Source organism: Lethenteron reissneri, chromosome 44 (genome assembly GCF_015708825.2).
Source record: "Lethenteron reissneri isolate LAM-NWPU_2019-01 chromosome 44, ASM1570882v1, whole genome shotgun sequence".
NCBI lineage: Eukaryota > Metazoa > Chordata > Hyperoartia > Petromyzontiformes > Petromyzontidae > Lethenteron > Lethenteron reissneri.
The window spans coordinates 11928576-12068432 of record NC_083822.1 but is presented as its reverse complement, the minus strand read 5'-3'; the positions used below and the strand labels follow the sequence as shown (position 1 = coordinate 12068432).

General features: G+C 44.1%; 2 protein-coding genes across 10 annotated transcripts; one reads left to right on the top strand and one right to left on the bottom strand.

Moving 5' to 3' along the window:
- Positions 1 to 26833: 26833 nt before the first annotated feature.
- On the bottom strand, positions 26834 to 42063 carry MAP2K4 (mitogen-activated protein kinase kinase 4). 4 transcript variants are annotated; one of them, XM_061569674.1, is made up of 13 exons: positions 41968 to 42063; positions 37990 to 38031; positions 36248 to 36353; positions 35370 to 35447; positions 34936 to 35110; positions 34425 to 34541; positions 33923 to 34042; positions 33171 to 33222; positions 32233 to 32360; positions 30369 to 30446; positions 29372 to 29520; positions 28947 to 28992; positions 26834 to 28722 (listed from the first exon to the last, which is right to left on the bottom strand). In XM_061569674.1, the coding sequence occupies exons 1-13, from the start codon at positions 42020 to 42022 to the stop codon at positions 28609 to 28611; spliced, it is 1260 nt and encodes a 419-aa protein (XP_061425658.1). In that variant the 5' UTR covers positions 42023 to 42063; the 3' UTR covers positions 26834 to 28608. The 4 variants fall into 4 exon arrangements, with proteins under 4 accessions (XP_061425658.1, XP_061425659.1, XP_061425661.1 ...); XM_061569675.1 differs by having other exon boundaries at positions 35370 to 35444; positions 41968 to 42058; XM_061569677.1 differs by lacking the exon at positions 37990 to 38031 and having other exon boundaries at positions 41968 to 42057.
- Positions 42064 to 54019: 11956 nt separating this feature from the next.
- USP7 (ubiquitin specific peptidase 7) lies at positions 54020 to 139516 on the top strand. 6 transcript variants are annotated; one of them, XM_061570037.1, is made up of 32 exons: positions 54020 to 54401; positions 64464 to 64565; positions 68618 to 68816; positions 70309 to 70447; positions 76826 to 76914; positions 80149 to 80257; positions 84994 to 85124; positions 87155 to 87209; positions 90822 to 90902; positions 91289 to 91379; positions 93124 to 93206; positions 93677 to 93786; positions 98544 to 98700; positions 99875 to 100019; positions 100128 to 100220; positions 103347 to 103477; positions 104559 to 104693; positions 106614 to 106715; positions 107722 to 107827; positions 107929 to 108021; positions 108753 to 108820; positions 110061 to 110161; positions 112012 to 112162; positions 113269 to 113336; positions 115472 to 115580; positions 118384 to 118461; positions 119319 to 119419; positions 130642 to 130741; positions 132990 to 133109; positions 134765 to 134836; positions 135953 to 136043; positions 137153 to 139516. In XM_061570037.1, exons 1-32 carry the CDS (start codon positions 54323 to 54325, stop codon positions 137257 to 137259), a joined length of 3396 nt encoding a protein of 1131 aa, XP_061426021.1. In that variant the 5' UTR covers positions 54020 to 54322; the 3' UTR covers positions 137260 to 139516. The 6 variants fall into 6 exon arrangements, with proteins under 6 accessions (XP_061426021.1, XP_061426020.1, XP_061426019.1 ...); XM_061570036.1 differs by having other exon boundaries at positions 107911 to 108021; positions 115478 to 115580; XM_061570035.1 differs by having other exon boundaries at positions 107911 to 108021.
- Positions 139517 to 139857: the final 341 nt, after the last annotated feature.

Below are 139857 nucleotides of genomic sequence, written 5' to 3'. Positions count from 1 at the left end.
AAACTCCTGATCCATTGCAACGGTAATTAGTTCTTGCAGCTGTTAGCTTGTCGCATCTTAAGAAGCGCGCCACGCGTGTACGTGCATGTGCGGTGTTGACCTCATTTGAGCCTCGAACACATGTTATGTACATACGAGGACCACCATGACTCCTACCGCCCTCAAGAAAAGCAACGGGAATTTCAGAGCAGTCCTCGCAGCGGTATGTATAGAAAAACCCAGATCATTCATGTGCACATTCGCCCCGCAAACTTATACCGCGGGTTTAAACAAAAATGGGAACCCGGCAACTTCTAATCTGTGTTTTATTGAGGCATTAACAGACCGAACGCTCTTAAACGACACAAGCCATGCATTTGACAATCAAACGTGCGGAAAACGGATTCTCAGAACCAATGTAGGGCAAGAGTTTGCGAGTTCCCAAAAATGCGAGTGTGTAAATCCAGGTGCTGAAAAAAAACTATAGAGAAGCCTTCATTTCACGTCTGTGCTGACTCGGGCATATTTATGGGTCACGTATACATGTTCATTTATCCTAAGGGGTTACGTTTCAATCCTTAGCCCGTCCCAACCACCCTTCCCTTGCGCACTCCTTTTACCACTGGCACTTGCACGCCTTATATGCAGGCTTTAAAAATAGGATAGAGCATAATTCACTCCTATATACCGGGACACTTAAGGCCACGCTTTTGAATTAACAATTATAGAGCACGGGCCTTTGCAAACGCACTGTTGGATGGAGGAGGTCTTTCCTCACGCCGTGTTTGAACGCAGGGGTTGTTTGACCAGGTTAGGGGGATTCCAAGACCGGTTCAGATATCGCTTGTCTCTCACCATTGCTCACTGTGGCTGAGAATAAAACTCAGGTCGAAGGGTTGAGAAGGTGCTGGGTCCACCACTTCACCCCACTCGTCAATCATTCACATTTTTTACGAACACCGTCATAAATATTCATATGAAATAAACATCTGAGGTGGCCGTGGTCATGGTTTCAGAGCGCTCGGTGGCACTGCTGAGATCGAAGGTTTGAATCCAAGCAGCGTGCGTAGTGGGTGGATGGTCTCAACCTGGTCACCAATTAAAGAACACCCTTCATGACGACAAATTTGGTTGTGTACTTAACTTGGCCAAATGCCAAATTAGGATTTAAAAATGTCAATTTGTCTGTCATGCGACAAACATTTGCTCTCGGTCTGTCTGAGTGCAGGTGTAAAGTAGTGCCCACTTAGTCTGTGGGACACACGTCACTTCAAGGGATCTCAGAGGTAGCTGTCATATCCACTTCTGTGGGCCATTACACTTCCCGACAAGATATCTGAAAGGACGCCTTGTTTCATGGCATGATGCCAATGGCTACAATCGGAATAAAACGACGCAAAAAAGAGACAAATTCTCACTTGGTAATAATCACCAATGCTATTGTTCCTGAACACAATGCCAAGAAAAAAATCCGACCACCGTAGGGACTCGTTGACTTAAGCCAGCGCACTGCTTGACCCACGACTAAACCACCCACAAGGGCATGCTCTGTTTAACTGCTATCAATTTCAGTGTCGAGTTCTTAGAGCCAGCTTTGGAAACATAATCTTAAAGTTATAAGCAGGTGGATTTCTTCTTTTGGAAACGGTCTATATTTGGTTTCCTTAGGCGGGTGAAGCCAGTCTACACGAGTATGCTTTCCATTGAACAAAGACTCAAACATGCCTCTTTTTTTAAGAAGAGGGTTTCCCCTTTCTGGCAATTAAACAGGTGTTAAGATGTTAAAACACCAAACTGAAACCTTTGGCAAGGAAGCATGTCTGCATTAACCACAGATACTTGTGGTGGAAATACAAAAAAAACATGCTCTGACAGTATGTGCATTGTCTTTGAAACGGATTGGTCCACACCAGAGACAGCTTTCTTTAGAGTCTCGTCTCAGTGTTAGACCAGAGGACTTCGCCAAAAGGCGAACAGCACAACGACAATGCCACTATTAGGACATTGAGAGCTCGGGGTGAGCAGCTACATCCTTTGCCAGTATCAAAATATAAGAATAGGTTTTCCCCTTTCTGGCAATAAAAACCTATTCTTATATTTTGATACTGGCAAAGGAGGCCCCATGATGCCTCTTTTTTGGTTATAAATTGTCAAATGTTCTTCAAATGTGCTTCATTACTGCACCACGTAAAATGTTCAGTACATTTTAGAAAGTAATATATATATACTGTATATACATATCAACTGTCGATTTGGTGGGGGTGTGAACGTCTGGCAGTGGTAGGACGTTTTCCGATTGTTTCAGAGGAGGTTCATGGTTAGAATCTGGCAGGTCTCCCTGGTTATTACTGGGTGGTGTCTTGACTACTAAATACTGCGCGCCGTCTGCTTCGTGTTTGTATTTCGAAGGTCCTCCCGCAACATTCAAAATGAGCAGGCCATTGTGTGCCAGCGTCATCATCAAAATTTTCCCAATTCGGAAAACTGATCTGCAAATTACTCGACTGGGTTGAAGAACATCGCCCCACTAACATGCAACAGATACAGACAATGTCCATGAAACACGATCGCCTTGTGGTGTGCAAAGGGCGCAAACATCAACGTGCTCAATGAACGGCTTTCTTAAAGTACAAAACGTTGTGCTTGGTGTACATTTGAAAACGTCACAATGTGGCTGATCTTGGTCGGTCTTGATTTGCCTTTGTACAAAAGTTTGGAAAGTTTTCACGAGAACCGAAAGTCCCCAGAGAAATAAGATTCGTGTTTGATGAGCAATAGGCGTTCTCATATGATGCCCGATATAATAATCCTGTTGGTAGAAAACAAACTGGCTGGTAGACACGTGACCCATTGCTGGACTCTTATTTACAGTATCTTGTAGATTATTCTGGAAGTTATTTGGTCATTCAGAAATGCATCTTCTCTAAAAAAAAAAAATCGAAACATTTTTATTTATTTTACCAGGTCAGGCCCACTCATCTATATATCTCTTTTTCAGAAGCGACCTGCCCACAAATAATAGTTCAACCAAGTGGCTTATCACGTGCACATTTATAGCAGCCAATAAACTCTGAACGCATGTTTTTTAACGTGGAGGGAAAAACCGGAAGACCCGGAGAAAAATCCACACGACCACGGAGAGAACATGCAAACTCCAAATATGCAGCTGAAAGGAAGGGTTGGGGATCGAACCCACGGCCTCCTGTATACCAGGCGAGGCAATTCACATTTCGCCACCGTGCCACCCACAGAATGCAATGAACCCCATTGCATCCTATTCACTTATGGACGATGGAAGACTTCTGGAGGAGGATCAATGGACGAATTCAACTATCTTCTGGAAGACGGTAAGTGGTGACTTGCAAGTGTGGTCAATTGGGGGGGGGGGGGGGGGGAGTAAGGCTGATGTGTAAGATCCACCACGTCCATACGACACGCTGTCCTATCGCGAGTATAGAGTACCGCAGTTCCTGCAGATTGACTCAACTGCACGGACAATGTTGCCTAACGAGGAGTCGTCGTGGGTAATCGAGCCGTAGATAAGTGATGTTCTCATGTCTTTCAGACACACACAACAGCAGGGGTGCATTTTCCAATATTTATTGACAGACTTTCAAAGGTGATACACACTTTTCCGTGGATAGGAGTTGAATCGCTTAGTCAATTTTATCCATCTCATGCTTGTATTTGACTGTTGACTATTGTGTTTTCTGTCCTAAATCCCACGGAGTGTCTTTAGGGATCTTCTGCTGGATAACCGCTATACTTTTTTTTCGATTTAAAGCTTTCGTGACTGCAGGGATTCATCTTCTTGGTTCTTTCGGTAAAGTCACGTAGAATGGAAATAATAAAATAATAAAAATAAAACATATAAAAAAATATAATATATATTTTTTATTATTTCCATTCTACGTGACTTTACCGAAAGAACCAAGAAGATGAACCGCTATACTCTTCTTTGGGTTTATTATGTTTACTTTATATAATTTCACTGTTCTTTGGTTCTTTCGGTTAAGTCACGTAGGTAGAATAATAATAGATCACGACGTTTCGATCGCAACACAAGCAATCGTCATCAGGTGGGACAACCACGGCAATAAAACAATGTCATTGGTTTGACAGTCAATGCCACGTGTTTACTGTAAAGTCCGTGAAGGTGTAACGGTTGCACAGTGGTTAGCCCACTGCGTTATAAACCCAGCGGCCTGCGTGTGATTCTCAACCATGGGAAACATCGGAACTTGCCCTGGGGCCTCCCCTTCAATAACCCACGTCGACCAGCATGGTGAAGTATACTCTTAGTTCTTTCGGAAAATCTGGCTGTGACGGTCCCACCTGATGACGGAGACTTGTGTTGCCTCCGAAACGTCGTGATTTTATTATTTTATTTGTATACATTTTTATTTCAATTTTTTTTTATCTACGTGACTTTACCGAAAGAACTAAGAGTATGAATCCTTGCAGTCACGAAAGCTTCAAATCTAGAATGGTGAAGTATGGTCAAACAACCACCATTAACAACACGTCGTGGTGGAGGCTTTCGTCCAGGAGTAGATTTATAAAGAGTTACAATTATGATTCCTACATTACTATTGTACAAATGTATAAACGGTGTATTACATATATATAGCTGTCAATGCGTTTCTTGAGACTCTGCACTGAGACTTGTATTGCAAACTTGAAATAAAGATGTTGATGATGACTTGCAATACTGTCGTAATGCTGTACTCAATTCACATCACCGCACAATCATCGTATGTTGTCTGAGCTTAATTTTAAATCGGATCTGTTGTGTGGGTTGAGCTCAGACAAATCTTTCCCTGGTGGGAGGCTCTGGACAAAAAAATCAAGAAAAGTTAAGCCCTGTAACAAACTCGAAGAAAAAACAGGACACATGCCTCGTCTCTCATGGCCACTTAGACCACGTGTTAACGCCTTGTCTGACAACCCGGCCACGTTGATTTGTAAACCTCTTTAAGGATGTTGATACCACTTCAGTCAGTAGCTGCCACCACTTGTGGGCGGCCAAGGTCCCCAAACGTCAATCCCTGTGCACTCGCCGGGATTAGGGGAGGCCTTTTTTGGTCACCGAATTGTAGCCTCCACTTGCTTTGCCAGCAGAATACGATCACAGCGCCGCCCAAAGCGCACAGCCTTCCATTCCCCGTGGCCTAATTTAACTCATTTCTCTCCACTGCTGTGCCCCATTCTCTTGCCCTTTTGTGCTCCAAACACAACGCGAAAATACAATACAACTAATACAATACAATGAAAATTTCACCATGGAAAAAAAATTGCCCGCTGGGTTTTTTGCTCCAAAACTACATTTCAAGCTTCAACAATTTGAAACAAAGGACACTTACAAGCGCGGTATATGATACAAGCTCGACACATTTGATAAGGGAAAAGTTTAATGATCATGTCTGTTGTGATTTTTTTGTAATTTACTAAAGACATTTTTACTGCTCCAAACACTTTCAAAGCGATGATGATGATGATGATGGCGATGATAATTTAGTATGGCCAATGAAGTTTAAAAGTACAAAACAAAGTAAAAATGTGATCGATTAAAGAGTTCAATGAGTGTACAGAAAATAGCAACTTATGCAATAAAATTGGTTGTATCTGATGATTACAAAGTGACATCATGCATTACACTTCAACTTAAAGCATTGCGACATTGTATGTTTTTGTTCTTATGACTAAAATGAGCTAAGAATGTCTGTTTGTGTAAAACGCGTGTGACGTCACTCCACATTCCGCACCCCCCCCCCCTCATGAATATTCATGAGCAGGTGGATTTTAACATTCACCCAGAAGGTCGAGCAGAAAGATTTTTTTTCGCAAATTCGCTTCAAGTTTGACGTTTCTTTATTGAAAGTGAATCTAATAAATAATTATACGCAGCAACAAAGTGGAATTGGTGTCTTTATTTCTTTAGCACTTGAGACAAAGGGTAATTCTAATATATCCCTATACATTGTGGTAAAATAGACATTTCTCGGTGATTTTCCAGATATTGTATCGATTCCCAATTAATTTCAACCCCAGCGACCGAAAGCAGAAGATAATAAAGTATCAGAGCAGTGAATTAGAACAAATTTAAGGTCAGTTATATACAGTGCTACAGTGACATGAAGTGAGGTGTTTTATGACTTCGTTTTGTGCCAGATTCACTGCTATTAATACAGCGCTACAATGAAATGCAGTGAAGTCTTTGACGACATACTTTTGTGCAAGATTCACTGCCATTAAATTTAAACATGATATACAATTATACTCTGCTCAATTTATTCGTAAATATTACAGCTTCCGTCCTAGGACGGGCAAAAATGATAGTTTACCAATAACAAGCCCCTTTTCCCCACAACTTAATGCCATTCTTACAACTCCAATGCTGCACCGTTCCGTTGTTCTCTTTGTGCAGTAATAACTGCCACGTGAATAACGAGCAATATCTGTGGCAAGCCTCTCCAATGCGCCATCGCTCCACACTAAAGGGCATGGTGAAGTGTATGTCCAGTAATTCTAGATTTGAAGTTTTCGTGACTGCAAGGATTCATACTCTTTGGTTTTTTCGGTAAAGTCACGTAGGTAAAAAGTTCAAATAAATTAAATCACGAAGTTTCAGGCGCAACACAAGAGTCCGAAACGGCGTGATTTAATTGATTTGAATTGTTTTGCCTACGTGACTTTACCGAAAAAAACAAAGAGTATGTATGTCCAGTAATCTTCGTGGCCGATCAAAGCCATGGGGCGTTAACATCATTGATCAATGGCTTGACAAAAAGGTTGCTGTAAAATGAACTGTCGTCTTAACTTTTGCTCCCCAGTGTTAGGTTCTGTAAGAAGAACCTGACTCCTACACAAAGACCATGCCCGGCTGTCTGCAATTTATAAACAAGAGCCATCACTCACGGCCATCTTTAAAAAACTTGGAATTTTTGGAGCCTATTGATATACCACGTGCAGAGAATAATAGAGAGGTTAAGTAAGGCTTTTTGTAAAGTACAACTTCCGAAGACATGTTCAGGGAAACAATGACAAAAATCTGATAAAAGATAATGGCAATTTTATCTATCGCTGACTACTACAAGACAGCACAGGGTGGGGCACGCAACTCTGCCAAACTGTGAACAGTGAAAAACATCATGCGAACCAAAACCCCCCTTGGTACCTTCAAATAAATATTTGCTTGGAGACTAACCATACATTTAACAACAACAAAAGTCATCCAAAGGAGCCACCGAGAAAAAAACAACGTTGAAATACAAACCAAAAAATATGCTCTATTAATAGAAAAGTATTTGCGCCTTGGCAGCTGGTGTAACTTGTAAATGCATTATTACATGTCGGGGCACACGGAATGCACGCACTTGAGCACATGTGTGCTCATGCGTGCTCAAGCCTCCAGAGTTCGAACAAACAATCCCAAGTGAGTACAGAGCGGCAGTGACTTGCGTTCACGATCATAACAAAATAACTTTTGAGCTCCGGTTGAAGTGGTTTCAAATCCATTTGGCCAATGCGAGCTGTCGAGAAAGTTACTCGGTAAAACTATGAGAAGAAACGTGAGTAGAGAAGTACCATTGAGCCTGTATCAATATACTAGACGCAGTATTAAAGTTGCGGCTCAAGTTACATGAAAGCTGACGGTCTATTATCGAGATTCTAACACGCTACAGTGTTCGCCGTTTCAAATATTGTGTCGGTACCACGAACAAATGTATGGCCCTCTACGGAAATTAACAACAGGAAGGAGGCGGTCACTCAAAAACGAAATCAATCTCAACACGGCAATTATTTGGTGAAGCTGCTGCACCACAATTAACACAAATCCACCTCGACACATTCCTCGATGGCCTCTTATTTCGATGTGTATATATAATATAAAGCGCCTACAGTCATCATAGCATTGTACATGAGGTACGTGAGGTGCTCGTGGTTAGAATAAAGAGTAGGGCTTAGTCTTGGTGCTGGTGTAGATGTGCCGTTAGAAGGACAGCGGGAGTGGTTAAGGAGGGGGTTGGTGTAGGGGTAGTGACAGGGGTTGGTGTAGGGGTAGTGATAGGGGTTGGTGTAGGGGTAGTGATAGGGGTTGGTGTAGGGGTAGTGATAGGGGTTGGTGTAGGGGTAGTGACAGGGGTTGGTGTAGGGGTAGTGACAGGGGTTGGTGTAGGGGTAGTGATAGGGGTTGGTGTAGGGGTAGTGATAGGGGTTGGTGTAGGGGTAGTGATAGGGGTTGGTGTAGGGGTAGTGACAGGGGTTGGTGTAGGGGTCGTGATAGGGGTTGGTGTAGGTGTAGTGATAGGGGTTGGTGTAGGGGTAGTGATAGGGGTTGGTGTAGGGGTAGTGATAGGGGTTGGTGTAGGGGTAGTGATAGGGGTTGGTGTAGGGGTAGTGACAGGGGTTGGTGTAGGGGTCGTGATAGGGGTTGGTGTAGGGGTAGTGATAGGGGTTGGTGTAGGGGTCGTGATAGGGGTTGGTGTAGGGGTAGTGACAGGGGTTGGTGTAGGGGTCGTGATAGGGGTTGGTGTAGGGGTAGTGACAGGGGTTGGTGTAGGGGTCGTGATAGGGGTTGGTGTAGGGATAGTGATAGGGGTTGGTGTAGGGGTAGTGACAGGGGTTGGTGTAGGGGTCGTGATAGGGGTTGGTGTAGGGGTAGTGATAGGGGTTGGTGTAGGGGTAGTGATAGGGGTTGGTGTAGGGGTAGTGATAGGGATTTGTGTAGGGGTAGTGACAGGGGTTGGTGTAGGGGTCGTGATAGGGGTTGGTGTAGGGGTAGTGATAGGGGTTGGTGTAGGGGTCGTGATAAGGGTTGGTGTAGGGGTAGTGACAGGGGTTGGTGTAGGGGTCGTGATAGGGGTTGGTGTAGGGGTAGTGATAGGGGTTGGTGTAGGGGTAGTGACAGGGGTTGGTGTAGGGGTAGTGACAGGGGTTGGTGTAGGGGTCGTGATAGGGGTTGGTGTAGGGGTAGTGATAGGGGTTGGTGTAGGGGTAGTGATAGGGGTTGGTGTAGGGGTAGTGATAGGGGTTGGTGTAGGGGTAGTGACAGGGGTTGGTGTAGGGGTAGTGACAGGGATTGGTGTAGGGGTAGTGATAGGGGTTAGTGTAGGGGTAGTGACAGGGGTTGGTGTAGGGGTAGTGACAGGGATTGGTGTAGGGGTAGTGACAGGGGTTGGTGTAGGGGTAGTGACAGGGATTGGTGTAGGGGTAGTGATAGGGGTTGGTGTAGGGGTAGTGATAGGGGTTGGTGTAGGGGTAGTGATAGGGGTTGGTGTAGGGGTAGTGATAGGGGTTGGTGTAGGGGTCGTGATAGGGGTTGGTGTAGGGGTAGTGACAGGGGTTGGTGTAGGGGTAGTGACAGGGGTTGGTGTAGGGGTAGTGACAGGGGTTGGTGTAGGGGTAGTGATAGGGGTTGGTGTAGGGGTAGTGATAGGGGTTGGTGTAGGGGTAGTGACAGGGGTTGGTGTAGGGGTAGTGATAGGGGTTGGTGTAGGGGTAGTGATAGGGGTTGGTGTAGGGGTAGTGACAGGGGTTGGTGTTGGGGTAGTGATAGGGGTTGGTGTAGGGGTAGTGACAGGGGTTGGTGTAGGGGTAGTGACAGGGGTTGGTGTAGGGGTAGTGACAGGGGTTGGTGTAGGGGTAGTGACAGGGATTGGTGTAGGGGTAGTGACAGGGGTTGGTGTAGGGGTAGTGACAGGGATTGGTGTAGGGGTAGTGATAGGGATTGGTGTAGGGGTAGTGATAGGGGTTGGTGTAGGGGTAGTGACAGGGGTTGGTGTAGGGGTAGTGATAGGGGTTGGTGTAGGGGTAGTGATAGGGGTTGGTGTAGGGGTAGTGACAGGGGTTGGTGTAGGGGTAGTGACAGGGATTGGTGTAGGGGTAGTGATAGGGATTGGTGTAGGGGTAGTGATAGGGGTTGTGGTAGTGACAGGGGTTGGTGTAGGGGTAGTGATAGGGGTTGGTGTAGGGGTAGTGACAGGGGTTGGTGTAGGGGTAGTGATAGGGGTTGGTGTAGGGGTAGTGATAGGGGTTGGTGTAGGGTAGTGACAGGGGTTGGTGTAGGGGTAGTAATAGGGGTTGGTGTAGGGATAGTGATAGGGGTTGGTGTAGGGGTAGTGATAGGGGTTGGTGTAGGGTGTAGTGCTAGGGGTTGGTGTAGGGGTAGTGATAGGGGTTGGTGTAGGGGTAGTGACAGGGGTTTGTGTAGGGGTAGTGACAGGGGTTGGTGTAGGGGTAGTGATAGGGGTTGGTGTAGGGGTAGTGATAGGGGTTGGGGTAGGGGTAGTGATAGGGGTTGGTGTAGGGTAGTGATAGGGGTTGGTGTAGGGGTAGTGCCAGGGGTTGGTGAGGGGTAGTGATAGGGGTTGGTGTAGGGGTAGTGATAGGGGTTGGTGTAGGGGGTAGTGACTAGGGGTTGGTGTAGGGGTAGTGATAGGGGTTGGTGTAGGGGTAGTGATAGGGGTTGGTGTAGGGGTAGTGATAGGGGTTGGTGTAGGGGTAGTGACAGGGGTTGGTGTAGGGGTAGTGACAGGGGTTGGTGTAGGGGTAGTGATAGGGGTTGTGGGTAGGGGTAGTGATAGGGGTTGGTGTAGGGGTAGTGATAGGGGTTGGTGTAGGGGTAGTGACTAGGGGTTGGTGTAGGGGTAGTGATACGGGTTGGTGTAGGGGTAGTGATAGGGGTTGGTGTAGGGGTAGTGATAGGGGTTGGTGTAGGGGTAGTGATAGGGGTTGGTGTAGGGGTCGTGATAGGGGTTGGTGTAGGGGTAGTGACAGGGGTTTGGGGTAGGGGTAGTGACTAGGGGTTGGTGTAGGGGTAGTGATAGGGTTGTGGTGTAGGGGTAGTGATAGGGGGTTGGTGTAGGGGTAGTGATAGGGGTTGGTGTAGGGGTAAGTGATGTGATAGGGGTTGGTGTAGGGGTAGTGACAGGGGTTGGTGTAGGGGTAGTGATAGGGGTTGGTGTAGGGGTAGTGACAGGGATTGGTGTAGGGGTAGTGACAGGGGTTGGTGTAGGGGTAGTGATAGGGGTTGGTGTAGGGGTAGTGATAGGGGTTGGTGTAGGGGTAGTGACAGGGGTTGGTGTAGGGTAGTGATAGGGGTTGGTGTAGGGGTAGTGACAGGGGTTGGTGTAGGGATAGTGATAGGGATTGGTGTAGGGATAGTGATAGGGGTTGGTGTAGGGGTAGTGATAGGGGTTGGTGTAGGGGTAGTGATAGGGGTTGGGATAGGGGTAGTGACAGGGGTTGGTGTAGGGGTAGTGATAGGGGTTGGTGTAGGGGTAGTGATAGGGGTTGGTGTAGGGGTAGTGACAGGGGTTGGTGTAGGGGTAGTGACAGGGGTTGGTGTAGGGGTAGTGATAGGGTTTGTGGTAGTGATAGGGGTTGGTGTAGGGGTAGGGGTAGTGATAGGGGTTGGGGTAGTGATAGGAGTAGTGATAGGGGTTGGGGTATAGTGATAGGGGTTGGTGTAGGGGTCGTGATAGGAGTTGGGGTAGGGGTTGGTGTAGGCTTGGTCGTAGCCAGGGGGCCAAGAGAGCGAGTAGCAGTGGGATGGTCAACTGAGCAGAGATGCTTCTTAATGGTGGAACGGAATAACAGGCAACGTTTTGAGCAATGACCCTTCTTGATAGTACTTAACGAGGGTTATTGCCCGACACGTCATCTGTTATATATGTTTCTTTTCATAAGGCAGAGCTATTTGTTACCCGTGCATTTCACACCACTGCCAACGCTGCATCACCAAATAAGTTGTCTAAAATTGTGTATGCGCCACCACTGCACCCATTAAAATATAAGAAATGTAACAAATACAGCCTTGGCTCTATCACGTACATATAATCAAGGCTAAAATTATACGCATTTAATGTGCCCGTTCTATGAGGTAGGGGCAGCTCTGAGAGCCCCAACATGGCACGTGGCATTCAATGCAGAAGACCGTCCAGTATTGGGCGTTAATTGAGAACGAGTAAGGAGCGAGTAACGAATCTCGTGGGGAAGTTAGGAAAGTTACAAGGCGAGGGAAATGAACGCGAGCAGTGGAAAGAATGACAGAAGGTCCCTGCGTCTGGAATGCCCTCCAAGTCGTGCATCTTCTTGATGTCACTTCTATTTAAAAGTATTCGGAGCCATCAGCTGTCAGACCTAATAAAGGTCCAAATCACAGTCGTGGTATCTGTGGCGCACACACGCACAGACACACACGAGCACTTTTGAAGGAGTGCAAGGAGGTGCAGGAGAGAATGGGACGGGGTGAGCAGCCTAGGGAAGAGGTTAAAGGTACACAACAATAATTGTTTATGCTCAGGAGATGTAACGCCTGAAGGAGTGGCGTTGGTAATTAAAAAAAAACTTTTATTTTAAGTACAAAGTGTAAAGCGCTGCGACGTCTCGCTCGCGACACTGCTGGCATGAGGGCATCCACTCTAGGGGGCTCTGTGGAAGCCCTCTGCACCGTAGAGACGTCTCGGAAAAAGTGGGACTCATCTTCTTGGTTCTTTCGGTAAAGTCACGTAGAAGGGAAGTAATAAAATAATAAAAATAAAACATAATACAATTATTCTCACGACGTTTCGGCCACAACGCAAGCAGCCGTCCTCTATTATTTTATTACTTCCCTTCTACGTGACTTTACCGAAAGAACCAAGAAGATGAATCCCTGCAGTCACGAAAGCTTTAAATCGAAATAAGCGGGACTACCCACACTTCACCCCACCGCATTCGACGAACTACGGTGCACCCAGTTTCACGTACGTACGTTGAACTTCTTTCGCGCAGTATGTTGGCAACCTTTGCTAATCGGAGGTGCTGATTTAAGAAACTCGTTTCGACTGCCACGCCGGGAGAACGAAGGGCCGACCTATCGACGAAAGCTTTAAATCGAAATTTAACATTTTGTCTTGTGAATAACAAGCGATCCGCCCGGCATGAATACCGAGACATCAGATAAACCGATATTCTTGGCCCTTGCTGCGTTTGGTTGGGATCCAACCACAGAGGGATCATTTTCACGCGTTATCGTAGCACCTGTCCCCTATCTTATGTCGCCACTGATGCTGGTCATTTGGCAGACCGTGCAAGTGGAACGTGTCAATTAACCAATCGATTTCACGGCAGATTAACGCGCACGTCTCTAAAGCAGGTGTTTTATGTAGCGATGAATAAAAACAAACGTACATCCAATGCGAGCTTTGCGGAGGCACTGCCACGCACCGTTATTGACTCTAAATGCACATGCAAGGCCGGTGTCTATTAAATCGCTGGATGTGGTTCCCTTTGACATACATTGCCGCTGTTAAGGCACCAACATTCCATTATTTACGGTAATACGAGATGAGAGTGCAGTTAGAACAAATTATATGTTTTAAAAACATAGTTTCGATTCGTTGACAGTTTACCTAATTCATAATTAAGGGTTTTTTTGGGGGTTAGATCGCGTGAGTATAAATGTGTCGTTAACCCGCCACCACCCGACACAGCCAATTAGTGAGGTTTGTCACGTAAACAGAACGTGCCGATTAGTTACTACTTCAGCACCACGGTGAGTAAATCAACATTAACAATTTGAGTAGCGTGACGTTTTTTCTGGTGAGTACGTTTGGCATCATCGGGCGATTTTGCCAGAATTGTGATGATGCTGGATGTAATTACCAGCAAAACGTCGTACTCAAATTGTAATTGTTGTGGGTTTAACGCTCCGACACACCGGTGGGCTGAAGTAGTAACTAATTGCCACGTCTTTGTTTACGTGACGAGGCTTACTGATTGACTGTGTCGGGTGGTGACGGGTGAACGACACATTTATACTCACGCGATCTACACCCAAATACAATAACTTTCATTATGAATATTATTGGTCGCGAAAGCCTCCGTGTCAAGTTTACATAATCATAATTACAACATCATAATTGTTCATCCACTGCTGGATGATGCCCATTGTGTTAATGATGGGATTACTCTTTGGTTCTTTTGGTAAAGTCACGTATAAAGATAAAATAATAAATTAAATAATAGCATACTATGCTATTATTTAATGTCTTATTTTAATAATAATAAATTAAATATTTGCATACTATGCTATTATTTAATTTCTTATTTGAATAATAATAAATTAAATAATTGCATACTATGCTATTATTTAATTTCTTATTTGAATAATAATAAATTATATAATTGCATACTATGCTATTATTTAATTTTTTATTTGATCTTTATACGTGACTTTACCGAAAGAACCAAAGAGTAATTCCTGCAGTCACGAACGCTCCAAATTTAAGAATGATGAGATTGTCAACCATACTTCACCAAGCTGGTCAGTTCAAGTTGGTGTAGAGAGGACCCAGACCGGTTCGGATATCACTCGCCTCTCGTTTTAGCCGTGGCCGGGAATCAACCTCGGGTGATTGGCTGCGTAGTATAGTTGCAGTGACGAATACGACATCTCGATTTAAGAAATGCAGGAGTAATCCCGAAAAGCTACCAATCTGAATTGTAATGTATTACTTACTGTTAGTAGCTCAGCTCATTGGAGAGTATATTTAGTATACTGATGATACTATGTAGTTTATACTTTAGTTTTTTACGTGGTTGTTTAGTAACTGCAGCTACATACTATTAACATTCCTTCCCTTTGTTAATGCTACCCCCATCCCCTCCCTTTGATGCTGCTAATCCTGCATAATGCACGGGCATAATATGACTTTGAAACCCCCCGCCCACCTCCTACGCATTTCCCATAAATATGCTAAATTCCTCTTGATATGCAAATTCTTTTGTCAAGGCGCTCTTCTTCCCCCCTCCAACCCAGCTTAAATATGCGCTCCAAGCTTGGTGGTGTTTCATTCTTCACCTGAGGACGGCTGCTTGTGTTGTGGCCGAAACGTCGTAAGAATTATTTTATTATGTTTTATTTTTATTATTTTATTACTTCCCTTCTACGTGACTTTACCGAAAGAACCAAGAAGAAAAAGCTACCAAGCTCTTTTCCACAGATTCCGGCAGGACGGCACTTGGGTCAGCCAAGTTACAACACAAACAGGTGCAGGGAAAACTGTGCTGGGTAGCAGCTGCCTGGGATTGACATCAGTGTGAAGGGGCGACAGAATGGCATACAAATATGAAAGTCACGAATCATCGAAATTTCGACAAAGGAAAAATAAAAATCTGCGAACGAAGTGGAGGCGTGACCGTACCAATTTAATCGCGGCTTCGGCGAGAATCACAGCCAAAGTGCCATTCCACTTTATATTTATTGTTCGTGCTGTCAGTGAGTTCATGCCTTGAATAAATGTCTTCGTCTGCTTCTACGGTTGCTATTCTGACCGTGTTACAGTGTTGGGTCCACCTTGGCAATGGTATCGGGTGTGATGCCATGCGGAAGAAGAATATATGCCTTCTGAAATATATCTATAACCAGGTAAGGCCCACTGAGCTATCTAGACCGTTTTCAGAAGCGAATTGTCCACAAAGCATAGCTCAACGAAGTGCATGATTCAAAATATGGTGGGAAAAACAGGAGCACACGGGAGAAAATTCCACGTGACCACGGGGAGAGAGACATGCAAACTCCAAATATACAGCAGCAGGCGTCAGCGTCGGGATCGAACCCACGACCTCCTGTAGACCAGGCGAGGTAGTTAACATCTCCTAGCCACCGTGTTGATGATGAGAGAAAGAGAGACATGCAAACTCCAAATATACAGCAGCAGGCGCCAGGGTCGGGATCGAACCCACGCCCTCCTGTATACCAGGCGAGGCAGTTAACATTGTTTGTTTGCTGTACTTTTTATTTCACCTTTACTTAACCAGATTAAAAAAAAAACTCTTTTGTGAGGGGGACCTGGTAAACTCGAGAGCATTATAATCACATCTGCATTTTCTGACAAAAGGGGCCGTCCATAAATGACGTCACGCACCTAGGGGGGGGGGGTCAGACATTTGTGACGATGTGTGACGAGGGGGGGGGTGAGAAATGTGACGTCACATAAAAATGCGCAACTTTAAATACAAATATAGACAACACGTTCTACTTAATTGAATGGACTTTTTAATAAATGTTTTCTCCTACAACATCAGAGTGCAGCGCCACATTAAATACGCACTCCAATGACAATAATTTAAAGCGATTTGAAGCATGTTTTATTTTGGGGGGGGGGGGCAGAGCTTCGTGACGTCATATTCAATCTTTGTTCGATAGGCCAGCCAAAATCCGCTGCGGGAAGACCAGAGTTTGCGAGGTGATGGTTTGTGCTCCTTGGAATCATTGTTATTTTGCACACAGCGTTGGTGTACGGTGTTTTTTCTGCAATATTTTGCTGTCTTTTCTTGGATTTTCTGTTTGCACTTAGTCACATATTCACTTGAAGATGTTTTTTGTTCATGTTTTAGTTTTTTGTTTGTTGCGGTTGCACCCGATTCAAGAGCTGAATGGCTCACAGGGCTATACCTAATAAATGAACTTGAACTTGTTATGGTCGAGACAAAGGGAGCAGAGAGACCTCAGCTGGCCGGCATGTCCAAGAACCAGATTTATGGGGCCTGAACGGAGGCCAGGGCAAGCAGTGGACTAGAGCCAGCAGCCAAGCAGAAACTAGGGCCGGTGGAAAGTGGCCAAGTAGACCCCACACTAGGAAAAGGGCTGGGAGGATGACTGGCTTGCGGGGCTTGAAGCAGCAGGGTCAATGAGCCAAGGCCACATTATTCCGGCCAATTTTAAGCCATAAGTTTGTTAACTAAGCCTGCGTGTCACGCACGGTGTTCTTAATGTCATCGCCGTCATCAGCCATGAGCAATCCACCGATGGCTGAATGCCCCCCCCCCCCTAAGCTCCCGCAATCTCTCACGATCTTGTGCTGCCACAATTCATCACTCCATCTCCATGGTGGATGTCTCCCGCAATTAGATGCTATTCCACCATTAATCTCGACCGCCAGCTATAATTCATAATAGCGGCGTTCAACCCCCAAAGCCCGCTTATTTTTTCTTTAAAATAAATACGGTGTCTTTTACTCGAATATGAATATATTCACAAGGCTGAGAGAATTCTCAGCCTTGTGTTTGTCTTTCTCTGGGTGTTATTGCAAGCATGCACACGTGTACACTTCCCTGCACGTGTTTCACCTTTCCTGCTATTCTCTTCGTCAACGTCCAAGATAAATGCTACTGCAGGTACATATACACAACGTCCTGGGACCTTTTTGCCAGTGTTAAAGTATGAACAATAAGTATATAGCTTTTACCCTTTGTGGTAATAAAACAGGTGTTAGGAAATAACAATTAGGAAATAACACTTACTACCCAGGAACAAAAAAAACTTTGTTACACATTGTTATGCATGCGTATTATGCGAGCCCTTTGATCTGGTCCTTCCTTCCATATGTTTTCCAATTTACTAAATAAGAGCAAAGTGCCACCAGAGTTTGGGCATTATGCATTCAGGAGGACCCCAGCATATTATTAGTAATAAAAATTAAAATGTAAAAAAAATATTTAGGCCAACGACACGATTGATACGATCGTTTGGACCGGGTGTAAGCACTGCACTTCTGCGTAATGCACATTAAAAAAAAAACTTCCATAATTGTTCACAAGGTTCAAGCGCATCAAGCAGCATTATGCGCCCAATCCACGTGGACCAATTGCTTTGATGGACGGACCAGCGGAGGCGAACAAGGGAAGTGTTTATGGTCTCCCAGTCGCGGAGGCGGTGGGAACAGCTTGAAAAAGATCGCTGTAGAGTTGTGAAGTAAAGACATCACATTTGATTTTTATTTGAAGAAAAGTAAGTGGGCTTCAGCAAAACAAGTCGAGTTCAAACGAATCCACTGAACAATCGATCTGAGTTCGCAGAGCACGGCCGGGGAACACATCAGGGTGTGTGTACCTTGGCGTGTTATTGAAGGACGATAAGATGTATAAAACACATTCAACAATAGGAATAAGACATTAGGTTGGAGGGCTTTTTGCAAAACAACAAGTTTTGCAATCATAAACAAAGTTGCAATGTCCCTAAAGAATAGAGAGATTAAGCATTGTGTGTATAAATATGAAAAATAAGAATAGACTTTACCCTTTCTGGCAATAAAACAGCAGGTGTTAGTTCCAACACCAAACAGATACCTTTTGCAAGGAATCAAGTCTGCATTAACCACACGTACTTGTGGTGAACATGCAAACAAACATGCTGTGCTAACACTGTGTAACAATTGTTTTTTTGTTCCTGGGTAGTAAGTGTTATTTCCTAATTGCTTATACCTCAAAAGTACAGAAAATGGCTATTATTCCCCACAAACTTTGCTTTTGTGACCAGGACAGTGATATTTAGAAATTTACCTATTTTCCAGAACATTCCAGATAGATTCAGTGCTGAGTAAACTTGGGGTAACTTCTAGAACTTTCTAGAACTTTCCATTAATATAAATAGTAGTATAAATACCGATGCCTTAAGCCCACCAATTAAGTTTAGTTCCAGCTGCCTAAGTGGATACATATCTGTATTTTTCTGAGATGGCATCAAGAGGCTGCAAGCATCCGGCAGACACATTTTGCTATGTCTGCGGCCAATTTATCAAGACAAGAGCGAAAAAGTACTCTGTGGAAGCATCTGCTAAGATGTGTGAGGCCTACAAGGCATATTTTGGCATGCCTGTCGGAGATCAAGACAAACCCTGGGCACCTCATTTCACCTGCGAGCAATGCAAAAAAAAACTCTGGAAGGTAAGATGGACAATTGTTGCTCGGAATGTTATGTTATGAAAATATTTACAATTTAGAAAATTGTAAAAGTTTTAAATTTTAAAATGTTTTACAATTTTTTATGTTATTTAAAATATATATATCATAAATGAAAAATGTTGCGATAATCTCTTACACATTAGTCATGGGTGAAATAAATGTATTTTTATAGGATGGTACGGAGGGGAAAAGAGAGACATGAAGTTCGCTATCCCAAGAATTTGGCGGGAACCCACTGACCACTCAAGCAACTGCTACTTCTGCATGGTGGGCCCTTCCACACGTCGGACTGGCAAGAATGCCCCTGCTATCACGTATCCGGACCTTCCTTCATCCATCACCCCAGTGCCACACTGCCATGAGCTCCCCGTACCCACTCCTCCGGAGAGAGAGAGCAGCCGTCTTTAGAAGAGAGCAGCAAGTCAGAGAGCGAGAAAGACGTTGTAGATCCAAATGACAATTTCAGAGGTGGAGCTGAGGAGAGAAACCCATACTACCCCAACCAACAAGACCTCAACGACTTGATCAGAGATCTTGGTCTCACTAACTCCAATGCCGAGCTTTTGACATCTAGACTCAAGCAGTGGAACTTGTTGGATAAAAGTGTGCAAGTCGCAGATCAGAGGAAGCGTCACCAACCATTTTGCAGTTTCTTCACCTGTTAAGATGGGCTATGCTTCTGCCACAATGTGACTGTTCGAGGCAATCGGAATTGCCTGTAACCAGAATGAGTGGCACCTCTTCATTGACAGCTCATCCAGGAGCCTCAAAGCCGTGCTGCTCCATAATGGTAACAAGTACCCGTCTCTTCCCCTGGCTCACTCGGTGCACCTCAAAGAGGATTACAACAGCATCAAGACCTTGCTGGACGCCTTGAAGTATGATGAGTACGGCTGGAAAGTCATCGGAGACTTCAAAATGGTGGCATTCCTGATGGGTCTCCAAGGCGGTTTTACCAAGTTTCCCTGCTATCTTTGCCTTTGGAACAGCAGGGACACCAAGGCGCACTACCACAGATGGGACTGGCCACAGCGGACCGAGTTCTCTGTGGGGAGGAACAACGTCAAGTGGGAGCCACTGGTGGACCCCGGGAAGGTGCTGATGCCACCACTGCACATCAAATTGGGCCTTATGAAACAATTTGTCAGGAATTCTTCCCTAAGCTGTCTGAGGCAAAGGTCAAAGCCAGTGTCTTCGTCGGACCACAGATAAAGAAGATCCTGGAGTGCAATGAATTTCCCAAGAAGCTCAATAGTAAGAATAAAGCGGCTTGGAACAGCTTTGTCGCAGTGGTTCGTGGATTCCTGGGCAATCACAAGGTCGAAAACTATGTGGAGCTGGTTGAGACTCTGATGAAGAACTACGGCACAATAGGCTGTATGATGTCCCTCAAAGTCCATATCCTTGATGCTCATGGGATCGTACTCGAAGGAGCAAGGCGAGCGCTTCCACCAGGATATACTGGACTTTGAACGCCGCTACCAAGGACAGTATAACGAGAACATGATGGGAGACAACATTTGGGGGCTGATTCGTGAAAGTGATTTACAGTATAATCGTAAATCTCGAAAAACTACTCACTTCTAAATCTGTTGTAGTAATGTGTGTATTACTTTAGTATAAATACATGTTAATTTTGATTTAAATGTTGCTTTTTCTGACTATATGTGAACGAAAAGACACAAATTTGCCCGTTTTCTCATTGAATATAGGTACATTTCAAGATATCACTGTCCTGGTCCCAAAAGCAAAGTTTGTGGGGAATAATAGCCATTTTCTATACTTTTTAGGCATAAACAATTACAAAATAACACTTACTACCCAAGAACAAAAATTGTGTTACATAGTGTAATATACGTTGACTCATTAATCCCCCCCCCCCCCCCACTTTGCACAAGAACGCAGAAACGTGGCCACCACATCCACGCCTCTATATAAGAAACGAAACAGGTGGACTTCCCCACAAATCTGGCTGTCGCCTGATGAAGCTAGTTGTAATTACTGGCGAAACGTCGTACTCAGATTGTAAATGTTGTGGCTTGGCTCTCCAACACACCGGTGTGCTGTACTAGTGACGAATTGGCCACGTTCTGTTTACGTGACAACCCTTATTCGTTGGCTGTGTCGGGTGGTGGCGGGTTTAACGACACGTTTATACTTTACGCGATCTAACCTAAAAAAAAAACTTTCTTATGGAAAACATAATCCCAATGCAATCAATGATGGGGGTTACAACGCTTAGTCTCGTATAGAGAGTGGGGGTGCAACATATGTCACAGTTGCTGCACAGCCCCCCACCCAGTTCCAATTAGCCAGCTTAGTGGGAGACCCACGAAGCCTCCTTTCCTTGTAAGGCGACTGCGGGTAGCTCGAGGCTGACTTTTAAATATCACTGGCCATGTCGCAGAGACCGGGTGTCACATCTCTGGTGAGGCCCACAAATGTTGGCGCTTGGTGGCAGGAACTTCCTGAGTCGACACGATGAGATCGTGCCTCTCAACGGGAACAGGTGCCTCGTGTGATTAAAAATAAAGAAGAAACGTGTGCTAATGTCAGACTCTGCCTTCTCGACAGACCTGTTCTCCACCTGAAGACGGCTGCTTGCGTTGTGGCCGAAACGTCGTGAGAATTATTTTATTATGTTTTATTTTTATTCTTTTATTATTTCCCTTCTACGTGACTTTACCGAAAGAACCAAGAAGATGAATCCCTGCAGTCACGAAAGCTTTAAATCGAAATCTAATGTAACATGTTATGGCTGTAGCTGGGTAAACGATAAATAACACTGTCAAAAAACACAATACGCCACCCAATTCCCGAAATTAAGGACTAAACTTCTCAGGACACAATCAACTATTGTACTGAATTATAACAATGAGTATGCAGTATTCTATACTACTGTATTACAATAAGCAAGCCTATTTGGCTACCGTGCACAGATAACCAGCGAATTGCCTGCAGAATATAAAAAGGGATGCATTAACCACACGTACTCGTGTTGAACATGCAAACAAACACACACTGATTATAATCCATGCATTATCTTTGAAACTTCTTTGTGTTAACGTTCTCAATTGTACGAGCCAATGCGTAACATACATCCACATTCGCGTGTTGTTTCTGTGGGGGAAGTGCTTCAGAATAAGATTCCTGCAATGTCAAACGCGGATCATTGCCGCCCCCTAACGGGAACGCTTCCCTGCGTGTTCGTGGTCCACACGCTGCGCGTTGCAATCCAGACAGGGGCTGCCCCGTTCCATCTCTCCATGCAATGGGCCAGTTGAACTGATGGGGTGGCACGTGTTCTCAACTCCTCCGACCTCTCTGTGTCTGCCCAGCAGTGTAGAACGTGCACACACAGAGTGCGTATCGGCAGCTCACACGTGGTGGAGTATAAACGCGTGGGGGGGGGGTGGTGTCTACTCCCCACATTTTTTTCTAGATTTGAAGCTTTCGTGACTGCAAGGATTCATATTCTTCGGTTTTTTTCGGTAAAGTCACGTAGGTTAAAAAAAATTAATGAAAGTAAAATAAAAATTAAATAAAAATCACGACGTTTCGGAGGCAACACACCTGAAGACGGAAGCTTGTGTTGTCTCCGAAACGTCGTGATTTTTATAGTTTTTTTTATTTTTATTGTTTTACCTACGTGACTTTACCGAAAAAACCTAAGAATATGAATCCCCACATTTCCCCAAGACGTCTGGCCAACGTGGAAGAGTAGACCAAATACTACTCGCGAGCGCCCTCTCGCGGGCCTTCCGCCGCCAGCAGTGACGTGAGCGAGCGGGGGCTGCAGTTTTTTGTTTTCGTTTCATCTTAAGGGGCCGTCCATAAATGACGTCACGCACCTGGGGGGGTGGGGGGGTCAGACATTTGTGACGATGTGTGACGAGGGGGGGGGGGGTGAGAAATGTGACGTCACATCAAAATGCGCAACTTTAAATCAATATAGACAACACGTTCTACTTAATTAAATAGACTTTTCAATAATTGTTTTCTTCTACAACATCAGAGTGCAGCGCCACATAAAATACGCACTACAATGACAATAGTTTAAAGCGATTTGAAGCATGTTTTATTTTGGGGGGGAGGGGGCAGAGCTTTGTGACGTCATATTTGAGGGGCGGGGTCTGACTTGTGATCGCGTGACGTCATTTATGGACGGTCCCTTACACCCGCGATTTTGTAACGTGTAACCTCGTACGGAGGAGTTCCATGGGGGACTTTCGAGGGTTCGCGTGCCAGTGAACTCGAGTAAAGGTCACACGGGCACAGCCTGGCAGAGACGCCGCAGCAGCAGCCACCGAACTCGCGTTCTTCTTGACACCCACCGACTCATTCTTGTGCGCGACTGCGCCTGTTTGAGTTGTCCATTGGGATTGCCCTGGGGTGGTGCAGTGCGAGGCGAGGTTGCGATGGGAGTGCAGGATGGAGGACGGGGGAGAAGCAACGTGGAGGGCAGGTGACCACGAAGAGCATTCAATGCGTCTGGATAGTGTGTGAACAATGCTGCATTATTCTCGTAGCAAAAGTAGCTACACGTGTAGTATGTAGTAGCTACTACACATGTAGTAGCTACTACATATGGAGTAGCTACGGGTCCCGCACTTTCAAGGGCCCCGCGCTAAATGCTTCCAAGCTATCAATTGTGGTTCGGTGATTGTGCACTTGCTCGATTACTGTAGTACTACACTGCCTTCAACTTTGATGAACGACTGGGTGTTTAAAGTTAGCAATTTGTCGCATTATCTGGCTGTATAGAAAATGAAAAACTACAATTTACTATGCAAGGTAAAAATTTGTGTTTTAATATGTATGTGTTTTTTGTTATTTTATTTAGGGCCCCTTTATACCATATGCCACAGGCCCCGCACTAACTTCATCCGGCACTGTGTGTAAGGGTCGGGTAAAATCCCCAGCCTACATGAAAATTTGGGCCCAGCGTTCTAGCCACATTGCCAAGGTTGCCTCAACGTTGGCAATGTGTTACTAGCATATCCTCTCGATCAGTAGTTCTTAACCTTTACTCCAGCCTTGCACCCCCCTTTAGTTCGCAATCGTTAAAACACGTATTATGGTAATAAGTGCATAGATTAGATTTTTTTTAATGTAGTTGTAACTTACGTGTCCGCGCTTAATTTTTATTTCGATGATTTATTTACCTGCTGAAAAATATCGTGCCATGTCTCGCACCCCTAGAAAAGGGCATCTCGCACTCCCAGGGGGTGCGAGGTGCACCCAGGATAAGAAGAACCACTGCTCTAGAGGGGCTCTATTGAGCTCCCTCTCTTAGATGTATGTCTGTTGAACTTCTTTCGCTCCGTACGTAGCCAACCGTGCTAATCGTGAGCAATTTCAGGGCTGCACCTTTAACGCTGTTTGTACTGCTCCCAAGAGAAAGCCAGTGGTCCACATTAAAGAGCAAACAATAGAGTAATTTTAATGCTAAATTGAGCCAGCGATTTTAAACATCAAGATGCCCTTTAAAGTTAATATATATCCCAAGGACTGAATAAACAAAGTTTAGTTTGAATATCATTAGTGCAAGTTCAACTGTTATTTCAGCCTCTTGGCACGTGCAGAATTTAGATACTAACGAAATACAAAAGTAAAATCCCAAACGACTTTGAGCAAAAATTAATTGTGACAGTATCAACATTATTATTATTATTTTGACTGCGGTCTGCATTCAAATCAGGGCCAATTGCTTCCCCCCCCCCCTCCGCGAGTGTTTTGATGAATATTGATAAATATGAATCTGCACATAGAGTGCATTGATTGATGTCAAACAAAGGGGCTAATGAGATTATCATTTTTACGAGTGACTATTATGAATGTTGTGGGTATGTGTGTACATGTGTGTGTGTGAGCGGTAGAACCTGCAATCGAAACGTCGTGATTTTATTTATTTTAGTTTATACCTACGTGACTTTACCGAGAGAACTAGAGTATATAACCATACAATTCATCATCAGTTTCCACCGAGCTCAACTTTTACTGCAGTACAGTATTTCGTTTCCTATCGTTGTACAGTACTTCCGCTGCCACAATGGACATATCCACATTGGCATCGCTTTTCGATATTGTTCATTGTTCAGTGGTAAATCACTTGTGCCAAAATCTGAACAATGGGCTTTCTTACTCGGGTTGCCGCGTTTTCGCCGTGCAGCTTCTTCCAAATGCGTTTTCGGGTTAAAATGCCGGATACGTGGAGCAAAGAAAGCATCGAACAATATGCCGAACAGAATCGAGAATATTCATTTATACCGGAGGAATCCGATGAGCTATGAAGCGCTTTTTGAACACCACGTGCTAACGACCCGAGCACACATCAGAAAGGGATATAGGTTACATCACAGAATGATTCACTGTTTACTTGCCAGTTCATATGATGGGGAATTAAGCACCCATGTTGATTTGAGTGTTGTGTGATGCAGCGGCATATAAGAGCCATGTTCTCTGTTGTTGTTTTGCAATAGCGAGCCCTCGTTTGGGCAGATTAACCAACTTTTTTTTCCATTCTTCCATAGAACTTGGCGATGGGTAAACGAAAAATAGATTGATATCTCGGTATACCGGACATAAACATTTTGTTTTGAATGTTGGAAAAAAAATTGTTAAAATAAAATATTACAAATCATGCTTCGACAATTGTTTACAGTACGTCGGAGATTGCAGTTGAGCATTGACCTGTGCCGTTCTGTACTCTCTAGTAAGTTATGTTCTACTTTGAGATGTATCCACACAAGTTCGTGTCGACCCTGCAACAAAAGCCTCCCAGGTAAAGCGTCTAACGTTGGACCAACGTTGTTGACATGTGGGTTGGGATTGTTGGCACGTTGGTTATTTGGTTCACCGTCCCACGTTTACCGAGCTTCTGCCTTCTTAGATATATAGCTGTTATTAATTATTCATTGTTTTAGTCGGTAATACGAAATGTATTTTGAATGGTTGCATTTCTCTTTAATGGGAAAAGTAAAAAAAGCCCGCATGTGTTCTTTAAAAAGTTTGCTATATCGATGCTCTTAGAAGGTCTCATCCCAACTTTAGGTGATTCGCTTGGATTTGTTGCCAGGATACAACCATCCATAAGAGGTTTTTGGGGTTAAATCGCGTAAATGTGTCAATAAACCTGCCACCAACCGACATCCAATTAGTAAGGTTTGTCACGTAAATAGAGCATGCCAATTCGTTACGAGTACAGCCCACTGGTGTGTTGAGCAAATCCGTGTTAAAAAGGACACAACCAATCAGGGTAAATGCTAAGAATGATTGTGTAATTTAACGGTATTTTACAGTCTGCATTTTATTTTTAAAAATGCGATTTTGTTTTTGTAAGCATAAACAATTATTTACATTGGTGTGTAGTATTTCCACCGTGTTTTTTTTTTTAAACCGGCGATACTGCTTCTGGCAGTGATATAATTCTGTAAATGCCGATACAAATCCATGACAGATTAAGTGCGTGCTGGAGAAAGCCCACCCGTTTCAAACAACGCGCAAACACGTGCGTAAAAAATACTAGGATTGATTTTGCGCATTATGCAGAAGCATTTTTTACGGTCGTCTGAAACGCTCTTCCTTCCGATATTAGGAAGCCACTGGAGCTTAGCACCTTTAAATCTAGATTGGAAACTTAATTTCATTACAACTGCTTTGTATTTTGTTTGTTGTCCTTCCCCCGGCACCTCCAATTACCACGGTTGGCTTATGCACCGTGTGAAAGTTCAACAAACATACAACATGCATGTTGTATGGGACTGCGAGCTCGTACTATGGGCTGGCTCAGCCGTGTTGTTTTTTGTTCTTCACATTTTACAGGGACAATAACATTCCTGAAGCCCAGCAGAAAACATTTTCGGCTTTCCACCTCCAGGGAATGATTCAGATTAAATTGAAGAGCAAATTTGTAATTACACTGTAAATATTTCAAGTATTTAAGTGTTAATTTTCTATGTAAATATGAATATAATGTAAACGTGAATTTACTCATTATTTGCAGTATCCAAGTCATCCCCCAATGAAGGCTATCCCCACTATTTATTCTGCCTTCAAGATATATCACTGCTTTAGAACTTGCATAAAATGAAATGTTGAACATTATCAAACGATTACAAGATTGTTTTAAACCATTTCCCAATTTTATTACATCACTATGTACAAGCCAGTAGAAGAGTAAATGTAACTTGCAATGAACACACGGCGAGTATCTGGCATTGCTGCAGATACATGTTGCAAGTGTCAGTCCACTTTTCCAACAAAATAAATGCAGAGTTCAGAACCAAAGACTGCCGCACGATATGCCTAAAACGTACGGAACACAACCAAGCAGGCACTGTACAAGTTTCTAATAGACAGGGGCTCAGAACAAGTTCACATCTACAACACAAACACATGTAGAGAATGCAGCATCGGTTTACACGTTTGATACTTTCCATTGCCTTAAAGGTTGGAGCAGAGTTTTGAAAGCCATGTCAAAGCAGAATACTCATTGGATTTCACAGTATCCAAATATCTTACATGAAACATTATCTATTTTTGTTTATTATCATTATTATACAACCCAACTGTGTAGCGTTAGTGAAACACGACAAATGCAACTCTTCCACGTGTTTTAAAATAAAAACTCTTATTTTCAATAAACTTGAAAGTAATATTACATAATTTAAACAAAACAATAGTGATATTTAAAAACCTCTATGAGACAGCGAGGGAAAAAAATCAAAATACACAGGCATACAGCATTTCAGATAAACTGAAAGAAATCATTTACTCTTATTAAAACCCTATTTTAAATGTTGTCAAATAAATTTGCCTTCTCGAGAAATGTATCCGCCTTAGTTCAACTAAGCCAAGATGCTGCAACACCTCTACACATTACATTTGTCTAATATTTGGTCTGATTCACTGCTGTATGGAAGGACCAGATGAAACACACAATAAGAACATTAACCTTAATTTATACTGTGACATGTTAAAATATCTACCCCCGTGTTTAAAGTTAGTATGTTATGTTACACAGAAAAAAACTTAGGTAATTACTATGTAATGTAGATTTTTTTTAAAGTATTTTTTTGGTATTAACAAAAATAACAAAGTCAACATGGTGTTTCATGATCAGTGGTTCTTTAAGTATGCAGAAAAATAAGTTTGTAGTCATGAAATATCAGGAATAATCCATATAATTACTTCCCAAGTGTTCACTTCTTACACAGCACATTTCCAACTGTTGAGCCCAAACCTTTGTTAAATAGTTAATAATTTAAGTTAATATTTTTAAACAGCCGAACTGGAAGCATTTAAAACTGCAACACATGCTAACAGCACTTTTTTCTTGCTTAAGGTGATGAACATGTATTGGGATTGCAGGATTTTTCTTCTAATCCATTTAGGAAAAGTGATGAGGTTTAAAAACATTTCACAAGCAGTTTTCTAACACACTTTTGCATCGGGAAAGCTGAACGCATTTTTCCTAGCAGAAAATGTTGAATGATGTAGTTAAATATTTGTTTACATACATTAAATTGGCTGCATTATTCAATAATCAATAGGTTGATTAACTTTACCAATGAATTTAGAGAATTAATAGCCCTAAATAACATTGACGCGGACAAAGCTCATAGTAACCCATAACGGTACATAGGATACCAAGTGAAGAGACATTACAACTAGCATAGTCCAGTGAGGTGTGCACAAAAACAGGGATATCCAGGAACAATGAATTCTACATTCGCAAAACACTAACTAGCTGCATTGTGATTGGGATCTCCAGAGGCCGTGTGTGAATAAATGAATTTTGCACAGACTTATTGCACAGGGAATAGATTGGGATGACGGGAAAGAGGAAGGCCTTTTCCTGGTACTGATTTCTCTTGAAAGACACCGAGGGACAATTCAGTCGATGTACATGGGCGAGACAGGAGAAGGAGGCATCCGATCCAGGGTCTTGCAGAAATACACAGCCACATCCACGTTGCGGCTCTCGTACATCAGAATGAACGGATGTTTCTGCAGTGGTACGGATAAAAAACGTGTCAATGCCTTTCGAGAAAGCCACAAAATCCAAAACGGAAATTAACAAGAGTTCTTCTTGGTTCTTTCGGTAAAGTCACGTATTTTTATTATTTTATTATTTCCCTTCTACGTGACTTTACCGAAAGAACCAAGAAGATGAATCCCTGCAGTCACGAAAGCTTTACATCGAAACCTAACAAGAGTTATTTTTAACTTACCAGCAGCTCTCTGTATTTTGGTCTTCGTGATTCGTCCTTGGTAAGGCTTTAAAAAAGAAACAAGTTTAATAATTAATGAAGATTGTATATTAGCTACATGTAACAAACAAAAAAGTTCTAAGAATAGCGGCCACTGAAGGTACGAATAAAGTCACGAGTTCAATGAAAGGTAACGGTGAAACCCACGTAAATGTATTACACCACTGCTGGAGGAAGGCCCCCCCCCCCATGAGAGGGAGCTCTATACAGCCCCCTCGAGAAGGCATTTGGCCTACTCCGACACATTGGCCAGACATCTTGAAAAAGGAGGTGGGGGTACCCACACTTTAACCCCACCATTTGCGAGATGGTGATCGACTGTGTAATGGTACAAAGCAGCAGGTAAGAGAATGTAAGAGAGCGAGTGAGTGAGCATCTTGATTTACCAGCTGTTGACAAAGTTGATGAAGCTAGCCGAGAACTGTCGTTCCTCAGAGTTACATAGCTGTGGGGGATCTCCCTTGACCACTTGGGTCAACTGGTCAAACACGCTGTTCCATTTCGGGTAGGGAAACTTCCCTGTCGCCAGTTCAATCTGTCCGTCACCACAGGAAATAACCGTTAGCCAAAGAAGTGTGTACATCGTAACCTGAAACTGTATTAACTGTTAGAATGATCGATGTTTCAAAAACCCATTTGAGTGGTTTAAACTGTTTGAGCTTCGTGTAAATCGGATAGTTTGGAGTGCATCTTCTTGGTTCTTTCGGTAAAGTCACATAGAATGGAAATAATAAAATAATTCTCACGACGTTTCGGCCACAACGCAAGCAGCCGTCCTCAGGTGAAGAACAGGTCTGTCGAGAAGACAGAAAACAGACCTGTTCTTCACCTGAGGACGGCTGCTTGCGTTGTGGCCGAAACGTCGTGAGAATTATTCTATGTTTTGTTTTTATTATTTTATTATTTCCATTCTACATGACTTTACTGAAAGAACCAAGAAGATGAATCCCTGCAGTCACGAAAGCTTTAAATCGAAGTTTGGAGTGCGTTGGATAGGTTGAATGGCACATACATGTATATTGAAATGCTTTCATATTTAGTGAAAATCTGTGTAATTCTATAAGCTGTGGATTACATAACATTCGAAAATGAAATGTTTTATAAGTTAAAGCTATGCGAATGTGAAATAAGTCTACATAAAAAAACTTAAATTTCTAAAACGCACGTGAATTTTTGCATTATGTACATTTGACTTAAATCATGCTATCTAGTAAAGTGGCTTAAATGGCAACACAAATCTCGATAATGATGCACAAATAAAGATGTTGACTCTTTTGTAAGCAACGTTTTAATCTTTCCTCTGGTTTTTTTATAGGCTTTATTTAAAAATAAAATATTTTGTTCAAGATAACAACGTTGACACCAACATGTACATGGACTTACCAATGTTATACCTAAACTCCAAACATCTGAGCGAACATCGTAGCCTTGTCTTGATGCGCTTGGATCGATTCTTTCAGGCTGAAATGTGCAGAAAATATTTGACATAACATGCGATACCAATATGTTAATTTTAAAACAATAGATACAACTGGGGAATGTTGTGCTCAGCACACACCGAGCTCCTACTATGACCTCACCCAGTAAGCAGTCAAGTGAAATGAATGGCAATTCCAGGCATGCCTAAACGCTGAGCTTACCAGCTCTTAACTGCCCTATCCTGACGTCACCCACCAGGGAAAATACCTATATAATCCAAGATTAGGGTATGATGTCACCATTGATGACGTTAGCTTGGAACCTTGGGACTGGAAGTCTAAACTTAGCACATTACATCAGTGCTTGTACAAGAGTTCAACAGGGCAGAGCATCCAGACATGTAATTAATCACAAGTGACATCAGATGATAGAGTAATAAGAATTCTAAAGGCGAAATACCTTGGCGAAATGTCACCACTTTACAAAAAATGAAATCTCTTTTGAGGTAATTAAACACTAATGTTAATACGTAATGTTTAGGGTCATTTTACTGCGAATGTTCTTCCCACAAAAGGAAAATGTGAGTTCTGACCAGTAATCTATTTTTAGACTTAAAATCTATTTTTTTAAGATGACTTGAGCACAATTATTTTGTTATCAACTGTGGATAATAAGCATTTTATAAAGTAAATCCACCAACGATTATTATTACCTAGCAATGTGACAACATTTCAAGAGACTTGCTCCAACCAAAACGGTAAGTAAATTATAAGACCATTAAGACAATTTACATGTTAGTATGTTGTATAACCTCACAATAATCAAAGCCAACAATAGTCTTTGTCATAACCATGAATACGTTTAAAAAAGCATTTCAGTAGTTCTTTAAATGTAGATATTAATTTTGCATGCATTGTTCACATGCATTATGCTTAAATGTTTGTTTTATTAATTCTACAAAATAATACTACACAATCGTGCTATTATTCAGGTGCAGGGGCATATTATGTATTGTGGTAATCCCTGAGCGATGTATCTATTATATAAATAAAATCATGACATAGTAAGTTTGTTTAACATTTGACTTTCATTGGACATTTATGGTTATCCTAGCCCCGAAGTGAAACGTTATTCCGAGCAATCCACGTTAACTCATACCAGTATACTATTTAGTTCTTTCGGTAAAGTCACGTAGATGAAAAATAAAAATGAAAACAACTAAATTAAATCACGACGTTTCGGCAACAAAATTACTATAGTGCTCACTACAGTAATTTTGCTGTGGCTGTTCCACCTGATGACGGAAGCTTGTGTTGCCTCCGAAACGTCGTGATTTAATTTAGTTATTTTGATTTTTTTTTTATTCATCTACGTGACTTTACCGAAAGAACCAAAGAGTATGGATCCTTGCAGTCACGAAAACTTCAAATCTAGAATCATACCAGTATTTCAATCTCTTGACTTTACTGTATCCATTAACACTGCCACTGGATGACACCAGTGGCCTAAATACCAAAGACGACAAGGGAATGTTATTCATGTGCATGGACTCCCTCCACATGGATTCATTCAACTAATCTTAACTAGTTTGATGTCATATTTTTCGATTTTGACCACAAGTATTGTGGTTAATGCAGACACGATTCCTTGTAAAAGGTTTCAGTTTGGTGTTTTAACATCTTAACACCAGTTTTGTTGCCAGATAAAAGGGGAAAAACCTATTCTCATATTTTGGTGCTGGCAAAGGAGGCCCCATGATGATGTGTGGTTAGATGTATGTACTCAAGTCAAACTCGCTACATGTAAAGTATGTTTTATTATGACTCACAGCCATGTAGGGTCTGCAGCCTGCATCTCTTGTCTTGGCTATGGAATCCACCAGCTGCCCACTGATGCCAAAATCGCACAGCTTGATGTTGCCTCTGCGGTCGAGAAGGATGTTTGAAGGTTTGACATCTACGGCGAGAAAGGGACATATACAAAAAATGTGATTAAAAGATTCAGCAATGATAAAAACAAATTACGTCAAATCACTCGATTTGTAATTTTTTCCTGTTTACAAACTTCTGAAAAATATTATCAGCGATAATGCTGTATTTATATGTAAACCAAACATCTGAATGTAACCCTAAAGTGATTTTCATTAGGTAATTCAAAGTGTTAAACAGAAATATTCTAAATGCCCATATGAAAAAAAGCTATGGTTCCTTTACGCTTTACCATAGAGAAATGTTATAAGACTACGTGTTAAAACTGCTTTACGCTGTTTATTGGTTTATTGATGTGAACCAAGCGAACAATGTTCTGCATCAGCAGTATAATATCTGACAGCAATCCCTTTTCAATGTATGAATATTTTATATAACACATCAAACATGTAATCTCATCTGAATAGATGTGTGACTATGTGACCTTAAAGGCCACAATAGAATGTTACATTCTAATGGAGCACAAGTGACAGAAATGTACTAACTAGTGTTAATTAACACTTGATTAACAAAAATGTGCAAACAATTATAAATCAAGCCACACACTATTAAATGCATATTATATTTTCAAGGGGAAAAAAACATTAAATAACTATTCACATTGGCAGAGAAATATTGGAAAAATTATATTACATACCACATACGTTGATTTTCCTTGTACTGTATATATGCGTAATTATTGACATTTCCAGACACGTCATTTTTTATTCCTAAGCATTTTTTGTTTCAAATGGTTCGTTACAAACATGCATCAGAAGAGGAATAAAGATTATCAAACCTCTGTGAATGATCTTCAGATTCTCCTTCAGGTAGTTGAGTGCTTTTACAGTCTACAGAGAGGATAAAAACATTTACATTTTTACTAAATTGTGAAAATGGAATATGTACAAACTTACTTAAAAAAAAGTAACATGTCAATCATGTTACCCACGTAAAATAGGAAATACATTTGATGTATAATCTTTGGTTCTTTCGGTAAAGTCACGTAGACAGAAAAATAATAATAAATAAAACGAATAAAAATATAAATTATAAAAATTAAATTAAAATAACAACACAAAAAAACACTAATGTAGACTGTAGTCTGGTTCTTAATCGGAGTGAGCGTACTGGCAGTCTATAATGTAGACTTATTATTGGTTCTTTCAAGAATTAAAATAAAATAAAACAATAACCACGATGTTTCGATCGAAACACAAGCGGTCGTCATCAGGAAAAGAGGGGGTAGCCTCTAAAGGCAAACTGTTTATAAGGGTTTAGAGATGAGCATAGCCCAAGTGTTCACAAGCTTAAAAACCAGGCTACAGTCTACATTATAGACTACCAGTACACTCGCCAAACTTAATAACCAGGCTACAGTCTAAGTCTACATTAGTGTTTTTTATTATTTTTTACTTTATTTTTTATTATTATATCTACGTGACTTTACCGAAGGAACCAAATAATATGAATTCCTGCAGTCATGAAAGTTAAATAAAAATTTACATTTTACGTAATTTAACAGAAAAAATATGGTTTTATATAACTTACTGCCAGTGTTATTTTTCCCAATATTTCTTCTGGGATGACATCGTCTGATGTGCAATACACAAATTTGTAGAACTTGTCAAACGAGGTAGACATGAGTTCCATGCAGATCCAGCAGTCTCCCTGAAGAAGAAATAATAACTTAAATACCATACATTCATCACAATAACTTCCCGTATTATTCGTTGATAGGAAAGTGGTGCAGTGGTTGGCATCCTGCCCAATTACTGGCAACATGAGTTCAATTCACGCCTTAGGATAATATCAGTGGCAAGTGGTATCTAGTGGTTCTGGGCATGTCCATCACCTTCACCAAACCACACAGTCAAGTATGGTCAAACAACCCCATGGCCAGCACTGTGGGAAAGGCCTTCACCCACCAATGGATCAACAAAGGGCTGTGAATTATGCATTAGTTTGTATTAAATAGCACAAAATGCATCCCCAAGATGTGAAAACGCTGACATACATTGAAATCATGTAGATATAAACAGAACCAGTTTACCTCTCTGAACAGTGCTCCAAAGAATTGTACGATGTAAGGGCAATCGCTGCTCATGACAACATCCAAATCCATCAGCAGTTGTTTCTGCTCTTTCTCATCCACCGTCGATCTGATTCGCTTCAAATGAGAAACAGCAAACTGGAAATTTAGGACTATACATTTTTGTTACATTTTTTACGTAGCTTGAGATGTTTAGATAAACATTTTAAAGCATGTGAATCATTAACCAGTCATGCAATAAACAACATTAAAAACACAACTTGAAAGTTAAACAGTGTAACTATCCTACATGTAATTTTATTGAAATTTTTAAAATGGTTTGAAAAAAGTTGCATGTTCCAGAGCCACATACAACTTTAAATGCAAATTCTTGCAGCCAACATTCTTAAAAGAACATTGTTTATGCATGATGGCTGCATGTACAATGACACCACGCTGTTAACAACACAGCTAGAGGCAAAAGCGGGGAAACAATAATATAAAAAAAAGAAAAATCTGTAACACAACTCACCTTTACAGCCATGATGTGGGCACTGTGGTTGTGCTGCATCTTGTTGACAGAGCCATATGCTCCCCGGCCAATTTCACCGAGATCTTTGAGGTCATCCGCAGTGAAATCGTACTGCTGCCCTGGCGACAACTTCAACTTGCCTGCCGACTCCATGCTGTGTGTCCTCAGTCGCTCACTATGCAAGATGAAGAAATGCAAACATTTTAAAAAATCGCCATCTCATTCATTGAAACGACCAACAACGCAAGCGTTACAACTCTGCAAATGACCGTGAAACAGGAATTGGTAATTTTGTTAATAACAATCAAATACAATAAAGGTGTTAGTTTAGAGAAAAAAGGTAAGCAGGAAATGCATTCATGCACGAAATTATAACTTGTATAATCTATTGTTGATTCTTGACCGCATATGAATTATCCAAACATAATGCCTGCCTCGGTGGTAGAGTGGGTAGCGCGCTTGACTTGGGGACACAAGGTCGAGGAATCGGATCCTGTTTGAAACAAGAACTTCTCCATACGGGAGAACAAGGACAATAATTGATTCAGCCTTAAATGTATACAGGGAGCCTGGGGGAATTAGCCCCTCCAATCTAGCGTCACAATTACAAACATCTTTGTCAAACTCAATATTTAAAGTTCTCAAAACAGTGACATGTAGAAAGATTGTTTTGCTTTGGTTGGAAACACAAACTGAATTTCACTGGGGAAAAAGCGATGGCAATCCAAGTATGAATTTCGAGTGTGAAAATTCATATACCGAAAAGTCGTGATTTTTTATTTTATTTTCACCTACGTGACTTTACCGAAAGAACCAAAGAGTACGAATCGTTGCAGTCACGAAAACTTCAAATTATTAATTAATTTTCAGGACCCTCTAAATACCATTCCAAACCACAGGTATGTACCGCCTCTTCAAGCTATGGAACCTTCGTAGAGGCAGGCAGCCAAATACAAAAAGGCTGAGTCACATCCGTTAACAGAGTGAAATTAACAACTCGCATAAAATCTAGAAATTACAAACTGTCAAGGAACATTTCTGCATTAGTGGCACACTTCCACTGTTTGAGCGCCTTTGTTCATTCATAAATGAGGAATTTACTACATAGGCAACACATTCAATTTGTTCAAACTAGTTCATTTTTGTAGAAAGCACTTATTCATTACCGTATATAGTGCAGACAATGCAGCATATTTGATTGTGAAATATAATTTTAAACAAACAGATCTCATTCTACCAATCTTAGGACACATAATATTGTATACATTTAATATTCATTAAATTAGAATCAAGATAAAAGTATGTAGCTCACATGTGAGGGTTATTGGGAACCACTTGCTGAGGATTGAATATAATCTTTGGTGCAGCTTTGCAGGATGGAGGGTTTGCGAAGTTGAGCTTGAGAGCCTTTCTTTTTGCTGTTGGGAAAAGAAAAGAAATGTTAACAATATACTGAATATGAATACAATTTACAATTTTAATATAATTTTAATTCGTTAAACATCTACATGTGACCACATCCAGACATGATCAGAATGCATATCATTATTCTGCTTTACAAAGTCATATAACTATTGCGCAGATTTTAAATGGGAAAAAGACCGATTCATTTTGTTATATTCAACACAGCATCAATTGGTAAATACGGTTAGTAACATTCATGCCTGCCAAAGAGAAAGCATTCTTTGGACCACTTCCTGAAATGAAAATCATCCCAGCCCTGGGATGCATTTCAGACATTTCTTTGGATATCAAAAACATCAAATAAACATCCATTGGCATCTATGCAGTACACAGTATTCAATCTCATTGCTGATTGCATACAGGACCTATTTACATAAATATACATTGTGTAAGCTTCCATAAATGTGTAAAAACATTTCACAGATAAATGTAATGATAATATAAAGTTAACGCCATGTATCCTGCATATCATTATTTTATTATTTCCCTTCTACGTGACTTTACCGAAAGAACCAATAATATGAATCCCTGCAGTCACGAAAGCTTTAAATCAAAACATATTTAAGTTGTTTAGATAAAAAAAATAGTGAGTGACTTTGATATTCCGACAGTAAATATCACTGTTAAAGCAGTATTCCAGACCAGAGTATGTTTTTAATCATAAATATGATTTAAAAACAGCATTTAAAGCCCCAAGCATTACACTTTGTCATTGGCATCTTAAATTAAGCACATACAAGTCAAGGCAAACAAAACAACTTAAAACGCCAAAGTATTGTAATTTATCTTATAACAACAGATAAACAGGTAATGTACACCAACTCTACACATTTGTGCACGTTTCGTCTGCTTTAGTTGCCGCTGCACGGTGGGAATTTGTCACTGTATGGAACGGACAATCACACGGGTTTTCAGTTGAAACGACATATCAGCTGGAGCAGCATTTCACCTAAAAGAATGGTTTGCTCACATTACATCGGTGATCACGAAAACGGCCATATCTTCAGCAAGAACAAATATGTACCGTATATTCGTAACCCAAATTAGGTATTGGAATACTAATTTCATACCTACAAATCTTGAGTTATATAAATTTATAGTTTTATGGCTGTACAGTAATTGAATGACTGCACTTAGTCTTCGTGTAAACCTATTTTTGGATGCTAAATTTAACTCCACTATATTAAAGGAAAACGAGTGATTAAATCCACGTGTATGCAAGTATAAACGTGCAAATACAGTACAAGTAATTGTTACATTTTTATATTCACACCGAGCTCAATGTTATACAAATGTGAACACAATTTGAATATAATACGATAACACCACGTAATTAAAACGACATATGTACCAATACATTCCACATTAATATCGAGTACAAAACATTGAGTACAATCATCCCATTATGCCAAGGTTACGGTAAATAAAATCCCATTCAACCGAGGTCAGAGTATGCATTTGCAAAGTACCATACTCTATTTCATACTTCCATACACGCGTATTTTTAGGTAACATTGCGGTATCAACCAGAATGTAATTTGTATTGGTTGGTGATGCAGGGCAGTAATTCTATAGTTTATTTGTTACTACCTTTGATTCCGTCATCTCCACCACTTGTGAGAGAACAGAAACCTGCATTCAAGCACAAACAGGTTTATAATACAAATTGTAAAAAGTCAATTTATATTTTACATAACCGATGCAAACATCTCCGATACATGATGTGCACAAGCTTAAGTTATAGTAGTGCATTGATGTCCACTTTAGGCTGATAGTTTGGAATTATATGCTGTGTATAATCATATTGAAGAAGCACAAGCAGATGCATTTATTTAATAAAACATCTATGATCAATTATACAACTATTGTAGATTAATTTATGTTTTGAACTTTTTAATAGAATTTAAAACAAATCCCAGCCATTCATTCATATTGGCCATGGGGTTCTTTGACCATACTTCTCCAGGCTGGTCAGTGCAGCTTGGTGGGGGGAAAGGACACGACCGGTTCTGATATCACTTACCACTGATGTTACCTGTGGCTGAGAATTGGACTTAGGTTACCAGGTTCATAATGGAGAACACTAACCATCTACCACTGTTCCACAGCAATTTTTTCAAAATATAGTAATGTATACAAATGCCATTAGAGCGCAAACATATACAAACAATATGAAATGTCCAAAGCTGCCAAAAATCTTTATTTTTGAAAGAATAAACAGCCTACATAAAATATAATCAGAAATCATGCCCAAATACAAGCAACAGAGCATGTTGCAATCAGGAAATTAAAATGGTGTCATTATATTCAAATAAAACAACTCGGTAAAGGATGTTGTGATATTTGTCAAGTTCACCGCAGACAGAAACGCCTACTCTGCAAACTCTACAGATATATTTGAAGATTACAACAGGTATATCACACTACTGTACTCATTTTATATTCATAGTTGACATAAAATCTCTTGCTGTGGATTTCACACCTGACGATTGCTTGTGTTGCAGTCGAAACGTCCTGAGAATTTTATTGTTTTATATTTGTATTATTTTATTGTTTCCCTTCTACGTGACTTTACCGAAAGAACCAAGAATATGAATCCCTACAGTCACGAAAGCTTTCAATCAAAAGTTGACATTTTATTTGATGCAATTAATTCAGAAACCGTTTAATTTTGTACGTTCGGTTCACTTGCCACATATGCAGCTGAATTTTAGTTTTTACTCCTTGTTATGTTCACGACTGTACTTTCACAATTTTACAATCGACTGGCCGGTTCAAAGGTCACACCTTCTAGGGTCCAAGGTTCAGCCGTTTGAACCCTGCTTTTCACCATAGAAATGTCTTTTTCCCATTTTTGAAATACTGTATTATAAAAAATGAAACTGAATATCAGATGACATTGTTAAAACAAAACTGTTAACTCCTAGTTTGGCTACCGAATGGAGTAACCAACACGGTAATAACTGACAAAAATACAATTTACTAACACACCTTGCCCGATGGTAAATATATGTGGGAAACTGCGGTGTTTCTAAAGCTTACTACTTTCCATCTGTTCATGAGTCACCCCCTTATAACTATCCTGTAATACCTGCAATCTTTCAGTTGCATAGCGTACCATTCACACCACAAGATTAACTTTACAAGATTTCAAAAATACAAAAGTAAAAAGGTTGAGGGATAATAATTGACATTCAACTGTCAAAAGTATTTCCTGTCAGCTACATTGAATACCAGTTCCAATTTGAATACTAATTTCAGGGGACATCAACTTTGGTATAAATAAACTGTCAATTTTTATTCGTCAATATGTTATATAAGATGAATGTGTGACCTACTTTAGAATAGCTAGCAGCATGTGCTTAAATGTAACATTACAGGTCACATAGGATGCAGAGGCGTTTGTTATATTGGCGAGGGATAAGGATATTTACACAATATATATTAAACAAGATTGAATGCGGTCTGAAATTCCCAAGGACATGAAATCTAGAATAACAATAGATGCAATATAAAATGGCTCTCCATGGTATGGCCAGAACATAAAGCAAAATATAATTTACGATAAACATAATACAAGAGGCTCACAATTACAGGAAATCGTGACAACTGAAATGGAGCCAGACTTTCAGATTACAGTATTGGCTGTATGTATGCAACAAAAACGTATGCATAACAATTTTGATCTCCATTCAATGTACTTAAATTTTTTCAAAATAGGAAGAGTAGGTACATTTTAAATATTTGCATGGTCCAAGTAGTTTTTTTTTTTAATCGTTGTCCATGGCTGGTTTGACTGCACTGATGGCGCAGTGAAAATATGCAGCTGTGTGTCCCTGCGATGTGGGTTGTTTTGTTCGTCCGCAGTCGTGTGTCGAATCTTGTCGCACCTTGGTCATAAAACTATACGTACGTATGTTAAACTTCTTTCGCACCGTACGTAGCCAATCATGCTAATCGGAGGTGCGGGAAATTTGAGTAATTAAGCAACTAAATGGATGACCATTGCAACGTTTTGCTCATCATACGGCCTACGCGTGGTAATGCACCAAAACCCATTGGTGCATATTTAAGTTGACGAAAGTGATGAATAGATGAAGGAAAGGTGGAAAACGTTTTAGCAATATAAATCCAGTAGCCTCTTTTCAATGCGAAGGGATTAAATAAAGACTTTGAATTGCACATTAATTATAATGAAGATTACAATCCACAGGCGCTGCCGTCAAGGCAAGCGGCGGATTACAAATGTAATAATCCACTCCGAGCTCAAGAAATCCCGAGTTTATTTTCGCAGACTTCAGGATCGGTTCCCGAAAGGCAAATGGATATAATCCGCACATTGCAAGACTTCGCGAATTATTGGACGGCAGATTGTTTTTGTTTGGAGTTCCGCTGTAAGAGTACAACTATTGCGAAATATGGTTAAAAAAAACGTTTTTTTTTTACCGTGAATCGACTGGAATCAATACATTTAAACTAACATTACAATAAATACACTGTAGTAGTATATTCTAATAAGGATATTGTAGGAAAATTACATTTCAATACGATGTAGCACCATTTTAGAAATAATATTGGTATAACATTGTGGTAGGGCTAGAAGTACAATACATATATTGTGGTAAAATATTATAATTACAAGTATAACCCATGTAGTAGTAAATTCCAGTTATATATAATTCAGTATCCAGTAAAGACTGCTGCAGCAAAGATATTTACGTAATATTGTAGAAAAAAAGACCAATTCTATTGTTGTAAACACTAACGAAAACATTGTGGTAAAGACATTGTAGATACGCGATTGCATAAAGGATAGTGAACATACGATCTGCTATAGTAGGCATAAGTCTACCGCGATTGGGATGTGATAAAGCTGCTATATTAAACATGCTGTACATTACAATAAGGTTATTGTAATTCAGTACTGTATTGTATAGAGTAAAAATGTTGTATAACAGCTATATTATATCACAGTACAGACAAAGTAAGCCTATTGTAGCAATTGTATGCAGGGAACTGCATTGTACAGAAGCGCTATAGTAAAATTGCCGTATACCAGGATAGATACGATACACATAAGCGTCACATATACTGAAGCGAACATTGTAATCGTGAAATAGACATTAATCTCGACACTGTCCTTAAGCTAATTGTATCCAGGATACTGTAATGTACAGTATAGTCATTGTCGAAAAACGACAAAGGATATAGCAAAATACATTAATCTAACGGAGTAACTTGTTGTAACGAACGCACTGCGGTGAAAACATCACAGTCAAACTAATGCAGCGATGGAGAGACAACATCTGTCAAGACCCAATGCTGCGGCCCCTCCGTTGCCCAGCGGAAGGCGACGCTCCCCACGGCAGAGGAAATAGGCGACGCCGTAAAAAGCCTTGGGCCTTGCCCCGGCCATTGATGGTGGAGGGGGGAGGCCCTCCGCTTCCCGAACCGAAACTAGGCGGGCGTTTAGGAATAAATGACCACAACTGCGACACCTCCACCTGCTCGCGAGCGTGGAGAAGAGAGCGGTGTGTGTGTGTGTGGTGGGAGTGTTTGTTTTGTTACCGGGGAAGCTGGTGCTGCTGTGCTGCGAGGCGCTGCCTGGGTTCGGCGTCGCCATTTGTGTGAGGAAGGGGTAGGGGGTGAGGTGGGGGCGGTGATGGGGGGTGAGGTGGGGGGTGGTGGGGGGGGGCAGTGATGGGGGGGTGAGGTGGGGGGGGCGGTGGGGGGGGGCAGTGATGGGTGGGGGCGGTGATGGGGGGGTGAGGTGGGGGGTGGTGGGGGGGGGCGGTGATGGGGGGGTGAGGTGGGGGGGGGGCGGTGGGGGGGGGCAGTGATGGGTGGGGGCGGTGATGGGGGGGTGAGGTGGGGGGTGGTGGGGGGGGGCGGTGATGGGGGGGTGAGGTGGGGGGGGGCGGTGGGGGGGGGCAGTGATGGGTGGGGGCGGTGATGGGGGGGTGAGGTGGGGGCGGTGATGGGGGGTGAGGTGGGGGCGGTGATGGGGGGGTGAGGTGGGGGGGGCGGTGGGGGGGGGCAGTGATGGGTGGGGGCGGTGATGGGGGGGTGAGGTGGGGGCGGTGATGGGGGGGTGAGGTGGGGGCGGTGATGGGGAGTGAGGTGGGGGGTGGTGGGGGGGGGCGGTGATGGGGGGGTGAGGTGGGGGGGGGGCGGTGGGGGGGGGCAGTGATGGGTGGGGGCGGTGATGGGGGGGTGAGGTGGGGGGGGCGGTAATGGGGGGGTGAGGTGGGGGGGGCGGTGGGGGGGTGAGGTGGGGGATGAGGTGGGGGGGGTAGATGAGAAGGGATGTGGTTGGGGGGGAATGAAGCGTGATGAGGTGGGGGGTGAGGTGGAGGGGGGGGGGTGATGAGGGGGGGTGATGAGGTGGAGGTGATGAGGTGGAGATGATGAGGTGGAGATGAGGTGGGGGGGGTGATGAGGTGGGGGGGGTGATGAGGTGGGGGGGGAGTGATGAGGTGGGGGGGGGGGTGATGAGGGGTGAGGTGGGGGGGATGAGGTGGTGGGGGGGATGAGGTGGTGGGGGGTGCGGGGTAGATGAGAAGAGATGTGGTTGGGGGGAGGATGACGCGGGGTGAGGTGGAGTGATGTGGGGGGGGAGATGATGAGGTGGGGGGGGTGAAGGAGGGTGGGGGATGAAGGAGGGGGGGGGGGTGAGGAGCGGGGGGGCGTTAGGGGGTTGCCCGACTTCAGGCCCAGGCGTCACGCGCGCAGCGTTCGGGCGTCGCGAGGTTTTTTTCTCTCTCCCGTAATTTTAATCATTTCACAACAAATACATTTAACGGCAACGGGGAGGGAGGTGGGGGGATGGAGAAAAAAATATGTACACGGATACCCTTTAAAACAAAAAAAATATCAGTTTAACTATCTGTAAACAACAACAAAAATATATGTATTTGTTTAAAACTGGAGTTTGTAAAAAATTGCGAACTGTAACCGGACGAGGAAGAGGGAGCGGCTGAGTGGTGGCGGTGGGGGGCGCTTAGATTTCCCACTCCGCTTGCGTGCGCAGCCTGCACTGACGTATCATTACCGTATTGTACCGAGTCAGAGGTACTCTGAATAGTAAGACCCACTGACGTATCATTACCGTATTGTACCGAGTCAGAGGTACTCTGAATAGTAAGACCCACTGACGTATCATTACCGTATTCTACCGAGTAAGAGGTACGCTGAATAGTAAGACCCACTGACGTATCATTACCGTATTGTACCGAGTAAGAGGTACGCTGAATAGTAAGACCCACTGACGTATCATTACCGTATTGTACCGAGTAAGAGGTACTCTGAATAATAAGACCAACTGACGTATTATTACCGTATTGTACCGAGTAAAAGGTACTCTGAATAATAAGACCCACTGACGTATTATTACCGTATTGTACCGAGTAAGAGGTACGCTGAATAATAAGACCCACTGACGTATTATTACCGTATTGTACCGAGTAAGAGGTACGCTGAATAGTAAGACCCACTGACGTATCATTACCGTATTCTACCGAGTAAGAGGTACGCTGAATAGTAAGACCCACTGACGTATTATTACCGTATTGTACCGAGTAAGAGGTACGCTGAATAATAAGACCCACTGACGTATTATTACCATATTGTACCGAGTAAGAGGTACGCTGAATAATAAGACCCACTGACGTATTATTACCGTATTGTACCGAGTAAGAGGTACTCTGAATAGAAGACCCACTGATGTATTATTACCGTATTATATCAAGTAAATTAAGAGTAGTTAAACGCATCCCAAAACTCGCTGCAAAATGACTGCAATATCAATACAATATCATATTCTTGGTTCAATCTTAATTTGGAGCTTTCGTGACTGCAGGAATTACCAAAGAGTATATTCTTGGTTCTTTCGGTAAAGTCACGTAGATGGGAAATAATAAAATAATATAAATACAAAACTATAAAAATGCATATTTATTTTATTTTATTATTTCCCTTCTACGTGACTTTACCCAAAGAACCAAGAATATGAATCCCTACAGTCACGAAAGCTTTACATCAAAATTCAATACAATATCGTCACGCAGCTACTTGGATTACGAGCCACCGATTATTTTTTTACCATATTCTCTAGATGTCAATAAATTCACAGATTATAAGACCTCCCCCCCCATAGTTTGCATTACGTTACATAAGAAAACTGTCGAGATTATCCCGAGCATACTGTATTTGCCGTCGTTCCACAACACAGAACACAAGCACGTTTGTATTTCGCAACTAGCTGTACTACCCGGCTTCGCCCGGGACTTGTATCCACCACGGCCGGCCGCCTTTGTCTCCCCAGTGGCAATGTTAATACGCCACACCAGTTACTCGTTTTGCGGCTGAGTCCCTCCCTCACCACTCTCCCTCCCTCGCCACTCTCCCTCCCTCACCACTCTCCCTCCCTCACCACTCTCCCTCCCTCACCACTCTCCCTCCCTCACCACATACACAATACACACAGACATACATGCAGACACACAGAGACACACATAACACACAAACATACACACACATACACAGAAACACATACACACATACATACACACACACATACATACACACATGCATGCGGACACACAGACATACACATAAACATATACACACATTCACATGACCCGGCTTCGCCCGGGACTTGGATCCACCACGCCCTTTGTCTCCCCAGTGCCGATGTTAATACGCCACACCAGTTACTCGTTTGAGGCTGAGTCGACCTAGGGGAGGTTCAAATAATCGTCACCGGTGGTGGCCGTGAGCGGGAATCGAACTCGGTTCGCTGGGTTGGTAGCGCAGCGTAGCGTTAAGCACTACACCCACCGCTCCTCACACACCACACACGCACAGACACACACACAGACACACACACAGACACACGCAGACACACACAGACAGAGACACACACACAGATAGCTCGCTAACCACTGCACTACCGCTCCCCACACACCACACACGCACACACACAGACACACACACAGACACAGACACACACACACAGACACAGGCAACACGCTAAGCACTACACTACCGTTCCCCCTACACAACACACGCGCGCGCGTCCATAGGTACACATACACGCGCTTGCTGCAGACACACACGACTTTCAGGGTGCGTACGGCAGTAAACGACTGAAATAATAAAGCGGCAATGCTGCGCAAGGAACGCCTTAGACCTGCAACACATTTGTGTAATGCGAGCGTAAACACACAAACACATGCAAACACATACACAATACACACACACATACATGCAGACACACAGACAGACACATAACACACATACATACACACACATACATACACAGAAACACATACACACACATACATAGACACACACATACATACACACAAGCACATGCACACACGTACATACACACATACATACAGACACGCAGACATACACATAAAGACATAGAAAAAAACCCACATACATACACACACACACAAACACATACACATACATACACACATACATAGAGACACACAGACATACACATAAACACATACACATGACCCGGCTTCGCCCGGGACTTGGATCCACGATGCCCGGCCGCCTTTGTCTCCCCAGTGACGATGTTCACACACGACAGCAGTTACGCGTTTGAGGCTGAGTGGACCTAGGGGAGGGCCAGGTCCGTTTCAAATAATCGTCAGCGGTGGTGGGCGTGAGTTGGAATGGAACTGGGGTCGCTCAACCAGCTTAATGACTATTTGTACAAAGAACATATAAAGAATCGATTATAATAACCAGGCTACAGTCCACATTATAGACTGCCAGTACACGCAGTCAGCTTCATAAGCAGGCTAGAGTGTACATGATAGAGTGGCAGTACGCTCACCGAGCTTAATAAGCAGGCTACAGTCTACATGATAGACTGGCAGTACGCTGACCCAGCTTAATGACTATTTGTACAGTGAACATTTAAGTAATCGATGTTTGGCGCGTTGGGTTTAAAAGTAATATTAATTGCACACATTGTGGTGGGGGTGGAGTGAAGAGTAGGAAAAACTTTGATGAATTTACCTCAGAGTGGCGTGGTGGGTGTCGAGGCCTAGTAGCGTGCAGAGCCTCTGACCTGGCCTAAATTGCCCACCCGGCAGAGGCAGGGTACGGGTGGCGTGCCTTCCCCCCCCCCCTCAGCGCGCCAACAACACTGTGTAATGGCTATTATTTAATTATTTACGGAGCCTATGAAAGTGGCGAAGGCGTGGCTAGCCGTTGGCAGGGGCAACCGCCGTCCAATGAAACTGCAGCCCTTGGCGAAGGCGTGGCTAGCCGTTGCCAGGTCCAATGAAAGCGGCGAAGGCGTCGCTATCCGTTGCCAGGGGCAACCGCCGTCCAATGAAAGTGCGTATGGTCCGAAATCCACACACACACACAGACGGACAGACAGACATGCACGATTTTATATTTCGCAATGCAAATGCTGTTGACAAAATAACCTCGTGGGCCCTTTCTTCCTGTTTCTGGCTTTTAGCTGGCCACTGAGCATTTGACACTGAAGAACAATCAAGTTGGAGGGGGGGGGGGAGGTGGCATTCTTGTCCAGCATTTAATTTGAATGTAAATTTTGTAATAGACTCATCTATACAACTGTCAAGCAGTGTCGACTGACCCAAAATATGCACGATATATTTTAAAGCCATAAGCATCAACCATGGTCAATCCACTGCTGATGTAGACAAACCCCAAGCGGCAGAGCCCTCGTGATATTGCGATGTAATAATTCGCCTAACACCTGCACACGAGCTGATTTCAAATTATATTTTGGATGCTACTCCCGTTATTCCTTTTGATCACTGACAATCTCTTCTACAGACGTGTCCTTGACCAGACCCACTTAACAGTTTGAATAATGTATTCTACCTGGTTATATACTGGTAGGAACCGCCAGGTTACACCAGCCCACAGGGGATTATTGTATCCGTCCGTCCGTCGTGCAGGGAGGGGCTGGGTGGGGAGGGGAGGGTGGGGAGGGGCTGGGTGTGGAGGGAAGGGTGGGGAGAGTGGGGCTGGGTGGGGAGGGTGGGAGGGGCTGGGTGGGGAGGGTGGGGCTGGGTGGTGGGTGGGAGGGGTGGGGCTGGGTGGTGAGGGGCTGGGTGGGGAGGGGCTGTGTGGGGGGTGGGAGGTGTGGGGCTGGGTGGGGAGGGGTGGGAGGGGTGGGGCTGGGTGGGGGGTGGGAGGTGTGGGGCTGGGTGGGGAGGGGCTGGTCACCCCGTGGTGCCCTTATAAAACTCAACGTTTAACCTACTCACGCCGGCTTGTGCCCGCCCTCACAGTCGGGCATATTTGCGGAATACACCACGCCGCCGTTGACCCTGGCCATTGACCGAGCAACCCGATGTTCCTACCAGCTCCCTCCGCAGGAATGTGTTAGACTGCAGGAGGAATCCGATGAGCTATAAAGTAATTTTCTCACAGATTGTCCAGTCGGGGCACGGGTTCAAGCGCTGTGACGGAGTCGAGGGATGTTGACCTCGAGGCGTGGTGCTGCAAGTGAGAAAGGTCTCGTGGTTGTGGGTATTGGCCGCGAGACATCACGGAACGTAATCCGCAATCCGTGAACAGAGACAGCGGCTGTCTTCTGAGTGTTTTCATTTTGTCCATGTAGATACACTTTTGAATCGTGAGCCCACCCATTGAAAGTTTTACACACGCGACAGAACCACCTATTCTTCAGAACTCCTCCAAATCTGGATTTTATTTACAAGAAGGGCCATCTAAAAGTTAAATTGAACCAAGTCAAACGATATCAAAATAAACTCTTTTGGCATGTGGGAGAGTGCATTCCTCCAATGTGGCATGCGGACGATGCCATGCCAAATTTGGTCCCGCGCGACATGGGGAACAAAATCGTGTTGGCGCGCATGCGCACAACAAGCTTGCGAAGCAGATTTGTCAGCTCACGCCACCCCATAAGCGAGGAGAGGGCGGGGCTAGCGGGGAGGGAGGGCGGGGCCAGCGGGGTGGGCGGGGCCAGCGGGGAGAGTGGGCGGGGCCAGCGGGAAGGGAGGGCGGGGCCAGCGGGGTGGGCGGGGCCAGCGGGGTGGGCGGGGCCAGCGGGAAGGGAGGGCGGGGCCAGCGTGAAGGGAGGGCGGGGCCAGCGGGGTGGGCGGGGCCAGCGGGAAGGGAGGGCGGGGCCAGCGGGAAGGGAGGGCGGGGCCAGCGGGGTGGGCGGGGCCAGCGGGGAGGGAGGGCGGGGCCAGCGGGGAGGGTGGGCGGGGCCAGTGGGGAGGGGCGGGGTGAGATGTGAGGGGCGGGGTGAGCGGGGGGGCTGGGACGCAGCCTCGCTCCCGCGCGTTCCCATTGGCTGTAGCCGTGGTGACGTGCGCACGCTGCCTTGCACGAGCCAATGGGGTGAGGCGCGACCTCGCGCCATTGCGCGCACCGATGCAGTCTGGGAAATTCACACCAGGCCATTGCCTATGTGCATTGGGATATTCACCGCGCTATGGGGCCGTCCATAAATGACGTCACGCGATTTTGGGCGATTTCTGACCCCCCCCCTCGTCACACGGCGTCACAAGAAGTCAGACCCCCACTCAGATATGACGTCACAAAGCTCTGCCCCCCCCCCCAAAACCATATTACCATTTTGAAAATAAAACATGCTTCAAATCGCTTTAAACTATTGTCATTGTAGTGCGTATTTAATGAGGCGCTGCACTCTGATGTTGTAGGAGAAAACATTTATTTAAAAGTCTATTTAATTAAGTAGAACGTGTTGTCTATATTTATTTAAAGTTGCGCATTTTGATGTGACGTCACATTTCTCAAACCCCCCCTCGTCACACATCGTGACGTCATTTATGGACGGCCCCTATTGCCTTTGGACAATGGGACATTCACCAATCCATTGACTATTGAATTGGAAGATTCACCAAATCATTGCCTATAATACACTCTGGGAAATTCACCAGGCCACTGACTGCATTGGGAAATTCACCAAGCCATTGCCTATGTGCATTGGGAAATTCACCAAGCCATTGCCTATGTGCATTGGGAAATTCACCAAGCCATTGCTTATGTGCATTGGGAAATTCACCAAGCCATTGCCTATGTGCATTGGGAAATTCACCAAGCCATTGCCTATGTGCATTGGGAAATTCACCAAGCCATTGCTTATGTGCATTGGGAAATTCACCAAGCCATTGCCTATGTGCATTGGGAAATTCACCAAGCCATTGCCTATGTGCATTGGGAAATTCACCAAGCCATTGCCTATGTGCATTGGGAAATTCACCAAGCCATTGCTTATGTGCATTGGGAAATTCACCAAGCCATTGCCTATGTGCATTGGGAAATTCACCAAGCCATTGCCTATGTGCATTGGGAAATTCACCAAACCATTGCCTATGTGCATTGGAAAATTCACCACGCCATTGCCTATGTGCATTTGGAAATTCACCAAGCCATTGCCTATGTGCATTGGGAAATTCACCAAGCCATTGCTTATGTGCATTGGGAAATTCACCAAGCCATTGCCTATGTGCATTGGGAAATTCACCAAGCCATTGCCTATGTGCATTGGGAAATTCACCAAACCATTGCCTATGTGCATTGGAAAATTCACCACGCCATTGCCTATGTGCATTTGGAAATTCACCAAGCCATTGCCTATGTGCATTGGAAAATTCACCAGGCCATTACCTATATGCATTGGGATATTCACCAAGCTATTGCCTAATCGATTGGGGAATTGACCAAGAAATTGAGTATGCATTAGGAAATTCATCACGTCATTGCCTATGTGCATTGGGATATTCAGCACGTTATTGCATATGCATTTGGAAATTCACCAACCTATTGCTTATGTGTACTGGCATATTAAACCAGTGTCTGTGTGCACTGTAAAATGAAATTATCCATCATTCATGAAACAGAATAAATGAGTTAACTTTCCACCTTGAAATATCTGCCCCTCCACAGACATATATATTTTTACACATCCCATCATCCACACGGCCTTCTGAGATTACATTTCAGCAGCATTGGTTCAACACAAGCAAAGTCTGGACCGGTTTCGACATGCAGTGTCTCATCAGCAGAGCCAGGCTCGAACCAATGCTATGGACCTGCCAATAAAAAAATAACTACTGAATGCAAATGGTAACCTAGAACGATATAAAATACCTTTCTAAACTCATTGGTCGTAAAAAATGTGGTTTTTAACATAATTGGAACCTCATTTGCCAGTAACAAAATATGATAATTGTTTTTTTACCCTTTAATCTGGCAACAAAACTGCTACCTTTTTTACAAGGAGTCATGTTTGCATTGACCACAATACCTGCCGTCGGAATGCAAACAAAAAACATAACCAATTATCAAATGTGGTTTTCAAGAGTAACCAGCGAACAAATTACGCCAAACATGCAGAACGTCCACTGATTCGCTTGCAACTACAGTACTAGCTAGTTATTGATAACCCACAAAATGGGATAGTTATTTAAAATATTGATGTTCATTATTCAGATTTATTTTCCAGAACTATGTTGGGTCATGCAATGGGAGGGGAGGGGGGGGTTACTCAGTTGAAACAAAATTCATCAAGGGGTGGTGTACAATAGCCAAACAAAGTTGAGAACCACTAGTTTACAGGTAAAGTCTTCAGTCCCTAGTTCGACACCACACAGGAGTGAGTTACTGCTCAAATGAGCATTGATGTGGTGCCCGTCTGTCTCCAGCACTGATGCCAGTCGTGGAAATTCAACGCTCCTATGACGAGGGCGAGGTTATCCATAAAAAAAACACTGTTGACTTTCCCCACAAAGTAGTACTAATTTTATCGATCCTAGAGGATGATGGGCAATTTGAGTTAACCCAACTAGAGAATACAAAACAACTATTAGCGTTGTGTCGAATATATAAGTAACAAAATAAATACATATACACACTTCCAGTTTATTTTGTAATAACGGCAAAATATAACAATCAGAAATACAATAAAAACATGTGATCTGTAGTGTGGAGATGGGTGATTGAGTGGGTGAGTGGGATGTTGTGACTTGCAGTGTAGTGAGTGGGTGAATGCGTTGTTGTTGTGGTTGTGGCCTGCCTGAAGAGTGGTGGGTGAGTCAATCTGCATTATATTACACTGTGTAACAAAAACAATGTTCCTGGGAAGTGTTATTTTATAATTGCTTATGTCTCAAAAGTACAGAAATTGGCTATTATTCCCCACAAACTTCGTTTTTTGTGACCAGGGCACAAAAGCAAAGGTCACAATCCACTCCATTAATACCACTGTGGTGGAACACATTTATTTATTTTTTGTTCCTGGGCAGCTCGGACAGTACATTTCATTTAATCGTGTTTTTTAAAAATTATTTTTAAATATATTTTTTTGGAGCTTTAGTAGACCACTGCCCACGTTCTGGTCATCCAGAACAGACCGTAACATCGACATGTCACGACGCAATGCCCCTGCGATCCACATCACAGCGATGCTACATTACTAAGCTACTTTGACGTGGCTGACCACCTTGAAATGTGAAATTGTAGTCGTAGTAGCTCTGCATCTACCATCAAGCCGTAAGAAAGAATAAGAGACGCCGATAACCAAACTTCAACAGCCGCCACTCGCCACTAAGTGGCGGAGATGTCACCGCGGCGCCGGTGCCAGGCTAGGTGCACCTTGAGGCCACGTGAAGTGTCGAAGGTTCGCTGACAGGAGGCGAGGGAACAGGCCCAGGGGATGCCATGGCTTGGCTTGGCTGACTGAGATGACTGGCAGATGCACCAGCTGTTACCCCCCCTACTGTGCCAACTTGCTGTGCTTTAGCCACCCGGCGCTCCGCTCGTTGTTGTGAGCGTCGCTCCTCCGCCCTCCGTTGTTGTTGGAGGGCGACTGCCTCCGACTGCCCAGTAGCAGCGTCCTTCAAGAGCCTCCTCCACAGAGGCCGATCTTGACACCGCTGGTACCAGTCTCAAGCAAGTCCACTCAGCTGCACGTCCTCACGTACCGGTGCAGTCCATCTCATCCCCATCCCGTGGCGTGCCCGCTGTAGGGAATGTAGAGCTACGCCGGTCTATCTGCTGTAGGAAATGTAGAGCTACGCCGGTCTATCTGCTGTAGGGAATGTAGAGCTACGCCGGTCTATCTGCTGTAGGAAATGTAGAGCCACGCCGGTCTATCTGCTGTATGAAATGTAGAGCTACGTCGCCCTATCCGATGTAGGGAATGCAGAGCTACATCTCCCTATCAGTTGTAGGGAATGCAGAGCTACGTCGCCTATCCGATGTAGGGAATGTAGAGCTACGTCGCCCTATCCGATGTAGGGAATGCAGAGCTACATCTCCCTATCAGTTGTAGGGAATGCAGAGCTACGTCGCCTATCCGATGTAGGGAATGTAGAGCTACGCCGCTCTATCTGCTGTAGGAAATGTAGAACTACGCCACCTTATCCGATGTAGGGAATGCAGAGCTACGTCGCCCTATCAGTTGTAGGGAATCTGGACTGGTTTATTGGGTCTTTCGGTAAAGTCACGTAGATAGTTTCAAAGAAAATAACAAAAATAACAAAAAAAACTACGACGTTTCGATCGCAACACACACACTCGTCATCTCCTGATGACGAGTGTGTGTGTTGCGATCGAAACGTCGTAGTTTTTTTTGTTATTTTTTTTGAACCTATCTCAGTGACTTTACCGAAAGACCCAAGACTATGAATTCCTGCAGTCACGAAAGCTTTAAGTTTAAGTCAAATACTTTATTTATCCTGGAGGTATCCGATGAGCTATGAAGCTCGTTTCACAGACGTCCAGTAGGGGGAAGGGGTCAGAACGTTAGAACAACAAAAACACGATATCAATGCAACATTTTGGAAAGGTAAACAAATCATTTAAACATATATAAATAAAACTAAACTATGTTTCATCTTACCGGGTAAAGCCCACTGAGATTTGGACTTGCTTTTTCAGAAGCGACCTGGCACAAATAATAGCTCAACGAAGTGGCTTATCATGTGGAAATCCACAGCAATAAAACCATCGATATATCAATGCATGTTTATAAACGTGGATGTGAAAACCCGCACGAGAATAAAAAAATAATCAACGCCGCGCCTATCCACTGTAGGGAATGTACAAACACGCCGCCTATCTGCTGTACGGAATGTAGCAGCACATCGCTTATCCGCTGTAAGGAATGTAACATCACGCCGCCTATCTGCTGTAGGGAATGTAAAACCATACCGCCTATCTGCTGTAGGGAATGTAGCAGCACGCCGCCTATCTGCTGTAGGGAATGTAGAAGCACGCCGCCTATCCGCTGTAGGGAATGTAACAGCACGCCGCCTATCTACTGTAGGGAATATAACACAGCACGCCGCCTATCTGCTGTAGGGAATGTAGAACTACGCCGCCTATCCGCTGTAAGAAATGTAGAGCTACGCCGCCTATCGGCTATAGGGAATGTAGCAACACGCCGCCTATCCGTTGTAGGGAATGTATAACCACGCCGCCTATCCGTTGTAGGGAATATAACACTACGCCGCCTATCGACTGTATGGAATGTGTGAGGCCTCGTCGCCCTATCCGCGATATGAAATGTAAATCCTTTCCCGCCGCCGCCTATGCGCAGTGGGAAATCCAATGAGCGCGCCGCCGCCATTTTGTCAACGCCGCCTATGACAGCGGCGAGGAGGAGTGGGGGCAGAGGCGGCGTCCCATCACCACTCGCTCCGCGTTCCCTCAGCAGCTACAGCAGCTGCTACAGCAGCAGCCAGCATCGCCACAGCCAACACGCAAGGCGCCTCGTTCGTTAGAGGCACCCGCGACCGCTTTAGCGAGAAACGGGGCCCGAGACCCGCGCGCAGACATTGGGCGAATAGCGAGCAAGTACGTCCGAGTGTCCGTCCCCTCCAGGCACGCGTCCCCCTCCTCCCTGGCGCCAAGGAAGAGGATGAACAACTGCGTCAAGCTCGAGCAGCAGCATGAGCAGCAGCAGCAGCTCAGCGAACCCGAGGAGATGGAGATGGAAGGTGAGTGAGTGAGTGAGCGAGTGAGTGGCTCGTCACTATTGGGCCCCACCGCCACCACCGACATCGTCTCGCGGCCGCGTTATCGTTGTTTAGCGTCGGGCGAGGTGAGGGGTTGTTTGTTTTAATTGTTGCACTTGCTGCGATGGTGTCGCTGGTAAGCCGATGTTGACGCCCCACCGCTCCCTCGAGGCTTGTTTGGGCAGCAGCAGCAGGAGGAGCAGGAGGAGGCGCGGGGGGGGTCGAGAGAGGCCGAGGCGGCATGAGCGGCTGTAATGGCGGCGGCGTGCACAGCGTGCGGGGACTGTACACGCGGTGTCTGTGTGTGTTTGTGTGTGTCTCTGTGTGTCTGTGTGTTTGTGTGTGTCTCTGTGTGTCTGTGTGTTTGTGTGTGTCTGTGTGTGTCTGTGTGTTTGTGTGTGTCTCTGTGTGTCTGTGTGTTTGTGTGTGTGTCTGTGTGTTTGTGTGTGTCTCTGTGTGTCTGTGTGTTTGTGTGTGTCTCTGTGTGTCTGTGTGTGTCTCTGTGTGTGTGTCTCTGTGTGTTTGTGTGTGTGTTTGTGTGTGTCTCTGTGTGTCTATGTGGTTGTGTGTGTCTGTGTGTGTTTGTGTGTGTCTCTGTGTGTGTGTGTGTGTTTGTGTGTGTTTGTGTGTCTCTGTGTGTTTGTGTGTGTCTCTGTGTGTCTGTGTGTTTGTGTGTCTGTGTGTTTGTCTGTGTGTGTGTGTCTGTGTGTTTGTGTGTGTGTGTGTCTGTGTGTTTGTGTGTGTGTGTCTCTGTGTGTCTGTGTGTTTGTGTGTGTGTGTCTCTGTGTGTCTGTGTGTTTGTGTGTGTGTGTCTCTGTGTGTCTGTGTGTGTGTTTGTGTTGTGTTGTGTGTGCTATGTCTGCGTGTCTCTGTGTGTGTGTCTGTGTCTCTGTTTGTGTGTCTGTTGTGTGTGTTATGTCTGCGTGTCTGTGTGTGTGTCTCTGTGTCTCTGTTGTGTTGTGTGTGCTATGTCTGCGTGTCTCTGTGTGTGTCTCTGTCTGTGTCTCTGTTGTGTTGTGTGTGCTATGTCTGCGTGTCTCTGTGTGTGTCTCTGTCTGTGTCTCTGTTGTGTTGTGTGTGCTATGTCTGCGTGTCTCTGTGTGTGTCTCTGTCTGTGTCTCTGTTGTTGTGTTGTGTGTGCTATGTCTGTGTGTGTGTCTGTCTGTGTCTCTGTGTTGTGTGTGCTATGTCTGCGTGTCTCTGTGTGTCTCTGGGTGTGTGTGTCTCTGTGTGTGTCTCTGTGTTGTGTGTGTGTTGTGTCTGCGTGTTTCTGTGTGTGCTGTGCTATATTTATAGATACTGTACGTCTGTTTTTGTTGTGTACTGTATGATTAGTGTATACTGTACCTTGCTTATTTTCTTTGTCCCACTGTACACGTGCAGTTTCTTTGTACATTATTTATGCGTGTTTGTACTCGGTACGGTATATTAACAATTTTAGAACGTTTTACTGTGTGTGTGCTGTTCGTATGCTTTGAGTGTGTACTTAGGCGTGTCCTGTGTATTACTGCATTACGTACTGTATGTGTATATACTCTATGCGTGTAGACTTAGTTTAGATGTACTGTGTCTAATCTGAGTGTACTATGTGTGTGATAATGTGCGTATAGTACTGTGAGTGTATTATGTTGGTGTGTGAAAGTGGCTGTGTTACTGTTGTTGGAGTGAGTGGGGAGCGGTGGTGTAGGGGTTAGCGCGCTACGAACCCGGTGACCCGAGTTCCATTTCTTCTCATGACGAACACCACCAGTGACGATTATCTGAACCGGTCCTGGGCCTCCCCTAGGTCTACTCAGTCTCAAACGAGTCCCTGGTGTGGTAAACATCGCCACTAGGGAGACAAAGGCGGCCAAGCGTGGTCCAGGCCACCCCTGGACTGTGTGTGTTTGTAAACATGTGTGTGCAAGGCGGCCAAGCGTGGTCCAGGCCACCCCTGGACTGTGTGTGTGTTTGTAAACATGTGTGTGCATGTGCCGAGGTACTACTACTGTGTGTCGAGGCCTCATGCGTGTGGGCTGTTTTTGTTGAAGTGGCCTTGTTTCTGTATTCGTTTATTTACGTGGGAGGTAATATTTGTGTTTGTGCATATTTGTGTGTGGATGGGTAGAGGTGAGCTTGTATGTGTTTTGTGTCTGGTGTAGTTAGTGTGTGTGATAAGTGATAACTGGGAAACTTGTGGATTTGTTAGACGGTGTACGTGTCAGGAGTAGGCATGTGAAAGTGTGTGTGCGACTGGGTGTTGTTTATGCGGGTTTACACAAATGCAATGTGTGGGTGGTGTACGTGTGTTGGGGGTGTGCTCATGTGCGTGTTGGGTTATTTGTAGCTGAGGCTACATGTGAGTGTGTATATATGTTGGAGCAGTGTGGTATGAGTGGTGATATGTTAATTCCGTCGCCTGGTATGCAGGAGGTCGTGTGTTCGATCCCCGACCATGTATATTTGGAGTTTGCATTTGGTCGCATGGGGTTTTCTCTGGGTCCTCCGTTTTTTCCGTCCACATTTGGAGTATTTGGCTGCTATAGATTTCTACGTGATAAGCCACTTTGTTGAGCTATCAATTGTGGCCAGGTCGCTTCTGAATAGGAGCTACATAGCTCAGTGGACATTACCTGGTAAAATGCTAAATTGTTTATAGTTTAGGATGTGATGTATGTGCATCTGTGTGTTTATGTTATTTATATGGAGAGTGTTTGTGGATTGAGTGTGAACCTGTCCAAATTAGGTGCTGATAACCACTTGCTACAACAATATTTAAGATAATGTTGGGGTCTATGTGTGTAAGTGTGTGTGTACAGTATGTGTGTGTATATATTCCTATCTCGCAAAAGTCCCTTCCTGGTGTTGATTTGTAAAACGGATGACATGTCTGGCTTAACTCCCTAAATTGTATATAATTAGCGCTGCTCGGTGTCAAGAGATAAAAACTCTCGCTGGAATTGTGGGTCTCTGTGTGTCTTCATGTTTTAAATGTTCTTGTTTGTTCGCTTGTATGTAGGCATGCCTTAATGCACCTTTGTTTATGTACAATAAATAGTGTGTGGACTATTGAATGCAAAGATATATATCATGTGGCTATGAACACTTATAGGTGTGAGCGTCAGTGTGCATGAATGTGTGTTCGTGTGGGTGCGTGGTGCTGACCACCCATCCCTCGTGTGCCATGCCGGCCTTCATAGGTGCTGGCTAACAGCACTTGCCCCAACAATCTGTTGAGGCTATACGGGGGATCTTTGTGTGTGTCCGTGTGTGTGTGTTGTGGGGAGCGGTAGTGTAGTGGTTATTGAGCTACGCTATGAACCCGGCGACCCGAGCTCGATTACTGCACACGGCCAACGCCAGTGACGATTATCTGAACCAGTCATGAGTTTCCCCTTGGTCGACTCAGCCTAAAATGACTACCTGTTGCGATGTGTAAACATCGCCACTGGGGAGACAAAAGCGGCCGGGCGTGGTGTTGGCCACCCACCCCCTCGTGTGCCGTCCCGGCCTTCATAGGTGCTCGCTAACAGCACTTGACCCGACTATCTGTTTAGGCTAGGGGGGGGGGGGGTCTTTGGTTTTTGTGTGTGTTAGCGTGTGTGTGTGTGTGTTAGAGTGTGTGTGTTAGTGTGTGTGTTACTGTGTGTGTGTGAGCGTGTTACTGTGTGTGTGTTAGTGAGTGTGTGTGTGCGTGTGTTAGTGTGTGTGTGTGTTAGCGTGTGTGTGTGTTAGAGTGTGTGTGTTAGTGTGTGTGTTACTGTGTGTGTGTGAGCGTGTTACTGTGTGTGTGTGTTAGTGAGTGTGTGTGTGTTAGTGTGTGTGTGTTACTGTGTGAGAGCGTGCGTGTGAGCGTGTGTGTTAGTGTGTGTGTGTTAGTGTTTTCCGGGCACGGCTCCCACGGTAGCTGCTCCCTGGAGGCGTCACGCGTCACTGCAGGCCAAGTCGGTCTCCTCCCGCAGTCATTGATCAGATCATTGCCCCCCCCTCCTCCTCTCTCCATGCCGTGGGTGTTGTCGGGGATGGCGAGCCCCGTCTCAGTACACCGCCACCTTTTCTGTGCGACCGCTTTCGCTCGTGTTGTCGGCAGAGTGCGAATACGTGTGCCTTCTGCGTTCGACATCCAGCAGCAATGGTTATTCCTGTGTTGAGAGAATGGGAAAGGCGATTTGTGGAGCGACCGAAGCTAATGGTGAGTGGCATCGTAATGGCGAGCGTCGCAGAGTGCAGATTGTGTTACCTTTTTGAGGGCCCTAGAGGCGGTAATGATGTGGCAATGCCGCTCTTGTATGGAATTATTGCAGTGCAGGATTTTTTGAGGAAGTCATTTCCCCGCTGCGTGTTTGTTCCTGTCTGAGAGTGGCGATTTTATAACCCGGAGAACAAGGGGCATCGTGTAGGTCACTCACCTTTATTGACACCCTCAACGTAAAACTCCTTTTGTGGGACACACCGACAGCCGAAGCTGTATGTACGTGCGTTGAACTTCTTTCGTTCCGTACATAGCCAAGCGTGCTAATCGGAGGTGCCAGGGGAAGGACAACAAGCTAAACGCAAGAAGCTTGGAGGTCAGGTGTTGAGTGCAAGTGTTGTCGTAGGATGAGGCAAAAGTTAGGAAGTTATTGTGAGATGTGGCATCCTCTGACATCTTCAATTAAATATTAAGCCTTGCCAGCGATCCTGAATGGGTGGGGGGGGGGCACGCATATGGATAGTGCTGTTCATTTGGGGAACACGGCCTTCCCAAGATCCCCCGATAGCATTCCGGCTTGGGTTAAAATCTAAATTGTTGCTTTGTACATTTCAAGTTTGACCAGTCTTGTTTTTTTGTCTATCATCACAACATTTGTGCTGAATGCATGACCAACAACAGTTATAATCCCAGCTCTGACTCTGCTCTGTTTGGTGGAAGTTGCACCGCATATTTGAGCGGCTTTTGGTGTGAATGACATGGTTGTATTGCTGTGACGCGACATGTTGCCCTCTCTCTCAGTCGTTGCAGCGTGAAACTGGCCGCTAGAACTTTACTGCTGGCGGCAACAGACTGCTGCATGTGCCAATGACGTGAGGCCGATGGAAACATTATTCTAAGCTGGCTAACAATAATGCATGTGCAGACTATTTGTAATTTTAGGAACAAGTCCAGATATACCAGTTGTGGAATCTGGCTGTCTCTTGGCAGTTGTACAGGCATTATTGGGATGTTCAGTGGTCTAATGATGGTCCGAAGCTGAGATATTTCATTAAGGGCAGAAATTAAAGCAAAATTAAACTGATTACTTTTTACTCACTTGCTCATTTTATTTGACTCGAAAGGTTAATTTTTGGTCACTTGGGGTGAGTTGTTACCTTTTGCAAATATAATGAGGAATTTGAATTAAACTATTTTAATTACATGTGTATACTATAAAGCATATTTTGTGTGCCTAAAATGCAGACTGCAGTGATTGCAGTAAGTTACGTCTTCATCAACATTTATCCAATGTGCAAGCACAGTATTAACAACTCCATTGTTGCGTTGGGGAGATCATTTTTAAAAGACAGTTCTGTATATACAATGTGCAATACACTATAGATAGAACATATAAATATGACCGAGTTTTTAGATGTGCAGATGTGGGAGTAAGTAAATGATAACCGAAGTTATAAGAGTTGCGCGTTTTATTAATGTGCTTATGCGCATCTTGGGAACGGCAAAAATAAACTTGTCGTTTGGGATATTTTCAGAAGGTTAAGAACGAGGGGGGGGGTAGGGGGGTCATGGGATGCCATGGATGAATAGGAAGGCACCTCACAAAATCGGTCATGGGCAGAGGAGATGAGGGCAGTCAGACAGGGGAAGAGTCTCTCGCAGTGAAAAAACTATTCAACTATTTTCATTTCACCAGCTAAGGCCCACTGAGCTTCGTAGCTCTTTCTCAGAAGCGACCTGCCCATCACAAATGATAGCTCAACGAAGTGGCTTATTATCATGCAGAAATTTACATCAGCAGATACTCTTAAATAATCTTAACGCATGTTTTTTTTAATGTGAAGGTACAAACCGGAAGACCTGAAGATAAATCCATGTAGCTACGGAGGGAACATGCAATCTCCAAATATACAGGCGTCAGGGTTGGGATCGAACTCACAACCTCCTGTATACCAGGCAAGGTAGTTAACATCTCGCCACCGTAAGGTGTAGGGAGCTCCACACAAGAGGCAGCAGTGGCCTCAATATGACAGGACTGCGAGTACAGTTGGACGTTTGAAAAGCCATTTGTGATGCATAATAGGCCGATGAACAATGTAATCATCCCTGTTCGCCCTGGCAGAACGTTTGTATATGGCATGCAACTGCCAAATGAAAACATACGTGTGCAAATAGTCGCCATTGTAGTTAATCATTAATTTAATAATTAAGAATGGCATTTGTATACTGTAATGTACGGTATTGTCATTTGACACCATCGTTTTCCATGATGCAACGTTTTCATAATTTTTACCCGTTGCGAACACTTGTGTGACATCAACGATAGCAGTATAAAAAACAGGCACTGCATCGTTCAGTCATTAAATTTTTTTATAGTAGCAATGATACGATGCATCGATTTAAATAGCCAGTTCATACACAAGGGGTTAAACTTCAGCTTACCGTACTGGAGCAAATGTGGACAAGATAATATCGGTGATAAGTATGGAAAATAAGGCAGCGTCATTTGAATGAGGAAGTACGGTGACACATTGAGGGATAAATGGCTGTGTAACAGATTTCTAGTGGACACACAGGATCTGCTTCAGATATTCTTTGGCTGTCACCTATATGTCATATTTAGATAGTCGTGTTTTGTTCCGGACTGTCGTGCCCAATGATATTTACAAGTAAATGTTAATCCCTCAAATTGTGTACGTTTATAACAGAACCAGAAAGGTAATAATTTCGAGGTGGAGCCCAATTCATAACAGTTTTGTAAGAAGAGGAAGGTGGCAGCAGTAGACATCATGTGGAGTACGGTAGTCCGTTCGACACGTAGGCTTATTATGTATCGTGTGCTGGTAGTGTTTACCTCGTGCGGCATGATCAAAGAAACTGTCAAGAGTAAAACAAACTCAATTTATGGATTATATTATAAAGTCAGCAAATTCTTATTAAGATTGTATTACGCTTTCTAAAGTTGAAAGTGCAAATGCATTGAGTGTTTGCTTGTGGCGAAGGGGGCATGATAACTGTTATAAAGATGACCCCATACGAAAACAACTTTTTAGTATGAAGTTGTGTTGCTATTATTTAAACCAGCCAAAATTAATCAAAGGGTTTCCGAAACCAAAACGATTCTCCCCCACGACCATTGCACACGCATATCCCTCCAGATAACACCATTACGTGTGACGTCACACATGTGCCATTTACTGTCTCGTGCTGCTTTAATTGCAATGTCATAATTGCTAAAATACTTCCAAGGACAAACACATGTTGAAAATAACTTCAGAATCTAAGCATGCATGATTTTCTTGCTTGTATATTTTTGTTCTTATCTTACACCCTCCCCCGCCCTCAATTTTATCACAATTGTACTTTTGGTCTCATGTCTTGAAAAACATGTCCTTCAGGATTTTTTTGCACAACATTGTTAAAGACTCTGCAGAACCAAATATCACAGATCTACTTCTGAGATCCCTCCAAGTGACCTCTTCGACAAGATGAAGGGGTAGTACTTACCCACCTGCCCTGCTACTGAAAGTAAAGTTTGTTGCATGACAATGCAACTGATTGTTTTTAAATACAGAACAACATTTTACGTGATGGAATTTTTTGCATCGTTTTTTGTGACCGAGCTGAGACCATCAACTCGTTACATTTGAGAACCTAATCACAAGTCACTGCCTGGATTTGAGCCAAGGATCTCAGCCTTGCCTGCTCAGTTGCCATGTTTAGTTTATCGGATATTTTTAGGGACTGGTGGACCACAAAACAAGAAAGTAGGATGTAGCCGACCCACAATGTGAGTAAGGTAATAGTTTACTTGAAGATAATGTGTAAACTATCCGTTGAGCACATGCTTTTACTGCACATTTTATACCATTGGAACCTCATTTGCCAGTAGAAAAATATGATAATTGTTTTTTTACCCTTTTATCTGGCAACAAAACTGACACCTTTTTTACAAGGAGTTATGTTTGCATCGACCACAATACCTGCAGTTGTAATGCAAACAAAAAACATAACTCTGATCATGTATGCACTGTCCTTTCTAAGGAAAGCTGTCTCGGGTGTGGACCAATCAACTTCAAGGACAGTGCATACATTATCAGAGTTATGTTTTTTGTTTGCATTACGACTGCAGGTATTGTGGTCTATGCAAATATGACTCCTTGTAAAAAAGGTGTCAATTTTGTTGCCAGATAAAAGGGTAAAAGCCAATTATCATATTTTATGTTTTTACGATTAGCTCACTGTCCCATTGGAGTGATCATTTCACTGTTGGATGGACTGTACTGGACGCTTTACATGTCTCTTCATTGTAAAAGAGATATGGCAGAGTAGGGTCCTCCGGTTTTACCCACCACATTTAGAAACACGCGTTGAGAATATTTGGCTGCTATAAGTTTCCACGTGATGATAATCCACTTTGTTGAGCTATCATTTGTGGCCCGGTCGCTTGTGAAGAAGAGCAATCCCGCTCAGTGGGCATTACCTGGTAAAATAATGAATAGTTGTTTTTTTATTAAACTTGGCTTCTTTGTCTTTGCTGAATGTACAGACATTAAGGAACGGTAATATGATGCCTCCAAAGACCAGCTTTGTGTTTACGTTTGGTAAACAGTTGCCCCCCCCTTATACAAATGTTGGACAGTGCCGCATTATAACAAGTGGTATTGTCTGTAAACGGTAGTTCTCAAATTGTATCCTGCAAGGGAAGTGTTGACCTGTAAATGAATATGTAACAGTGGTAGCTGTTATTAACGCTGTAGTATTCATAGCGGCTGTGGTTTTCGAAAAAAAATGTGTACTTTATTTTTAGACAGTCTTCCCATCCGTGTTTATTTAGTAGAACAGCAGTTCTCTACTGCTGTATCTTTCCACCTGATGACGATTGCTTGTGTTGCGATCGAAACGTCGTGATTTATTATTTATTTTTCTACCTACGTGACTTTACCGAAAGAACAATGCTTGCTGGATTCGCTTCCTTAAAACATAAGATAAATAATTTACAATCCCACAGTTAAGATTACCAGTAATTAGTATATCTCAGATTGATACAATTGCATCAGGTAATTAATTTGCAGATGATTTTCGTTAATCATCGTTTTATATGATCAATGTAATGCGAGTAATTGTAAAACCGTGTCTTCGTTTATTCCTGACATGACCATGCCAAAACACCTTTTGTAATTATCGGTCCACCTGCAGTCCCGGATAGCCATGTTGTTGGCAACATGCTTTTGTTTGTAGATGTTGCTGTTTTCTTCTCAAGTTTCCCTGCCATGCGGTGTTGCCTTCCAACCCTTTAATACTTCCAGTGGAAACTGTTCACAGGATACCCTTGTTAAAGGGTGTCGCTGCGTAGTTAATTGCTCCCTTTTCTGATTGAAAATGTATGATGTATTCTTGTGGTGGATTTAGGTTTTTCTAAATATAATAATAAAAAATAATATGTTTCACCACATAGCGATACTATAAAATAACCTTTTAGCCCCCTGTAGGCTACGGTGACCAAGGTTTTCCAACAATTTGTTAAAAGCAATAAAACATCTGGACTGTTTTTGGTTCTGTGATTCTCATCGGCAGTGTGACCTGTTAAGAAAATGCTGCTGGGCTAGTGTGACATTATATGCAATTTGAACGTGTATATTTTATTTTATTTACATTTAGTGATTTGCTTACATTTCCTATACAGTACACTCCTTTCGTTTGTTGTAACTTGTTATAACCCTGTGCCCCAACTGAACATCTGTGAATGGGATTTCTGCAGGATAAATGCAAATTCTTAACAACTGGTGGCTGTTTTAGCACAGTAAAAATTGTACAAAATGTGGCGTGCCCCACCGTGGTGCTCCGTGCGTAACACGTTGCCTTTAATTCAGCAGGTGCAGAGGAAGCGCAGCACGATGCTCCCACTCCCATCGTCAACGGTAACGTAATTCCGGAAGATGGAAATGGCATCAAGGATGCGGAGATGGAGGAAGGTAAAGTGTGCGCTGGCCAACCCACACCATTTCTCGGCACTTGAGACTGTCAACGATTGTCCCCCACCCTCGAATCATGAATCGTCAGTGGATTGTGACGATTCTGGGTCATTGAGCTTTGACCGCAGAAGCTATAACTTCCTGCTTTGCCCATAGTGGTGAATGTGGCATCGCTTAGCTGCAGGGTTTTACGGGAACCCATGAAATACGAATTATGTTATTTGGATAATGAGCCCGAGTCTCCACGCAATGAATCTGGTTGACGAGGAGAGAACTTTGGTTTTTTAACCATGTTAGGTGAGCAACGTCGAATGTAGTGCTTATTAAATTAGTGTCACACTCAAACACTTAGAGCCGTACTTAGGCAGAGCAATGTACTTATCAAATTAATAACAGTACAAGCTGGCAAGACAGTTTTTCAAGGGGGCGGGGGAATGTGTTATGGGATTCAATTGGGCAAATAAGTATATGCACGGGAATGCGTAAACTCATTAGAAAAAAGATCCCCCGTATAGCCTTAACAAACTGTAGGGGCAAGTGCTGTTAGCGAGCACCTATGAAGACCGGAATGGCACATGAGGGGGTGGGTGGCCAGCACCACGCCCGACCGCCTTTGTCTCCCCAGTGGCGATGTTTACGTACCGCACCAGGTATTCATTTGGGGCTGAGTCGACCTAGGGGAGGCCCAGGGCTGGTTCGGATAATCGTCACTGGTGTTGGCAATGAGCGGGAATCCAACCCGGTTCGCCAGGTTCATAGCGCAGCGCGCTAACCGCTACACTATATATACACACACACATTGGGTGCACTCTAGCATTAATATTGCTGATAAGTGTTTATGTTTTTAAATATCTGCAGTGTTTGGTTGCCAATTTTGCCCAAAAAAGTAAACGGAGCTGGGAATTGACTTTGGGTAGCTTCACTTTCAGTTTAATAGCAATTATTTGAGAAGCTTTATTATTTTGTTTATTCCCTGGGCAGTAAAAATATTCCTCTTGGCTCTTTTAGAAATTAGAGAGTGGCACAATGTTGGCAGATGTTATTATCGAGATATTAGTGGCAAGTGGATGGCTCTTTGTGTCCGTTTTCTCAAAACTCTGCGCGTTATTGAAGAAAATAAATGTACAAAAATGAGCACAAAAATAAAACTTAGCAAATATTTTTTTTCCCCAAAGTGGCAGCTTTGTGTTTTGAGATGGCGTGACATTTATTATCACGGTTTTTGAGCACAGGCTCCAAATGACCCAACATTCCAAGTGGCCAACAACTAATGGAATCAAGTAAAGTTGTCGGATTCAAGCTAATATACATTTTGTGAACTGAGAAACGTTATAAGAACTTAGGAAAAGAGACAATGAGAGCCAATGTAACATTCTGACCTACTCCCACGGGACATCTCAGTGGGCCTTACCCAGTAAAATGCAAAATAGGAATAGATGTGAGCCCCACAGGCCACCCTACGAGCAGCCTTCCCCACTCCTCAGCCCCCTGAGCCACCCGCTGTGGGATGTTGCCACCGCTCGCTGTGGTGGTAGTGGCCCTGCTGCATATTCAATCGTGTCACGTGCTCGGCTCAGCAAATCAATGCTGGATGTACGCGCAAGCAATGTTGTACGTACGCGCAAGCAATGTACATCTGCAAAACAGGACTGAGCAGCTGCTGACAGTTTCACGTAGGGTTGGCTGTGACATCCTATCTTCCTCGCGTTGCTACATCGAGCCTGTGTTTGGCTGCTGGTAACTGTGTAGAATGGTCCACTTTACCAGCATCTGATAGACGTGGCCAGAACATCGCTTTTTTGGCTGGGATGTCCCAACAGAGACGAGCACCGCCAGTTTTTATCTGATCTCATCAAGGAGCATATAAACCATGACGCGAAATTCCGTTCATCCTCGCAGCGGCTTTTGGCTCGCCATCGAACAAAGATGGTCACTGCATCGCGCGCTTTCAGATGCGTTCCTGAGGCCATCTGGAACGTTCTTCCGATATTATGAAGCCATTGAGGCTATGCACTTTTAAATCATCTTGATTGAAAACTCTTTTCTTCAGAACTGCTTTTTGTGCTTAGTTTGTTGTCCTTCCCCGCACCTCCTACCGCACCTCCGATTAGCACGGTTGGCTACGTACAGTGCGAAAGAAGTTCATCATGCAAATTAAATGGGGCTTGTGAAATAAGTCAGTGGTTTGACATACACGAACTGCATGAACAATCACCATCCTAGCATACATTAAAAAGTCAGTCTGCTTGTTTGTCACAGTAAAAGCTACTTTATGAAATTGGGCCAGTTACAACTTGAGTCTCATCAGCAGAGCCAACAAAAGCCCTGATTGAACAAATTCTGCTGTGTTGCCAGTTATCAAGACAGGTTTGTCGTCTTACTCCTGGACTCCCGTGCTTCTGGTCTTAAAATCTTTACAACCAATTGGTGATAAAGCAGAGTATAAGCCACAACCCCAGTGTGTGTTCCAGACAGTGGGTTTATGTATTCTCAAGTTTCTAACTCAAGGCACGAAGCCAATTCGTGAGTGGCACAATAACGCCTCTAAAATAGTTGTTAGAGCAATTTCAGATGTGTTAAGCATGCATAAATCTTGCAATCTGATTTAATGCGTGGTTAAAGAAATAACCACGCTATAGTGGAAGAGGTTTGTTTTGCTGAAACAATAGTGATATGTTTTTCCTGTGATAACCAAAAAGCTGTCACTTTTAAGGGTACTTAGGTTAATTGTGTGTTTTAATCTCATTTGGGGTTGTGTTGAGTTGTTTAGTGAAGCAGTGATGTCATGTCCCCCACTACCTTCAGGGCTGTCCCTGTAGGCATGCTCATAAATGGGGCTGTCTCGTGGCTGAGAAGGCCAATACTGTCCTGGCATAGATATCTTTTGATGCTATAAATAATAGACAATGGTTTGCTCCACCACCAAAAGATTAAATAAAGTAACGTTTAAGTCTGTCAACCCATAGGACCTCTGGATCAGTGATTTCAAGCGGCTTTGTTCAAGTGAGCAAACCCTATAACTAGTTTTATCGAGACGCCGTCATGAAGGCTTATGTTCTGGTACATGTAAATGTTATTTTAGATTTTTATAGTAGTTTTGTTTATTATTTTTTAGCCCACTAGGCGTAATACAATACAGTTTGTGCACAAGCCTGCTTTTGAATCCATGGATCCGCCTCAGAAATGTCTGCGATGTGTGGCCTGGTTGAAGCCCAGCCCAGGCACGTCACCTGTCTGGTCCACTCTGCGTTGGTCACGCATGCGGCGCATGGCTCTCCCGAGACACATACTCAAGGGCGCTTACGTTGTTTTAGATTCATTATTATTGTTTGAGCCTTAAAGGCACTGGTATAAAATACATTATGAGCAGTATTTGGTTTCGTGCTGAGCAGATCATTCCAGAAATATTTCTCTCGTGATTGTTTAAGCTTACAATGACGAGGCCTACATTAGGCACGTAATATTATTGAGATTTCCGTTGTTTCTTTCAAAGTACATAATTCCCATCAGAAACTCCTTATTCCCATCCAAAACTCTAAAGCAGGGCTATTCATTTGTGCTCCCAAGTTAATTTAATCTGTCCCATGGCTTGAAATGGCCAGTGTTAATCTGTCCTCTCTCTCATCTCTTCTGAATACATCGCAATCCTCTCTGTTTTGTATTTTCTGAATGCATCTCTTAAATATCTCTCCTACCTCTTATGCCTTCTGAATATACCTATTTTATCTCTCATTATAAATGCATCGATCTCCTGTCTCTCCTCTGTTTCTTTCTGCTGAATTATCTCTAACCTGTATAGCTCTTGTGGCATATCTCAAATGTGCATGCATCTGTTTCCTTTAACTTGCAACATAATGTAATACGAATGAAATGTCTGATACACCACTCTTGGTACATTAGTCAATTTGGCACTTGGCAGGAAGTTTGGGCAGCCCTGCTTTTAAAGGTTTTTTTTTTTCCACCTACGTGTTTTACAGATGATGCTAAAGGTTTTCATGCGCCGCCTTAAAATGGTCATTGGCTGCGGCTGACAAAAAATGTTTCCTTTGCAGATACAAGCTGGAGATCCGAGGCCACGTTCCGGTTTACCGTGGAGCAGTTCGGCACGTTATCAGACACGGTGCTGAGCTCGGCTTATTATGTGCGCAACCTGCCGTGGAAGATCATGGTGATGCCACGTACCCACCAGGAGAGGCCTAACCAGAAGACTTTGGGCTTTTTCCTGCAGTGCAATGCAGAATCTGAGTCCACGTAAGCAGATTTTTTTGGTTTTAAAATAAGACAGTGTTTGTAAATGTTTTCATGCTCCTCTTGTGAAACTGGGGTAACGTTTATTGGGGTTTCCGGCAACATGTTTGTATTTTGGTAAAGATGTAAGGAAAGGTGTCGTAAGAAAACTTGAATAATAGAAACGGTTGATTGAGGAAAAGTTCATAATTGTAACGATAATAAAATATGAATAAGACATTATTTGAAACTTCCTGAATCACATTACTTGGCCTAGTGTACACCTTCATGATATTTTTGGCGCAAGTTATATGTGCGAATGATTTTTGGACATCACTTAGTAATTTCCAACGTAATGCAAGCTTTGCTCATGTCACTCCGTGCCTCGGTCTCTTGTATTACGGCTGACCGGGTGATGTGACACTCGCCTGATGCTCACCTTAAACTCGCCTGGTACTTGTCATCTGATAGTATTCATTACTCTCCACACCGCTAACCAGACACTCACCAACTCACCTAATCCTCACACTCAGCACTCACCAAACGGTGAATAGACTTTCACTTCTCGCCTAACCCTCTCACCACTTTAACCACTCGACATTGACGACTGAGCATTCACCATGCACGTTAATCGGACATGTTCATCAGACACGACCGACCACTCGCCATGCACCACACTCGGCAAATGACAAACTGGGAGCATCAAGTCAACTCTTTACTGAAGCTAAACTATTTTTATTCAGAGGCGACCTGGCCTCAAATGGTAGTTCAATGAGAAGTGGCTTATCACATGGAAATGTATCGCAGACAAATAACCTAAACGCAAGTTTCTAAATGTGGAGCGTAAAACTCGAGGACTCAGAAAAAATCTACAGGACCACAGGGAGCGAGACACAAACTCCAAATATACAAGGGTTAGGGTCGGGATTGAACCCACGATCTCCCGTATACCAGGCGAGGCAGATAACATCTCGCAAGCAGCTCCCCAATCAGAAACATTGCATTTCTTACTTTACTAAAGCAAGTGTCCTTTCTTTCGCCTGCTCTGAACACCTTAATTTGACCACACCTCCAGTTGGTCCAGGATTTGCCAGGAACTTCATATGCAGCCAATTGGGGGACGCACGCCACGGTTTATTGGTACTGTCGCTATTTTATTGTCACGTGTTAAATCCCGTGTGCGCTTTTGTTCATTGGTTATAACCATAAGATATTTCCGCATCACACATGGAACGCGCTCTTCCTTCCAATATTAGGATGCCACCGGAGCTGTGCACTTTTAAATCTTGATTGAAAACTCATTCCTTTAAAACTGCTTTTTGTGTTTAGCTTATTGTCCTTCCTCTGCAACTCCAATTAGCATGATTGGCAACGTACGGTGCGAAATAAGTTGATCATACATAACACGACACATCAAAACAAGAGTGCGCATACTGTACGGTACGTGATTCAAAGTTTACATATTTCCTGTTTTGTTTATGCCAATGATGACATGACTGTTTTGGTTTTTGTTTAGGTCATGGTCTTGTAATGCCCAAGCAGTGTTGAAGGTGATCAACGTGAAAGATGAAGAGAAGTCTTTTACCCGTAAAATCAGCCACCTCTTTTTCCACAAAGAGAATGACTGGGGTTATTCGAGCTTTATCCCTTTTAATGTGAGTACACGCCACACCTGGTCAACCCCTGCACCACACCACCCATAGCCTCACAGTTCACTTTTAAGCCAATCTCATACACACACTCACTCATTGTAATGTAACGTTCATATTCTTAATGGAAAATTCCAAACCTTGCGAATTGTACAACGGTTATTTAATCTGCACCAGCTGAAACCATTAGTGTCGAACCAAATTGCGTGTCTGAAAAACCCAGAGAAGTTGAATTTTGAGTCCAAATTGATATAAACTTTACGTGAAGCCATGTTTAACAATTCCAAACCCTTCTCATTATTACTGATGGACATGTATATCTTGTATTCTTCTTTGGTCATGAATTTTTTTTCTTATTATAAGCTCGTGGTTTTTAATGCAAATTCCCACTTTAGAAATGGAAAGTACAGCTGTAAATCACTAAACTTCTCTCGGCCTGTATTCAGCAGTGAACGTGCACCACATCTGACTGGAATCCATTGCAATTAGATGACTCGTACTGTTTTGCTCTAACTGCAAAGTTACCCGAGACACTTAATCACCAGTAATTGAGTGTGCGTGGCCATTGATTGTAAGTGAAATAAAACGAGCAACTGCTTCTATGGGAAAAGCTGCGGTGGAAGTAGTTATGAAGCCCACGTTGCAAACAATATCGCACAACCCCATTTCACTTATTTTCAAGAGGCACACTATTCCACATTGGCTTAGCCTATATTTAATTTAGTTTTGGGATTTAGGTCAAATTAGTTTTCTATTTTATCTTGTAAGCTTTATTTTATTCAAATGTTGATCTGTGATTCTTCAGTTTATTTGTGAGATTGTCTTTATTAATGTCTGCAATAATAATCATAATGTCCTTTATATATAAGATGCACCATGATTTGGATGTGTATATCATCTAAAGACAACTTTGTTTAGCCATGTAAGGCTGAGAGCGGGTGTGTGTGTGTTAGTTTTGATGCTATGTTGGGGACTCTTTTTTTCACATCTCATTGGATGAATGTGCTCATTTCCACATTTCCTGTACATATGTCTGAGACTTAGAGTAATTGCATATAAATACAGAGTTTTAGTCCTTTCGCTATCCCGGGTTTTCATAGGTTGTCACTGACACTACAACTCGGAGCAATTTAAAAACTACGTGCTGTGCTGGACACTTATAAATGGTGCACATCAATAATTAATTGGATGCAATAGCCATGCAGGGGCTGTACCCATCCCCCCTCGAGGGGAGGGGTAAGCCCCCGTTCGTACCACATGACCCTCCGAGCTCGGTGACATAACTCTTCCAGCCAATCAGCGGAGGGCGACACCACAAAGCATACATCTGCGAGAAATAAGTAGTCCAGTTTCAACATGTTTAACTCATTACAACCAACAACCTCCAAACACGCATTTGTGCATTTTAACTAAATAAACACATTCTTTTTACTTTTCATGTGTACATGGGCGAGACCTTTTTGAGGGACACAGAGCGTGTCCGTGACCATCTATTCAAAACCGGGTTTAACTTAAGTATACCAAAAACCCTACTTAAACGCTCCGGATCAGTCGAGTTGTGAGCTTGTAATAGGCGGGAACAATGGCCATTGACAGCCCTCTGTCAATGGGGAATCTCTGTTGGGGAACAACTGCTGAAAGGACAGCTCTCCCAAATCTACCCCCCCCCAACCCGTCTTGGGAAACCAAGGTATTCTGGCTAATGGTGTCTCGTGTAAAAAAGTGTGGTGCGCTCCACACTGCTGGAACGGTGGTGGCTGCACAGGGCAATGAGGCAGGTGCAATATTCAGGGGGACCATACCCATCTGCACCAAGGGCCTCTCCTCTTTCGTCCCTCTAAGCCAGGGGTCGGCAACCAAAATAACAAGAGCCATTCCTTTCCAATTCGGTACAAAATTCAGTATTTCAAGAGCCGCAATGCATCTGAGTACATACGTACTCATCGTCAAGAAGTAGCCCGTAAAGAGCCGCATGCGGCTCCGGAGCCGTAGGTTGCCGACCCCTGCTCTAAACAGTCTCAAGAGCATATTTTCTGAACGCGATGGCAACTCCTTGAACTCATCATGGAAGGACAAGATTGCCGATGCCCAGACCCTCAGGGTTTGCTAAGGGGACAGCTCCTTATTAAATGCCGCCTCCAAGTACCTGACTACGTGCGATGACCCACGTGATACCAGGTCCAAGCCGTACCTCACCAAGGGTGGAAATTACTCCAATTTGAGCTGCATAGCCACAACGTGGACTCTCTCCTAAATATTCTTAAGAATATAAATCCTTGCAGTCACGAAAGCTTCAAATCTAGAATGTATCCTAAATGTTTTATCATTAAGTCCTGCACTAATGCTTGACGTATCAAACCTGACGCTGTCAATGTCAAGTCCTTAAAATGAAGTGCATGTAGGCCCTGGCATGGCACTCCCCTCTTTCTGACTTGATCAAGCCTCAGCTGGAGGCCCACCATCATGGCCAGCAGGTCAGAAAACCTGACCGCTCCAGCATGGGTAGCAGCCCCGCGGTGCACCAACTGGGGCCGTGTGGCTTGTCAGGCGGTGGCATCGGCGGGAATCTTGTTCCCACACGTGGCAGGATGGCGAGGGCAAGTCAGGTCTTGATCAGCGCCAGCCCCCAAGAGGTGATGCACAACCGTGCACTCGGGGGCGCTACGCCGAGGCCAGTTGAGGCCCTATCAGAGAGCAGAAGGAGAGGCTAGGCGGTGACCTTGCAAAGATCCGGCCAGGAGGAGTGTCTCTCGAAATAGGGGCGATAAAGGAGATCCGAAGGGATCAGTGGGGTTCTTGCATTTAACCGTTATACTTTATTGTACCCAAAGCATCGAGGGCTTGGAGCCATCCTGCATCTCACTCGGCTGAACAGACATACCCAATACCATCGATTTAAGATGGAATCTCTGTCGTCGATCACCAAGAGCAGAAATCACGTTTACCCTCATCTGTATAACTTGTTGATAAGGGCAGTCAGAAGGTCCTTCGTAAGGTCAGTACCTGAGGTGGTCTGGTCATTACAAAACTACTGGTTCGTCTTAAATGGACCTAAATGCAGTCTCCGGCAAACAAGGACACTCAGGTCGGGTTTTCCCGATTGAGGAAGTAGTTGGGGACCTTGATGAAGGCGGACACATTGCTGAAGGGTGAAGGAGGAAGTGCAAGAAGATTCGTGATTGTCCTAGGCCACGTGGTGCCTACAGAGGACATGGTCCCATGGGCCAAAGTCTTACATGCGTGTCCTGCAGTAATGTGTGGAACCTGCATTGGTGGCTAAGCTTCCCGTGTCTGCTGGCAGGAATCCCCATTGGGGTTTTTTCAATGAGGTCATAAGTTTGGAGTATAAATGCAAGCCTTTTTGTCTGGTGTGTTGCCAGAGCAGGGGCTCTTAAAGGAAAATTGGGAGGCTGGACCCGGTGTCATGGTAGTGGCTCAGGTGGCCAGGGTCCTAATGGAAGCTTTTTAACAGAGGGCTGCAGTTTCTTGAGTCACAGAAAATTGTGGGGAATTTTTTTCAAGGTGTCATCAATGTCATAGAACATCTCGAACAAGCCCGTCTTGTCTGAGACACGAAAGAAGGTGGCACACCCTAATATACTATTAAAATAAAGTAACAAAAATGTATTTCAATTTAAACTGGGCTTTCCATTCTCTAGTACTATACACGGTTCAATCAGCTCAGGAGACAGTTTAAAAAAACCCCATCTATTTTGAGGGTGGGAAGGATGCCGAGGCTGCTAGATCAAAACAAACCCGATTTAACCACCTACCACATATCTGCATATCCCTACGGAAGTACGCCTCAAGTTGAGTCTGTGGCTCAACACCCAAAACAACAACCAGTTTTAAAGTCTTACCCGTTGATAGGCAGTTGGCAAAAAGTATTCTTAGAAGTGTTGGTCAGCCTGTTTTGAAGCCCTTCGATAAAGGCATGTTGCCTTTATTCGAGCAACCATATCTGCTGGTAGCGATCTCTTCATTCAGATCTGTTGCTCTGATATTTACACAACCATGGCTGCATTCTCAACATGCCCAAGTGCAGTATTCAGCAGTGGTGCTGCATCTTGAGACAATCAACTGGCAGTGCATGTTCTGAAGGGCACTCCAGACCTAAAATGAAAAGCAACAATACCAGCCAAAAACATGCCCCCTCCCTTGCTGTGACCGCTGGCATCAATATCCAAAATGACTGCACAAGAGCAATCTAAAAAAAAATCTCCTGAACCCAATGATGTTGAACATCAAATAATGTGTTCCAAGTGTTACTTGGCTCAGGCCTACAACATTTTCTTGGGTGGCTGAACAAAGAAGACCTTGTGGTGAGAGCTATAACGTTTAAACTATTACTGGCTAAAATACCAGCATATTGTCCTGGGGTACCATCTGCAAGAAGAAATTGTCCAAGGTGACTGCATCAGCCAAAGGATGGTATTATCTTACTCGAACTCAATAAGATCAAATGGCGCTTGGTCAACCACTCCTACATCACATGTCCATGCTGGTCAGGTAGATAGCGATAATGGAAGAGGCTTGCCTATTTCATACAATAATTGAGTAAGACTTGGAAGCTTTTCTCATCCAGGGCAACTCAAGGATACCTTTTCGAGCCGTGAGCCTCAAGGACAGATCCGAAAACTCACTATTCGTATCGATCAAGTTGCATCTCCATGGATTTTGCAGACATCATGCTTCCCCAGACTTTTACGCCGGAATTGAGGAATCTGTGCAGCCTCAACTCTCGTCTGCACCCACTCGGGAGTTCTTTCACCCCATTTCTCAACGTGGATGAGCTCTACCCCAGCTATGTCTCAACATAATTTCAAATTGTAAGACGCACAGTATTCACTCGCTCTTAGCGATAGAGAACAACGTGGAGGCACGAGGAACCACGTACAGCGGGAAGGCTGTGAACTGGCACGAAAAATTGCCAAGCTCTGTCGTGCTCTATTTGTTAAGGTGTTAACCAATTGAGAAGTGTTTCCATTTGGGAGCAAGCTGGAGCGCACGGATAAAAAACACATGTGCAAGGGGGAAACACTCTTTGCCAAACAGAAGGAACAGGTGGAGTCCACCTTTTCGCTGTACTATATTGTCCTGGCAAAGCCGAGTATAGCAGCTTGACGCCGATTGGAGAGCAGTTTGGCAATATTTTTGTGACCCGCCAACCCTTACCTCCACAGTGCTGGATGACAGGCATGCATAGCCACTGCAATAAGAGGGCATGGTCTTTGCTTGAGTTGGCATGACAAAAAGATATCATGCATGCGTGGCATGATCACGTGATTCTCAAGGCCATGGGAGGGCATTTGGTTGGTGTTGTGTACCACGGAACTACATGATGTAGGTTCGTTTGTGTAAGTAAAAACGTTTTTGAAAAAGATTAAGGCCTCTTAAATAAAATGTATAGCAATAAATTCTGTTTTGTAGACTCAAGTTTTTGTACAATAATTCAAGTAACATTGTAGTTCAAGCATACTACATAGGTTGGCATTGAAGATAGTACACTTGAAATTACTCATCAAGGTAATATTCCATTTTACTCCCTGAAAATACATTCAGTGTCAAAATTCTATCGTAAATCACTCAAATGCAAAACTTTCTGGAATGTAGCACGCACCTATGTGTGCAGGGAGTGTACCGGCAGTGCTTAGCAGAACACAATAAGCAAACACATTAAAGTGTCATTTATATTAAGCTTGAAAGGGTGGAGATAAGCTGTGACATGCGGGCACAGCACAGGAAAGCTGATAAACAAACAGCTACGGGCCACTCCCCCCTGCCGCCACGGGATGCATATGTTTAGATCGATCTCACCGCATTTGCTATTTTTGCAAATAAAATGTGTATAAATTCAAGTTGCTCGTGATAGCGAATTCTCGAAGAAAGTACGCTCGTTTAGAGAGAGACGCCTTTAGAATGTCTTCTTTCTGTACGGCTAAGTCTCACTGATTCTCAGGGCTTTTCGCTAAGGCACAGCATCGGATTGTATTGTCAGTTGTTTGATGGCAAATTTTACCATGATTTACACTTACTCTACCCGGGTAAATGTGGTGCTTGACTTGATACTTGCTGGTTTTATGGCAGCCAAGTGTTTTGTGCTGTATAAAAATCGTTTTGCGATGACAACGACATTTAGTTCATACACAATGCTTTAAAACTAGATAAATATTGGTTTTAGTATTAATATAGCAACTCATGAGTGTGTGCGATTTATTGTAGGTACTCTTAAGGGGGTGTGTGCGCAATGTCATTAAAAAAAATGTTTCCCGACAACTGTTCTCATTTTTGCTTGTCGAGAATATCCACGCACTTGTGGTGGCACCGTCCAGCCTCGCCGTTTAAATGTATTTACATGTTTTTTTTGTTTGTTTATGTTGAAAGGATATTGTAGATCCAGAAAAGGGATTTATCGAAGACGACAAAGTCACCTTCGAGGTAGCTGTTCAAGCGGACGCCCCCCACGGAGTGGCGTAAGTAATGGAGTTTTGATTGAGGAGCGAAACTGTCTTTGCTTGTTCAGCAGGGAGGAGGTCGCTGCTGGGCGCCAAGCGGCGGTGCCGTTGACTTTGACCCGACCAAACCGCAAGTCTTGCAGCAGCAGCAGCGGGACTTGCTGCTGCAGGACTTGCTGGGGCGCCATGGTGGCGAGATGTTAAATTCCTTGCCTCGTGTACAGAAGGTTGTAGGTTTCGATCCAGACCCTGACGGCTATATATTTCGTGTTTGCGTGTGTGTCTCCGCGTCAGAGGTCACAAACGGGTTTTGATTCCTTACCCGTACCCGTACCCGGCCGCACCAGGATCGCAAACGGGTACCCATACCCTACCCGATACCCGGCTACCCGTACCCGGCCGGGTATCGGGTAGGGTACGGGTACCCGATTGCGACCTCTGGGATGAAGCCATGTTGCAGGCGCGGGTGGGTTGATTCTAGGAACTTGAATTGTGAGAAGAGACAAGACGTTGGGAAATGAGTGGCAAACGGTGACTCACCAGTGACTCGCGGCCTACCCGTACCCGTATCCGGCCGCACCAGGGTCGCAAACGGGTACCCGTACCCGGCTGGGTACGGGTAGCCAGGTATCGGGTAGGGTACGGGTATCGGGTAGGGTACGGGTATCGGGTACCCGGTTGCGACCTCTGCTCCGCGTGATCGTGCGGATTTTTCTCCGGGTCCTCCAGTTTTCCCCTCCACATTTAGAATCAATGTGCGTTTCGAGTATTTGCCTGCTATACATTTCCACACGATAAGCCCACTTCATTGGGTTATCATTTGTAGCCAGGTCACTAATGAAAAAGAGCTATATAACTCAGTGAACCTTACCTGGTAAAATAAAAATAGGTAAATTTAGCACCTTGCTGCGGCGTACTTAGCTGTGCTGTAAACGGAGCTTTGTGTGTGTACAGACGTCGGGGTCTCGTCCCGGTGCTCCCCCCCCCCCCCCCCCACAGCTACACGTGTATATGGTTTATTGTGTTCCATTGTTTTCGTTACCAGCCAACGTGCGTCTTCGGATGCCGTTGTTATTTCTGCGCTTGATTTGAAAGCGGCACTCGTACAGATTAATATTTTTAAAGCTTTGCTGTGTTCAACAAAGGAAAAAGCACGTGTTTATTTTGTCTCAGGCATGCATGTACTTATAGGTATAAAATATACAATTGAACAGAGATGTGCATGAAAAAATTTAACAACCATTTAATGGTCATTATCGCTCTACCAATCTGGCCACTCTGTGTGGCTCCGTATGAAAAGGCAGTTAACATGTGATTATAACTCCCAATTTGGCTCGGTGTTTAGAATTGCACCCATGACCTTGTGTTGCCATTTGCACTTAACTTCACAAGGCGGTTTTTACAGCCAATATGATTCATAATAGATTTTTTGATTCGGCCATATAGGAATGATCTGAACAAATCTGTCGTTAAGAATTTCCACCCGGCACAGAAAAGCAACTTTACACGTGCACAATAATAATATAATTTGCTGTGCCAATGAATATTGTTCCAGCTCACTGCTTAATTGAAGAGCAATGTTCACTAAATTTAACAATTCAATTTGACTTTTTTAAATTAAGCCACATCATCAGAACAAGATCCAGGAAGGCAGAATCGCCATGGCACTTGACCCAGCGACTTAAGTATCATGACTTCACCGATGAAAGATGCACTTTCTTTAGATGCTACATGGAAACATATTTGGAATTATTTACACTTGGTAAACATTGTGAATTATTTACACTTGTGTGGATTGACACTTGCATAAAATGTATTATTCTAGCAGAACGATGTAGTTTATTTTATTAGTAATATTGTCTTTTTCAGCAATGGGCATATATTTTAACGTGAGTTACATTGAATGTGGAGTGTTACGTAAATAACTCTGTTATTTCATCCATAATAACTCCCTTATTTCAGTTGTCAGTGGAAAATAGCCAGAGTCATTGAATTGTGCTGGTTGCCATGAGGACTCAACAGTGCCTTCACATGTGTTTTATAGGAGGTGACATTTTAGTGTTAATTTTCAGGCAATGGTAACTAATGCAATTTTAAAACACTTTACTTTTGGCCACAAAAAAACTTTAATACCAATGGGAAAGATCCTTTATTCAGTCAGACAGGCAGATAGAAGTACAGTGATTGTAGGGTTTCCTGACATCTCCGGTGCCAAAATAACTATTGGAACCTTAATGTTGGAACTTGTTTGGACAGTTGTGTTGAAGGCAGATGTCCGCATTACGTGCTAGTCCAGGAACACAAGGCAGTCCTGGCGAGAGGGTGCCACATTGGCGAGATGTTAACTACATCGCCTGGTATACAGGAGGTCGTGGGTTCAATCCCGACCCTGACGCCTGTATATTTGGAGTTTGCATGTTCTGCCCGTGGTCACATGGATTTTTCTCCTGATAATTTGGTTTTTCCCTCTACTTTTAGAATGAACGTGCGTTTAGAGTATTTGGGCTGCTATGAAATTTCCACGTAATAAGCCACTTCGTTGAGCTATCATTTGTGGCCAGGTCGCTTCTGAAAAAAGAGCTATATAGCTCAGTTGGCCTTACCTGGTTAAATAAACAATAGTTTTGGTAAAAGTCACACCCCAAACAGGAGTTAATAGTTACTGCAGTTTTGGAGGTGGCAGTCAAAACAAACGCTTTGCACACTTTGGTTATTGGATTAACTCCACATGCATGGTAGTTCAAGGTGAACTGACACGGGCAAAGAGGTCAAGGGAGTCAATAAAATGACCGTACCATGTTTGCCATAACACTTGTTCTGCAGATGGAAAGAATGACGGGGCCTGTAATGGACATTATAATTAGCCATAAGACGAATCGAGCTACAGCTGTGGTAACCGTGCAGCTATCACAAACCATGCAGGGGGGGGGGGGAGGACGTGTGGACAGGGAGTGTACGGATATGTGCAATGCAAAGTGCAGAGACGCTGAACGAGAGAGGGGGACGAGACGACGCAGTTTCTGATGACCTAGCTGAGCTTGGGCACAGCGCGGTTTGGACAGCATCCAGTTGTAGCTATGGACCGATTGATTATAACCTGCTCGTGGTATTGGTACCATTCGATTTGCGTCATTTGCCACCTGCGGTTGCGAGCCAACAGAGTAGCAGCGTGACCCATCTGACTCAGTGCCGCGGGGCACAGACGCCATCCTTCTTGACAGCTAGGTAAATTGCCTCGTGTTGCGTTTGCAGGTGGGACTCCAAGAAGTACACTGGCTACGTTGGGCTGAAGAACCAAGGCGCTACGTGTTATATGAACAGCCTGTTACAAACTCTTTACTTCACAAATCAGCTGCGCAAGGTACTGTCGCCACAAACACGCGCGTTGTTTTGCCTGCGAAGTGATGCGTATGCAGTGGCTGTTCGATGCACTGCAGTAACTAAAGCGATCTGCAAAGCACTCGGAAATACATTGGTTATTAAAAAAAAAACTCGGTCAAGTTTGTGTCAGAAATGGGGATTCTTCGGCAATTGCAAAAACGGATTAATTTACCTATAAATGTGTTTTTTTTGTTGTACATTAGTTCTAGAAGCTGAATTTTTTTTATTATTGAGTCCGCAAGTGTGAATGTCACAATTGATGCTTTGTTCAGACTTTCACTGAGTCTCTTTTGAAGGAGCTGAAATTTGCATGTGTAATTCACTCCAATGCTTCATTCTTAATTATAGTCCAAGTGCTCAAATAATACCGGCATGATTGAAAAGATGGTGAGGTTGGAACATGAGAATATGTCGTGAAAACTGCGTGGGATATTTGGCTCCAAAACTGGGTTAGCCCGTGAGATAGATAGATCGTTTATTGTCATTGTCACCAGTACAACGAAATTTAAAATGCTCACCAGTCAGGGCATCATTCATAAATTTAAATTAAATAAAACAAGAAAATAAAAATAAATTAAATGAAAGATAATCAATTTATACTATATATAAAAACAGCCCAAGTATACCCACATACCCACATAAGGTTACATTTTGTCATTGCACATCTCTATTTCACAATCAATTGTAAACACTATTACTTAATAATTAATTAGCATTATTGAGTGTGGTGATCGCTGTAGGATAAAAGCTCTGTTTGAATCTGTTTGTCCATGTTTTGACTGATCTGAATCGTCTGCCTGATGGCAACAGCTCAAACAGTGAGTGTCCAGGGTGAGAAGAGTCCTTTATAATGTTCTGTGCTTTTTTGATGCAACGTGAACTGTGTAGTTCTTCCAGTGAGTGGGTATAGACCAATATAGATTCAAATGTTAAAGCTAATTTAAGTGACGGAGCCACTTGCAAAAATAATCATCTGCATGCACACACCGTGGTTAACTTAATAATGACAATCTAATGTAACCAAATCCTATGATCTATGGCTCAGCTGTCCACGGTTGAATTGTTTTGCTCGGTGCCAAAATGGGCAGCACATGCCAATGGTGGTCTCGCGTTAAAATCTGGAGCAGATTTCACTTTGGAGCAAAACTGATGTCTGATAAACGTCAGACGTGACCCTATCTGAAATTGAATGTCAGAAAAAACCACCTAAGACTAGAAACATTGACGGCCTGTGGGGATAGCTTTAACTGAGTGATGCGTTATTTTTGTAATGACAAAACAGTTTTTGCATGCTATATTTTGCCCTATAAATTGATTCCATGACAGGAACTGTGGTGCTTCAATTCAGGTGGATTTTTAACACCAGTAATAAATGCACAGTTTTAGAGTGCACAAAACGTGCACATCTAGACTTCATAACAATTGTCAGTTAAATTGTTATGGGGGTGTCAAGAAGGCTGCATTGGGGGATAGAGAGCCTCTTGTAATGAGATGCGAAGTTTGTATTTAGTTGGAGCAATGCGGCAAGGTAGATGCGGGAGGTGATTGAGAGATACGTGCAGTGAGGACGTTTTCAAATCTGAGATTCAGAGACACTGGGAGATGTATATGTATAGGATGTTTTCCTATAACGCGGTAGTTGCGTTCCTGAAGAACACCGCATTATGTAGAAATTACGCTATAATATAGGGTAATGCACAGTCCACGATAACGTGACATGCCTATGCAGGCTGAACAAAGATCGAGGCGCGTGGGTAGCATGTAAAATAATCCAGCTGCATCCTGGCTTGCGCGATGCTCTGCCGAGGCAGCCATACAACCACTTATTGCGTCTCGCGTGACATCGCGGTGTATCCAATTCACATCCACGTTATATAAAATGTGTACCCTAATACATTCATCGCGTTATATCCATTTTGCGTTTTAAAAACACGCGTTATAGGAGAATAGACTGTATGCAAATACCATGAGACTGAGATAAACGAACACGGTGAATAAGACATGGACACAGCCCTGAAGTCAGGTAACGGTGGGGAGACATTGGCAGAGACAGACCTGTGGCCTTGGGGACGTGGAACTAACACAGAGACGCAGGCAAAGCGAGATGGGTATGTTTAACACGTAGGCTTTTGTGACCAATATCCATAATACAGGTTTTTTTGGGTGAGATCGCGTAAATATATGTCGTTAAACCCTCCACCACCCGACACAGCCAATTAGTAAGGTTTGTTACGTAAACCGAACATGCCAATTCATTACTAGTACAGCACACCGATGTGTTGGCGAGCAAAGCCACAACATTTACAATCCGAGTACGACTTTTCGCCAGTAATTACAACCAGCTTCATCAGGCGACAGCCAGATGAAGCTAGTTGAAGAGACCGGTATGCAGACATGGTGAGGCATTGACAGACACGGACATTGACTGCTTGTTAGATTCAGTGTAATTGCTTTAATTAAAAGTTGAATGGATAATCAATTGGCTGCATAAAAGGTTCTTGCAAAAAAACATTTGTTTCAGAGGATAAAATGACATTCCTTTCTAATTCATGCATTAAAGAACATGGTGAAAGAGTTTTGAGAATAAACAATTATTTAATTCTGCCCAATTATGACGGTCATATTCAGGGACGTACTCTGAAGCCCGTTCATAAGTCATAGTGACTACCAAAGTGAGCTGTTAAGAAAATGTGTTTTTGAAAATCAATTGCTCAACGTTTGTGGATAAACATTTGGGTTATTAAATTGCGATTATAATGAAAACCTGGTGTATTTGACAGCAACATTAAAGTTAATACAAGAGAGTGATTATATATACATATAAACAAGCATTTAAAATGCTCACCTATACGCATAAAGATGAATTGACGCGGAAAGATGCACACCGAGAAAAACGTGGAAACGTAGCAGGCAGGGTTAAATGGGGAGGAGTGGTGCACAGACCACACGGTGACCTCCACCCACAATGCCATTGGTCCCCGAGAAGACCCGCTGACGTATGCTGTTGTACAAGTTGAGAAATGTTGTTAACTTGGCATTAAAAACTCTTGAGACTGTAAGACATTAATTGCCTAATAATGCCCTAAACAAATCTCAGTTAGAATTAATAGGTACACATTGTAGTAATTTTATTTAATAGATTTTGCATTAAATGAACATTGAGCAACATTTAAAGTTGGAAGTTTAAAACGAATACAATGAAAGTATGGAAGTGAAATAAATTGTAATTAATTATAATTTTCAAAACATTCCTTAAATATCACTACGCTATCACTTCTATGTTTTTGGTTGAAAACAAGCGTGAGAAAAAAAGTGTGAACTTGTCGGGTTCACTTATTTTCTTTATAATCGTGTGCTATACAATTTTAATCCCAGAAACCGAGGTGTTTTTTTACTGAATCGGCTCGGTGAGAGGCACAGTGGTTGGGGTGCATGACTTTAATCATAAAATTCCAATCCCAACTGGTGGTTATTTCCGTTGTTCATCCCTGCAGAGTTGAATAATTGAGCACCGCGTTTTTGAGTAATCAACGCTGGTTTCCTGGTAGGTAGACCAGGATTCGGCACCCAAAACAACAAAAGCCATTTTTTAAAAATTAGGATACAAAAACTAATTCAAGAGCCGCAATGCGTGTGAATACGAGAGACGATGGTCCTTAATAAATAACGTCACGAAGCAGTTCTCTAAATAGCCGCAGGTTGCCGATCTCTGCCCATGGTAAACTGGACTTGCATGGTGAACTGGATCTCTCATGGTCTGTGTCTGCAACCAAAATAACAAAAAGAGCCATTTATTTTGAATTTAAAGAGCCCGCGCTGCAGTCCTTAAGGAACCGCATGCGGCTCCGTAGCTGCAGGTTGCTGACCCCAGAGGTAGACTCACTCCAGGCAAAGGGCTACGTAGTTTGTTTCGACTGCCTCGAGGCTGTGAGCGGACGATGAGCCTCGTCTCACTTTTGGGCGAGCGGGAATGCCCCCCTTGTCTTTTAAACTGATGTTGAAAAATGTTGTCCCATTAAAGCTTAAGTATTGTTATTCTTGTCACAATAATGGCTTTGAGTTTCTTTGGTGTGTTACACCGGTGGTCCTGTTTAGCCAATTGCCCAGATATTTTACAAGGGAGACCTGTGGTGCTTGAGCACGCTTTTAACAAAAGACAAAAACATTATTTCAGAGAATGAGTGCAGGCTCCCTGAGGAATATTGCTCGATTAGCAAAGTATTTGATGGTCGTAAATAAATCAAGCTAATAAAAAAACTGAAAATATAATGCAAGAGGCACCAGAAAATTTAGGTATAGGTGCAATTAGGCTCTGTTTTATTTAGATCCTCCATGTAGCCTTAATAGACTGCAGGGGCAAGTACTGTTAGCGAGCACCTATGAAGGCCAGCACTGCACACAGGCTTGCTTGGCCAACACACCTTACCAAGTACTCATTTGAGGTTGAGTCGACCTAGGGTAGGCCCAGGACCAGTTTGGAAAATTGTCAAGCGTAAGAGGCGCCAGAAAAAAATTAGGTACAGGTGCAGGAATGCTGTTTTGTTGTAATATAAAAAATAAAAAGAGAGATGAAGCATTGCCATTGTTGCTGCCTTGTCTTGCCATATATAGTAATAATACATTCAGCTATGGTGAGTACTGCAAGTTGAAACAAGTGCGCTAAGAATGGACAGCTTTTCTCCAAATACCTTTAACCGGTGGTTACTGTTTCTGCAGGCGGTCTATCAGATGCCGACCGAGGGTGACGATTCCTCCAAGAGTGTCCCGCTGGCGCTACAGAGGGTCTTCTACGAGCTGCAGCACAGCGACAAGCCCGTGGGAACAAAGAAGTTAACCAAATCTTTTGGGCAAGTGGCACCGCACGCACTTGTGCTGAATGCACCGTGCGACCCACCCTTTCAACCACTTGCGTTGTGTGCGGGGGGGTGGGGGGGGGGGAGTTCCTTACCTGGAAGATGGTGTTTCTCGTTAGCTTTACAACGGCATGTAGGGTGTGTGCGGTTCACTCCATTGGTGCTCGCCCACCCGTGATGGTGGTAACAAAAAAAAAGCGGTCCCGTGGACCTCTCCTAACTTTCTCTCTAAGGTGTTATCCCCTTTCCATATGGCCATAGAGATGGTCTTCCATGTATTTTTGCCAGCATCCTTGTCTGTTGGCAAAGGAGGAGAGAGACTGCACTGGCTGCATCCAGTCCGGGCGTTGCAGTTGTATTTGAAGGGCTTGGCGTGCGTCGGAATAGCTGTTCGTGTTGTACGGCCAGCAAGGCGAGAGTGTCTCTGGATGAGATATGTAGAGCAGCGGTGTGAAGCGCACCGCATACGCTTGCACGGCATTACCACCCTGTAAGAGTGTAAGGATGGGAGCAGGTTACTCAGGCTGGCTGGCAGCAGCAGCAGGCACTGTAGGAGTGTAGAATGGGAGTAGGTTGCTCAGGATAGCTGGTAGCAGGAGGCACTGTAGGGGAGTCTAGGATGGCATCAGACACTGTCGGGGAGTCGAGGGTGGCATCGGGCTACCCAAGATAGCTGGTGGCCGCAGGCAGCCTCAGGAAGTCGGGTTTTGGCAGCAAAAGGCAGCAGGAATTTGCTAACGACAACAAACATTAGCAGTGTGGCACAATGGTAACACTTGTCCCTCGCAGCAAGAAGGGCCTGGGTTCGAATCTGGACTTGGCGTGCCTCTGTATGAAGTTTTTTATGTTCTCCCTCCATTCTGCATAGACTTCCTCTGGGTTCTCCAGTGTTCTCCAGTAGCTAAAATCAATTTGCAATGCTAAATATTATTGGGCGAACATCCCAATGCTAAAAAATAACATGCAAATTTACCCAATTGGAATGACGCATGGCAATATCACACCCTGCCGCAAAGACTTGGCAGCGTACTCCTGAAAGAGTCTTACTACTCGGTGAGGCTTTACTGGGTGGGTAAAAAAAAAACCCATCATAATAATAATAAACATTGGCCAGTATGAAGATGCACCAGTAGTGTGAGGACTGGCAGCAGGCTGTGGCCTGTAGTAGGGTCAGAAAAGTAAATGATTCATGCGAGGCGGCGTTGGGAAGCCTCGTCAAGCAGCCAGGTCCTGAGGGTGCAAGACCGTGAGCGGCAGCAGGAGCAGCTGAGCAGCTGAGCAGTGGGGCTGCCATGGCAACCAGGATCATGGCAGGTGTGGGAGGCAGAGAGACGACATGGAGATGAGGGAAAATGGCTTGCAGAATAACAGACACTTGGGACAAAAACAAACCCATAAATGAGCAATAACAGAGAAGAAAAACATGATTGTTCAACCAGTGTTCTTCACTCAGAGAGGGGGCCACTTTCATTGATAAGACATCATCAGTGCGAAGGCAGCCACACATTTGAAACCATTGGGTTTGACAGCATGATGGGGGTGTTTTCACATTTGTATTGACGGAGACCACACGAAAGGCCACCAGGAGCCGCCAATGGCTCGCTGGCCTTGCAATGCAGGACACGGCTCTACACGAATAGGAATACAACCGAATTATAAAAGGGGCAATCCAAGAGCGTCCTGCCAAGTGTTTTTTTTTTTGCAGGAGGTGGCAATGCTGCTATGTGTAATGCTAATTGAGTAATTTGCATGTAATTTTTCAGCATTGGGATGTTTTGGCCAATACCAGTTAAGTTATGGGGGGGGGGGGTGGTTTGCAATGGGAGGAAACCAGAGATCCTGGAGGAAACTCGTGCCAAACAGGGGAAGAACATACATATTTCCACACAGAAAGGCGCCCAAGTCAGGAATCGAACTCGGGTCCCTTCTTGCTGTGACACACAAGTTTTACCACTGCGCCACCCCGCCTCTCAAGTGCCACCCAAGTAAAATAGTTACCTTTAATGCTGCTTGTTGTTACACAGTTGGGAGACTTTGGACAGCTTCATGCAGCACGATGTACAAGAACTCAGCCGAGTGGTAAGTTCATGTGCCCTTCCTGGACATGCACATGACCGGTCGCCACATTTACAGTGTGAATGTGTACACGTTTAAATATGACATGGGTATCATTCCCATCTTGACATCTACATCATTGCAAAAATCGAATGAATATGTACATGTGTTAAACTTCTTCCACACTACGTAGCCAACCGCACTAATCAACACGATGTGAATATTACCCCATATATATATCCGGATGCTGCATGTGCAAAAGGCAATCGGAACAGCTTTTCATGATTTTCAATTGGTTATTTGTTGTGCGTAGCACCCTTGTAGCGCGAAGAGCAACGTTTCTGACAGGCTGACAGCAGCAGGCTCTTAACGAGCTTCTTGTCGTGCATTATGCCTCATCGCCACGGCCACTCGGAGCCAGCCCCTTCCATTGTTTTCCCTCTCCTGGTCCTCATTCCTCACCGCCTCTTTCACCCCTTACCATCTGTGGCCCAGAGTTCAGCCGCAGCCGGTGTTGGCAATGTACCAATGCGGTTTTCATTGACTGAAAACAAATAATTTGTCTTGTTAACTTAAAATATAGGTTTTTGCTTAGCCAATGCTATGGTCCATATTTGTTTTTTTGGCAAGGCCACGTAGTTTTGCAAAAATTTGTCACTCACCCCCCCTCCACCGCCAGACAGAATTGTCAAGTTTATAAATATGTAGTTAATACGTATTGATCAAATTCTGACCAATAAAGCATGCTGGTGCCTTCTACAATTTCATGACTAAACATTTCAGTGCGTGGTGGTGGTATTATTGATCAGAAATTTATTTAAAAAATTGGCACGTATAAATAATTTATTTGGAAACATGTCGATCTTGTCAGGTGGTGGAGTTGATAATGACAAGAATATTGGCATTGGGTATTGTCTTGTCTCCCTATAATGTAACCTAGGCCAAAAAGCGACTCGCTTCCCATTGGTCTATCCCTGCTGTTGGTTCTATGCTCTGTACATGTGTAGTGTCAGTGAGTTGGAGACGAGGTTTGTAGAGGCACCTCCTTTATTGAACACATGATCTCGCCTGCACACTCTACAGTCGCTAGCCTATACACAACACTCGCCATGCAACACCAACGGCGCTGATGGAGACGGCCGACAACTATCTAGCAGCGCAATATCGAGCTAAGACGGCAGCGACAATGGCGACGAGACGGCAGCAAGGACAAGACGACCCAATCCCAGAACCGGCAGCCTCGAGCACCCGCTCTCGGCCCCTTTTATGCTCCTTCTGGAACTCACTAGCAAGTTCCAGGGGCTTCTAGATAGGGCCCTCCATGACCCTTGCCCCAGTTCCTCCGCCCTGCCGACACACCCGTGTATATGCTCACCGGCGTGTGTACTGTTTGTCCACTGCAGTGGCCGCTACTGGTCACTAGCCGGCGCTATGACACTACACATGCCTCAAGCATCTCGTTGCTGCGTTTTTGAAAGCTTACTTAGCGTGATTGTGCATTTGCGGCGCTCCTACACATTTTCCAGCCCATATACAACCACGTATAGTGCTGTAATGCTGACATTTGAAGAATTTTCCATTCGAATGACAAGACAAATGCTATAATTAAATCGTTTTTCATACGAGGAAAAAAAATACATTTAGGAATTCCATTACGTACCAGGTTACCACAATTATGCGCTTATCTGCTTATATTAACATAATTGTACTAATCTTCATTGGGAAAGAAAAATAAGATTAGTTGGTTCGGTGGTTAAAATATGGAGTGGTTAAAGTATCCCATCGCTAATTTTTTTTATTTTCCTTGAACCATAGTGACAGGAAAAATGCATGCGAAACTTAATCTAACGAATGCTTTCTGATCACGAAGTGAAATTTGAAGTACTGCTGTTTAAGTGAATATGCAGTGGTATTTGAAATTATTAGCTGTGGATGACACGGTCATGGGATTAATTTGTCCCAAGGGATAAGAACATTTGTTGAGAATGTCTCTCCATGGATCATCTCGTCATCGTGTCACTGGTGTTAGGTGGCTAGAAACATGCGTTTAGAGGCTTTTTTGGATGCTGCTATAAATGTCCACATGATAAGGCCACTTCGTTCAGTTATCATCTGTTGCCAGGTCACTTCTAAAAAAGAGTTAAATAGCTCAGTGGGCCTTAACTGGTAAAATAATGTTTTTTAATAGTTTATATCAGCTGTAATTTGACATTTAGTAACATAGTAAAGGCAACCGTTGACAACACCAGATTTTTTAAATCCTCTGCACATTATGATTAATAGCGGCCCACCTAGCAGAAAGTTAAATAGCAGATGAATGTGCCTGGAATGTTTTATTGAGCTGCATTTATATATTTATTCAAACATGTACCCGACGTCCCTCGGTGGAACGCCACTTTGTTTGCAAAGGTGTCCAGGGGGCGTCAAGCGACACGGTACATAGGCTGGACCTGTAATGATTCTTGGATGAAAATCGATTCGCTGTATGAGCCCGAAACAATTCATACATTCGATTGCGATAGTTATACAATGCAAATGCTGTTAAAATGTTTCTTTTCAATATAATAGTTGGATGGAATGCCAAAGAACATCGGAGATGACACATAGAGCATTCCGAACCAGCAGACCGCACAGGGCAGACGTGGCCAATATTTCAGACCATGCCGATTAAATGTTTCGCAGCAGTCCATATGACAAAACAATCTAAGACGGTACAAATAAGTCAGGAGACATATATGGGAAGCCGAGGAGATGGTACAAGCCAGACGCATTACAGAAGCAAATTAACGACGTTTATAATGATACAGAACAAGGCAGTAACAGGTGAGGCAGTACTAGCAACAAAGACGGCTATAAAAATGATATGGAAAAAGTATGGATATAACAGACAACACAGGGGAGACATTACAAATGAGATTGGAAGTACGAACGAAAATGCTGACAAGTCGGGCATTACACTTGTGACGGTACAGGCAAGACGCCATAGATTCTATAATCAAAACAGTATAAATGGAACAATACAGCAAAGCAAAAAAACTATTATTTTAACAATTCCAAATAATGCATCTTCAGCTAATCGGCACAGAGTAGTTGGTCAATTGTACTTAGCTGCAATAGAACTTTGTGAATCTCGGCATTGGTTTTGACTTCTCCCATTGTCATCGGCAAATGCTGCTGTCTTCTGGTCTGCTGTTATTGGCAACCACCATCCACAAACGCTGCCACGTTGCCATTCAGTGCAGTAACAACTAAATTGTCCAAAATTATTTTGCGAGTATGTTTGTGCATTTGAGAAATGTAAAAATAAGTTTTAAAAAATCTTTCATTGTCATTAGAGAACCCAGAATACAATGTGGATTTCACACGAGAAGTGTAACAAGCTTTACGTAATGCACCCTCGAGATTAAGGATCGAACAAAAGCATCCAGACTCGCCGTCCTACCATGCGAGGTCGGGTTAGCAACCGTGAACAGTCTATTTATGGGGAAGAGGAAGAAAATGGAAGAAATGGAGGGCGGTAAAAACATGTTTAAAGTCAATCTTGCACAAATGTTGCGTCGCATTTTAGAGTGCAGGCACACCAGCGCACACTTCACCACCTTGCTGCATTGTTGACGCGTTCTCTCCGTCGCACAGCTGCTTGACAACGTAGAGAATAAGATGAAAGGGACGTGCGTGGAAGGTACCATTCCGAAGCTTTTTGGAGGAAAGATGGTGGTAAGTGTTTTTTACTTGTGTAAAAAAAAAACTTTCAATGTAAAAAAAGACACATTCACTCTTAAAACATGATTTGGTCATCTGAATGCTTTAGAATCAAACACATTTCGTCTTGCTGCTGCATTGGTGATGGTGCACAAAGACAATTAACAAAACATCTTGGCACACTTATCAACAACACTGCCTTCAAAGAATATTATATTAATTGCCGACATTTTGGGCAAATCACCTTGACATGCTGCGATGAAGGTCTGTTGCTTGGAACGTCGCCGCTATCTTCCAGATGTATTTTTGTCTTCTTTCTAAGGCGTCGTTATTGTTGACGAGTGTGTCCATTTAAGTGCCTGCGGAGTTATTCAGGATGTGATATGCTCTTCCTTTTTCAGTCCTACATTCAGTGCAAGCATGTGGACTACCGCTCAGAAAGGATTGAAGATTACTATGACATCCAGCTGAGTATAAAGGGCAAGAAAAACAGTGAGTGTTGGCAATTTGCAGCATTGCTTCTTCATACCCACAGATGTTCCCTGTAGACTGGACATCTTATTTGTCAGCATGCACACCACTTAAGTGGCCTGTATACAACTGACAGTTCTATTACCTTGGTTGTCCAGCAATATCTGGAACTTTAAAAGTAAACATCCAACCCTCCACCAAAGTTGTAAATAAAGCCCCCCCTCCTCTCCCTATTATGATACCATTTCTAAGAGTCATCCATTGTGAAGTCGGTGCATAATGGAAATCCCATATTTGAATATTAAACCAACTCTACAAAAAATAAACTTGCTTACGGAAGAGCTTAACGGGGTTGCAACCGGCACTCGGCGAGTTTGTGCGACGTGTGTAACGTGAATGATTTGTTTTTTTCACTTGAGTCTCAAAAGAGCTTAAAGAAAGTGGCAAAATAATGACAAATGTGAAAAGAACTTGAGGAAAGCAATTTAAACGTTTTTGGAAAAATGTTTTATTGTGCAAAATAGAGAGTTTTGGGTATGATAGATATGTAATAACTGTCATTCAAACAGAAGATTTTGTATTTGTACTGGATAAATTTGGAAATGAAACTTGCATTATCATTTTAAGTGCATGCTTAGAAATACCATATTGTGGCGCTCTGCGTTTTTACAAGAGGTGTGTTTACAGCATACAAAGTGTTCTTATTGTATAATAGTAATGATTTCGGGGGTTGTTTTGACCATACTTTACCACACTGGTGACGTATGGACTGGTTCGGATCGGTGCAGATGGCACCCGCCGCCGATGTTGGTGTTGCTCCGTAAACTCGAACCCCAGAGGCCCAGTTTTGGCTCCATACATAACTTTGCTATCTTACCACAGCCCAGCTAATACAGCAAGTGCTGGCTTAACTCGTGTTCGCACAAGGCGTTTTCGCTATGACGCGGCTCTTCTGTCGGGGAACGTTAAAACGTGTCCGTTTTAACGGACTTTCTGAGCGGTTAACGACAAACTACTTTGTTGAGCTGAGCGGTGTGGGAATTCTGGGTATGCGAGCAGAATGACGCAGTACACAACGTACCCTCATCTCACTTTGTCCCGCTATCTCACTGTTTGCACCAGACCTTCCCCCGCACTTCCGATTAGCACGGGTGGCTATGTACGGTGCAAATAAGTTTATCATACACATGTACATATTGCAGACCTCACCTTTTACGCTATTTCTTATTGGGAAATAGTTTTCGCTTAACTCGGTACTTTTCATAAACACCTAACACGTTAAATGAGGAATTACTGCATTATGATTCATAATTGATTTTTGGATTATGAGTTTATCCTGAAGATGCTTGATTCGGTTGCAAGTGGAACTTCTACCTAAATTGCTACATTTCGTGGTGAGAATTGTGCTTGAACTCACTGACGAGATGAAACAATAATAATTGACATGTTAAACGCTTGCATGCAGGATATTTTACTTTGCTTGGCTGTGTTTGGTGGTGTAGGGTATTAACTTATTCTGGAGAGATGTGCACCAGTGATGTGTCTGTAGGCTCTCCAACTTTGAGCCAAACACTGTGGGGTCACTCCAGTACATTTAAAACGAACGTCAATGCAGTGAAGTCACCGGGGAGGGTCTTAACGCAAATATTGACCGGGTTGTTACGTCGCCTAACTGAAAATCTCTTGCGAGCCTTGATTTTGTGATGCAAGGCAAGAGGCGTCGTCGTGAGTATTGGTGACCACGTATTCGCTCCTCCCCCCCCAGTTTACGAGTCGTTTAACGACTATGTGGCTGTGGAGCAGCTGGACGGAGACAACAAATACGACGCTGGGGAGCACGGCCTACAGGTGCCGCCCCCCTCCCCCCCCTGCCACAAGGCGTTCCCCTCCTTGGGATTATTTTAGAGTATTTGCCCACTGTTTTGAATATTCACATGATGATAAAGCCACATCTTTGAGCTATAATCTGTGTGAGGCCAGGTTGCTTTTGAAAAATAAGGCATTAGCTCAGTGGGCCTTTCCTGGTAAGATAAGGAATAATTAAGTTGTATTTGTAATTTTTTACATTTCCACATGATTAGCCACTTCGTTCGACTATCTTTTGTGGCCAGGTCATTTATGAAAAAGATCAATATAGCTCCGTGATGGGCCTTACCTGGTAAAATAAAAAAATATATATCTGGTTTGTAAATAAAACACGACATAGCCACAAACAATTGCAGGAAATTGTGATTAATTAATAATCTGTGGTAGATAAAAATCAGCAGCGTGTTTAAAGATCTGAGAACGTCTGCGTTTTGTTGACATGCTGTGTGCAGGAGGCAGAGAAGGGTGTGAAGTTTCTGTCATTTCCACCCGTGCTGCACCTGCAACTCATGAGGTTCATGTACGACCCACAGACCGACCAGAACATAAAGATCAACGACCGGTGAGTTAGCGATGCCACGCACACTACTCGCCGTTTGGCCCCCCAGAGCCGGGTATCACACTTGTTGGCCACCATCTGAAGAATTAAGTCGTGTGTTTGATCGTCTTCTAGAACCGTGATCGATCCGCTGCTCGGTGAATGCCTCCCTTACACTGTAGCCTTCTCTCACAGTTTCGTGATGCCCTAATCCAAGTCACTCGTCATAATGTTCTAAATTGTTAGGTAAAATCTAAATTGTCAACAATGTGAATCCTCGGTGGCAAGATGCTAACTACCTCACCTCCTATACAGGAGGTCAATCCCGACCCTGACACCTGCATATTTGGAGTTTGCATGTTCTCCCTGTGGCCGCGTGGATTTTTTTTCCCTCCACCTTTAGAATCAACATGCATTTAGAGTATTTGGCCACTATACATTTCCACACTATAAGCTTCTTCATTGGGCTACCATTTGTGGCCAGGTTCCTTGTGAAAAAAAGAGCCATATAGCTCCGTGGGCTTTAACTGGTAAAATAAAAAAAATGTTTTTTAGTTTAGTGTAGACCTCGATTTAAAGCTTTCGTGACTGCAGGGATTCATCTTCTTGGTTCTTTCGGTAAAGTCACGTAGAATGGAAATAATAAAATAAAGAAGAACAGGTCTGTCAGAAAGACGCTGTTCTTCACCTGAGAACGGCTGCTTGCGTTGTGGCCGAAACGTCGTGAGAATTATTTTATTATGTTTTATTTTTATTATTTTATTATTTCCATTCTACTGACTTTACCGAAAGAACCAAGAAGATAGTGTAGACCTGTTACGTGACGTGCATTACTTCACTTTGTCCACTTGACAGCGCACCACTGATCGCGATCAGAATTAGGTCAAAAGTCGCATGTCGTGTCTAGTTCATCGTCAACACCATAATACGTCTCTAGTATCTTGGAGCCAAAATGAGGCAACACTCGGTGACGTTAAACATACTGGGGCAATGTGACTGACACGCAGAGCCATTGACGCAGTAACTTGTGAGATTTGAGGAGGTTATCGACGACGATACGAGGAGGTCCCAGGAGATTGCCTCACGAGGGAATTTTTCACTTCGCTTTTAACCCCAAATATACCGTGCCCGCGCACGCGTGGGGTAAACCGTGGCATCAGGAAAACTGAAAATGCGAAGTTTGTGGTGCGTCGCGAATGACAACACCAGCTGGAGGTGGGGGGGGGTGGTTATAAATAATTTTCATCTTCGTAAATACCTATGTATAGTAAGTGGGAGTAAGCGCTATGGTAAGAATATACCGTCGTATCAATTGGCTGTTATTAGCGATGGCATTAGTAAGCACGAGGAAAAACTTGTGAGCAGCACCGCTATAAATAAACGAAAGCACAACTAAAAAAAAACGAACTGGCAAATCTAATTGCGAAAGTGGCGTTTGCTACTTAGGCAGTGACGTTGTGCTTGATGTACTGCAGAGTCCTGGGAACCCAGGATCCTTTGCTCCTTGTGCAGCGCCCACCTGAGCATTCCTATGAATAGCTGTGCGATGGCAGCATCGCTGTTTAAAGCAACCCTGAGAACCGACCGTGGAATCACCCCCCCCCGCCCCCGGGTTGCAAAGACGTCTCGTATGTAGCATTACTAGAGAAAAAGGCCGTTCTGGTCAAATCGTCAGAAAAATATCCTTTTACATTTTTATGCTAAATACAGTAGCTTATCGCTTATCCGCGTGCGGTTTATCCGATTTGCGGTCTGTCGATTGCTAGTGTAATTTATACCTATGTTAGTGGTGTTTAGCATAGAGATACGCAGAAATTGATTATTTTTGGATTATCCGTGATTTTTATTTATCCGCGTCCATCTTTCCTGTCATGAGCTGCACAAGTTCACGCTCAGAGTGTGATAACGATTAGCACTGGTTGGCTACGTACGCTGCGAAATAAATGTAACATGCAGTCTGTTCTCCTGTAACGCGGTAGTAGTTGCGTTCCTAAAGAACACCGCGTTATGGACAAATCGCGTTATAATAATATGAATATCGATTTAAAGCACAGTCCACGTTAACACGTGAGATGCATACGCAGGCTCAACAAAAGACTGATTCACGTGGGTAGCTTCTAGAAGCATGCAGCAGCAATCCCGCCTTGCGACGCTATGCCGAGGCAGCCGTACAATGGCTTATTCCTACTCGCGCAACGTAGTTCCGCTCACTCAATCGTGTTATATCCAATTCGCATCCGCGCTATAAAAAATGTGTTCCCTATAATCCATTCATCACGTTATATCCAAATTGCGTCTTGAAAACGCGTTATAGGAGAATGGACTACATACATACAAATACTACTACACATGCCAGCTGCTTCACAGTAGATATTAAGATCACGTGACCTAATTTGTAAACAGTGGTGCAAAGTGCGCTGGCGTCATGCTCCGAATTTGCCAAATAAAATAAAAAATTGCCACCAGTTACTCAATTAGGGATGACACAGCAATCGTCGCCCCCCTACCTGTAAACTAATATTCTTATGCTGCAGGTCAGGTGCTGAATCATCTTGTGCCCACAGGGACAGCTGCCAATGGGGGGTCCCCTTTCCAATATTTTTATGAGATGTTTCTAAGTCCCTTATTGTGTGTCAAGCGCTCTAAATTCAACGTCTGTTATTTATCATTTCTATAAAATGTTAGGACCTTAATGTATTGATCTTCATCCGTTTTAGACTTGTATACATTAATGATTAATAACAATTCTTAATGCTCAATATTATGAAAGTCGGTAGAATCCAATGTACCAAATACAATACTGAGTCTGGTCTCGTGTTAATTCTGTAAATTTTCGAGTCACTGACTTTTGTGCACTCGGCATCGGTTTGCATCAGTTGTTATCCTTGCCATCATCTTCAACAGTCCTCACCATTACCACCATCATCTTTGGAATATCAGCATCACCCTCATTGTGAGATGATGATTTCTGCTAAACCACGCTGTGGGTTATTTCGATGAATATTTAAGCTTTTGTAAGAGAACTTCCCTCGAACGAGTTGTTGGGGACAGCTCCATTGAGCAAGATCGTTGCAGCTGCTTGCAAAAATACACTGATGTGTCACTGTCCTCCGGCATTTAACAATCTAGCAGCTTATCGTGGTGAATTGTAATCGATCCATTAATCAATGACCTACCTGGCCCCCGGGGTAGAGCCTGATAAGATAACGGTTATCTTTTTTTCAGAAACAATTCGCAAAAAATAAAAAGTGTGAAGTTTTGTCATCCGGACCACCATCTCAAAAAGTGGAGAAAATATGGTTATCCCGCCGTTCTTCCTTTATGTGTTAAATGTCAATTTACAGTCATATATTTAATTGATTTGCATTCAAATATATTCAAATTAATGATAAGTTTGTTAGGATAATAAAATGCCACACTGGGGCTTTTGAGCTTGGTGGTCTGGATAAGGCTGAGGTACATTCACTGCAGACCACCTTTGGGTGTTGTTAAATCTAAACGTACTAATAGGGTTTTTCCCCTTTTTTTCTGGCAACAAAACTGACACCTTTTGCAAGGAATCATGTTTACATTAACCACAATACTTGCAGTCAAATGCAAACAAAAAACAACTCTGATAATTTATGCATTGTCCTTGAAACTGACTGGTCCACACCAGAGACAGCTTTTCTTAGAGCCTAGTCTCAAATGGTGTTCGACCAGTTTCATTTCCAGAAAAAAGGGGAAAAACCCTACTAGTATATTTTGGTACTGGCAAAGGAAGCCTCATGATGTAGAGGCTTACCCCAAGCTCTCATTACTCTGATAGTGCGTTGTCTTTGAACTGTGCGCCGTATAGCCTGACCAGACTGTTTTGGGAAAGTGTTGTTGTTAGTGAGTACCTATGAAGGCCATGCGCAGAGTCGCATCCACATCTTGACAAAGCAGCAAAAACACTTTGGCGTGGTGTATTGCACTGCTGTCTTAGTAATGGAGACCCCGCATATTCACTTCTTGCCATAATTTAGATGTGAAATCTCCCATAGCTTTCCAATCGGTTACATGTTTCGGTGAGATAAGTATTTAGAATTATTTATGTGCTTTCTTATAAGATGGTCCATAAAACATACTGGTACAAGGTAAATGTCGCAAAATCAGTAATGTGGCGTAACCTTAACATCAATTATGAATGCAAGTGTCGGCTGAGAAAACCTACGTATTAAGATAAATAAAAATTACACTTGCTGTTTTCGGTTGCAACTTTAATAGTGTCCATGGGAGCACCTCCGATTAGCACGGTTGGTGACTTACGGTACGAAAGAAGTTCTACATACATGGAGTCTCTGAAGTGGTTGGCTGTAGAGCATAAGATCCCTGGCTTTGATCTTTCACGAAGCTCATGGTTCACCCTAAACTGCATCCACTGCACAAACCATGGCAGTAGATGCAAATACTTGATTCACGAATGGAAAATTAAAAACTCTCCAGTAGTGCGCGACTGTGGTCATCCGGAACAGATCGTACAACGTAGAACAACGCAATGCCCGATCTACAAATACGAAGGAGACGTCACAGCTATACACTCTACTACTGCTCCTGACGCAGTTATCTGGCTTGACCACCTGAGTGTGGAATTGTAGTTGCTTTGCACTGCATCTCCATCAGCAGCTGTACGGAAGAAGGAACAGGCTGTAGAGCCCTGTGTGTAGGCTCCTAAGCCATCTTTTGGCCTTGCTGACGTTAACACAATGTTGTCCCTGCTGCTGCTTGCTGCTTCTCGCTGCTGCTCAATGCCCTGGCAGGTTCGAGTTCCCCGAGAGGCTGATCCTCGACGACTTCCTGCAGAAGTTGGACGCAGAGGACTCGGCCACTTACATCTTGCACGCCGTGCTGGTGCACAGCGGGGACAACCACGGCGGTCACTACGTCGTCTACCTGAACCCCATGGGCGACGGCAAGGTGAGCACCGCGACAGCAAGGTGAGCACCACCGCGGTGGTGGCGGCTCTGCGCCAGCGTCGGGGATTCGCGATTGGGCCATCTTGCAAGCGCGCAGCAGCGTCCACAGCTGGCTCAGACCTTGAAGTAGACAATGTAATTTCTCATGTTCAAAGGAAGCAATCTCACTGTAAAAATATACAACGTTTGAAGGCAACGAAGGACAACAAACTAAATACAACAAAAAAAGTTCTCTCTGTCGATGCCATTACATACATTGGCACAAGCTTGGAGTTCGACGCCACGGAGGAAAGGATTGTTTGATCACATAGACGTGTGTTTATTCTTTAACACAAAGTAGATATCAATGATCAATATATTTATTATTGTTGTTGATAGTGGAAGCGGTAGTCGTCCTAGTAATACCTACTATAATCACCCAGGAATGTCCTTAACGCTCGTGACGTCACTCCACATCCACCAGCAATATTCATGAGCAGGTGACGTCCTCCAAATGGACACCCCCCCCCCTCATTAATAATCATGAGTAGGTGACGTCAATCCACATGGAGCACACTCCCTCATTAATAATCATGAGCACGTGACGTCACTCCACATCGACCAACTCTCCCTCAATATTCATTAGATGGTGACGTCCTCCAAATGGACACCCCCCCCCCTCCATTAATAATAATTAGCGGGTGACGTCACTCCACATGGGGGGCCAAGGCGCCTCCTCCCCCCTCCTCGGCGTCAACTTACAACCCTCACTTCAAAGGCAGAACCCTCACGTCACGCGATCTCCGTAACGCTGTTGAGACATAGAACTAAAAAGGACGTCATGATGAACAGGGATTATAACCTTAACATGAAAGAGGTCTGTCACCGTGCCCTGACAAACTGCACACGCATTAATGCTATGAATATATCACGTCGCCGTCTGCTTTTCACTTGCAAGTTTCATATTTACTGCAATACACCCGTCCTTGGACGGGCAAAAGGCTAGTACAATTATAATTATAGAAGGAGTTGTTCAAGGGACTTGCGGTTTGTGTTTATTCTTGAACACAAAGTAGATATCTTATTTTACGACTATATTATTATTGTTGATAATGGAAGAGGTAATAGTTGGTCGTGACACAATAATAATTCTAAAAGGAGTTGTTCAAGCAACTTGGGGGTTTGTGTTCGTGCAGTGGTGTAAGTTTGATGACGACGTCGTCTCGCGCTGCACCAAGAAGGAGGCCATTGAGCACAACTACGGCGGGCTGGATGACGACTTCTCCGTGCGGCACTGCACCAACGCCTACATGCTGGTCTACATTCGCGAGAGCAAGCTCGGTGAGCCCTCCCCCACTCCGCGCACACTCTCAACGCTACGTCTGTGGGCCAGGGGCCGGGAGCTCAGCCGCGTCTCTCATTCGTTAAAACGTCTTATAATTTGTACAGAGATGCTGGAGCCATCGTCACCATCAGCCTTGGTCAGTCGACTGCTGGATGAAGGCCTCCCCAAGCCGCCGCCATCTCTCATGATCGTGCGATGTAATATTCCACCTAACATCCACCTAATAATCTGTGCTTGGGCCAACCAAATGTTTGCATTTTTTTCTCATTAAAATAATGTATTTTTGCGTGAAAGCTTGCTTCGTTTATAACAAGCTCCGACTGTACTCTTGAATCGAAAGACCTTGTTTGACTTTTGGAGACCGGCAACTCTACTTGTGGCGTAGATCCTGTGGGCCCTCTCTCGATGGTAAAAATGTATTCAGGTCTCTCCCCTCTTTTCTCCTCAACTCACCGAGTCCAACCGTGTACCAGTTATTTCTTCCAGTTCCATTTCCATCACACCCTCAGCTCTATTTCGGCAAGATTTGAGTCGCCAGACAGAGTCCCACGTGTTGGATGTGGCGATAAGCAACTCCAAAAGCTGCCCCCCCTGTTCATACCCATTGATTCTGGTTAGCACCCACTGCTTCCTCCTTCCCAGAGTACACTATGGCTCGTGGATCTATTGCTGCAGGGAACTAGGGCCTATGGCTTATGGGCCCCAAGCAAGATTACCAAGGACGATGCTGATTTATTCTGGCATCTTATGATCGTTTTCCTGTTTCGTTAATGTTTCCCTTTCCCTCAATGTATTATAACGTTCCGAGTCTTTTTTTTTTCTTACCCCCTTTTCCGTAATAGCTTTTTTGTTGTTTTAACTCGTGTCAAGTTGCCCTGAACCTTGTGGTATGAAAGACGAGCTCTATAAATATGGATTATTACTAATATGTATATGCACCAATTGTCGGGCATTGTTCAACCATACTTGACCATATTGGTCAATGTCGATCGGTGAAGCGAGCACATTGGTTCTCGCCTCTCGGTGAGTCTCTCGATGGTGTCCGGTGACCTTATGCACGTATGTTTATTTAACTTCTCGCACCGTACAAAAGTCAACCATGCTAATTGGAGGTGCGTGGGAAGGACAACAAACTAAACACAAAAAGTAGTTTTTAATAAATGAGTTTTCAATCTAGATAATTTAAAAGTACATCCGAAAGCATGCGAAGGCAGTGACTGTCATTTTTTTCGATGGCCGAGCCAAAAGCTGCTACAGCTGATGAAGCCCTCAAATCTCTCAGTTCTTTGCCACGTGACTGGGAAGCTGAGAGATTTGCGTGGCCGTCGCTGACTCACGCCGCACTGAGTCATCCGTTTTGTGATGCGGCCTGACGGTTTCTCCCGGGGTTTTATCAATCGACTCGGCTGTGAAATGGATGTCATGACATGATTGTCATTAGTTTGTGTGCAGATACCACAGTCCTGCAGTTGTATACGATTGATTGTGTTGTATATATCATGTACTTGCCTTTGTAATGTCATCTGCAATTTTGTTGGTTATTGCAATCCTAAGAAAGTGTTATTTACAAGCTAAATATAACATTTTAATAAAGTAATTCAATTCTGAATGTGCTAAAATAAGATTAAATAATTGACCCTTTTTTTAAAGAGATCATTCATGTAATTGGAAGTTTAATGAAACAAAGGAAACACAATTATTATTTGCTAAAACTATATCAGAGTCTGACATGTTAACACGTATAACTGTCTTCATGATTTGACCTCAAATGGTCTAGCACCATTTGAGACGAGGCTCAAAGGAAAGCTGTCTCTGGTGTGGATCAATCAGTTTCAAGGACAATGCATATATTATCAGAGTGTTTTTTGTTTGCAATCTGACCACAAGTATTGTGGTTAATGCAAACATGATTCCTCGTAAAAATGTTTCAGTTTTGTTTTCCAAAAAAAGGGGAAAAACCCTATTCTTACTTTTCACTGTCACTATGTGATTGTTCTAGCCTTGTCTCAACACAGCATGGCACGTGCCCAGGTCATTTGTCCGTATTGTTTGGCATCATTTTGCAAGCGATAGCTCTCATTGCTGGCAACGTGAAATTGTTTTTCATCAAGAGATGAAGTTTGGGCCCTTGAGGCACGGCCATTCCAAACCGATGATGCTGCAGCTGATACACTCAGTGACTCCCCCCCCCCCCTCGCATTGGCTTCAGCTTGTCACAAAAATAAACATCCCAGCACCACTTGTAGCTAATGCAAGTATCGTGCCATTTCTGCGCTCCGTGTTATCGGTATTTCTCGCTGGATAATTCTGAATCTGTAAACATGGGGGGACCTGTGGGATGTCACGAAAAATTCACTTAGATTTAGCGGCTGAAATGTTACCGGCTTGGCTTTGGTCAACCGCAGTAAAATAAAACTATTGTTAGATGCGTGCCTTTCCCTGGGTTCAGTTAGACCTACCCAGGATGATGTCTCTGGTGATGTTAATGTGTGTGCCGATTTTTTTATTCACTTATTGTGAAAGGCTGAGTCTGCCGACAGCCGTTTAGCCTAAATTTTCTTTTCTTTTGTCTTGTTGGAATTTATACATTTCTGCACAATAACATTTTGGTTACTGTATCAGCTTGTTATAGTTTTCTGCGTGCGTACTTAACGGAACAACACCTGAAAAATACATAAAGACGCATGATGGAGATACACAGCTGTATGTATGTTTGACTTCTTTCGCACTGTATGTAGCCAGCGGTGCTAATCGGAGGTGCGGGGGAAGGACAAACTAAACATGCTTTGAATTTCACTGCAGATTAGAAAGTGGAACATGGATTAGAGAAATTGACCATTGTGATCTGCGCACGTGCATTAGAATGTCAGTGCGTGGGTGTTAGCTCACACACTGTGTGCGCGTGTTTGTTTATTTGTCTTTTTTGTGTGTCATTGCATGTGTGGGGAGCAGTAGGTAATTTAAACTGGTCATGGGCCTCCCCTTGGTGGACTCAAATGAGTACCTGGTGCAGTGTAAACATCACCACTGGGGTGCTGGCCACTCAGCCTCTCCTGTGCCGTGCCAGCCTTCATAGGTGCTAGCTAACAGCACTTGTTCCAACAATATTGAGGCTCCGAAAATAGACTGCCTCACCAGCCTGTGTCTAGATTCTATTCGAGTCACTTTGTGGACCTGACCAGCGGGGCCCGCATACTTAATCCGGTAAACGCACGCGTCAACCCCCCCCCCCCTACACTGCTGTTTAACGCACACGTGGCATAGCAGCCCCTACAAATGTCTCCAATTGACCGTGGTGTGTGCGTGCGTGGCCGTGTCCGCAGACTACGTGCTGCAGATGGTGAAGGATACGGATATCCCCATGCAGCTGGTGGACCGGCTGCAGGAGGAGAAGCGCGTGGAGGCTCAGAAGAGGAAGGAGCGGCAGGAGGCTCACCTGTACATGCAGCTGCAGGTGCGGCACACGCGCGGGGGTAGGGTGCGGGTGACAGGCCCCCACTCCCCGTCGCTACACGCGCTCACGCTCTCCGGCCGATGATTTCCAGATGTTGTCGCGGTGGCGAGATGTTAACTACCTCGCCTGGTATACAGGAGGTCATGGGGTCGATTCCGACCCCATACCTGGTAAAATAAAAATAAAATTGTTTAGTACACCTCCATGGAGGCTTCATTGGCCAATTTAACACTTTCCCGTTCCGATGACATGTATACGTAATCAAAACTAAACCGGAAGTAAGAAAATGAAATAACTTTATTAGTACCGAGGCTCCCACAAGACCATGCACACTTTGGCGCCAGCAGTCATAGAGTGCGGTCGTGTCGCTACGGTTCTCTGCAGTGAGTACAGTGTCTTTAAAAACAACGGCGCTGCTACGCCTATTTAATTAAAATCAACGCAGAGCCGCTTCCGCGTTCAGAGATTCGACGGTGAACGGGACGCACCCTGCAACTTGCATTCCTTGGAACGGGAAAGGGTTAATATCTTTCTTTGTATCTGAATGCTTTTCAGGAGATTATATTCTTCCATTAAATGTCCTCACATTCTGTACACGTGCTTGCATGTGTACAGTATGCTTAGTATATCTGGGTAGCGATACACGCAAGTTTTAAATCTTTTAATTATTAAAAACTAAAAACTTTCCACTAAAGTGAGGGCTGCCAGGGTACTTTCCTGTGACAGCATTGTCTGCAACGAGTGCTGTGGGTGCACTACCACAGATTTCTATTTTCAAAACTCAACGGCCTATCCACGAGTGCGCAACAATCGTGTCGTCACCCCGCACGTTAAAGTCCGCTCTGCGACCCCGTACACTCGCACAGACATTACTCCTACCTTTAACATCCATTTCTTTATTGCATAATTTCGTAGTTCTTATTGTGTACCCAAGCATTGTTTGATAGCTATTAAACGCAAGGAAATATTTCGCATAGGAACAGTCTGTTCTCCAATAACCCGTGTGGTTTTCATAATGCGAATTGGATAGTGTGGTCGCGCAGCTGCAGTGATGCTTTTGCTGCTGCTGTCCGGTCTCCAGATAGTGACCGAAGATCAGTTCTGCGGACACCAGGGCAACGACATGTACGACGAGGAGAAGGTGAAGTACGCCATCTTCAAGGTGCTCAAGAACTGCACGTTGTACGAGTTCATGCAGACCCTCTCCCAGACGATGGTGGGTGACGCTCGCTAACACCGTGGCACACTGTGTATTTTATTGTGCGTGTTGTGGGGAGCGGTCGTGTGAAGGTTAGCGCGCTGTGCTACGAATCCAGCAAGCCGTGTTTGATTCCCGCTCATGGCCAACACCTTTGACGATTATCTGAACTGGTCCTGAGTCTCCCCTAGAATGGCTCAGCCTCAAATGAGTACCTGGTGCAGTGTGTAAACATCGAGACTTAGGAGATAATAATTAATATTTATAAGGCGCAAATCATCTAGGGATCTCTGTGCGCCATGCACGAAGATAGATATAAATACTACAAAGTATTTATATACATTGTTACGGTCAAGCGATCCATTGTAGCCTCATAGTGATTTATATACTGCATTAATATCACAGTGGCATTGCCAGACTACCATAATGACACACCTCACCAACAATAACAGTTATGGCATTTTAGTCGGCTACAAATTTGGCCCGTTGCCGCGTTCTGCTAATTTCCAGGAAAATAGCAACAACAAAAATGTTCAACATTTCAACGGACACAGGCGGCTACTGGATTTACCCTTGCGGTCAGAGAGGACTCGCTCGCTTACTTACCCGCAGCAGCGAGGGCCATTCACACACGCCGCATCAGCGCTCGGCAGCAGCGGGGAGCGGCGGTAGCAGCGGCGGCAGTCCTGCTCTCCCGCTCCACAAAGGTGGCGTCATCTTGACCCTGCAGGGAGCGGACGTCACCCTTTTATTGATGGCTTAATGGAAAGCCGTCTACGGGGCGCTTGTTGTTTGTTTGATTGAATCCATTCAGTAGTGGCGTTTTGGAAATTATTCCACTAGATTGGGGACATGGGGGAAAGCTGAAACTCGGCATGGAATGTTTTTTTCCCCACAATTCGTTTATTTTTTATTATTCTGGGTCGGCGTATGAATCAGGAAGGAAGCATTTTGTGTTTGTATTGTTACGTCTCCTGTATTGTGCTATTGGTTTAAATGGCTTAACAGTACAATTTGCTTGTAGTTTTCATCAATCGGAAATCGCCTACGTGCAGGATTTGAAGTATGTGAATGTAAGAAAACATTTATACCGTTGATTGAATAAATAATGTTAAGCTGCGCAAAATATTTCCACATCTTGTGATACCCACCAAGCGTTTAGACACCACATACACGAAGCTTGCGTTTATCATCCAAATCAAATGATACATTTGTAGTGACACCCAACACAGTAGTCTTCAATAAGATACGTTTTTTTACTTTCAGCATGAGACAGTCATCGAGGATTCACTTCACTCCCAGCGTTCCAAACTCCCTCACTTTCCGAACTCTTTATATCCCTCAAGCCCTTTTACCAAAGGTTCCTTGACCATCCCGCCTTCCCTTCAGCCGATCGCCATCCACTTTTTGTAATAGATTCCAACCGTCCACCCTGTTCAATCATCCTCCGTTTCCCACCCTTTCCATGTTGTATTTCTCCTCCAATCCCTTCAATTCCCTGCCTTTAGCCAATCGCCTTTCAGGCCCGTTAAGTACCAATCAGAGGGCTTGTTTTTATTTCCTGATTATCCGTGTCACGTGGTGTCCACCACGTCAGTTATGTAGCTCTTTCAGAAGCGATCTGGCCACAAATTATAGCTCATCGAAGTGGCTTATCGTGTGGAAAGTTACAGCAGCTAAATACTGTTAAACGCATGTTTCTAAATTTGGAGAGAAGAATTGCCATGTTCTGTTCAGGTGACAAACCTCACTAATTGGTTGTATTGGGTGGTAGCGGGTTTAACGACACTTATATTCACACAAACTAACCCAAAAAAAACTGTTGTGGACCATAGGTTCTGCTTTGTTAACAGCGCTTTCCTCAACAGGCGGTTAAAGCTGCACGGGGGTTCTGTGTTGTCTCTGCTCACGCGTGCGTGGCTCTCTCTATGCCTGCAGGGATATTCGACGGAGCAGATGAGGCTGTGGCCCATGCAGGCGCGGCGCAATGGCACCCGGCGGCCCGCCATGCAGGACTACGAGACGGAGAACGGCCGCCACGTAAGTCGCTCTCGCACGCTCCTAATCAGGCCGCCCCTGCTGCAGTTCGCCCGTTTTTTTTCAACCCTCAACGGCAAGGATGTAGGGGGGGGGGGAGAGTGAGTTTTGAGTGCTGTCATCATGAAAGCGTGCACAGAAATGGAAATCTTTAATATCGAAAGGTTGAGGCCACTTTGTAGTTGATTTGACTTTTCATCTTCCGGTTAAAATAGCTAATTTGTGAGCGCTTTTATTGGTTTGATGCTGTAAGCATCTCATTATCCTTCACATTGTATGGGCAGTTTTAGGTGTACAGGCAGTCCTCGACTTACAAGCGGGTTACATCCCTGAGACCCGTTCGTACGTCGAATTGTGTCGTATCTTGGGAACTCATGATTTAATTGTACATACGGTCAATGTCATAAAAAATTGTTATAGTTCACGGTCAATGTCCGAGGGGGTATGCGAACTGATTTATAAATGTTTGAAACTATGTCATACATGAGAGTCATTGGTGAATAATCACGTATGAATCTGCCAAGATAAAATGGCTACCGTTAAATGTAAATCCATATGGTAACCTCGAACAACATAAAATACCTTTCTCAACTCGTTGATCGTAAACGATGGGTTTCCAAAAGTACACACGTGCCGAGCGTCCGTTGATTTTTTTTTATATTCGCTTGCAGTTAGCGAGTTAGGGATACCTCACAAAATGGGACAATTGGTTTAAGTATTGATGTTTATTATTCATACATTTATTTCTCAGAACCATGCTGGGGTCAGGCAAGGGGCAGGGGGGGTCACTCAGTTGAAACAAAATATAAATACTGTAGTGTACAGTAGCCAAACAAAGATTTGAGAACCACTGTGGCTGCCACACTGCTTGCCCTTCCCATTGAAGCATTTACGGCCTTTGCCGTTACCCCCCTCTGCCCCCCCCCCCCAACTTTTCTCCCTTGGTGCTCGCAGCGTACGGCGATGCCGATGGTGCTGACTGGCGGCGCGTTGTTTTTGTGCCACCCAGATGATCGAGCTGAGCGAGAACGAGAACCCGTGGACGATCTTCCTGGAGACGGTGGATGCAGAGACGGTGGCTTCGGGCGGCGCCCTGCCCCCCTTCGACAAAGATCGTGAGTTACGCCAGTTAATGACTCCCTGCCGGCTCCCTCGGCGCCCACACACCAGCCTCTAAAAAAACCCGCAATGTAAAAAGTGCGAAATCACGTTTCAGGGGACGTCATGCTGTTTCTGAAGATGTACGACCCCAAGACGAAGACCCTTAACTACTGCGGGCACATCTACACGCCCATCACGTGTAAAATCAGTAAGTCCTCCATCCCCCACATTTATTTCTGCAGTGTACCGTAGCTTTGACCAAACGATAGTCAAAAGTAATTTCCTACCCCAATGAGCATGAAGGCCGTGCACTCATCACCTGTTTGCAGCCCTGAGCAGGTGGAGGAAATTTGACATTCATATGGTGGGAGCGAGTGTTTCTATAGGACAACTCCGGGTGCCACGGTGGCGAGATGTAAACTACCTCGCCTGGTATACAGGAGTTATGGGTTCGATCGCGACCCTAATGCCTATTGTATATAGAGCTTAGCATGTCTCTCTCCCCGCGGCCTTGTGGATTTTTCTCCGGGTCCTCTGGTTTTTGCCTCCATTAAGAATCAACCTGCTTTTAGAGTTTTTGCCTGCTGTCATACATTTCCACGTGATACGCCACTTTGTTGAGCTATAATTTGTGGCCAGGTCACTTCTGAAAAAGACCTATATAGCTCAGTGGGCCTTACCTGGTAAAATAAAAAATAGTTGAGTTTTTAGACTTCCCCACAAAGTGGAACTAATTTTATCTACCCCGAAGGGATGCTGGGCTGAGTCACAACCTCCAGAATGAAAACTCGCAACTTTCTGATTGTGGAAATTACAAATAACGTTATCCAGAAGATTGTATTTGCAGTCATGGAATTGTCAATTTTATTGTGGTTTCAAAAATGTGTTTAACGCCGACTTTGTCGTGTGCTCCCGCCCCCTCCCCAATTGCCCTGCCAGGAGATCTGCTGCCAGTGATGTGTGAGAGAGCAGGCTTCCCACAGGGAACGAACCTTATCCTCTATGAGGTCAGTGCCACCTCTGCCATTTGTTTTGTCGCAGCATTGCCACTCGACTGCAGTGTGTGTGTCGAAGGAGAATACAGTAGCAGCAAATCCGTAGTAGTTGTCTATGTTAAAATGCAGACTGCCTGTACTTTGTTAAATCATAATCGAGCTCGGTGTTCATAGGTGTATAATAACTTGAAGGGCATGCTCTGTCCAAGTCATGCCTTAATAGTGTCACTTACTCGTGTGTTATTCTAGCCCTGTGTATACTCTGACTATCTCATTTCATTTATATCTAAATTTAATTTGAGCGTGTTTGCAGTCTCCACGTGCACACGTAGCCTTTCACTGCCAGATCAGTGGCAGTCTCGCAATGAAAACTTTATGCCCACCACGTGTTCTGTCAAAATCCATGCTCTGTAGTGGGGTCCCGTGTTGGCGAGATGTTAACGACCTCGCCTGATATACAGGAGATCGTGGGTTCGATTCCAACTCTCACGACTGCATGTTAAATGTCCTTTATAAACATGACATTGCTCAATGTGGATTACATACAGTGATCATTGCCCCCCCCCCTCCCCCCTACTGGCAGGCCAATGCCCACTTGCAGGCCACAGTCGAGCTGCACAGGGGAGAGTTGCCACTGGGGGCGGGGGGGGTTCCCTTTTTAAAAGGAAAAATGACATAGTTTGTGACCTTTTGGGCAACGACCCTTGATGGCACACAAGTGAGTTTTATGTGCCATTGCAGAAGAGCCATTTTCCAAAATGTTGCCTGTTCCAAAGTTCCTTTTAAGGACACATGTTGATTGACAAATGCGAGTTTTCTTTTATTCATTGTGCTTGTTACACAACTGAAATTAAATTAATTTATATTCTATGGTTCTTTCTGTAAAGTCGCGTAGATAGAAAAAATAAGAATAAAATAATAAAAATAAAGTGAATAAAAAAAATACAAAAATATCACGACGTTTCGATTTTATTATTATTTTATTGTTATAATGTTTTCTCTTTACGTGACTTTACCGAAAGAACCATAGTATATCAATTCCTGCAGTCACGAAAGTTTAAAGTCAAAATTTAAATCAATTTACTTGATATGCGTTGACAATCTTGAGTCGTAGTAAACGTCATCCCTGGTTCTGCGTTCTACTCTTACTGTTGATCCTTTGGCTTGTGTTTCTCTAGTTGGTTGTGGTTACGGGTTGGAATTTTAAGTGTGGCGCGTAATGACTCTGAACCACTTTCCTTTCTTTCCACAGGAAGTTAAACCAAATCTCACTGAGCGAATTCAAGAGATCGACTTTTGCCTCGACAAGGCACTGGACGAGCTCATGGATGGAGACATCATCGTGTTTCAGAAGTTAGTGCCGCATTGCATTTGACTAAAATCACAAAACCCCGCTGACATTCCACTTTCGACAGGACTTCAGATCTTTCAAAGTCGGGAGTAAATGTGTGAAGTGTTTATTAATATGTCTATTTAAAAACTCCATGAGTGTTCTCAGGCAAAGTCTAGTTTTCATGAGACGCAGAGATCCAGCTCTCAATCTGTCCTGAAAAGTATGTGTTAGGGTTCAACCGAGTTTAATAATCATGTGTTTTCAAGCGTTATACACAGCAGCAGTGTATAAATTATTATCAGAGCCTGCTTTGCTTCATGTCCTGTTCCAGCCCATGAGTTTGTCTTACTATTGAAGTGCATTCCAATGTAAGGTACACCGATCCCTTAGCAGTTAGCTATATCAAATGATAAATTAACTTTGTATTTTCCAGCGAGGGACGCGGGAAACCGCAGACAAGCGGGAGTGCAGTCAGAACCAGCACCAATAAATGCCTCAGCGCTGTGGTCCTATATTGTGGATATTTGTCCAGCTCCATTCATGAGTGTTTATACGTGCAGGTGGACACTGGAGTACCCAGGGGGGGGTAACATTCGATCCCCCGTACAGGTGAAATACAGTAAAACCTTGGATTGCGAGTAACTTGGTCTGCGAGTGTTTTGCAAGACAAGCAAATTTTTTAAATAAATATTAATTTGATAAACGAGCGAGGTCTTGCAATACGAGTAGTACGTGTATACGCTTTGTCTGCCGAGCGTCACGTAATCACAACTGATATACGAGTGCTTTGGATTACAAACACGTTTCCGAAACGAATTATACTTGCAATCAAAGGTTTTACTGTACAGGTGGAAAGTAGCACATTTTCTATACTGCCATACCATGACTAGCCAGGAGATGGAGACAATGATATGCACTTGGGTAGGGAGTTTCACAAACCTGTGTGACCCACCAACCCTAGCCTCAGCAGTGCTGGATTACAGACCTACAGCATCGCCACCAGCGCCCCATGTGTAAGATGCTTGGCAGTCGAGAGACATACCAATCATCTTACACCACTCGAGCAAACGTCCCCTTCTTGAGCCAATGGAGATCCTTATAATTTGAAAATGTGTGCAGGCCAAGGCAAAATGTGAAGGCCAAAGCCACATTACTTTAAGTGCCAGCAAAATAAACATCCTCAGACATCTGTGGAAGCTGCCAATGATTCAGCTGATCACTGGGCTGAACTAAACCATGTGTTATTTATGTAGAAATGTGAAATATGATGGCTTCATCTTGTGATAAACGCTTACATTTGTAAAGTGTGTTATATTTTCGTTACGTTGAGAAAGTGTAGTTTTTATTCAAATTTGTATCAGGCATGGCTTGGGCATGGGTGTGTGCCAATGCCTGTTATGAAGTGGGGAGCGGTGGTGTAGCGGTTAGCGTGCTGCACTACGAACCCGGCCACCCGAGTTCGATTCCAGCTCACGGCCAACACCAGTGACGATTATCTGAACCGGTCCTGGGCCTCCCCTAGGTCGACTCGGCCTCAAATGAGTACCTGGTATGGTGTGTAAACATCGCCACTAGGGAGACAAAGGCGGCCAGGCGTGGTGCCAGCCATCAACCCCGAGTATGCCGTACCAGGCCTTCATTGGTGCTCGCTAACAGCACTTGCCCCAACAGTCTGTTAAGGCTACACGGGGGATCTTTGTCTTTGATGTGAAGTTGTAGAATGAACCTTCAATGAATCACAAACGAGGGTCATTGTCTGAATATTCGCAAGGGTGCCTCCGCAGAATTCGTGTGAAGGAGAACAAGGGCTGTCCATTGAACAAGCGTGCTTACTGAGAGCACGTTGTGTCCTGTGCCACCAATGACACAGGGACGATCCTGACAACACGAGCGAGCTCCCAACCGCCAGGGACTACTTCCACGACCTGTACCACCGTGTGGACGTCACCTTTTGCGACAAGACCATCCCCAACGACCCCGGCTTTGTCGTCACACTCTCAAACAGGATGACCTACTTCCAGGTAACGTTGCCGTGCCTGTGACGTAGCCCGTGACAGTATTTCTCGCCCTCTTAGTACCTACGTCCCATAAGTCATCTCTGGTAGGATTCCACCTTTGAGGTTCGTGTGCCTCATGTTAAATATCAAATAGGGGGGGGGCAGTCTCACAGTGTAGACCATTATAGAGGCAACTGAGTGGAATATCTATTTTAATGGAGATTTGTTATGATGGGCCCATTGGCATTTGGATACCCAGAGCTGCTTTTTGCCATTCTAATCTACGAAGTAACTTTTTATTTTACCAGCTAAAGTCCACTGTGCTATTATATATAGCTCTTTTTCAGAAGTGACATTGCCACAAACGATAGCTCAACAAAGTGGCTTGTATAAAAATGTACAGCAGCCAAATACTCTAAATGTATGTTGCCTAAATGGGGTAAGGGAAAAAACCGAAGGACCCAGAGAAAAATCGTACACGAGCACGAGGAGAACACGCAAACTCCAAATATACAGCAAGCGTCAGGGTCCGGATCGAACCCACGACCTCCTGTGTACCAGGCCAGGTAGTTAACATCAAACATAAAATTAGGAACACCTCAGAGAAATAATGTTTACAACGGTCACAGACAGAGCCTGGGGACAATCCTTGAAATAGGATAACGGGTTTCCATTGAACTCTTCATGACCAAGAGGCCAGGCTACGGTTAATTGTGTTTATTTACTCCTGTGGTGTTTAAAAAGGCCTTGCACTCATGTGCGCGCCCTCTGCTCTGGGTCTCTTCTGTGCACATCTGTGAGACACCCGAGACACCTGTTTGTCATGTGTGACAGAGACGCCTGTTCATCATGCGTGACCGACACCCGTGACTCATTCGTGACAGAGACACCCGTGACTCATTCGTGACAGAGACACCCGTGTATCACTCGTGACAGAGACACCCATGTAACATGTGTGACAGAGACACCCGTGTAACATGTGTGACAGACACCCGTGTAACACCGATTAGCACCGTTGACCGACGTACGTGCGGTGCGAAACGTTGTTCAACGTACGTACATACGTACATGCGTACATACGTATCACGCGCAAGACACCTGCCACACCTTGTGTGTCTATTGTTCTTCAGGTGGCAAAGACGGTAGCGCAGAGGCTCAACACCGACCCCATGCTGCTCCAGTTCTTCAAATCGCAAGGGTACGTGCTGTGGTATTGGCGACGTGCGGTCAGTGGGTGGCGCCCGTTGCTCACCAGCGCACGCCGGGGAAGGCTGCGCTCCCCACCCACCAACCTGACGAGCCTCGTCTTGCTGCAGTCCGCTCCCTCTGGCCTCAATCTGTTCTCCCGGAGAAGTGGCGAGCGGAATGTGCTGAGCTAGTAACGAAATGGCATGCGTTTGTTTATGCTTACTAATTGGCTGTGGTCGGGTGGTGGTGGGTTTAACGACACGCGTATCCATAATAGAGGTTTTTTGGGTTAGATCGCTTAAATATATAAATGTGTCGTTAAACCCGCCACCACCCGACGCAGCCAACTAGTAAGGGTTGTCACGTAAACAGAACGTACCAATTCGTCACTAGTACAGCACGCCGGTGTGTTGGAGAGCCAAGCCACAACATTTTCAATCTGAGTATGACATTTCGCCAGTAATTACAACTCGCTTCATCAGGCGACAGCCAGATTTGTGGAGAAGTCCACCTGTTTCGTTCCTTATATAGAGGCTTATATTTTTACTCAATCTAACCCAAAAACCTCTTATATTCTCAACTTTGTTTGGCTACTGTATGTACCCCTTGTTGATTTTTGTTTCATCCAGGTACCTCCCCTTGCCTGACCCAACGTGATTCTGAGAAATAAATGTATGAATAACGAACATCAGTATTTTAACCAATTGTCCATTTTGTGAGGTATGCCTAACTCGCTGCGAGTAACTGCAAGCAAATACAAAAAAATTCTACTGACACTCTGCATGCATGACATAATTTGTTCGTGATCGCTTAGTTACTCTTGGAAACCACCTTGTTTACGATCAGTGAGTTTAGAAAGCCTTTTACATAATTATAGGTTACCTATGGCTTCAAATGTTATCGTAGTTATTTTATATTGGCAGATTCATACATGATTATTCACCAGTGACTCATGTATGATGTAATTTCACACATTTATAAATCACCTCATGTGTACTCTCTGGGTCATTGACACATACCCCCAGGGGTCCGCGAATCCCCGGTTGAGAGCCACTGCTCCAGAGTGTGCATTGGTTTATGTATCGGCCTGCTGCAGGATGTCCCGCCACCTCAATTAGTATGCAGCGTGTAGCCCACGTTGTACACTCTGCTCTCCTATAACGTGGAAGTAGTTGCGTTCCTGAAGAACAGCGCGTTATGTAAAAATTACGTGATAATATAGGGTAAAGCAAAGTCCGCGATGACACGTGAGATGCGTATGCAGGCTGGGTAGCATCTATAAGCATCCAGTAGTATCCCCCTGCCTTGTGTGATGCCGAGGCAGCCATACAACCGCTTATTCCTACTCGCAAGACGTAGTTCCGTGCACTCAATCGCGTTATATCCAATTCGCGTCCACGTTAGAAAAAAATGCGTTCCCTCATACATTACATCCAATTTGTGTTATGAAAACGAGCGTTATAGGAGAATAGACTGTATTTGCACCAATCCGGTTAACACATGAACATGAAGTGCAAACTTGTCCCAGCTGTTTAAGCAGCCCAGCAGTTTGTGTAGTGCAAAACGCAGGAGTGCTAAATTGACATGAATTCCTTAAATGTGCATTCTTATAAGTTGTAAAATAAAATCTTTCATCATCATCAGTCATGGTCCACCCACTGGTGTCCCCCCATCCCTCACAATCCTGCAGTGTAGAAATCTACCTGGATGCTATACACCGATTATATAAACTTTTAAAAAGCATCACATGAAATACACTGGCAAATTCTTGTTTTTTAATTGGTGTAACTTCGAGTGTAAATTGCCTCATGCTTAGTCGCAGTGGTGGCTTTTAAATAAATCCTTGCACACACAATTTTGAGACGGACGTTTTATAATAACCAAACCGTTGAGAAACCAGCCAACAGATCGTGCAGCCTTGTCTAATGCGTCGTTATGAGCGCAGCCTTCGTTTCTGGTCCAGTGGTTGGTGAAGGTCTAAAAGAAGTTGCCGGTAGAAGTTGTCTTAGCTGCTGGATAATTGCCTCCTCGCCAGTTTGTCTGCAATTCCGCTCAACTGTCGCGGTTGTCGTCGCGTGCGCGGGGCCCCTTTGGGCGGCGTGAGGGGGTGGACAGCAAGCTGTTTATCAGATCTGTTCTTTGTAGCTACAGGGATGGGCCTGGAAACCCGCTGCGACACACCTACGAGGGCACCCTGCGAGACCTGCTGCAGTACTTCAAGCCCAGGCAACCCAAGAAGCTCTATTATCAACAGGTATTGGGAGGGGGGGGAGGGGGGTTACGCGAGTAGAACAGGCTTCCCAGTCGCTCGGCAGCAAACGCCAGTGCGCTCCGCACTCCACCACAACAGCCCCAGGCCTTCAGCAGCGAGTGGCCCCGCCTTCCGCACATATTCGTGGCCTGGCTTTCAATTTCATAACAATTAAACTGTTGAGCCGAATGTACGTTCTTATTATTTTTCACGTCTTCAGTTTAACGTCGGTCGATCTCAAGAGGTGATGTCAATATTTCATATTTTATTTATTTAGTTTATTTTTCATTTTACCAGGTAAGGCCCACTGAGCTATGTAGCTCTTTTTCAAAAGTGACCTGGCGATCACAAATGATAGCTCAACGAAATCGCTTATCTTCTGTAAACTTATCGCAGACAAATACTGTAGACGCATGTTGATTTTAAATGCGGAGGGACAAACGGAAGAATCTGGAGAAAAATCCAGGCCACCACGGGAAGAACAACATGCAAACTCCAAATATACAGCAGCAGGCGTTAGGGTCGGGATCGAACCCACGACCTCCTGTATACCAGGCGAGGTAGTTAACATTTTGCCACCCTGGTGGCCTTATATAAAACTGCCCTTCTGTTACTTCCTCTATGCTTAGATCCCACAGCCGTAGCACAGTGGGGGGGGGACGTACAACCTCCATGGGATCGCTCTCACCACCTCATCACCAACACCATCTGGGCTTAGGCCTTCCCCTTAGGCCCTCCGGCCTCTGGGCGTGATTCAGATGCCTCCATCTGTGACCAGCCCCCGTGTTCCCTGCACACACATCCCACCACCCTGTACCACCTACTCACATTTTTTTAGGTTTTTATGAGCTCATATCTTTCAGAGCATGCCCAATGAAAAAGCCCTTGGCTCTAGAGTGGTGAAGGTAGTGTGACCTGAAAGATGTAGAAACCATTGAGTCCCATGGGGTTTTATAACTTATACGGCAATTGCTGATGCTAGCACTTTGAGGTCTGGAATTTTGTCGTACACAGCGGGATTCCTGGTGATTTTCCACCGGAGGACGCACGCCACCCATAGTGCGTTGGCTCTTGGCAGTGAAGTATCGGCTGGGCATGGTCTCACACGGACTGGCAGTGCGTGCTGTGAAAGGCACGGGTCTTTTTATGCAGCACGTGGTCATGTGCACTCAGAATATAAATTAATAATTGGTTGGAAAATTTTGAATCAATAGTTTCAGGCCGTGTGATTTCCATGTAATTGCCTCTGCAAAGTATGGGTTTCATCATTAAAATCGGGCATGACTTTAAGAAATGTCATGAACGGTTGGGGGTGTTTGGCTAATTAGATACTGCTAAAGCAGATATACAGCACATCCTCGAACATGCATGTCGGCTGAAATGCCAGTGTTGGCTTACTTAGTCGTGAGGGAGTGACGATTATGACTCCCAATTTAGATAACGTTCAACCGCACTTCCGATAAGCACGGTTGGCTGCGTACGTTGTGCAAAATAAGCTCTACGTACGTACGACATGGCAGCAGAGTACTTGTCAGGGATGTTCCGTTCCGCTTGCTGAATAGAAGAGTTTGTAAGCACTGTTCTCATTACATCACCATGGCTGCGAAATGAGCTGTGAAAGAGTCCGGCTGTTGTGACGCTACTGATTTGCATGAAAACAAAGTTAATTACCGTATTCTCCAGATTATAAGGGGCACTTCCGAGTAGTATGGTTGGCTACGTACGGTGCGAAAGGAGTTCTCCATACATACACCTTCTGATTTTAAAGCAAAAGTTGTGGGTGTGTATCTTATAATCCGGATAATGTATACAGTATGCCCTCGTTATTTGCACGAGATACGTTCCGGAGATGCTTGTGAATAGCATTTTTTGCAGGATAATGTTATAAAATTACCTTAAATATGTAAATATGCTATTAAATAAATGCAAATTACGACACAAAAACATTTAGATTCGTTATAATAAACATAAAGTAAATATGAATGTATTAAATTATAATGACTTAACTTTTGTGACTGCAAGGAATTCATATTCATCAGTTCCGGATGACGACCGTTTGTATAGCGATCAAAACGTCGTGATAATTATATTATTTTTATTGTTATTATTTTTTCTATCCACGTGACATTACCGAAAGAACCATAGAATATTAAATAATAGTTTATAAATTAACTTACCTTCAATTATGTTGATGATGATGTACAGTAGGAGGATGCAGTAACGATGGTGATGATCTCATCACTTTTTTGCATCACGTCATCGCTTAATTTCACCACTTTATCACATCACTTAATCTAATCCCTTAATCTCATCACTTTCTCTCTCGACGCAGTCGTGCAGGGTTCCAGATGTGATTCGAGAATAGCAAGTTTATAAATTTAGAGGGAATTATGTTACCATGTAAATGCCTGATTTTTCCGAACTTGTCGTTATATTTGCACATTATATATGTTTTTAAGCACTCGTGAGATGCAACCGCATTTATATTCCCGTTGAACCCGAGATCCTGACTCTCCTTTATTGTACATCCTTTTAGAGGTGCAATAATTCTCATGTAGTAGCCTTTTCGAATAGAGATTGTGAGTATTATAAAAATCAATATGAACATTATTTCAGGATGTAGTGCATGTCTTGTATTGATTAATTTTTCAAAGTGACAGATGTTCCCAGTACTTGAGCCTATCCACTATAATTTTACTGCAACCAGTATTGTGCTTTTGTTTAGTTCTTTGATGAAACATTGTCTCGTTGAATCTTAACCCGATGTTACAATAAAGACTGCGACTTTGTGACGGTGTGTCTGCAGCTTAAGATGAAGATAACGGACTTTGAAAACAAAAAGAATTTCAAATGCGTTTGGCTGAAAAGCAACTTTGTGGAAGAGGTAAGTTTGCACCTTCTGCTCATGCCCACCGTTTAACGAGTCGCCCTGTTTCACCGTAGCCCATGTGCCCAGATTATGAGTTACAGCCAGTATTGGTGGGCCACTTAACAATTAACCATCAAGATTCAGTGCCACGATTACATTCAAGAAGTACTCTCTTGTGGCTCATCTATATAGTGTGTCGTGTTATGTCGTGTTAATTCCATTATCCTCAAGCTATAATACATTCATCATATATGCAATTGGCATGCATTACTTGATTCTTACGTGTACCAGCTGGGTCGCTCGGCGTTAGAGCAAGCCACTCGCAATCGTGCACCCCCCACCATCATCCCTCTATGGATAAAATGTTTACCACTTTGCTTATTAGTCAACAGCGGTTGTCCTATGGGTAGACTCGCCCCTGCCATAACAATGTGTAATTTCCACCATTGGCTCAGGGCTGTATATCGAAGATGAGCAGCATCAATGCTCTTGAGTAGGAAGCACATTGACTGTTTTGAGTGTGGCTGGGTTAGACGTCTGGCAGACAAGTGGCGGGCGCCACGGTGACCATGTTAACTACCTCGCCTGTTATACAGAAGGTATAACAGGTGAGGGAGTTAACCTGTATATTTGGAGTGTGCATGTTCTCCCTGTGGTCATGTAGATTTTTCTCCTGGGTCCTCCGGTTTTTCCCCCCACATTTGGAAATCAACATACGTTTAGAGTATTTGTCTGTTATAAATTTCTGGCTGATAAGCCGCTTCATTGAGCCCTCATTTGTGAATGCCAGGTTGCTTCTGAAAGAGAGCTTACCTGGCAAAATAAAAAATTGTCTTAGTTTTAGAATGACGGGTGAGTGTGCTGCCCCGCAGGAGATCACGCTCTACCCGGACAAGCACGGCTGTGTGCAGGACCTGCTCGAGGAGTGCAAGAAGACGGTCACCCTCTCGGAGACCAGCTCCGGCAAACTCAGGTCGCTACCCCAGCTGTGTAACGCTCTCCACCAGTCCTGTTTGTACCACTCTACACCCGTCCTGCTTCTCCCACTCTACATGAGTCCCGTTTGTACCACTCTACACAAGTCCTGCTTCTCCCACTCTCCACCAGTCCTATTTGTGCTTTTTAATGGGATTCAAAAAATCCCCCTCCGAGTGCACTCGGTGGCATAGTTGGACCCACACACTTGTAATGGGGATCACAGTTTGCCATTTTTTAAGTATAAAGCACGGATTAGCACAAGCATGCTAATTGCCTTTGCAGAGTCGGAGCCTTCGTGACTTTTGGCTTGACAAGGTGAGGCCCTGTTTAGAGTCGTAATGTTATGTTTTCAAGTGTAAAGTCGGTGGCTGTTGCCATGGAGACGGTTACTCACACATTGCATTTTAGTTGGCTACATTTTTAAATCTCGGATTTGGGCTACGATGTTGAAACTGTGGCCTACTTTTGTGATTGAGACCCACGGTATATATGGGACATTTTTTCCAGAATCAAAAATTATTAAAAATCAGAAGAGGTTTTTTTTTTTACCCTTTCTGGCAATAAAACCGAAGCTGTTAAGATGCTCAAACACCAAATAGACATATTTTGCAAAGCATCAATTCTGCATTCACCACTTAATGTGGCAAAACATGCCAACAAACATGCCACAAGTACGTGTGGTTAATGTGGATGTTGTGCCTTGCAAAAGGTTTCTATTTGGCGTTTGAACATCTTCATACCTCCTGTTTTATTGTCAGAAAGGCTAAAACCTATTCTTATTTTTCATATTTTTCGATTGCACCGTGTCTAGCATCCTCTTCACAGCCTTATGCGGTGCTTCGATAATGTCTTACACACATCAACGAGCATTGGGAGGTGGACCCATGGCATCCGTCAGGAGCTGATGACTAATGGCTGTTTTCACGAGTGTTTGGAGAAATACCATTATTCCGGATGAGCTTTCCAATACTCAAAAACCTTGATCTGTATTTTGCATGAGCCACTCTATTGCCAAATCTGTCTTGCCAAAGTCACGAAGAATTCACACTTAAATGTTGCAAAGGGGCAAAAGAGTTCACCAACGTCAAAAACGAACACGGTTGACTTATTTGTTCTTGTGTGATGTCACATCTTTACTCACCGCTGCCGTTCTACCTTTTGTTTGTTTTGCACGCTTGTAATATTCTGCAAGTGTGTTCTTATATAATATTTAAAAAGCGCAGATACAGTCGGTAGCCGTGGGGGGGTGGGGGGGTCAGTGTTCTTACCCTGATGAGCTCAAGGGTGGTGCTGTCTTGTTGATTGTACCAGAGCCAGTGCTTTTTGTGTTTAGTTTGTTGTCCTTGTCCGCGTGGTTGACTGTGGTGGCTGCGTACGGTGCGAAGGAAGTTCAACATACACACGTGCATCGGACAACCACTGTTGACTTCTCTGCAGAGTCGTTGGTGCTCATGTTCTCTCTACTCCAGGGGAATGAGGGCACAGACGTGTGCGTTGTGAGATGTTTGTATCAACACACATTTGAGGATGCATGACAAATCTACGGGACCTTCTTTGCCATTATCAGAATGATTAAATAAGACGAATAGGTTTCCCCTTTCTGGCAAATAAGACGAGGTGTTAAGATGTTGACACACAAAATAGACACCTATTGCAAGTCTGCATTGGCCACACCTGCTTGTGGCAAAACATGGAAACAAACTTGCTCTCATAATGTCTGCATTGTCTTTGACACTGATTGGCCTACACCATAGATGGCCTCGTCTCACTGGTGTTAGACCAGAGAATGCCAAATGCAAACCGTGCAAAGGCAATGCAATTATCAAAGCATGAATAGCTCGGATTGAGCAATTATATCTATAAAATCTTTATTGCCAATGTCAAAATGAGGAGATAAAATAGGCTTTTAGTCCTTCTGGCAATAACACGGGAGGTGTTAAGATGCTCAAACGCCAAATAGACAAATCTCGTGACTGTTTACTCGACACTAAAAATAAGTATAGTATTATTTAAAACGTTGCAGTAATGTTGTTCTATGCCTTCGAATGAAAGGCATCGATGCAGCTGCGGTGTATTATCGGTACAGCACAGAGCCCACTTGAGTTGTATCGAATCCCCGGTATCGGTCATGTTTATAATCGAGAAGAAGCATTTCCATCCGTTCACTGAGCGTTACGTGACATCAATCGCCTCGGTCGGAAGAGGTTTTGAGCTGGGGATTACTTAAACTTCAGAGGATTGTGCAGTTAGATTTGATTCCAATGATATGGCTCTACACAAGCAGTCTGTCTCTCAAGCTTTCTGTTCAGCATGATGCAGACAGTCCCCGGGTTGCGGAAGACTCGACTTACGGAAATCCAACCTTACAGAAATGCTCCCATAAATCATGTTTAAAAAAATTCTACACACACAAATGTTTGCGTTAGTTACGTAAGGGCAAGTAGTGCAGCGTGGTGGGGTTGCGAATGAATTCCGTGGAGCGAGCTTCGCTAGGATTAAAGTAAATGGAATTTTTATTTTGGGGGAAAATTGTTCAGTTTCCAACATACGAAAAATTCGGGTTACGGGTCGTTTTCGGGAACCTAACCCTTCCGTAACTCGGGGACTGTGCACAACAAATAAACACCCAGAAAGTGCGTAATTACAGTTGTTTTGAAGGGTTGGGGTTTCTCATTATTATTACTATAAAACGACAGGTTTGTGAATTTGATTTGTCTTGCTAGGATGGTTTAACACTTCGCCCGTTTCACTTGGCAAACTTTACAATTTGTGGATGTGGCCTATTTCCATTTGCATTATAATTTTAGCCTTTATTCTAGGAATGGGAAGCAGCTCTTGTTCATGGTGGTGGGGGGGAGGGACGGGGATTGGTGGGGGGAAATGCTGTCCGCTGGGTTGGGCCTATTCCACAGAGCCATCCTCTGTCATGCCTTCCTGTTGACTTGCGTTCTGATTGTGCTAGCACATTGCTGGGTCATGTCATTGCAGCAGAAGTTTAAAAAGGGACAAGGGGCCTACTTGAGAACATTAACGATAATACAACAAAAAAATGTTGAAACGGCCGTTTGCTATTTCACCATTATAGTTAATTGCAGTGTTAAAAAGCGTCAAGCTTTGCTTGCGTGCTAATTATGTAGAGTTCGCCCGTAAGCGGGGTGGGGGACCCGCACATTGTTTTGTCAGTTGTAATCGTCGCCGGCGTGCTCTCCCCGCCCCCCCTCTCGTACAGCAAGCATCGCTGAGGCTGCTTGCGTAGCTTGTGCGTTTCTCTGCTTTTGCTCAAGGAATGTGTGTGCAGAGGTTGGAGTTGGTGGACTGCGTAGAGATGGATCCGTTGTGTGAGAGGCAGTGCGGGCCATCAAGGGGCAGGGTTTTTTGTGACCAGTTGAGAGTGTGAGGTCTTGAGTGGCGGTCCACTTCTTGGGGCTCTCCATTGCAAAATTTTAAAAGATAATGATTTGTAGAATTTTAATTGGATGGTCAGCACACGTACACAGTTGCCTTGCTCGAATGAGTTCCTGCAAAAAGCTCTGCCTTCTAAAATTCCGAGCACTGCATTGACTACTTAAGAATATTTTTAATGTGTAACCAACGAAAGGTTTGAAAGAGACCATTACCTAATAGATGACATCTGTACCCTTAAGCTGATTATCCATTCTTAATTTGGAGCTTTCGTGACTGCAGGAATTACTCTTTGGTTCTTTCGGTAAAGTCACGTATCAAGATAAAATAATAAATTAATAATAGCATACTACGACGTTTCGATTGCAACACAAGCAATCATCATCAGGTATAAAAGACTGATTGTCCATTGTCTGGCATCTGGGGGAGTACAGTACGGTGTTGATTACTGAATGAGTAGGAGTCGTTTGTTCATCGATTAAAGCAGTTGTGCTTAGTCATTCTCTCCCAGCATCGTCGTTGTACTATAGTTTCGCTGCTCATGTCCACGTTCCGTTTGTATTCACCTTCACAGTGGCGACGGGGGTTGTCGCGATCGTAGCAGCGCCTCAATGTATACACAATTACCGCATTGTTTCAGTTTTTCTGCTTAAAGCTTTTCCTTTGGTAGCTGCTCGCCTGCCGTTCCTACAGCTGTTTTTCCAGCAAAGCGTTGGTTATTGTTGGCAGCGAGCCAAGCCAGAAGTGTCATGGTCGTTTTCCGGGGCTGCTGTTGTGCAGTGTTGTTGCGGTTTTTTTTTCCCCCTCTAGGCCAAAGTTGAGAGCGAGGAGGCACAGGCTTGCCAAGGCACGCTGGCCGAAATCCACGGCCCGGCTCGTTTTCCGTGTGTGAAAAACTAACTGCCAACTAAGAAAAAAATGTTTTGTCAACCCAGTTACACAAGAGCCTTTTAGTGCTTCACCCGAGCATCGTCTGCCTGTCCGCAGAGGCCCGGCACAGCCACCGAGTCCAGATCACATAACCCTGAAACAGCGTATTTGTTAAACCACCTGACATGAATGTTTTTTTCCGTCACGTCTGCTTCTAACTTTAATGTTGGCTGTGGCTAATTTTTCTTGCCATCGGAAGGTTTCCTCGATCTTAGAGTGGCTTTTTAAATTGGGATTTTAAGAAACGCACCCGTGCAAAGTTCCGCTTCTATCCACCTGTGTAGGAAGTTATTATTTGTGTTTCGCAGTGATTTCTGCTTAAATATCAATAACATTAGCTACTTTGGCAGTTATTCAGTTGGCTATGATTTCCAGCATTTTTGTTAAATAATGAACCGTGTTATTTACCGTTTAAGAGTGAACCACGTAAAACGCTTCCATTTGTTTGCAAAATTCTACCAGAAAAAAAAGTTACCACATTTTAGTCGATGGCGGGTGGGGGGGGTTTGGGATATGCCGCCAATAGTTGATAGTTTCAGTTGGGAGCCGTGACTCAACAGATTAAAGTGGCAAGATAAAGTATGAAATGGATGTTTAAGGGTGCATTAACTTCGCACGTGTAGCCTGTCTGCCGTGTCCGCTCTCTTCCCACCCCCGTGAATCCTTTTGAGGGGGGGTGGGCGGGCGGGCGGGGGGCGGACAGTTCAGCTAACTAGAGCACAAATAACAATATAATTAACAAAGTTCTGAGATGATGAGTAGACTCTACGTTTTGTTCTGGAGAAGTGGGCGACTCGACAACGGCTGAGCACCGGGGTTTGTGAAACGGCAAAACTTTATTTCAAAAGTCCTCTTCAGAAGGGCAATTTGTGTATCTGCAATAGCGATCAAAGATACCATCACACGTCACAACACTGCAGCTGAATCTCTCTGTCAGTGGGATTGAGCACCAGTGCTGATATTTTGAAATCAACTTTAATATCGAAGTCTTAATTGTGCATATTTTCATTATTGCCAATAACTCAATCAACAGTCGATTAACATTACCAAGTTCCTGTCAGTCGATTGACATTCAAGTAATATCAATTTAACAGTTATATATTATTGTAGCTAATGTAGAGTGCAGCTTACCAGTCCAGATCTACATTTGGGATGTGCCTCCGACTCCACTGTGCACGTGAGGGCTCAGGGTCCAACCTTTGATCACCATTGCCTAATCTTAAATAATAATCGATTTATAAAAGCTCGGGGTTCCGTTTGTCAATTTTGTCTGTTTATCCGTCAACTTAATTATTAAGAGACTTTCAGAAGGCCTGAATCAAAACGTTACAGAAAGTGAACCCCCCCCCCCTCGGATGTGGGGGTGAAAAGTTGATCCAATAATAGGTTTACAACAATTGTCGCCCCCCCTAATTATTTGTCTTATTTTGTTAACATATATACCTACACACCCTACATACAACAGAGTAAGTAGTATCTGCACACATTGGGGGTGTGGGAGAGAAGAGGACATCTGTGGGGGCGACAGGCGAGGCGCTGAGATGCACTCCGCAGGATAACAAACACGCACTTGGCTATCCGTAGCTCTGTAGCATATGGGAACATAAGGAACCATTCTGCAGAGTGCCCAATTATACACGTGATTAATCACAGGTGAGCTCACACCGGCCACACGCGGCAACACGGGCGCTAGGTGCGTTTGCACGTGGCGGGGCAAGAAGGTGACGAGCGCTGTACAAAATGACAATGTGCTTGGGTTGAGAAAGAGGAGCGAGGTATGTTGTTCGTGCGCCCAGGCTGGGTTTGTACGTTGGGCCATTGCCAGGTGAGGCCAGTGGGGGGTAGGGGGGCTGGGCGAGAGTAGTGAGGGGGGCTTTGTATCCAGTGCCCAGGCCTGCGCTGCTGTGTAAGGGTTATTCTCCATCAATAAACAACATAGGTGCGTTGTAATCTGCCAGAGGGGAATAGTCTGGACAGGCGTGTAATAGATGTTTGTGTACGTACACAGTGGGACCGTTATAGTTAATTGTCCTCGTGGAAGTGTCAATGGTGCATATGTATGAACCCCGTAGATTTTACTATTTGCTTTTTGTATGTAAGTTATTACTTCCTCTTCTCTGATTAGTTTGCATTACGTTTCTGTAAATGTTTTTATAAGATCCATTTCGCTTTTGCTGCCTGTTTTTGTGCGGTTGGTGTTTTGCGTCGCATCTTGTATTTATGTTAACATTTAATTACAGCTCCTTGTCAATGCGCTTGCCGAATCAAGGCCTCCTCCCCGCACTACGTCATTCACGTGGGTCGTTTGACCATACTTCACCACACAGGGCAGTGCCCTTTTATGGAAGGAGCGGGTAGGACCGGCCGACCACTGCACCACAGCCTCCATGTTTGTGTGGAGAATTTGTTGCGAAATAATGGGTGGCAAGGCGAGGTTTAAAACAATTAGGTTTGATAAGTTTTAAATAAAAAAAACTCAATATCCCGAAGGGCCAGTTAGGGTGAGGTTTTGAGGTTTCTTATAAAAAGACGCCATTTTGGTTTTTGCAGGAAGTCTGACTGAAGTGACGGACTGCGGAAGGCCGGAGCACAGAAATCAGAAATCTTGGCATTCCCTGAGTTACTCGCGTCATCAAACGAACCCAATTTCCACCACGAGCAGGATCATGGATCAGGACCTGGATGAGGATTTACTCGATTCCGAAGAATGTGAATGTGATGTCCTAATTGTGATGGAGAAGGATGGAGTGGCCGACGAGGTGTCGGCGAACGCAGGGAAGGCCAGAGAACGCTCGATGGGCCAGTTTTGGCACTACTTCACCGATGATCCGGAACCGCACAAGTTGAAGAGTGGCGTCTGCAACCATTGTCGCACCAGATTCAACCATCAGAAGAAGAGTGAGCAGGCGATGAGGCACCTGAATGCATGCGCCGCTTTTCGGAGGGCAGTGAATGGCACCGAGATGGATGATCGTCCCGAGTGGTATGCGTCGAACAAGAAGCGGGCGAAGGCAAGTGGCAGCTCAACTCCATCTACATCGAATGCTTCGTCGATGAAGCAAGGATCGATCAAAGATTACCTCATACCCAAGCTCCATAAGCGAACGAAGGAGAAGTTCGAGTAGGCCATAGCAATGCATTACATTTTCTCGGGCACGTCGTTCCAGTGGGTCGGAGGAGAACCTGGTCATCGCTGTGAAGGCCCTTCACCCAGATGCAGTGCTGCCGAACAGGAAGAGGCTGGTTTGACCATTGCTCGATAGGGCGTACATCGGCATGAAGAAGGATGACACCATCCTGGACAATAAGACCATTTGCTTGACATCTGATGCGTGGTCAAACATCAAGAATTAACCGATTATGAACTGCATGGTTGCATTGCCGTCCACAACGTTATTTCTCGAGTCGGTGTTCCCTGGAGAGCAGGGCCACAACGCTGACTGGATCGCCTCGGATCTTAAACTTGTGATGGCATCCCATCCGAAGACTACATTCGCTGGCACGGTCACCGACAACACATCCACCAACAAGAATGCGTGGGAACAGCTCTCGAAGGCTCACCCATCCTATTTCCAAGGCTGTACGTCACATGCTCTGCATTTGCTTGTCAAGGACATATTCTCTTCCACGAAGACGAGCAAACCCGGCCAACCAGAACACATACCCGATAGAATATCCGTTCGAGTTCATCGTGGGGTGCAAGGACACAGTCAAATTGTTTCACAACAGTCACATTCTCAAGGCACAGCTGCAGGCTGAACAGAAGATCGCTGGCGTTCGAGCGTTGGTCCGGCTGGCTCCTTCACGTTGGGGAACCATGAGGTTTATTAAGTTTTATTAAGGTTTGAACCTTAATCCTCAAATTCGGATCTGAAAAAAATAGGTTTTTTTCACCCCTGTGCGAAATCCGTTGGAACTGACAATTGTTCTTATTCTTGGTTCTTTCGGTAAAGTCACGTAGAAGGGAAACAATAAAATAATAAAAATATAGAACAATAAAATTCTCACAACGTTTCAAATTTTCTTGTTGTGGATTTCACACCTGATGATGATTGCTTGTGTTGCAGTCGAAACGTCGTGAGAATTTTATTGTTTTATATTTTTATTATTGTATTGTTTCCCTTCTACGTGACTTTACCGAAAGAACCAAGAATATGAATCCCTGCAGTCACGAAAGCTTTAAATCACAATTGTTCTCGTTCGATGTTGGTTTTGGAGCCTGGCCTACTCATTTTGTATTCAAGTGAGCTGCTGTGTTGTTGGCACAGAGTAAGCGCGGCTGGCAGTGTGTGTTGTTATTGAACCACAACGTAGTTATTGCGTGATCTGCATTATACATTTAAGCAATGCTGGTTCCATTTAACAAAACATGTGCATAAATTAATTGGTGAACGGAAATTTCAATTAATATCTTAAACTGCACGTAATCCTCTTCTATCTGGATCATGGTTTGTTCCCTTAATCATTTGTGCGAAAATACTCTTAACATTTAATTCAGTTTCATCTTACTCGTAACAGAATGCTCTCGTGTATTTCCTGCACAAAGTCTTCATTGTGTGCAGGTCACTACCCCGCTGACACACGTGGAGATCCGCACGGTCTCCGCTAGAGAACACAGACAGACCTCATCGGCACCGCAACACAGCAATCATGAGAATCTCAATTTCCCCACCATCGTTGAATTTACAGTAAAAATTTACAATAATTTTTTCAACCCGCTGCTAAGTATTAATCACCTCTCCCCCCCCCCCACTCCATATCAGTTGTGAGATTTGTTTAACTGTACTTCATCTGCAGGGTTAATCCTCCAGTGCAGAAACGTGTAGGGTAGATGTGTAATTGAGCTCGTAAAATCTTTACGTTCCATTAATGTTGACATCTTTGCTCCAGGCCAGGTGCAACACAGACCTTGACCTTGCTCAGCTCTGGGTATCACTTACCTCCTTCCACGCCTGTCAGTTGAAGTTGATGATATCCTGTCTGGCGAGATAGGCGTATCAATACCTCGAGTGTGTTTTGCCCGACTTGCGCTTACAGCCGCATGTTATTAAATAAAGTCTTCATTCGATATCAGGATAGGTGTCACACCCCCCTGCAAAAAATCCTGTTTCCGCTCTGTAAAAGCAATGGTTTTATACATGCCCTCCAACCCAAAACAAGAAACCCATTTCACAGCAGGACCTTCCAGGGGCGATTGATAAAAACACTTCTGATCGTCCCTACAAAGATCGCAATGCTAGGATATGAAGCGAGTATACACCCGAGTCTCACGAGCCCCGGTTTGTCACGTATCGGAGTAGCGAATTGCATGAAGAGACTTGGTTAGAATTCCAGACTTGGGTGCCGCCTTGTGTTTTTTTGTGTTCTCACCCCATGTTCTACATGCAGTTCTTTGGTTTCTTCTCATATATATAAAAAAAACCCATACAATGTTACTGGTATTGGCCAAACATCCCAATGCTGAAAAAAAAATACTTGGAAATTATTTCGTTGAAATTACACAACCTGCAGCAGAATCAGACTCTTTATTTATACTGCAGGAGGAATCCAATGAGCTATAAAGCTCTTTTTCACAGATGTCCAGTTAGGGCGGGTTAGAGATTTTCAACAACAAAAAGTACAATACACGATAGAAGTGCAAAATGTAGGAAGATTAAACAGATCACTAAAACATTGCCCCCCCCCCACTGCAAAAACTTGTCTTGAGACATGAGGGTAAACAAATACAATGAATAATACGTAAATAACTTCAAAAGCAATTACGGTAAAAGCCGATAGTCTCCCTTTCATCATCCCACCTGCGTTTATACTCCATCTCGCATCACAGCAGAGAAATGTAACAGTATTTAGTGCGTTGCCTTTGTTTTGTCATCACAACAACAAAGTGGTGGTGACGTCACCACAGGCGCTTGTGCCATTCGAGGTGAGCTTTTTAAGCAAAGCTGTTTGTAATGGAGTATCATCCACCCACATACGTATTGTTTGTGCATGGTTATTACAAGTGATCTCGCAACGGATTATAGCAGACCGAGTTGTACAGACTAGGCGCCAAGGTTGATACAACAGCAGGAGCAGATATGATGTCCCTGCTTGTAAAAGTGTTTGTTTAAGTCGCCCATCTCTCGTCCTTGCGCTCTGCACACTTGTGGGCGTCCGTGTTTGTAGAGCACACACAGTACATGTTAGACGATGACAGTGCAGTTCATGAAATCAACACGGCGTGACTACACAAGCAGATTTTACATTTCTGGTGCTACTGCCCACTCGCATGAAAATTGCAAAGCCGTTTTTCCATAACATCCCCATCACACAGCAGAGCATGTGTTTACATTTTTTCGTGTTTGTGTGATGTGACTCAGTAGCAACCCCCGATGTGTTTGTTTATGTCTTTTTATTTTTTTCCGATTTTAAGTGTGTGTTTGTAATGTGTGTGTGTTTGTTCGTGCATGTAACGGTGTTTGTTTATGTCTTTTTATTTTTTCCGATTTTAAGTGTGTGTTTGTAATGTGTGTGTTTGTTCGTGCATGTAACGGTGTGATTAATGGGAGTGGTGGTGTCGTGGTTAGTGAACTGCCCAATGGGACCCAGTGACCCGAGTTTGATTCCCTCTCATGGCAAGAATCGGTGACGAATATTGGAACTGTCCCCGGACCTCCCCTAGGTTGACTCTGCCTTATACAAGTACCTGGTGCAGTCTACAAACATTAGCCATACCACACCATTCCATCGTGTGCCTTTACTGCCTTTAATAGGTGGTTGCTAACAGTACTCGCCTCAATATCCTGTTCAGGCTACATGGCGGATGTTTGTGTATGCGTGCTTGTGAACGTGCATGTGTTTGTGTATGTGTTTTAGAACCTGTGTATGCATCTGTTCTCTGTCTAGGCTGCTGGAAATCGTGAGCTACAAGATCATTGGCATGCGCCAAGAGGATGAACTCTTGGAATGCATCAACTCCGCGACCAGTCGCACCTACAGAATAGAGGTGGGTCAACACGAGCTCTGCCCCCCCCCGCATCGCACTTCCGATTGGTTGGCTATGTATGGTACGATAGAAGTTCAACATACTGTACATCACACAGCACGGTTCACAGTTGAGCACTGGAGTAAACAGTAGCCCTTTGAGGACCTGAGAATGGCTCTCCAAATGCCGGGACAGCTGTGTTCTCTCACTCCTTGCAAATGCACTTTAGCGTTTACAACCCACGTTGTAATATAGGGGCGAGGGTTACAGCCGTCCTGGTATAACCACATGCCACAACGCTAGTGTTGTCAAGCTGCACGGCTCCATGTTGTACGGGTTTTTTTGTTGAAGGGTTACTATTTCTGTTCGGGTCGCTTAGTTTCCATTACGGCGCTGACAGCTTGTGATGGCATCTTGTTAAGAGAGACGTTGACGGTTGCAGTCGATTTTTTTTTACACGGCAGAAACAATTCGTCAGGGCCTTCCTTATCGGACGTGGCCGGGGCCATTTTCACGTCGATAATAAACGAGCAGGGGCACTCCATCGATTGACTTGTGTTCAACCGCTGCACTCCGAGAGAAGAGCCACTTGAACGTCCTTCGTTGTTGCCTTCCATCGCGCGCGGACGGCGCTTTCCCAGCCCTTTCAACAGCAGCCATCGTTTGGTTGTGTTTTAACCTCGGCGCGCAATCTCCCTCCTCCCTCCTCGGTAGCGAGCGTCGGGATCGGCGTGTCGTGAAAGTTGACCACTTTTCCAAAGCATGCAGCGGTGCCGTCTTGTCTGTTGTACCGTATCCTACTGTGAATCAGTACTCATTGTAAATTCTGTAAATCCGTCTGCAGTCGTAACGTGTGACGTTCCTGCTCAGTCTTTTATCTGACCGAGCGTGACGTTGGGAGCCGCGGGGGCGAGATGTTAACTCCCTCGTCTGGTACGCAGGAGGTCGTGGGTTTGTCCTGACCCTGACGCCTGTATTATTGAACTTTGCAGGTCTCTCTCCCTGTGGTCACGTGGAATTTTTTACTGGGTTTTTCTCTCCACGTTTAGACTCAACATTCGTTTTAGAGTGCTATAAATTTCCACGTGATAAGCCACTTTGTTGATCTATGAATTGTGGCCAGAGTGCTTCTGAAAAATAGCGATATTGCTTTAGTGGGACCTTACTGGCCTGGTAAAATAAAAAAATAATTTTATAAAAAATAGTTTATCTACAGTGCCTACAAACTTAACTCTTGCGTTTGTCTGGGAGTATTGGATAAACATTTGTAGGTAGCAAATCATTTACTTGGCATAATCTCAAGTAACAGCATGTTTCAAAATTTCAGGAACTGCTTCTCCACTAAATGTGTCATTTCCTCCCCTGATTTACAATTGAGATGTATGATCGTGAATGTGGGTGTTTTGGTAGTTGTGGTAATGAATGTTGTAACCGTTGCGCAAATAAATGTACTTTACTGTTATTCATCCTTTGTTCAGAAACACATTTTACGTGTCACCTTAGTTGAAGCTGCTGTGTATTCATTGTATGATTGTTTTAATTATGATCATTATCTTTAGTGCCTTTTATATATTATCAATAGTGTACACATTTTGTAAGTCTACTACTGGGTGTTGTCGGTCATGGGCATTGTTTGACCATACTTCACCGCACTGGTCAGTGCAGCTTGATGAGTGGGGAGGCCCAGGATCGACTTGGATATTACTCACCACTCATGTGTGCGCTGGCTCGGAATTGAACTCTCGTTTGCGAGGCTTATAGGGAAACGCGCTAACTAATGCACCGCCACTCTCACCCGCACATACACGTGAATGCACAAATACACAACTATTCCCTCCCATATAGTCACTGCAAATGCTGTTTGCAACCACTTACCAAGGGCTGGCGTGGCTGGGAATCACACTTGGGTTGCTGGATTCGCACCGGGCTGCGTTGACCGCTGCACCACCGCTCTCCTTGTGTGAATGTTCTTCTTGACTGATGTCGATGCAGAACAACTACAATTTTAACATTCAAGTGTGAATTATATATACTGTTTAAATTCCCCCAATTGATGCCGTTGATGTCGCTTTTGGGAACCCGACATATGTCCACTTTGAATTCCGCTTCCGATATCGCTCGCAAGCAGCCTACTGAAGTTGGCCGCTGGCTGGGCAGTCGAACTCGGTGTCGGCAAAGTGTTTCACGTCGGCATGTTGTTGCCGACTGCGGTGGCTCGGGTTGCGTTTGACGCCGTTGGGCCCCTGGGTGTTTGCCCCGACGCGTGCAGGAGACTCCCGTGGACCAGGTGGACATTGAGAAGGAGCGAGAGATGCTCGTCCCAGTCGCCCACTTCCACAAGGAGGTCTTCGGCACCTTCGGGATTCCTTTTCTGCTGCGAATATGCCAAGTAGGTGTTTGTCCTCCAGCGCAGAAGTGCATTCATCTCGTCACCGTGGGCGCCACGGTGGCGAGATGTTAACTACCTCGCCTGGTATGCGGGAGGTCGTGGGTCCGATCCTGACACCTGTATATTTGGAGTTTGCGTGTTCTCTCCGTGATAGTGTGGACTTTTCTCCGGGTCCTCTGGTTTTTCCCCTCCACATTTATAATCAATGTGCGTTCATAGAGTATTTGGCTGCTATACATTTTAAAAACCCTGTTGAGCTATCATTTGTTGCCAGGTCACTTCCTAAAAGAGCTATATAGCTTATTGGGCCTTACTTGGAAAAATAAAAAAGAGTTTCGTTTTTAGTTTAGTCAGAATTGGCTGTATGTAGTAAAAATAAATGTGTGGCTATGGGAAATGATTCGGTGAAGATTGCAACAATACCAGATACTTTATATAATTGCCCTTTGTTTCTAAAGTAACTTATTTTCTCACTGGGTTTAAAACTGCTGGGGTTTTTTTTCCCCGTACAATAATTGGTGGAAGTGTGCAAAGTTTGAAATATTTTTTCTTATGCTTGGTTTCCTTTCAGAGTAAAAACGAAATATCTGGTGTTCCGCTTCAGGATGTATGCATTTCTTTAAAAAATAACAAGAAATAGGTTATACAGTTATACATTTAAAACATTACAGTTACACTTTAAAGAATGACCAAAGACGACACCTCGCCATTTGTCGTAATCATTGGCCCATGACGTTGATACATCTGTAATGCATGGTTCACGCGGTGAATAACTTGGCAATGGTAACCATTTGTAATATGCAAATTGATGCCACAAATAAATATCTGAGTGCAGTTGGGGAAGTGTTGTATGATTCCATGGAGCAAGATGGGTGATCCAGGCACCATCGTATATCAATCCCAAGCGTTGGTGAGCAAGCTTGTGCAATAGTTTCCCTTTAAAGGGTTCATATAAGTTAGTAAGTGGTGGTCTAAAGTCACGACTCTATCCTGTGCCGACACTGTGATGCTCTGTCGGTTGCTGCGTTGACATTTTAATTAAATTTCTGCTGTCATGCGCCACACAATGACATTTGTAATAATATAAAAATAACTCTGAATTGTACAAGGACTTAAGATTATTTCTACAAAGTTGAGTGGTTTGGTAGCAGGCATTATCTTCAATTCTCAGTACATTAATTAAAGAAGCACAGAAGAATATTATTTTGGAATGCTTTTCTAAACCAGTTTTGCATTAATAGGACGGGTAATGTTTTATTCTGAAATCTGTCATTAAATTGTCCTGGGTTTGGTGACAGAACATTTAATCCGGGAGCATGATTTATCCTGATTGGTTTTTGTTCAATTGCCTTGCAATTCCTTCCTAACTTTTTAGCACACAATGCAATGTATTACATAATTTGCATAAACGAAACATGTAAAAATCTAAAAATGTTAGGATAACATTTTATCGAAAGCAATTTGCCTTCGTTTAACGTCTTGTTGTGTTCAGGGCGGACAAGTTTTCTGCACGAATTCCTGCAAAGCTTCTGATGCTGTGTTTTTACAACATGGATGCTTCCTGTACGATGTGCACACTCTGAATGGTGCCACAGTCAACGTTTGCTTGAATGAAAGTGCCTCATTTAGAACCCACCCGCTGTCTTGTGTGGCAGGACGAACCTTTTAAAGAGGTGGCGAAGAGAGTTCAAACCATTCTGGATGTTCCTGACAAGGAGTTTGAAAAGGTAAAATTGCGTTTGTTAGTTTAATGCAGAGTGCACATTTGTTTCTGCCTCGTGTGTGTGTAAGAGTAGCCTGGGCTGTGAAGGCTGCCCTCAACTTTACCCACAAACCCTTCGATTTATGCCGTGTCAACAAAGGCAGTGGTTTTCTGCTCTCGTTTGGCTTACAGCCCTGAACCGGTGGTGGAAATTCTACATTCTCATGACGGGGGCGGGGGAACCGGCAAGCGTATCCATAATAAAAGCAATGTTGCCCTCCAAACTCTTAACAATTTTATCAGCCCCAGATGTGTAATGAGCAGAGTCGATTCCTCATCAGGATTTGAACTCGCAACCCCCTGCTTATGATGCAGGGGGACACAGTGACTCCTTACTTGTGAGAGATATCTGCCGCTGCTCCACGCTTCTGGTTAAAGAAGAATTCCTGGTTTAGTCTCCCTCCCTTCTGCACAACGGAGAGCGAGCTGCGTTGTTTTCACTTGCAGTGAAGAGGTCCTCTAGGTGAATTTAATTCCTGCATTCGGACTCCGTGACTCTGTCGTATCTGTTAAATCCAACGCACGTGCGGCCTCAAACATCGAGTTGCCTTTGCCGCGATTGTAAATGTGCATCGTGCAAGAAAAGTTTTTTTTCCCACCGTCACGTTTGCTTGGTCAATCTGCTGAAGCGGGGTTCAGGCCCTGTGCCGTGCAGGTTGCGTTGGTATTGTTTGACCCAGTGCAGGCTTTTGGAAGATGGGCAGCGTAGATGTGGGAGCATGATACAATACAACGATTGAGTTTGCTGCACCACCCTCTGATTATGAATAAAAAAGCCAGCAGCAAACCACAAACATGTGACCAGCTCCGGGGAATTGGTGCCTTGCGGATGAATGTCGCGTCGTAGATCGGGTTCAGGGGACGCTGCCCCGTGATGCATTTCACCCGTCCCTCGTCTGGTTGAACCGATGCCACAGCTACGACTCCACTAACCGTGTCAGCTTGGTTGTTGCAGTGACGGGTAATGTTTGCATAAGAGAGTTTTTCTGGAAAACGCCATCATGCTCGTGACAAGTTGGACTGTGTGTGTGTCGCCACTAACCTGGTGTTTGCGTGCGTCTGTCGCCGACACGCGCGGCAGTTCAAGTTCGCCGTGGTGATGATGGGTCGGCCGCAGTACATCAAGGAGGATGAATACATCGTCGACCTGAAGGACTTCGAGCCACAGCAAGGTTTGCACCGCACGTGGAGGCTCGTGAACGCTCGTGTCGTTGTTCAGCTCGCATGTTGTATGTTGGTTTGAAGCTTTCGTGACTGCAGTAATCCATACTGTTTGGTTCTTTCGGTAAAGTCACGTAGGTAGAAATTAAAATAAAATTATACCTACGTGACTTTACCGAAAGAACCAAAGAGTATGTTGTATGTTGATTAAAAAAATACTCCTTTGAGACATTGAAGTCTCACATTCTAGGATGTATGTGTGTATGTTGAACGTCTTTCGCACCATACGTTGCCAACTGTGCTAATCGGAGGTGCGGGGGAAGGATAACAAACTAACAAAGATGTAACTTGGGCAAGATTGGAGTGCAACATTAGCACTCGAGGAAAAAAAATATGACACAGCGGTTCTTACAATATAACAAGATAATATTTTAACAAGACTTTAGAAGTAAATTCGTGGGACGATTACAATTTCCTGCCCATCATCGCTCCGGGGCTGCTGAAATGAGCACTGCTGTTGAGCAAATCAGCAGTAGGGGTGGCCCAGTCCTGCCCCTGGGAACAGAAACCCCTCTTGCTACCCTGGCTCAGACTCCCCCAGCAGATGAGTGCCACCCAGCGAGCTTCTCTTGACGCGTAGACGCCCTCCCGTGTTTGCATTTCAACCTGCTGTAAAATCACTACAAACAATTGTTTTAATTGTACCTGTAAAGCCCACCGAGCTTATATAGCTCTTCTTCAGAAGCGACCTGGCTCTCACAAATGATAGCGCAACGAAGTGGCTTGTGTAAATTTATAGCAGCTCTAAATGCATGTTTCTGAATGTGGAGGGTGAAACCGGAGGAGCCGGAGAAAAATCCACACGGCCATTGGGGAGAGCGAACATGCAAACTCCAAATATACAGGCATCCGGGTCAGGCTTGAACCCACGACTTGTATACGAGGCGAGGTAGTTAACATCTCCCCACCGTGGCAAAATGTAAATACCCTCAGTACATTAATGTCTACTGTAGCGTGGAATTATTTCTGTCTGAACAGTTAAAACAAATTACAGAAAGTATTGCCGGATCCGGTTTCTAAACAACCACCTTGCCGCTTTGTTAATACGCGTGCACGGCAGGGAGCATGGTGCAGACCAGGCCGTGGCTGGGCCTGGACCACTTCAACAAGGCCCCCAAGAGGAGTCGCTACCCCTACCTGGAGAAGGCCATCAAGATCCACAACTGAGGAGAGACGGGGAAAGGGGGTGGCAGTGGAGGGGGGTTGGCAGAGAGAGGGAGAGAGAGCGCGAGCTGACGTTGATCATCGCCGTCATCGTCATCGCAGTCTGCGTGAAGTGCCCCAGAGCCCCCCGCCGTCTCCCCTCGTTCTCCCGCGCCACAACACGGTTCCCTCCTGCACTGTCCCCACGCGCGTCTTCTCTCCGCCGTGCAGCCAACAACCAGCAGCTTTCACACACCGGTGTACACATTTGACAGCTGGACTGGATGTGAATTTAACTCTTGCAAATGTATAGGACCTTGCCTGCGCATTGAAGCAATGTTTTTTTTGTTTAATGAAATTCATTTGGATGGTGTTGAATCTGTGTCCTCATGCTCAATCCCCCAGTATACATCGGTTTAGATTCATTGGGTTTTTTTTGTTCATTTTTTCCAGATGGTTGCAAGGCCATCTGTAATAGTATTTAAAGTGTCCTTGTCTCGTTGAAATGTGTTTTTTCTTTTTTGACACATTGTTGCTTGCGGTTCGCCGGACCCTCCAAAGGACAGAGTGTTTTGTGCGCCTGTACCACCGGCGCGCTCGTTGGCGACACCACCACAACGGGGTACCGACCGACGTTGCGTTCCCAGGTGTAGCCCCCGTCCCCCTGCCCCCCCCCCCCCCGGTGCCGTGCGATGAGTTACCAATCCCCGTTTATCGTCCCCTGCTTGTCGGCGACACAACCGAGAGGGAAGATCTAAACCGGAGACGCAGGGGAGGGGTGGAGACACGACCGTCGATTGCGACGTCGCTTTAACAGGCTTTTTTTTGTTTCATGAATGTTTAAAGATTAGCAAGGAGTGTACCTTGAGATTGCAGTGCACGTGTTTTGAGCAGGTTTGAAAATCTCAATAGCCTCGTCTGAAGAGGGGCATTTTACATGGGCTCCCGACCCTGCTTTTAGTATGTGATGTATAGAGCACTACCGCATGGCATAGCCTTTGGCTGTACATAAAAAAAAGTTCCTTCACCCCGTTTTGTGTGGAAGAGAGTGAGTGGGTGGTTTTGTACCCTGTTTTGAACTGCTGGAGTGGAATCGCATGATTGAGTCTGCAAGGCTGTTCGGCCCAGGTCTGTAAAATACCACTTGTGTCCAAAATTTAATGATAAATTTGGCATTTTTTTGCCCAACTGGTTTTGAATAACAATGTTCCATGTGACGATGACATGTAGAGCCGACAACTTTGGGTGCCAGAACATCTCTTAGAGACAAGATCAAAGGTATGTATAATAATGGAGCAAAAGGTGTTCTTCAGTAAATGCTCATGGGATTCCTGCTGCGAGTGTGAATTGCATCTCTCGTGTACAGTGTAAGTTGTAAAAAAAAATTCTGTCCTTTCAAATCTAACATAGTTCCCACGTGTGTAGGGGAGGGGAGAGGTTCACAAGTGTACAGGAGGTAGGGCGGGCGAGCGGCACGATGGGTAGAGACCGAGAGAGGAGCATTTCTGTGGACGTTGGATCGTCAAGAGGAGCACCCCGACGTGGATCGAGGAGGAGGGCTAGGAATGTGCTAAATGGTATTGGTGGTGGTGGGGGGGGGGGGGGCACCAATCGCGTTATGTTGGCTCGCGCGAACGATCGCCGCGTGTGATTACGTTTTACCCCCCGCCCCCCCTCCGTTGCGTTTTTGTATGGGTGTCGGTGCCACTTTAGCGTAGCGTGTTTTTCGCAAGTCACACAAAAGATGCACATCGCCTGAAGTGTTGTCTTGCAACTTTCTCACGGTCCTATAAATGCTTGACATCTCCAATACGCATCCTATATTGACTTTTAAAAATAAAATCTCTTCTTTTTTTTTTACCTTTCCACCTCCTCTGTTCACCTTTTGACCTGGCCCAACTAATGTAACCCCCCCCCCCCCCCCCCGCTTTTGTGCGCGGAGACCTGCCGAACCTAAACGTTGCATCCCTGCGATACTTGCTGTTTGCGTTACCGAAGGCCTCGCTCCCCTCCCTCCCTCATCCACCGCCCTCTAGTTTTATGCCACAGCCACATGAAGCTAAAGTGTAGACATTTCATAAAAAAAACCTGGTTAAAATGCCAAAAAAAGTTTTAGGGAGGGAAAAAAAAAAAAAATCTCAGCTGTCATTGGCAACATTTTAAGAAGTGTAGTCTTGAGTTTCACACCATGTTCTTAGTTTTAACGCTTTGAGACAAGTGGCAGGGCAGATGTAAGTTTTGGAGCGATGGAGCTGACCAATAAAATAATTTCTTTGCTGCACCTTGTTTCCTCTCTCGTGGGATGATGTAGGGCGGCGACTCGTGTTTACTCGGTTGCATTTTTTCCAGCTGGAAAAAAAAGTCGTGTGTTTGTGGAAGACGGCAGATTTTTCTAATAAAATTAGTATAATGTTAAAAATGTTTTTTTTGTTTTCCTTAACTGTAAATACAGTTACAGTCTATTGTGCAGTATGTCCGTGCGTAGGTTGCTCCGTGTTGTTGCGGGCAGCATGCTGCTGCTGCTGTGTAATACAACATGCAGTCTGTCGGCAAGGTTGCTAGAAACTGCAACAAATAAAGTGAAGAAATGAGGACAACTCTGTTTCATTCTTTATTGTAATG

Bases quoted from the DNA above. Each gene is read 5' to 3' on its own strand.
- MAP2K4 (XM_061569674.1), bottom strand. From the start codon at position 42,022: ATGGCGACGCCGAACCCAGGCAGCGCCTCGCAGCACAGCAGCACCAGC. The intron at 29,521-30,368 runs GTAAGTCCATGT...GGTGACGGACAG, and splicing joins GGAGTTTAGGTATAACATTG to ATTGAACTGGCGACAGGGAA. The intron at 28,993-29,371 runs GTAAATCAAGAT...TCTTTTTTAAAG, and splicing joins ATCAACTTTGTCAACAGCTG to CCTTACCAAGGACGAATCAC.
- USP7 (XM_061570035.1), top strand. From the start codon at position 54,323: ATGAACAACTGCGTCAAGCTCGAGCAGCAGCATGAGCAGCAGCAGCAG. The intron at 87,210-90,821 runs GTAAGTTCATGT...TCCGTCGCACAG, and splicing joins TACAAGAACTCAGCCGAGTG to CTGCTTGACAACGTAGAGAA. The intron at 130,742-132,989 runs GTGGGTCAACAC...CGACGCGTGCAG, and splicing joins GTCGCACCTACAGAATAGAG to GAGACTCCCGTGGACCAGGT.